The sequence below is a fragment of the Ostrinia furnacalis genome, unplaced genomic scaffold (genome assembly GCF_004193835.3).
Source record: "Ostrinia furnacalis isolate ACB-3 unplaced genomic scaffold, ASM419383v2 OfSCF0995, whole genome shotgun sequence".
Classification (NCBI taxonomy): domain Eukaryota; kingdom Metazoa; phylum Arthropoda; class Insecta; order Lepidoptera; family Crambidae; genus Ostrinia; species Ostrinia furnacalis.
This window is the reverse complement of record NW_021131234.1, coordinates 277,285-395,647: the sequence shown is the minus strand read 5'-3', so window position 1 is coordinate 395,647 and position 118,363 is coordinate 277,285. Positions and strand designations below refer to the sequence as shown.

The 118,363-nt window shown below is 39.2% G+C and overlaps 4 protein-coding genes across 8 annotated transcripts; 3 read left to right on the top strand and 1 right to left on the bottom strand.

Annotated features, from left to right (window-relative positions):
- The first annotated feature begins 8,701 nt into the window (after positions 1–8,701).
- On the top strand, positions 8,702–37,154 carry LOC114350867 (sn1-specific diacylglycerol lipase beta-like). Of its 2 annotated transcripts, none has more exons than XM_028301813.1 (13): positions 8,702–8,796; positions 12,383–12,607; positions 13,827–13,939; positions 18,172–18,393; positions 22,785–23,100; positions 25,955–26,078; positions 27,025–27,148; positions 27,360–27,485; positions 27,911–28,003; positions 28,383–28,537; positions 31,214–31,369; positions 32,724–32,836; positions 34,122–37,154. In XM_028301813.1, exons 1-13 carry the CDS (start codon positions 8,702–8,704, stop codon positions 34,294–34,296), a joined length of 2,037 nt encoding a protein of 678 aa, XP_028157614.1. In that variant the 3' UTR covers positions 34,297–37,154. The 2 variants fall into 2 exon arrangements, with proteins under 2 accessions (XP_028157614.1, XP_028157615.1); XM_028301814.1 differs by having other exon boundaries at positions 31,214–31,360; positions 34,122–34,296.
- Positions 37,155–38,422: 1,268 nt separating this feature from the next.
- LOC114350868 (ubiquitin carboxyl-terminal hydrolase 32-like) lies at positions 38,423–73,378 on the bottom strand. 4 transcript variants are annotated; one of them, XM_028301818.1, is made up of 8 exons: positions 73,232–73,378; positions 72,915–73,149; positions 72,525–72,843; positions 69,114–69,342; positions 48,992–49,102; positions 45,821–45,990; positions 41,556–41,733; positions 38,423–38,712 (listed from the first exon to the last, which is right to left on the bottom strand). In XM_028301818.1, exons 1-8 carry the CDS (start codon positions 73,287–73,289, stop codon positions 38,513–38,515), a joined length of 1,500 nt encoding a protein of 499 aa, XP_028157619.1. In that variant the 5' UTR covers positions 73,290–73,378; the 3' UTR covers positions 38,423–38,512. The 4 variants fall into 4 exon arrangements, with proteins under 4 accessions (XP_028157619.1, XP_028157616.1, XP_028157618.1 ...); XM_028301815.1 differs by lacking the exon at positions 45,821–45,990 and adding an exon at positions 48,138–48,307 and having other exon boundaries at positions 38,424–38,712; positions 41,556–41,736; XM_028301817.1 differs by lacking the exon at positions 45,821–45,990 and adding an exon at positions 48,138–48,307 and having other exon boundaries at positions 38,424–38,712.
- A 426-nt stretch (positions 73,379–73,804) lies between these two features.
- Positions 73,805–80,074, top strand: LOC114350858 (BRCA1-associated protein). Its single transcript, XM_028301804.1, has 11 exons — positions 73,805–74,072; positions 74,251–74,491; positions 74,872–75,036; positions 75,251–75,426; positions 76,008–76,175; positions 76,504–76,621; positions 76,794–76,885; positions 77,362–77,545; positions 78,218–78,367; positions 78,878–78,995; positions 79,859–80,074. Exons 1-11 carry the CDS (start codon positions 73,994–73,996, stop codon positions 80,039–80,041), a joined length of 1,674 nt encoding a protein of 557 aa, XP_028157605.1. The 5' UTR covers positions 73,805–73,993; the 3' UTR covers positions 80,042–80,074.
- Positions 80,075–82,891: 2,817 nt separating this feature from the next.
- On the top strand, positions 82,892–109,919 carry pasha (microprocessor complex subunit partner of drosha). Its single transcript, XM_028301808.1, has 19 exons — positions 82,892–83,093; positions 84,564–84,800; positions 85,063–85,191; positions 85,763–85,905; positions 86,468–86,654; positions 87,129–87,365; positions 87,645–87,773; positions 88,330–88,472; positions 90,453–91,366; positions 93,106–93,224; positions 94,448–94,570; positions 96,433–96,614; positions 98,455–98,592; positions 98,976–99,129; positions 101,463–101,644; positions 103,036–103,173; positions 105,658–105,777; positions 107,316–107,429; positions 108,754–109,919. The coding sequence occupies exons 2-19, from the start codon at positions 84,575–84,577 to the stop codon at positions 108,919–108,921; spliced, it is 3,546 nt and encodes a 1,181-aa protein (XP_028157609.1). The 5' UTR covers positions 82,892–83,093; positions 84,564–84,574; the 3' UTR covers positions 108,922–109,919.
- Positions 109,920–118,363: the final 8,444 nt, after the last annotated feature.

Sequence of the window (118,363 nt, the reverse complement as noted above, 5' to 3'; positions counted from 1 at the left end):
TAAAGTGAGCTCGTGTTTAAAGTAAAATTATTTAGCACACTTAGGCTGAGTTGCACCACCGAACTTGGACCGTAACTATAACGATAACCGGAGTTTTTTGTTTGGAGTTTGACAGATTTTTAACGTTTGCCAAAGTTAAAGTGAGATGGTGCAACCCAGCCTTACTCTTACATTTAATTTTATATAACTATCCAACTCACTAGTTTTAGCATCATGAAGTTAAATAAGACATTGTACTAATAGTTTATTCTAGCTGAACCGGCGAACTTGTTACGCCTATGTTCATCAGAATAATGTAGGATTCTGATGATGAAATAATTTTTCAAATGATAAATAATGTTATACTGACTCATTGTTGAAATAGTTTCCCTTTTAGATGTCCTTTCATTTTTAACAACTTCGATGACAAAATGTAAACTGTTGTCGTTTTTGAAGTAACTAAATAAAAAATTCTATGGCTGAAGGGCTTTATTAGCGAAATCCATTCCCAAACTTGTCAATTGAAGCAAACTAAGTTATTATGCGTATTTCCTCCATTTTTATCGGGACCGCAAAATAAAAGGGAACGCGGGTCGCACTCGGCTTCAAAGTTATGAAAGACGTTACATTTCCTTCGACGTCTTACAATAAATCGTCATTATCCCCCAATTGGCTAAATGTTGATACCTTCATAGATGCTCTAAACGAATCTATCTCTTCGTTAGGTAAATATGATAAAGTACTATTACTGGGAGATTTTAACATTAATATTTTAAATAAGCAAGATGTACAAACAAGAAAACTTTTGGACTTTTTAAACTACATGAATCTAAATCAGTACGTAGAGCAACCAACTCATTTTACAGAACATAGCGAAACGCTTATAGATGTTGTATGCTCCGATTCCCTCATTTCTCAATTACTAGTAAATCATATACCAGATCTTAGTAGTCATGCATTCATCACTTGCAAATTAAACATTAAAAAAGACAAACCACCTCCAAAATGGATCGTATACAGGCCTCTGAAGGACATACATTCTGAACTTTTTAATTGTGATGTAAACTCTATTCCATGGAATGATTACCAATCGGGCGATGTAAATGATATGTTAAGGCTCTTTAATGATAACATTATACAATTATTTGATAGGCATGCTCCGATTAAACGCGTTTATATTAAAAATCACTCACATCCGTGGATAACTTACACCATCAAGGAAATGATGAGGCTGAGAGATAAGGCACACGCTAGAAGTAAATCTACAAACCTAGACACACATAAAAATTACTACCTGGAGTTGAAGGCTATCGTAAATTCAGCAATTCATAATGAAAAAACTGCATACTTTAACAAATACATCCATTCTGGCTCAAAAGATCCCCGGACATTATGGAAACATATAAAAAGAGATGTTGTTGATTTTAAAAAGAAAGAGTTCATATTACCCTCGCACTTAAATAATCCTGACATTATTAATCAAACCTTTTGAATATACCCGGAAATAATGATACCGACACAACTGTTCTGAATAACCTTAAGTCTAGCAAATTTAGTTCAGCCGTATTTTCGCTTAGACCTGTGACGGAAACGAAAGTAAGTAACATTATTAAGACGATAAAAGCAAATGCGCAAGGAGTCGACGGTATTACAATGAATATGATTATGCTCACTTTGCCATGCACTTTATCAATAATTACCGCCATAGTTAATAAATCAATAGAAACCGGCGTGTTTCCGGAGCAGTGGAAAACAGCTATTGTGAGGCCTATTCCTAAAACTAAACTTCCAGACGAACACAAAGACCTACGCCCCATCAGTATTCTCCCGTTTATGTCCAAGATTGTGGAAAGGGCCGTTTGTATGCAAATGACTGAATTTCTTGAAGGCAATAATATACTACCAGAAAAACAGTCTGGGTTTAGAAAACGTCGCAGCACTTCAACAGCGCTGCTGGATGTTGTTGATGACATATTAGCGGCGCAGGACTCTGGAGAAAGCACTATTCTGGTACTGCTTGACTATACGCGCGCCTTCGATACTATTAACCCAACAGTCCTACTCGCTAAACTAGCATATTATGGTTTGGACTCCCTAACTTTGAAATGGTTCGCTAGCTACTTGTCAAACCGAACTCAATACGTGGAAACTCGTAATGATGATGGCTCAACATCAACTTCTGCCACTGCCAGTATGACCCGTGGCGTCCCACAGGGGTCTATTTTGGGGCCGCTGCTTTTTATTCTATATACTGCTGATATCACTAGAAATATACATAATTGTAAATACCACTTATATGCCGATGACCTCCAAATATACATTTCATTTATGCCTGAATCGACTTCTTCTGCTGTAGATAAATTAAACGAAGACCTAAATCGTATTAGCATGTGGAGTGATCGACATAACTTAATATTAAACCCAAAGAAATCTAAATATATGATATTAGGTTCTAAAACCGCTATCGCTACAGTTTCTGCCAAGTGTCCAGATGTGTCTATGATGGGTTTAAGTTTGGAAAATGTTCTGCAAGCTCGCAATCTGGGCCTACTGATGGATGGAAGGTTACGATTTGAAGGACACATTCATGAAATAATAAGTAATTGTTTCTATAGGCTTAGAGTTCTTTATAAAATCCGTCAATACATTGATGTAGAGACGAGAGTTAATTTATGCGAATCACTTATCCTTTCAAAGTTAAATTATTGTGACAATGTTTTTGGAGGGTGTTTATTAGTGCGTACGAAGAAGTTGATACAACGTGTCCAAAATGCTTGTGCACGGTTCTGCTTTCCAATACCACCACGATCACATGTCACTCCATTTTTAAACCGTAACAATCTCTTAAATATGGCAGCCAGACAGAAATTACACTTTGCTTCTTTACTTTTTGGAGTAATTAACAATCAGGAGCCTTCATATTTATTTGCTAAACTGAGGGTGTCTCAGCGTAAAATGAGAATCGCTTCACGTCTAATAAGTCCAGAACACAGAACAGCTGCTTTTCGTGGCAGCTTTCGGTATTCTGCCACGAAGTGTTGGAACAACTTACCGCCACCAGTCCGAAATTCTAAANGTTAAGTACTGATGTGGCATCTAATATAATGGGTGCTTATGCGTTAAGACCCGTGTTTCTTTATTTTTATAGAAGAATTAGGCTCTTTTTAACAGACTACGCCAGAAGGAGGGTTATGTTTTTTTACTTCAAACCATTGAGTCGTTCAACTATATATTTTTTGAGACCTCGTAGGCTTTTCTACTTGTTACTCATACTTTAAGAAAAACAAGCACCAGTTCTAAATTCTGCTCCCACAAAAATGCGTATTAGCCCGACTCGACAAAAAACTGTTCAAATTCTCAAGAGTTTTGCTGTTTCAAAGTTTGATCACGGCCATTCCCAAAATACTATCAAAATGTAGCGCAAAGGGAATTCCTTATTTTTGTAGTCGCACAAAAATGCACGTCGAACAAAGGGAAAATGGACACACAATTCGGCGTCAACCCTAAAAACCGGATATGTGCGGGTGATAACCAGTCAGAACCGGTTTAATCCGACGTGTCGGATAAGCCGGGTGTGGGAGGCCATAAATTGCTCCTTTTGTACACTTGTCGAGATAGTTGTTATTTGGAGGTAAAGTGAGCTCGTGTTTAAAGTTTTAAAATTATTTAGCACACTTAGGGTGAGTTGCACCACCTAACTTTGACCGTAACTAAAACGACAACCGGTGTTATTTGTTTGGAGTTTGACAGATTTTTGACGTTTGCCAAAGTTAAAGTAAGATGGTGCAACCCAGCCTTACTGCGACATTTATTTAACTATCCAACTCACTAGTTTTAGCATCATGAAGTTAAATAAGACATTGTACCTATAGTTTATTCTAGTTGAACCGGCGAACTTGTTACGCCTATGTTCATCAGAATAATGTAGGATTGTGATGATGAAATAATTTTTCAAATAATAAATAATGTTATTTTGACTCATTGTTGAAATAGTTACCCTTTTAGATGTCCTTTCATTTTTAACAACTTCGATGTTGAACTAACTAAATAAAAAAATATATGGCTGAAGGGCTTTATTAGCGAAATCCATTCCCAAACTTGTCAATTGAAGCAAACTAAGTTATTATGCGTATTTCCTCCACTTTTATCGGGACCGCAAAATAAAAGGGAACGGGTCGCACTCAGCTTCAAAGTTATGAAAGACGTTACATTTCCTTCGACGTCTCACAATAAATCGTCATTATCCCCCAATTATGGGGGATTGGCCCGTGATTATTATGTATGGTCATGGCGATTAGTTGCCATTGAATGGCGCCTAAGTTTCATAGCATTTAGAACACAAGCGGAAAAAATTGGATCACAAAATCTGACCAATATCACGTTACATAATTTAAAGCTATGCATTCTGCATATCGAAACATTTATGGATTATTAGCGGCCGCCTGCGAATTCGTACGCGTGGACTCCGTTTTACCCCATTAGGAGTTGAATTTTACAAAATCCCGTCTTAGTGAGCAAATACGTTCTAAAAGGATCCCCCATGCAAAATTTGAGACTCCTAGCACTTGTAGTTTCTAAGATTTCGCGATGAGTGAGTGATTCAGTGACCTTTCGCTTTGTGGTCCAAAAATAGTTGTTACATCATAGAGAATACATACGAGTAAAAGGCATTTTACATACGTTACAGTTGCTATGAGTCATTTCATTCTAACCCACTTAAGGCCAAAATCAGTGGACATTCCAACTCACGATGCCTTGATTATTGCTGGATCGATTTCCATCACTTTCCATTACGCCCGGGGCTCAGTTTAACAGCGTTACAAGTCTACACAATCCAATTTTGACCCTCGGACCCGACCCGGCCAGCCCGGTCCAATCCGGTGCGAAATGAACCGCGGGATTGAAGTACTGACCCGGGTCGATTCTAGCCCCTTCGAAAGTTAAGCAAGATTTAGTTTTAAAGTTAGTTTAAAATTAAGAAGGTCAAGTTTAAGATCACTTATAAGTGCTTATTTAAATGAAGCGGGGCTTATTGACATTAAAACAAAAGTCCATGGGATTATTTCATGAAATATCGTTTAGACTTTTCACTTTAGTAATAAGAGTATTAATGCAGTATTAAGCAGGTATTTGACTGAAAAACACCTGATGTTAAGTGAGATGCAGTTTAGGATGGTACCTACCCTGTAAGCCTATTCATTCTCACCTTGAAGAGAACGATATTATATTAAAATAGGTATGTGGTAACTATAATTTTAAAACACTTTTGTAAAGGACACAAAATTTTATGTTATTTTAAGGTAAAATAACGAAATTAATGGCCATACGTCACACTTACGGATATCCTTAAACGTAAACGGAACGGAGAATCGCCGTAGTAAATAACTTAAACGACTACAGACGTACTACGACGCTACGAACATGCTACGATGCTACGAGCATGCTCCGATCGTTTCTCCATACAGACAGATTCACGGTGTAGTAAGTTAGCTACGAAATGCTACGGCGTAGCGCTTACTACGAATTCGTAGTTTGCAGTTCTGTGAGACAATCAAATAGATATTTTATTGGTTTAACGTGAAATTATTTCATTAGTCTAGTACCCATAGTACAAGCTTTGCTTAATTTGGGACTAGAAGCGCAGTGTAAAATGTCTAAGGATATTTATTATTATTATCATTTATTCATTTTCCTTCTTATTTTTAATATTTTTTTTACAATGTAAATTATTATCATTATTATTAAAAACAGGAAATAAAGTAAGTAATGAATAAAATAATACGTCACAATTTTTTCATTCACGACAACTTTTGCCTTCGACCGTCTTTCCAACAAGTCTGTGTTGCTACTGTATTGTTTTATAGAGCGGTATAATTCTGTACCCCCAGTGAAAACGGAGTTAAGTCAAAAATGGTGATTTTTGGGAAATCGCATTTGAAGTTAAAAAAAATCCTGCTTCGTCGCTATTAGANCAAAGGCCAAGTCACACAACATTAACTATAATAATAAAGAAATCGCAGTAAGGAACCATAGACTTGGCACGACTTTGTCTAGATTTCATTACTTTTTAGAGATAAACAAGCAGCTCCATCGAGACTTGGCTAGTTTTTTACAGAATGTTTTTGGTGGGATTATTTGATTCATACCCACTCAAACCATTTGGATGTTAATGTCGAAGCAAGTCTTACTTATTAAGCAACGATGGTAGTCTAGTAGCTTTTTTATTTTTTTTCGCAATTTCACTACTGGAGATGGATGGATGGATTGTAGCTACACTACAGAAATTTAAGTTTTAAACGTTCTTTTAACATTATAAAAATTCAAAAAGCGTTTTTTTTTATTATAGACTCAACAAGTGTGTATGATACAGCGTCTGCTCTTGTATCGCCTTAAGATTATGTCGATAATATCCGTGGGCTTCCTTAATGGGATGTGGGCAGTGTGACGTCACGAGCTTCGTGACAATCTGGTGTGCTTCTAATTATTCTGTATAATAGCCTTGCAGATATAATTAGACAGCACTCCGTTCTGGACTCGTGGAAGCCGTAATTCTAGCTAAATAGGTATACTTAATGTGAAAGGTTAGGTACGTAGTCAGGCACAGGCAACAGATTAGGTAACTGTGTTTGAGTTTTTTTACCTCTTTTTAAATTTCTAACCTTATGGAGACTGTAGTCCTAGTAACACAGCGTCAGGTTTCGATCTATTGTAAGCGTCCCTATGTTACAATTCGCCTCCCAATCAGTATTCTATTTGATAATAGAATTCGAGTTACTTTTGGGGGTGATTTTATGACAAACTTTTTCTGAGACTAGTGGTTTTTATAAGTAACTAAATGAAATGCCTAAAACCCTTTTTGTATTTTGGAAAGAGTTGACCTATAATTTAAGGATGGAAGAATAGAAATCTATTCTATTGTGATTTATTGTGAGGAAAGACAACAGAATTTCTAAGAAGTTATCTTTCCCAACCATTTTCCTGAAATCTATTAGCAGAGCAGCTTCTATGAAACACCCATTAAGTTCAAAGAGGTAATAAAAGGCTACAACGTTTACATCATGGAAAACACGAAAACTTGAACCATTAGGTTTTCAAATCTTTGCCTAGTCGTGTGAGCTGAACCCTGCAGTTCAACTGCGAAACGCCGTTTACGTAGTTTGTGATCTAAGTATCTATGTCACTGTCGCTCATGCTGGCATCTCGCTTTGTGTGAGAGGAATAGAAATATTCGTATTTGGGAGTTGGACCGCTGCTGTCTGACTTAATGCCCCCTACAGGATCTGACATGGCTTGTTTAACAAACACTCTCTGAAGCAGCGGGGTTGCTTCTCTTTCCATCCTTCGCACTTTAACACCCGTATTCACAAACGATGCTTGCTTAAGTGAAGCAGAAAATCGAACGCACAGCGTTGAATAGAGCTCTGTGATTGGTTCGTGTGACACCCTGTGCATCCACGCCCACTGTGAGACCTCATAGTAATGTTTGTGAATACTGGCGTTAGTGTAGTGATGGCATGAGGGAAAGCGAAAGATAGACCCAAAAAATAATAGTAGTCTCGCAGTAACTGAAACCGAATGGTTATTATGTAGTGTACTTGAAATAGAGAACTTACTCCAAGATTGAAATGGAAAGCATCATTAATATTTTATGGACTTCTCAGCTGTTTCTCGAAAAGTAGCACAACATTTTCAGAGTACGGTGAAATGAGAAAAATAATATCCCCAGAATTTTATGGATTTGGATATGGAACTGTGTATCTACAACTTCTGCAAGAGAAACCAATGTGCATAAAATTGAAGAATATTTTATTAATCTTCACGTCTTAAAGACAATCTCCAGAATAGGGTCATGTCCTTTGACGTCACGTGCTGCGGTTAAACGCGTGGTTTACGATATACGAGTAAAGGGAAACGCTGCTGTCTCTAAATGAGATTCTATGTTACTGAAGAATTTCCATGTTGTTATGATAACGGTAATTTAACTGCATATCGTTCAACTTACAATTAGACATTTTGCAAGAAAACCGCTATCTGAAAATTTATCACAACATTTCTTCTCACAAATCACGATGCAATCAAAACACCTTAGTCATCTTGTTACCATTTTAAAAATACGTTACCCACTGACCGGACCTAATTAAGGTGTTAGGTAAACACCGGAGAAACGGGAATCTTCCCGAAATACCCGATCCGGGTTCTACGGCCCTGAACTGGGCCGCGGGATTATGGGATACGGGAGACTGCAACTGTGATGTCACGGGAATATATTAATTCTCTGTAAATTGGCTTTTGTAACGCTCTTTTACACGTGTCGATCACACATGACATAACTTTTTGTAACGTTATACCACAGAATAAGTAATAGTGTTATACGTTACATATTTACATTTACAGGTACTGAATATAAACAGAAATAAGTGCATGCATCAATGGAAACACCAATTAATTGACAGAATTTTCCTTGTTTTCCTTTTCAACCAAAAAAAAATCTCTTCCACTGCTGGACTAGGCCCTTTTTACAAAATAATTGAAATCTTAATTAAAAAAAAATACGTATACTTAGTTTTATTTGTCAATGGATTTAGTTGTAAGGGGTGTAACACATCATTAAAAAAATACATTGTCTTAGAAAGTAAAATTGTATAGCTATAATGTAAAGATAGATTGTGACAGTTATTTATACAATGCATTAAGTGTACAATAATGTTTGTGTTGTTCCAGGATGCCGGCACTGCGGCTGCTGGGGCGCAAATGGCTGGCTGCCTCAGACGACCTGGTGTTCCCGAGCATCTTCGAGCTGATCTTCCGATTCGTATGGTAAGATCATCACCTTCATCAGGTCAATTACGCCCGTATTCACAAACGATGCTTGCTTAAGTGAAGCAGGAAATCAAACGCACAGCGTTGAATAGAGCTCTGTGATTGGTTCGTGTGTCACCGTGTGCGTCTACGCGCACTGTGAGACCTCATAGTAATGTTTGAGAATACGGGCGTTAGTCTCCTCTCCACTACAGGAGCACGAGCTGTCGGTCATACAAGAGGCAAGTGGAGGATTTGGTCTACAGTTCTACACTCTCAACTCTCTCACACTGACCAAATGGATTGTGATCAAGGAACATTTTTTTTTATCCACAACGAGGAAGCTCTTGGCCTGTATCTCACCTGATTAAGACTAAAGCAACAGTCTTCAATACAGAACTCATGTTTTTTTTTACTTTAAGTACTTTTCAATTAAAATAACATAGGAGTCAGTTTGCTCAAGTCATTTATCAAAACTTTAGTAAGTACTTACCTTTTGATCTCGGGGGAAATACGACGTTTCCAACAAAAGTTTATCCACTTAAAAAGAGAATAAAGCGTAAGCACACTCTACGTATGTAGGATTTTAAAAATAGAACATACCATGTGACGTAAAATAGTCACAAAATACTGGCTAGCTGATGAATATTGAGGATGCAAAAAAAAACAAATGCAGATTACATGCAAATCTTGTAGCGTGAAAATCGTTATCGAGCACAAAGCGTGTGCCACCGCGCGTAGTATCATCATTCCTGCTCACCGCGCTTATTTTCACACCAAACGACTTATTTTTAGAAGCCGATGTAATTTCGTTTTTTATAAATCACGAAATTATTGGATGACAAAGTTAGGATGAGTTGCACCATCTTACTTTAACTTTGACATACCTACGTCAAAAATCTGTCAAACTGCTTACAAAAAGCACCGGTTATTGCTACTCGTATTGTTACGGTTTAATTAAGTTGGTGCAACTCAGCCTTACTTAGAATTTTTATGTTTAAAACTTAAAGGTGACCTTACCTGCTATCATTCTTGTGTTAAAAAAAAGAGTTGAAATAAAAACTAGCATTTTCATTTCTCAAAGCAACTTTATTTTTTGACGTCAGTAAAAACAATGTCTGTGTTTTTTACATAACATTCACAACTGGAAAATATACCTAAGCTTAATATTATGTCACTAAAACAAATGAACAAAGAAAATCGATATTATGGTAATCAAATGCTACTAAATAAAACTACAGCAATGGCAACACTTTGCACAAGAACAACAAGGGGCGCTTGCATACATTTAACATAAAATAAAAAGCGCCATGGAGAGTTTCCAGATTACTATTACTTACAGAATAATTGAAATGATTTGTCATGGAATGATTCAAATAAAATATTTTTCACAATAAATAATGTAATTTGTAATGAGAAAAGGCGTGTAATTTAGTTTGGTGTACCTAGTAGATGGCATTGTTATACCATGATGAATGTTTAGATGTAGGTAAGTAAGAGTGAATGAGTGAGTGAGGAATACTAACTATACAATACTTACAAAAAACATTGTTGACCGTATGAATGTGGTTCATACGGTCAACAATGTTTGCTTGCTTGGCTGACAACATTTTAACACCATTTTCATGTTACCAAAATTTTATAACCACAATGTTTGCATCAGAAGTTGTAATGGCAGTTAAAATATTAAGGAAAATTTCTAAAACGTTTGCTGTGAAATACAAAACATGTTTTTATTATAATCCCCGACAAACATTGCACAAACAAACATAATGCTTATAGAAGTCTTTTTATGTAGAAAATGTACATACTTTTGGGATTACGTTGAAAATCTTTAACAATACTCAACGTTGACTCCGACTTTGACCTTCCATGGAACAGCGTCTTATTGTTCGTAAACAAATACCTAGTACTAAGGCAATTAACCAGTTTTATTGCTTATGCGAAATATATAATTAGCTGCTTCTAGAACTCGCTTTAACAATTAAAAAAACTTTATTATTCTCATTCTAAGGGACTGATGACGTCCGAAATTGGTTTAGCCAGAAGTTTTCGTTTGCGATGAAAGTCATAAATATTTTACGTGCAATTATGTCGAGTCTAAGGCTACGGGCCTTTGAATGAATGAATGAATGAATGAATGATTACGTTTGAANCGTTTAAATCGAGTTTTGACATCGTTTGGGCTTAAAACTTTCCTGAAAATATGATAACGTGCTAAAATAAAAATAAAATGTTAATGAAATAGGTACACCTAGGGCTTATGAAATGATTGACATAACGCTAGTTACTTCATCATTGCGACTTCAATATCTTTCTTTATCAATCACCATTAATAAAAATAAAAACTTCAAGAAGGGCTTCTAAAAATAATATTATTTCTTTAATTTTAGATGACGTTGAAGTGTATTTTTCACTACTGAAAAGAACCCCATTAGTACGACGCATACACTTTCTTGCCTCTAAGTAAAATTAAATATTGCTTTGGTTTGTAATTTTGTTTCCAATTCAACGGCCTTGGAAAACAGAACAATAAACGGAAATCCCTGTTAATATCTAATCCCCTGAACCCTTCTCAAGGGATGTTTATTCGTTTAAAATTCTTGTCAACTCGTTTCTCTTATTCGCGCGTATTTTATTTATTCTTGTTTAGTACTTAAACAAATTTCAAGTGCTCAGTTTTATTAAGGCCGTAAGTGTATTGATTATTGATTTCATCGTCAAGGTCATAGCTGGTGGTATAACGTTAACTTAATTAATAGGTAATCCTACACGAGTACATGCATTACACTCTCATCAGCAAAAAGGTTATAAGTAGAGTAGCGCTTTAAAAGCTTTCGTATCACTTGTTGCTGCATTAATATGAATGAACTTTCGCTCCGATATCGATGGCCATTTGGAGAGTGACCTTCGCCTGCTGCAAATCGGCTGATTGCTCCATAATGGCTTTTAAATTGTCCCCTTCATCATCGCTTTGATTGCCTACATTGCTACAGTTGCCGACTGAGAATTTACCTACCGTTTGCTGCCAATGTTGACTTAGGCTAAACGGCTATTTCCATCTAATAAGTTTTAAGGATCCAAATAAATAGTCCACTTTGGACAAGCAAATTGAATTTAGTACTAAACTAACGTAGGACATCCCTTTGAAGTAGGTAGGTATGTTTATTTTTGTGTGTGTAAATGTAATAGAAATAGTTTAAATTATTCAAAGTCTTATTTAAATTTTGAGGTCAAAGAATTTATCACCTAACCACAAGCTAACTCTCTTTTACTACTTTTATTGTGACTAGGGTTTCCAGTACCTCTATGACGAAAAACTTTCGAGTTCGTTTCGTTTGCGTATTCAAAGTGCCATCGAAAAATTTTGTATGAAAAATTAAACAGCGCCCCCTAGGGCGGCTATAATATAGGGGGCGCAGATGTCCGGTATTTAAGCGTACAGTCCGGTATTTTCGAGGCCTGTCCATTAAAAGTAAAGTAGGAAGTAGGATTTTTAGCACCAGGGATTCTAAGTAGTCACAATTAGGGTCAAACATCATAGAAACAACAACAACCACCCACCCCCTCGATAATTTTATATAACTGCTTATTTCATCAACAGGCTGGTGCTAATAGCGCTAGTGGTGGAAGTGCTCTACCCAGTGACATGGCAGTGCCGGTCCGAGGGCTGGCACGGCGGCTCCTTCGTGCGGCTGTATCTGTGCGGCACACTGGCTCTACAGGCGGCTCTTATGCTGCTTTTGGCTGCATTAGCGCAGCAGTCCGCCAGAGGCACCATCACAGACGTCGACTCGAGAAGACTCGTGTCACCGCTGCTTCTTTTCAAGTGAGTATAGGATAAAACTTGTCAGTACAGTGACAAACGAAAAATGGGATCAACATTAGTATGTAATGGCGCATCCACACATGCCGGGCGGCACGGCCGGCGGCCAACCCGACAGCCAACCCGGCGGCCAAGACGGCACACTGGCAACCCGGCGGCATGTGTGGACACATAATACAGCACGCAGTGCCTTTATGGTACCAGACGTAACTTGCAATGTAACTTATTAATTATTTTTAAAGACGTTGGTTCGTATAAAAACCCTAAATATAAAAATAAGCGGAGCCTTCATAATCAGAAATTTAATTTTAGCTTTTATGGTACTATTAATACTCGTAGCTTTCTTTTATGAGTTTGCGAGATTGCTAAATCAAAATATCTCAATTCCAGGCGAGCTACTTATTTAACTTGCAATAACTTAACATGCAAATGAGTATATTTATGCTCATTAATTGTAATTCTTTCTAACGATTGCCTATAATAATATGACTTATATTATCCAATAGCATTATACATATAGTAGCTCCATAACCGACAATATTAAACCAATGACAAATCTGTGTCGGCATTTTATGTAAGTTGAGTGTAGGTAAACATCATTACAGTTTTTTTTTGTAGCTCTTATTTTTATCATGATATTATTTGACAATGCTTACAACAAGCCCCAAATAGGTATTGTTTGGGTTTGACATGCGATACACATAAAATAATTCCACCGCATTCACTAATTGGAATGTACGTACGGCGACTAATTACCTACCTGGTTTAATTGGGACAAACTTTTTTGGTAGCTCGTATAAATTATTTACTGCAAAGAGTTTTAGTATTGATAATCGGATAATTGGGTGTTTATGAATCAAATAACAGTTAGGCACGATAATTAATGTTTCTTGTTTTATTTGGTCACTATTGCTTACTTTTATAACATCAAGAAAAAGCACGCTTACTTAGCGTTACTCAAAATAATACAAAATCGAGTTAAATGCAAATATCGCGTCAAAAATTTTGAGAATCTAGGTATTTCAAATTAGTTTTAACTGATGACGGCTTCAAAGCAACTTAAAAGCTTATTCTAGATACCTTAAGGTAAGCAAGAATGAAATTTGAAGGAATAAGGGACAACAAAGTGAAGTGTATTTCTCCGTTGTGAGAGAGTTGTCCAGCAGTGGATGTCATTTAGCTGAAACAAACGAACAAAGTTAACTCTTCATTTGTTCTCCAGGGTGCTGCTGGTGATGCCTGAGATGGGGCTGAATGTCATGGGCACCATGTGGATGTTCTGCGAGGTTATCGACTGCTCTGTTGAGGACCGTTTCTCCAGCATAGTTATACAAAGTAAGTTTTATCAATTCCTTAACACCCGTATTCACAATCGATTGCTTAAGTGAAGCAGCAAATCGAACGCATAGCGTAAAATAGAGCTCTATGATTGGTTCGTGTGTCACCCTGTGTGTCCACGCGTACTGTGAGACTTCATAATAATGTTTGTGAATAAGGGCGTAATTTCTTGAAATTAGTTATTTGATATCCCATTAGCCCTACCAAGTGGCAAAATATATGCTTTTGTTTAAAATGGGTTCTACCACAGTTTCAGCGCTATACGAGGGTCGAATTAGCGATCCTCGGATTGGACAATAAGATGCCGAAACCGTTGGGCTATTGTATTGTGGCGTATCTTCATTATCATTGGTTACATTTACGTAACTCTTTAATGTGCTGATAAAATGAACTGAGTTTAATTAATTACTTAGAAGGTTTCTCCTGTACTACGTTTAATTTAAATTAAAAAAAATAAAAAACAAGCATGCCTAAAATACATTAACAAAACACATGCCCATGAAGCAAAAAAAAATGTATTAGAGCTTATTAAATGGTGATATGAAGTCAAGAATGTACACATTGAATCTTTAATACTATTAAAGACCAGCTGTGCCCGCGACTTCGTATGCATGAAAATTGTTTTCCTGAAGAAGGACTTAGTAATCGAGATTGCTTGGAATCCTGGATTACCTTCTAATTAACCAAATCCTCTCATTTAAATAGGATTTAGAAGGGTCAGCTACATGTAAAGGATCTTTATTTTTAGTCGAAGTAAAATGTTGCCTTTATTTTGAGTTACGCAATATGTAATCAGTTATTGTAAGTAAAATAAGCTTGATACTTTATGAAAGCTATTTTTAGATACTGTATTTGTATGCCCAACAGTGCCTTATACCTACTACACTCTACAATATTAGCTTCTTTATTGACATAATTTAAAGATGTTGTCTTGGCTAGGTATGGAGAAAGAAATATTGAAGTCTGAAATGTACCTACTGATTTTGGAATAAATTACCATCAGTATCACCGATAAAGTTCCAAGTCGCTTAAGTTCTTTAAGCAAAACTGCTATATCATTTTGGAGCAGTAAAGAATAAATCTTAGTTACCTACTTAGTTTAACTTAGATTACTTATCCATTCTAGAAATGGATGGCTCACTTAAGCACATTACGTCTCATAAGGAGCTTCAAAAACTCATCTTAATAAATTGTTTAACGTATACAAAGCCTTATTTAGGCTTTAATTATATAAGAACCGTGATTTTACTAGATAAATAAAATATGTAATATGTCAACGTGAAATTGTGAACTCTGTCAGTTTATAACATAACGCGTTAGATTGTAAACTAACAGTGGGTTAGGTTAGATTGTAATTTAACTACGTCAGATTATAATCTGACGGAATTCACAATTTTACGGTGACATAATTATATAAATAAAATTTACAACTAGGGTGGGTGTACCTGTAACAAACCGAATAAGCGACATTTCAAAAGTAATTTTGATATTGTGACTCAATTATTACAACAATAATTGCAAAAAACTACTCCTTGTCTATCATAGAATCAAGTAGCTTATTCCAATTTTCTTAATAGCTGTAAGGTTTATTTTTATTTAACAATCAATTTGGAAAGTTGCAATGTGCCTAAGGTTGACCAGATCGTACAAGTCGTGTTTGTCGCTTTTATTTATGACTAATTATTGGTAGAAGTACGGCAGTGCTACCAAACGTAACAAAAGTGGCGGGAAATTCGACAGATTGTTAATATTTTGATGTGAAATTAGAAATGGTGTACTACAGGTTCCTGGTGTGGGACTGGTGCACCCACCCTACATAGAAACACATTTTTCTATGGTGCAGGGATCGCTTTACTACTAAAATGACTAACCACCAGGCCAAGCAGTCTTATTTCTCATATAAATGGTTGAAGTGTGTGGAAGCTATAAAGAACTGCAATCACTTACATAAGTATAAGTACACACACACTTAAGTTACATAAGCTGTCATCAAGCCAGTCATTCATGCTCCATGGTTTTGCTAGCAGTTCAATCGGTTTTTCCCCATTAATGTCTCCACGATCGATTTAACATGTCGCACAAGGCTTAATACTCACTCGTGGACGTAATTATATCGACTGACATTTCATTAAAATGATAATTAAAGAAATATTAATTGAAAATGTTATTAAATTTTCAATTATATATCTTAATGAATAATAAACGTAATGTTTCATGGAAACATTTTCCCTTGGGAATATATTCCTTTCAAATGTTAGTGTCAATAAACGTATTTAGTTGGTTCTATAAACTCTACTTCAAATAATAGAGATTAGAGGCATAAACTAAACCATGATAGAAGCTCGGCAAGTAACAATAAACAGGAAATATGTACTAATTAGCGCTGCAAAGTTTTGTAGAGTAAGTTGAGCATTGTTCGCCGCTCGGCTTAGTTCGCGAACAATGCACGGCCCATGTCTGATAAACAACTATTCAATATTTGCTCACTAACTACACGAGTTTCGAGTTCATAATAGGTATTGATCTTCTACGAATACCGTTTTTAACCGATTCGACTGTATTTTGACCCCCGGTTTCTGATTTGAGATTTTCAGCTTGAACCTATAAGTACAAGGCAAAGTTCATACTTAAGTACCTACTTATGTTAAGTGCACGTTTTGAATTGGTTTTATGTTTTTGTGATTTAGGTAATACCTAACATTTTCCGAGACGCTGAAAAGTGTATAGTTTGTGACTGGTTATTTTGCATAAAGGGTCAAATTGTAACGCTTGTTTGTGACATTGACGTAAATTGAGTAGCGGTTTTGTGCCAAGTCAAAGGGTTCGGGCTCTACCTACTTTAGCTATATAGCAACAAACGTTTCTGTAAGATAGCGTTAAATATTTATTAAGACAGTAACTATGGTGTTTATAGATTAATTGTATTAATTATTTTTAACTCGAATAATGTTGCTGTATTGTACGACTAGTATCTAATATCTATCTAGACAAGACTATCAATATTACTTTGTTCTAGGTATTGAATTTAGCATTATTAAAACACATGTTATTTTTTTATTAATAAGTATTTGTAACATGATTTTCACCTTCAAAATATTGAGAAAACGTTAGAGTTTGAATCAGTTATTTTATTTCCACAGATCTTAATCCTCCTTGGCTGCGCGACACTGGCCACTAAGAAAAACTTAATTCTTTCTTGACGACCAACATCGATGCTCTTTTGTTTTCTCGCGATGTTTCTTCCACGACTTGATTTTGTATTCTTTGTCGGAGTAATTTTATTCTTGATTTTGAATTCTTTTGTAATCTGAGTATTAGGTAATTCACAATACGAAATCCTGAAGCACGTGACACATATTTAATCCCAAGTCACTACAGATTCCATTAATTAATACAATTCAAGTATTTGTAACATTCGAGTATTCGCCTGGCAACAGAAAGTCTACAAGACCTATTAGAGGGATAAAAATATTTAACTGGAAAAAATTATATCTATGTGAAACCCGTTCAATCATTTTCGAACTTTTATACACGTGCCTACACCATTCCTTATTCGTGGACTCGTCACCATTCCTTATGGAGTATTTTATAATATTTTTTTCGTAGTCAATGATATCAAATCACCAGCATGCATCCATTTATAAACGCCCGAAGGCATAAGGTTTAGTTTCAAACGAGCTTCCTTTGCAACAAACAAACTATCACATTTCTAGTGTTTATTTGTAACAATATCCTTCTCAGAAAGCATAATTGATTTGTGATTCCAAAAATAGATCGTAGCTTAGCGGTAGTTAAACGACTTTTGTCCATTAATTAACCTTACATTAATGGATCTTTAAACAGTAATTAAACCGTAACTGGAGTAGGTCTACTGAAATAGAATTTAACATTAATAAATGCTGAAAAACTAAAGAATTTCATTTCTTGCTATCGGAGTTCCTGTGTTCGATACCTAAGTAGATAGGATAAAATAGATTTCTAGATAGATAAGGTAAGCGTAACACGCAATATAACAAGGCTTACTATAAAATAACAACAAATAAATACGTCTCGGTAATCGTAGCGTAGGACGCTCATTTACTCAATGGACGACAGAGATTGGGCTTTGTGGTGTTCCTTCTAGGAGGAAACTTAGGTACAGCAGTAAAATGATGATACGATGACGTAATATAAAACATAATTACTCTTACTTACTTTTTATGAGAACTTACCAACCTATTTGTCCCCAGGTATAGTCCTGTTCAACTGGGTCCAGCTAGCCCTAACCGTGTTTGGCCTCTTCATGGTCTTCGACCCCCTGGGCTCCGTCCGGTACGGGGACATGCAGGACACCCCCAACCAGGTGCGACACCACAAGAAGGTCACCGGCCTCTGGTCGAGGCGGTTCCGATGGGCCTTCTGCTGGCTGAAGAGGGATGAGCACGGGAAAGAAGCTTTTCAGCAGGTCGCAGGTAATTATTTGTATAACAGAACTATGTTTAGGGTATTCCCATTTTTCCCCGAAAGGCTTCACCAGAATGTAACAAAAGTGTGATTTTTACGCTCAAAGACCGAAAATGGTCATTGATCCAAAAAAAAATTGTTTGATTCGTATGTAAACGTTCACTCGTTGTATCAAAGCAAAACCATGATGCGTTCAGCACTAGTTGGTATAAGGTATAAGTAACTGTATCATTACGGACTAATTGTAACAGTCGGCAGGTCGATTGTATTTTTTTAACCTACAACAGCTTAGACTGCATTTCTCGCCTGATGGAGAGTGATGATGAGGCCAAGGGTATAAAGCGAACTCCAGATTATTTCAGGAATGTTTTCTTTTATATATTTTTAATTAAAAATAGAATCAGTGGCCTCCAAAGTAATACGGACTAAAGCATCCAATGTTTGTGCTTTTAAGAATCCTGCTAAGAGGATGAAATATTTGCTCTAAACATGCAATTCCTTTTATTTAACCACAACCGCCTTTTAATGGCAAAGAAATGTCGATATCAACCCTGATGTCATAGACATAAAGTACAAAATGCAGAAAATAAAATGTGCTCACAGATACGATTTTATTTATCCGCTTTGTAAATAAATCTACGGAACTGAGCGGTTTCCTTTCACAAATCCCATCGCGTAACTATTGTCGTGGTCGATGAGGAAAATGCTATGATTTTTAAGCATAAAAATGCACAATAGATGGTAAAGTCAAAGTTAGTCTCTGCCAAATAATAATATGTATATTTAGGTTTACTTTAACCAGACAAACTTTATGATAAAAAACAGGCCATTCAGAGAACACTACTTTTGCAGTTGGTACAGTAACTTAAATAGTAAAGCACTTAATATATCGGATCGACATTCGAAATTGGTATTGAAAATTGACACTAAAATTCAATATGCATGCATAATGCATAGTTTTAACTCTACGTTGTGACTTTGTTATAATAATGCAGTCTACACACCAAACCCGCCGACATGAGTCATCGATATGAAGTTTCTTTTGAGATAAAGCCGCCGGGTTGTTGGCAGGCTTGGTATGTAGAGGATTCCATAAGTAAACAGAAAAATACATAACTAAAGTAATAAATATTATTGACGGGATTGCTACCTTGTACCTTAATTTCGAGTTTCCGATATTTCGGCACTGTTGCAAGCGCCGTGGTCAATAATATTATTATGTTAGTGACCATGAAAGTTTAAAACAATATACATACATACATACCTACCTACCTAATGTGATTTCTCTCCGCAATAATTTTAAACACCGAAGCCTTTAATCTGTTTAACCCAACCATGCACCTAATCTAATGTTATGTGCATAACCAAGTAAATTGGAACTTTGTTAAAAGCACTTCAGATGCATTAGATCCCGTTCGCCCACGCTCCAGACTGATACTCGACTGATTATTAGATTCCTATGAGTGACATGACTATGTAGAGATTTTTTAATATACGGTGTCATTTTTTAATTCTAATACATACTTATATATCTATCTATCTATATATTTGTTAGGTGACGTCTTCTGCCTATAAAATATCTGTGTGCCAGGCCAGGGCGAATCGAGATACAATAGAAACCTTTACCGCGGTATCATAGCCTGTTGAAATTAATATACATTTTTATAAAATGTAAGTATAAAAATCAGCTGCTAAGTCTGAGCCTTTGTGCAATTTAATTACACATTGTATAATGTTCTACAACCTTCAGTAGAGGTTACAGTGTTTCAAAGTTGAGAACTAAGTAAATTAGGGGCTGTTAAATGCGCTAGTTGCATTAATCCCGCCCACGCTCGCCGGAGTGTTTATTAGATTGCCTCCAAGTGATACGACATATGGAAGCTGCCTACGCTGCATGAATATGCTCGTGGATGTAATAATGTAATAATATGTTATACAAGATACAAGTATTCTACTATGAACATCTAAATTTATATTACATTAAACAATGGGAAATAAGATGTTTTGAAAAATTTGCTGAAGGCTCTAAAAACTATTTTTTCAGCAGGCAGGAAATTTATTAATAATCTATAATTATTTCGTTGAAAAATATGCAGATAGAATTTGAAAGGCTTTGCTGAAGGCAACAAAAAAGGATTTTCAAACAGGTAATTAATACGTTACACGTGCATGTGACGGCCATTACATTCAATTATAGGATTACCTTAAGCAATCTAGATAGGAGTTAAATGAAAATGAAAAATGAAAATATTTATTGCCAGATTAACTAGTACAAAACAAAAGATATCGAATGTAACGGTCAAAGATCAATACCAACTGTAACGTAATATTTTTCTAGAAAATGCAAACAATCTTTTTGTGCCGTCTCGGCGAGGCTTCGTTCCATGTGTGATGTACAGTTGACAGCACGTTAGACTACATATTTCTGCGGCAAAATGGCATCTATTAACAAGTACATAAAACCACAAAAAATGGTGCACTATATGCACACGTTTGGAGGGTTTACACACGTGTTGTAGAGACTATGCCAGAGATGAACACTCATTTTTCCTCTGCTATTTCATAATAACAATAATTTTCTTGTATAGCCGCTAGAGACCATTACTTTTTATGCAAGTTGTGTTTATAATTGAGATGTAATGCCTCGAAAGCGCAATTTGTTTTATATTTTTGAATTACTTATGAATTCCTAAGATTCCAACTTTAAGATAAAGTTGCTGAAAGTATTTAGAAAAACTTGAGACCCTTTTTGCTAATGAAAGTAAAAAAATCTCATGTTTTTGTTATTTAGGAACCTCAGAACTGAAGTTGGGTGATAAAACCTTGAAGAAAGAACTTAAGTATTCTACGAGTACCTACTTACGACAATGCACAAGACTATCAAAAGTTTGAACAAAAGTTTCGATGGATTTTCAAACGGCAGTTTCAATATTTCCTCGACATCGTCTGCAATCATGAATTATAATCCTTGTTCTGTTAACACTTTAAAACCGATAAGGATATTATTCAAATCCATAACTATGACAATTATAACTTCATAACTTACGACGAGCTCGTTTTCATGCTCTACAGAGTATACAGTGTGTGGTTAGTGATGTGAAAAATATTCGTATTCGCTAAAATTTCATATCTTGATATTCGTCTTGTTCTCTTGCACGCCAATTCCAAGATTTTAATTTGAAAGTAGGATGTAAAATCAAAAGAGACGTTCGCCTTTTCGAAACACCTACATAACATTGTCTTGAAAAATACTTTTTGATAAAACGTGCGTCATATTTTTCAGCATTTTCGACAAGATAGGATAATAATAAAGCATGTTCGTATAATTAATTTATTATTATCTATCTTTTTATGTATTTTTATTTTAAGAAATCCTATTGCTGCTGTAACCTGCCACCTTATAGCCTATGTCACTCTTGCGTATAATGTTTGATAAAGTTCAGAAAGAATCTGATATTAGTTTGTTACATTCGTTGAACAGAATCAGCTTTTCGTTAAGGTCAAAGTGGTATTGTGATAAAAACCTTTTCGTGTTCGTTAAAGTACTCGTAGTATCCGACATCACTACCGTAGTGGTGGCAGCCTTCCTCTCGTCTATCAAGTTACACCCAGCGGGGTGCGAAATTGTTGAGATCCGTATCCGACGAGTTGAAAACACAGTAGATATATGAGCTAAAGCAGTACGGAAACTTAGCCCTTTCGGCGAGTTAAATACCTACACTTCAACTGAGTGTTAGGGTTGGCACTCTTAATCTTTATAAAATTAATAAGGTTCTGACTTACTTATTTATTAAAACGTTTATTTAGGTTTTTTAATTATCAAATACCTAATGGAATACATTAATTGACTAAGTAGTTAACAAAAAAATAAAACGTTAATTAGGTTCTATAATGATCGAATACATAATCGAATAAATTGATTAAGTACTATTAGAGGCCGGTAGAAGATATTCTATTCTCATAAATAAAATACCGGATACTTACTTTCACATAGCTATTGCCTCATTTTAAATACAGTTCATCACTTAGTACAAAAGCGCGCGGAGCAAATTACATTATCAAATAGAACACANAGTATTAATGATTCTATTTATAAGTTTTGGTTCATACTTTATATAAGTTAATTAGTTTTATTACGTAAATGTAACGAACAAAGTTTATAAAGTATCTAGCACAGAATCAAGCCTATGAATGAATGATATTAAAATTTAATAGATCACAATACTTCAATGATTTTTGGATTCGTTGTGATTTGTAGCACTGCGACTTTTTGCAGTCATTTTTACCTATGCGCTTTTAACAGCCCTAAATAAAAGGCTTTAATAATAATCAAGTTTTATAATGGTCCATCGATTGTTTATTTTTATTTTTTATTTACAATATTTTTCTATTGTTACAGCTCTCCTCAGCGCACTGTTCCGATCAACCGACCTAGTCCCTTCAGACGTGGTCGCCGGCTGCGTTCTCTTACGAGTGCGGCAGAAGCGGGAAACCCGAGAGATGCGGCGCATCCAAATGCTCAATGACGAGGAACCGATCTATACCACAGATGTGAACAAAGTCTTCTCGGAGACTCCCCCTTGGATGAACCTGGAGGACGCTCTACACTACTTGAGGCTGTCCATAGCAGCGTACGGCTGGCCGTATGTGTTGTACCGACACTGCTTCACTGGATTCTGCAAATTGGCGCGCCATTTGACGTGTTGTTGCTGTCGGTAAGTTTCGCACTTACTTATATACTTTTACTTTACGCTAGAAGTATTTTGTGTTGAAAATATGAGAACTTGATGGGCTGCTTGAAACTCTGGGAGAACAGACAAATGGGTGAACAAAATAAAACATACACTCAAATTGAAAAGCTCCACCTTTTATTGAAGTCGGTTATAAAAGTGAAATAATTTTTCATTTCGAAATACGAAACCGTGTGAAATTCAAGCGATTCTGTAACTTTCTTTTTTCATTTGGAAATACACCATGTAAAACAAGGTTGTAACTTACATACCAAAGCTTAATGAATGATATTATGGCTACATCCACCAAGACATTTTCGAAGAAATAACAGCACAAACCTTCAATTTTGGCCCATTTTCAACTGGTTTATATTAACTTAAGCCCACACAAGGTAAAACACACCCGTCTGTGTGTGGTAAACCTTGATGAGAATTGTCCCTGCGACGACCAAACCTCTCAAACGTGGAAGCACCTATTAACACAATGTCCCCGTTTTGTAATACAANAAACCTTGCAAATGTCTTCATTAGACAGTCTGTAGCGGTAAGGTATAATTTTAATGTCCCGTTCGTATGACCTACATTTATGCTTGGTTGGATTCGGAAATAAATTGACAAGACTAAAGCTGAGTGTACACTGGTACACACTACATTTATTAGGCACAATTCCGGCTTACTTTAGGAATATTTGGTGCGGTTAGTAATTTTGACACCTTTCTATTTGTGACTTGGGCCAAATTCATTTTGTGTAGACAGTAGGTACATAAAATTTATTGCTACTCGAAGAAAGGTAGCTTTTAAGTTATGACTTAAAGTGGACGTGTAATATCTTGAATTTAAAAGAGCATGGTAACTACTTAAGTAGGTATTCCAAAATATACTTACTTATCGTAGGTGGTACTTAGGTACTTAAATAAATTTTACGCTCTACCTAGTTCTAGTTAGATGAATTTATTTATAGCTTCGTTCTTTGAGGGAACTGAGTGGGTTTTCTTATATCCAAATAAGTTCATATGCGTATTTCAGTTCAGAATAATTTTAAAAATAAGTCGCAAGCATCTTTAGTATTCTAGTCATGTCGCAATCAAAAATATGTAGCAATGCGTAAATTCTGAACAAGATTCATTACAATCTTATTACGATAAAATAAATTACTTATCTAAGACTTAATGTATGTATGTTTAATAATCTTTATGCCTTGTTATGCATAAAAAAAAACAAAAAATGTTACGGACCTCCTTCGATTACTCCAATAACGTAAGTTCCAATAAAGTTAATTGCAATAAACGATTTCTTGCCGTAGAAACGGTTTAAGCACATCAGACTAACTTTTTGTTGCAAAATCGCTCCTAATACTATGGCCTTAAGATCCTACAATGTTCAGGATTATGTGCCGTTGCCTGTACGCTAACATCCTAACAGGAGTTACGACGTTGAAGTCTGTGTTCTGTGCAACATTTTGTATTAGGCGGCTGGAATTTAATATAAGGCTCACACGTACAGTGGAAATGTACATTGTCAAGTCATCTTAGTACAATGTATCTAATATAAGTATTAGTACTTGGCTTGATATTGCGCTAAGCTCTTGTATTACATTTGCACGAAATAAACTTGTTTTGCTAGCAGATATGTAAAAGAACAAAACACCGCGATCGCAAATAATGAATTANAGTCGGTTGATAACATAAAACCGAAATCTTTATAAGTAATAAATACATTCACGTAAACTGAAATTGTAGGTAGGTATGTTACGTTGTCAAAATAGACTCTGAACAATAAAGAGCTACTGGATTGTTATTAAACATTGCTAGTCATACATTAATTACGATGATTGGTTTGTTGCGACATTGACAAGCCGAACTACAATAATATTTATGTTTGAAATAATAAGTAGGAAGACTTGTTACTTGTAAAGAAATGTTTAACAAATATTACACTGTTGCTCGTAACAAATCAAGTTAATTAATTTTAAATACAGCGATAGAAATAAATAAATTATAGGTAGTACCTAGTATAAAATTACTTGTCCTAGAATCGTTCTCTAAAACTGCGTCACTTTATGTTAATCTTCACTCAGTTTCACCTCAATGAAATTGTTAAAGTTTTATTGATCTGTTGAGCTAGACTTTTGAAAAGTTGAAAACTAGCCTAGATCTTTCTTCAATTGGTCATCATTTAGGAACCTAATGTATTAAGTTCTTTAGCTGGAAATAAAGATTTGCCTTTTTCAGACTTGTACTTAGTTCCCTGAACAGTTACAGTGCGCTTACCATGAGTTTACGTTAGGTGTGCTCGCTAGCGACTGCGTAAAAAAATGACATTAATTGTATGACATATTGTGCAGCGCCCCTAGCGGCTACTTTCAACAAACAAAATCTTCATAGAGATTTTTGACGTACTCGCTAGCGAGCACACCTAACGTAAACTCATGGTAGGTACACAGACCTATCCTCTAACGTTCACCAGTCAATTGACCTTCCTAGTTTTTACAGTCTATCAAAACACAATCCACTTGTTCACCAACTCATTGGACTTGTACCTAATTGACGAGAAGTCGGAATTATTGGTTCATGGTGTCAACTACTCAATTGGTAGAGAGATACGCATTAATATGTAAATACGAAAATTCGTTTATTTTTCTGTTTGGGATGCGGACATGTTGTAGGATATCCCTACACTGATTTTCAACAGGAAGCCCTATCGCTTGCGCATCCCAGACAGAAAAATAAACGTATTTGCGTATACAATTTTTCTGTCTTACGTAGGCTAAAACTGAGCGAGCGCCCTATCGTCATGCATTCAATTTTTTCATTAAATTTATTATTATTATTTTGGACAGGCCAAAGAACTCCATCGTGACGGACGACAACTGCTGCCTCTGCAACTTCGCTGGTGTCAAGTACATGTCCAAACTCCCCGCCGATGACATCATCTTTGCCTCCTTCAACAACCGGGTTTTTGAGGTGCGTTTCATAATTTTAATCTATCTTTAAACTTAGGTATTCCTTCAACAGATATAACAGAAGCTCTATGGACATAACATCCTAATACTTGCGAACCTGTGCATAGCAAATGTACTTCATGTTTTACTTAGTTGTGTCTAGGACCTCTGTAGGTATAGGTACCGACTAGAGAGGCTTTTGACAATAAAATATAGCTTCTATTTGTAAAATTTAATTAGTATTTAAGTCCACAGGTGGCATGGACCACTTGTTTTGAGCATGCCGCTATTAGAATCTGTCCCATGAACCTATTTCTTTGTCATTAATGCCACCATTCTTCGTCAACATTAGTAACCCTTTAAGATGAGGTATAATGGAGGCCTTTCATTAGATTTTTGAATTGCTTTTCCCATGCCATGTGACTACTTTTTAAGTAGTTTCAAGACTTTAAATTCATAGACGAAGTCCGGTCGAAGCTGTCGGTTACTTCACAAGTTACAGGCAACTTGTGTAATACATTATGTCGGCACTTGAGCCACTTAAGCGTCCGTGAACTCGCCCTCGGCTAATATTTAAACATAAATCCGAAGTTATACAACAAACTAAGTACCCGAGAAACTCGTTAAATTATGTTTACATACTGACGCGTTATTTGAGTTTCGATCGTTTTTGCAATGCGGAAGCGAGCTCAGTGGAAAATAATATAATTTTAAATTTTGCAGGTTGCAGTTTGCTAGCTATAGCCGTGGTTGTAGGCATTGTTAGCTTAGAATCAAGCATAGAGTTCATTAATACTTAATTACATTACAATAAATAGTACTAAAAGTGTCTCTTCGATAAAACAGTTATCGGCATAATTCGCCACACAGTATAGACAAAATTTGAAAAAAAAATTGAGATGGTCGTCGTACAAAGAAGACTAAATGACCTAACGAGGAAGATGATGAATAAATTGATTTGTTTCCAGTTACCATTCTGCGTGATAGCGGACCATGATCGCGAGAGCATCGTAGTTGCTGTTCGTGGCTCCATATCTCTACGGGACATATTCACTGACTTTACGGCGGGATCCGAAAAATTTGAAGCCGATGGTAAGTAGGACGTAAGACCTTGGGGCTATTATGTAGGTATCTTTTTTGTAATGCACATAATAGTTATAAAAATCCCGTTCACTCCTCCAGCTCAGTTATATACCAATGCTTGTGTTAGGGGTGGGTTAGTCACAATAGTTCAAGCAGCGGTCAATCAAACTACCATCGCAACTTAAATAAAATACCTACCTATTTTATTACAATTTTTCAGGCCTACCAGAAGACACGGCAGCACACAAAGGCATGTCAATGGGTGCTGCGAAGATGCTGAAGAGGCTCCTACCGGTGCTAGACCGCGCCTTCCAGCAGTACCCACACTATGACCTGGTGCTCACAGGTCTGTATACCATTTCTTTAAGGAAACAGTTTTGTAAAATTAATCCAAATTAAGAATTTAATCAACCACTCTGGTTAGTGTGGAAAGTTCAAATCCTCCATTTGGCTCTGGTAAAGACAGGGGCCAATCTCCTGCAGTGCAGTGGAATCTAAATCAATAACCCAATGATGATGATGGAAAGTTTAGTATACGAGTAGCTCTATTCTGCTAATACTTCAATGTAAAAGAAACACGAAATTATTACTAGGAATAAATGTACTACATTGTAAAAGATAAGCCGCAGCAGCAGGCTTGTGTTAGTAAAATATTCGGGATATTTATAAGTCGAAACGGACACATACAAAAGCAATGTAATTCACTACGATAAGCCAAGTCTCATTAAAGATGTACAAGTCTAAACGAAGAAACGCTATAATTATTTCCAGGTCACAGTCTGGGCGCAGGTGTGGCAGTCTTAGTGGCGCTCAAGCTCAGGCCGAGGTACCCGCACCTCAAAGTGTTCGCGTTTTCTACCCCAGGTAATCACCCGCATTATGATTATACTTTCTTTTCAGGTTTAGACAAGTAAATTGCTTCTTTTGACGTGGGTAAGCTCTTAAGCTTGCTACGTATGTTTTTATGCTCACTGTACAAGAATATAATATTAATCCAAATATACGAGTAGGTATAATATGACTGTAGGAAAGAATTTCAAGTGGTTTTCGAGATTGTTTGGCATGTTTAATCTCACTTCAATATTGTTTCATTGATGGTGGCATATATTCGATAAATTAATGGAATTTCGCTTCAATAAGCAATTCAATAATCCAATGTTAGTATGGTCATAGACCACTCATAGAGTTGAGGTGAGCATTGCACATTGGTACTTTGATAAACAAGGACTATTTTTCTTTCCAGCGGGTCTAATAAGTCGCGAAGCAGCGAGGTATACCGAGAGCTTCGTGCTGACTGTAGGCGTAGGTGACGACCTCGTGATGCGACTCAGCGTGCACAGCATAGAGAACCTTAGGACGAAGGTCATACAGACCATACACGCAACTAAGTTACCCAAGGTGAGTTGTACAATCCATTTCTAACTTTAAAGTAAGCAAAAACCGTAATCCGTTAACCTCTTTTTATTTTACTAAACCTACAGATATTCATAACTTTGCAGCAAGTTTTATTGGGGACTTCCCACGGGCTTTTTTAATCCATTTTCTTGAGTNTTTTCACTGGGGGTACAGAATTCGCCACCTAGCATGGGGAGTATAGTATAGACAAAAATGAAATGAGAACTAATTCTCTAAAGATGGTCGTGATTTAATGACCTGATGAAGAAGATGATGAATAAATTTATTTAATTCCAGTTACCCTTCTGCGTGATAGCGGACCATGACCGCGAGAGCATCGTAGTTGCTGTTCGCGGCTCCATATCTCTACGGGACATATTCACTGACTTTACGGCGGGATCCGAAAAATTTGAAGCTGATGGTAAGTAGGACGTAAGACCTTGGGGCTATTATGTATCTTTTTTGTAATGTACATAATAGTTATAATAATCCCGTTTACTCCTCGAGCTCAGTTTAATACCTATGCTTGTGTTAGGGGTGGGTTAGTCACAATAGTTCAGCAGCGGTCAATCAAACTACCATTGCAACATAAAATACCTACCTATTTTATTTCAATTTTTCAGGCCTACCAGAAGAAACGGCGGCACACAAAGGCATGTCAATGGGTGCTGCGAAGATGCTGAAGAGGCTCCTGCCGGTGCTAGACCGCGCCTTCCAGCAGTACCCACACTATGACCTAGTGCTCACAGGTCTGTATACTACAATTCAATGAGGAAACAATTTGGTAAAATTTGTCTAAACTACGAATTTCATCAAGCCTCTCCAACCACTCCGGTCAGTGTGGAAAGTTCAAATCCTCCATTTGTCTTTGATAAACACAGGGGCCAATCTCCTGCAGTGCAGTGGAAACTAAATCAATATCCCAATGATGATGATGAAAAGTTTAGTATACGAGTAGCTCTATTCTGCTAATACTGCAATGTAAAAGAAACACGAAATTATTACTAGGAATAAATCTACTACATTGTAAAAGATAAGCCGCAGCAGCAGGCTTGTGTTAGTCAAAAATTCGGGATATTTATAAGTCGAAACTTGAAAAAGCAATGTAATTCACTACGACTAATAAGCCAAGTCTCATTAAAGATGCACAAGTCTAAACGAAGAAACGCTATAATTATTTCCAGGTCACAGTCTGGGCGCAGGTGTGGCAGTCTTAGTGGCGCTCAAGCTCAGGCCGAGGTACCCGCACCTCAAAGTGTTCGCGTTTTCTACCCCAGGTAATCTACCCGCATTATGATTATACTTTCTTTTCAGGTTTAGACAAGTAAATTGCTTCTTTTGACGTGGGTAAGTAAGATCTTAAGCTTGCTACGTGTGTTTTTATCTGTACAAGAATATAACATTAATCTAAATAGGTAGGTATACGAGTAGGAATAATAAGACTGAAAGAATTTTAAGTGGTTTTCGTGACTGTTTAATGTCACTAATGTTGTTTCATTGATGATGGCATAGGTTTCGATAAATTAATGGAATTTCGCTTCAATAAGCAATTCAATAATCCAATGTTAAGGTTCGGCCAAACCAACGCGATCACACGCGATCAGCCGGCGTGCAGCGATGGCAATCAATGCATTTAATTCTGGTCGCCTTCGCTGCACACCGGCTGATCGCATGTAATCGCGTTTGTTTGGCCGAACCTTTAGTATGGTCCTAGACCACTCATAGAGTTGAGGTGAACATTGCACATTGGTACATTGGTACACATATGGACTTTTTTCTTCCAGCGGGTCTAATAAGTCGCGAAGCAGCGAGGTATACCGAGAGCTTCGTACTCACAGTGGGTGTGGGAGACGACCTCGTGATGCGACTCAGTGTGCACAGCATAGAGAACCTTAGGACGAAGGTCATACAGACCATACACGCAACTAAGTTACCCAAGGTGAGTTGTACAATCCGTTTCTAACTTTAAAGTAAGCAAAAACCGTAATTCGTTAACCTCTTTTTATTTTACTAAACCTACAGATATTCATAACTTTGCAGCAAGTTTTATTGGGGATTTCCCACGGGCTTTTTTTAATCCATTTTCTTGAGCNTCTTGAGTGTATTGCCAAGGGTCTACATGTAATCCCTCTTTTCATTAGCCATGCTACAAACGCAATTGGTGTTCTTCAAGGTTCATTACTTAGTCCATTTCTATTTTAGGCATCTCCCAGGAGACAGTAACGTTAAGTCTGTAGCTAACTAAAGTAGTTTAAAGTGTAATTAGACCCTTTTCTAAGAAACGAGGTTTATGCTTATACATACATACACTTACATTTTCTGAAATTAATTAGTTCATCTACTTAGTTCTGAGGTTGATAACACTAACACTACTTGGGTGTCTCCCAAGGGACAATCCTTTGACTATCTCAGGCGTGTCTATTTATATGACCCTTCTTGTTCTAGTACAGTGGGTGTTCTGTAAGAGTCGTTCTTTGGACCATTGTTTCTTTTTTAAGCACCCGTCTTAAGAATCAACCTTTTGCCCTAATGCGTCAGTCTCTTCAAAGTTCCAGTTACTATTGGGTGTCCCGCAAGGGTCGTTCTTTTGACCAGTGTTTCACTTTGTTTAAATATTCTTCTTAGGTGTCTCGCAAGGGTCGTTATTTAGACCAATGACTTAGTATCCTTCTATTTCAGTACCGCATCATGCTGAACGGCTTCGGCTACGCGCTATTCGGGGTTCCAGCTCGCGACTTGGAGTCCACCTGGAGGCGGCCTGAGGACCTGGAGGCCCACCAGTCGGACGACTCAGCAGACGCGCTGCTAGTCCAAAGCGTGTCCACCGTGAGTGCTGTCAGTCGTCTTTCTACTATTAGTGTGCGTGTGCCGCTTGTCACGTCATTCATGTCATGGCCATCATTTTGTGGGTGATTTGGTGCAGTATACAAGATCTTTTGAGCTGAATTAGCTATATTTTTAACTGTCAAATAAAACCAAGAGCGTGCGCGTGTCGTGATGTTTCAAAAACACGTTACGCTTCGCTCACGCTGCACGCACGTTTGACATTTAGATGTGTGCCTCATTTGAAACTTAGAAATGTCATTAACTTCATGTCATGGTGGGCAGCCTGTGTTGTTTTTGTGTTAGCTAGCAAGCTAGATTTAGTTATGCTTTGAGTGTTTATTGATTGATTTGCTTTTATAAAAAAAAATCGAGTATCAATTTGATTCAAAAAAGTAACTACTTTAGTTGAAATCTTAGTTGTAATCTCAAACATTGAGACTAAAACTAAGTCTTTTTTTTTCTTTTAGTGCTTAATTAGCCAAAATACTTAGTACTGTAGCTATAGCAATTATAATGTTTGATACCACTATTATATGTAAGCATTTATTTCACAAAGGTAAGGTTATTAATATGTTTACCTATACCTACTATCATAATAAATTTCATGTGTTTGTGCTTTAATAATAGTATTATGGTCTCAGGATTAACCTTTTAAAGTGACTGCTCTTTTACTAAGCCTCAATCTCAAGTGCGCGACCTACCCAAAAAGATAAACCTAAACATAAGGCGAACGATGTTTCTATCGGTAGGAGGCGGCGGTACTGTCGCGCAACGTATTTGTGTACGCGGCGGTTTGGTCAGCGTGGTAATATTTATTCTTTTCTCTCTGAGAAGTCCAAAGACAGGAGATAACATAGACAAAAGTCAAATGATGTAATTCTATCGTGAGCAGGCGGCGCCACAGTCACAATAGACAGTTTGACACCATACCCGAATAATTCGAAACCACAACAAAAGAGCAAAATGACGATTTGTAAGAACTATTTATTAGTCCAAACAAATAAAGAAATTTTGACTTTTGACTTTGACTTTGACAACTGTTTTAAAGACTCTTCATTCTGGTCTTAAAAACCTAATTTATTTTAAATTACCTGTAAATTTCGATTTTTGTTCGAATTGTAACTGAAAAAAGTAGTTTAATTGGGTTGACAAAATAGTGACGTCATTTGCTTGTGGTGCCATACAAAATCTATGGGAGAGTTTCGTTTTGACAGTTTTAAAAAGTACGTCAATTGACTGTGGTGTCAACATGTCTATTTGCGCGGCGGTTTTCGTGAGCGCGGTGATTGTTCTTCTTCTCTCTATTTTGTCCAAACTCCTAACATAGCAAAGACAAAAAGCGAACGATGTGTTCTATCAACAGGAGGCGGCGCTAGTATCGCGCAACGTGTTCGTGCGGCGATTCTCGTCGGCGCGGCTGTTCACAGCAGGACGAATCCTGCACATCGCGCGGCGCAAGCGCATGGGCATAGAGAAGTAAGTAAAATACAACGCTACAGCTATACTTTCTTATCATACTCGTAGATCTAGCGCTTAACTCAATTCGGCATGGAAGGGGTGCCATTGAAATATTATTATTATGACGTGATTAAACATATAAATCTGAAGTACAGTCACGGAATGAAAAGGTTCGTCACTTTTCAAATTGATTCCTTCAACGAATCGCGAGCACATATTACCTTTAGAAACTATGTTACAGAATAATCTCGAGTTACAGAAAATAATCTTTAACTGATCGTCAGTAAAGTTCAAAATTATTCAGATCAAAGTTGTTTGACGATTTATCTTGTCAAGAAGATTATTGTGATTGATAAACTAAAACCTTCTTGTTGGTTCAACCTGCCATTATTATTTCTATAAAAAAAACTACATTTTGTAACATTGCACTGATGGGATAGAAAAATAAACAAGCAAAACCTTATTCGTTAGCAAACGTCATATTTATTTAAATGTTAGCAGCACTGTTTCTTGCACTGTTATGTTGGCAGGTTTGACTCTTACAGTAGGTACCTAGTGCAAGCGAAAACCGACACTAAGGTGACGAACCTTTTCATTCCGCGACTGTACATTTGAAATCTCGCAGATGTTTGACGTCCCAAAAACCACCTCAAGGGAGGTTCGAGGACGCTCCCATACTTCAGACACTGACTGACTTAAGCGCTAGACCTATAATTACACATTCAGTACAGCCCTGTAGCTATATTTTACTTAGCAATTCAATACTCAATAAGTTTATTGCTTCCTTATTAGTAATATAGGTGTTACAATGTGTTAATACAGATAATTAGGTAATTCTTTTTAACTCTACGTGAATCTTATGCCCGTTTTCACCATCAATCCCCTATTTTAAAGTGACCCCTATGGTAACACATAACAGGAATTTTGTTTTCATAGGGCTCACTTAAAAATTAGGAATTGATGGTGACAACGGGCATTAGTTCTCTTAATTGTTGTTACTCTCTCATTTCCATGTCTAATCAGTAATGAAGCGGATGAAGAAAGGTAAAGTTGTAAATATATAATTTTCGTTGAAATTTTTTATCATGTAGAGCGTGTAAATCCTTAGTATTAGTCTTTATGATGCCGTTAGTGTACAGGTTACAATTAAACCGACTACATACCGTGCATTCTTTTTGAAGTACGGAAACATATCTTTCTAGGCAATCCATTTGATTTAATACAAAAGCGCTAATTAAGAAACAAAAATATTTATTACTCTACCCAAATAAAAATGGAGATTAATTTATATGTTTGTTTACAGGAAAGTGCGCACCCACGAACCAACGTATGAAATGCGGTGGGCGTGTCCTGAAGACTTCATGGAACTGCAGGTCATGCCTCGCATGCTCCTCGACCATCTACCAGAGAACGTGCACCGCACCATACAGACTGTCATAGAGGAACGGCACACGTATCGGATCACGCACGTTGTGTAAATACACGTACACGTACTTTGTGTTTAGTGCAGTGCGAAACAATTGAAACGCAATTGAAACACTAGTGAAACGAATGTGAATGCGTACACGGTTGATTGAGAAGAGACAAATGACATGCGTTGTGAAGACCGCGCTGTGTGTGGATTTAAATAGAAACAAATGACAAGCGTTGTGATGCACATCACTTAAACGTGTCAATTGACACAAAACAATTGAAGATAGTTGATAATATAAAAGAAATACTAGCCAGAAAATATGCACCGCTTTACTTCGAAGACTACACATGGGTTGTAGGATGAAGCATGTTGTAAGTTCACAGTCGCTTCATGACGAATGCATTATGGCAAATTAAAAATGAGTAAAATGACACATCGAAGCTTACTTACACAATATGAAATTGACTGTAATGTAAACCCTAAAACGGTGCGGCAATAATACCTTGGCTAAGTAAATCGATGAAACCAAATAAACGAACTCTTAGAAAATAGGAAATACAGTCCATGACTACAAGAAATTTTCAAAGGCGACATGACGTAACCATCAATCTTTAAATTAAGTTATATTACTTTTAAAGAATATTGTAGTTTACTGTTGTAGTTAATATTAAACCGTTCTAGCAAATGAACGAACAAATCCGAGAGTAATGCCCGTTTACATCATCAATTCCTAATTTTTAAGTAAGCCCTATGACAACAAAATTCATATTATGTGTTAGCATAGGGGTCACTTAAAAATTAGGAATTGATGGTGAAAACGGGCATAAGTTATACATTTTAAGTAACGACTACGACCTAAACACCATCTAATTGTAGAATGGATTTGAATTTTGAATTTATGATCAAGATTCAGTACAAGTTATTGTTTAATTTAATTAAAGTGACCGCACTAGAATTAACACAATTTTAAAAAATGGGTGCTGCCCAAAGTTAACAAATGATCATTTAAGAACACTGACAATGTTTGACGAATCTCCTTATAAATTGAGTTCCTAGTATTATTCTATCGAAGAGAAGTAATAAAAAGACAGTTCAAAATACATACCAGTGGACACAGCAAGTAAAACCAGTATAATTTAGGATGATGTCAATGGTTTACAACACATGTAAGTAATTATGTATTTACGCTATACTTTAAAAGCGTTTTTCGTGTCATTATTACTGATGTGTTCTGCGAAGTATATGACTAAAGATATTTCCCAAAATAAGCTACGTAAAAATAATTGTAAGAGCGACAATGGTGGAGGCGAGTTTTGTCTTAGAATATTTAATTATTTGTATAAAAATAATGTACAGACAGTCATTCAGCTGCTGGCAGTTGATATGACAATAAATATTAATATTTTTGGGTATTTTGACATACAAAAATTTCTGTAATAAACGCCTGATTGTCTATGACGTGACACATACTCAGCTGTAAAATTGTGTTGAAAAAGTAGAGACCTATTCCAGGCGTTTGTGATTTTAATAAAATACACAAAATATAGTAAATACAACTTTCCAAATAACTATTTCTCATAAGATTGCTTACAAATAAATGTGAATCGAGTTGTATTGACCTAACATAGGTAATCTGAGAGCTACTAAGCAGACTCTATGAGGATAAATTCATATTACTTAATTAACATAAAATAATTATAAGAATTGAATCTATTGAAGCATTTATTTTTATAGTTCAAGAACAGTTTCTAATTTGTTTATAAGAGTGAATGCAGCTATGGTGGTGGATTCAACGTTTGAAAGTAAGGAATTGATTTATTTTTAAAATTTTAAATTAGACGTACCTACATTTTACAGATTTGGAATTTTGGATACATATTACTACTTAAATAATGTCATCGGCAAATTTCATTAATTTATCACCTGAGCAACGATCGGAATTCTAGCAAATTACTAAAATGCCTAGACGTGTTACAATTGTCTTTCCCAAACGAAACCAACATGTTAAATGATGACAAAGTAAAAGAATCGTACAATTTGCCAACGACAATAGTACACCCGACAAGAATACACCCCCTCTCTAAAAACCTTTTATGTAATGAACACTCTTTTTACAGACAAAAATAAAAGTTCGGAAATAAAATTTCCCACTACAATTTGTTTATTAAAACACTAGCAATCAATGACAAAATACGTGTCAAATTATTATGTAAAATTAAGTAAGAAATGTGAGAAGACTGTGATGATGTTATAGTATGATTATTGTTAAAGTAAGTGAAATGTTTATGGGCAGTTGAATGTGTTATATGTAAAGTTAAGTATTTTAGCAATTTGTATATAATACATATTAGTTTTAAGTCCTATATTGCTTTAGTTTCTGGGAAACAAAGCAATCACCTCGTCCCAGTGTAAGAGCCCCTACCGACTACAGAGTTTTAACCGTTATTTTAATCGGGCTGTTAATCAGTATGAAACTACGTACGCAGATTACACCGATTTGGTATCGGCCCGTTCCTTATACAAATTAGAAGCCGACCAAAATAACGGCTGATAAAAAAGTTTGTAGTCTACAGGGACTCTACATGTCCACATATCAGCGTACAAACGTTTTAATTCTTCCTCGATAACACCATGACCCCTGTCGTGTTTTCAAAATTACTTTGCTCAATCTTATGCAATTTTCGTTTGACTGGTGTAATTAATACTCATCACGCAATAAAACAATTGAAGTCCTATTTATGCAATATCTAGAAAAAAAAATTTAAAACCTTTTTTGTTAAAATGAATCTCAGTTAAAATTTTACACACAATATTTTGAAAGTACAATTTTACATTACTAAATTTTTAAATTTGACAGATAAATAAACATAATACGCAGTTAGGTTAAAAATGTCTCCTGGCACGCAAACAAAAATATTTTAACTACATTATAATTAGAAATGATATTAAAGTATGGTTCTGTTATAGGTAAAAGTCCACTGGGCCTAAATATATTAGAGTTTAATAAATGTTTTAATAATAAAACAGCGTTTCTTGTTGGGAAGAACTGAAACAGTGAAATCTCAATTTTGATATTCGCAAAAGTAAAAGGTACCTATTTAGTAGGGAATTTAGTGCAATGATTTGTATGGAGACCCCTCCACTTTGGTATAGAAGGCTCATTTTTGCAACAGTGGTTCTTTGGGTGCTCCTGAGTGGATTTCCGTCGGTAGACATCGGGAGCCCCCCCTGTGATAGCAGGGGGAGGGGGGGCAAGTTTCCTTCCGCCGCGCTTCACTTTAAGGCCCATATCTTCAAAACTATGGGTATTAGGGCAAGTGTGGTATCATTTTCGGATAATTAAAGGATGGGCGCGGGCTGTGTGCGCCAGCCTGGTGACGTCACTCACCCGTGGAGTTGCTGGTGAAGCTCTCGTCGCACACGATGGCGTCGTCGAGCTGGCGCGGGCTGTGTGCGCCAGCCTGGTGACGTCACTCACCCGTGGAGTTGCTGGTGAAGCTCTCGTCGCACACGATGGCGTCGTCGAGCTGGCGCGGGCTGTGTGCGCCAGCCTGGTGACGTCACTCACCCGTGGAGTTGCTGGTGAAGCTCTCGTCGCACACGATGGCGTCGTCGAGCTGGCGCGGGCTGTGTGCGCCAGCCTGGTGACGTCACTCACCCGTGGAGTTGCTGGTGAAGCTCTCGTCGCACACGATGGCGTCGTCGAGCTGGCGCGGGCTGTGTGCGCCAGCCTGGTGACGTCACTCACCCGTGGAGTTGCTGGTGAAGCTCTCGTCGCACACGATGGCGTCGTCGAGCTGGCGCGGGCTGTGTGCGCCAGCCTGGTGACGTCACTCACCCGTGGAGTTGCTGGTGAAGCTCTCGTCGCACACGATGGCGTCGTCGAGCTGGCGCGGGCTGTGTGCGCCAGCCTGGTGACGTCACTCACCCGTGGAGTTGCTGGTGAAGCTCTCGTCGCACACGATGGCGTCGTCGAGCTGGCGCGGGCTGTGTGCGCCAGCCTGGTGACGTCACTCACCCGTGGAGTTGCTGGTGAAGCTCTCGTCGCACACGATGGCGTCGTCGAGCTGGCGCGGGCTGTGTGCGCCAGCCTGGTGACGTCACTCACCCGTGGAGTTGCTGGTGAAGCTCTCGTCGCACACGATGGCGTCGTCGAGCTGGCGCGGGCTGTGTGCGCCAGCCTGGTGACGTCACTCACCCGTGGAGTTGCTGGTGAAGCTCTCGTCGCACACGATGGCGTCGTCGAGCTGGCGCGGGCTGTGTGCGCCAGCCTGGTGACGTCACTCACCCGTGGAGTTGCTGGTGAAGCTCTCGTCGCACACGATGGCGTCGTCGAGCTGGCGCGGCGCGGCGCGGCAGCAGCCCTCGGCGCCGCCGGCTGTGTGCGCCAGCCACGCGCTCCACCACTCGGCGCCCACCAGGTACCAGAATTGCCCCACCGAGTAACCCCGCTGGACTTCCCGTCGGAGCCATCCCAGCACTAGAATGGGTGGAGAAAAGACGATGAATTACAGGTTCATATGAAACAGTTAGAGTAGGCGCACACCGTTGATTTTTCGTCGGCCGATAGTTTAGTCGGGCAGTTGATCAGTATGGGCATGTATGGGAATGCGCACATTACGCCGATTCAATTTGGCCGATTCTTCATACAATTTAAAACCGAGCACAACTATCAGCCAACTAAAAATCAAAGGTGTGCGCCTACTCTTAAGATAACAAGGAAGCATTGCAGTATGTCCCTGAAAATTCTGCACCACGACTGAGTCACCAAGGTTCTCGACGCCGAGTCATTGGAGGGTTCAACCAGATTCCGTGCTTTTAAGAGCATTATTTTTTACAACCCAACAGATTTGAAGACGTTTTTGAACCATTCGAAATGTCAATTAATTTGATATTATTTGATCGAAAAGACAAAATAATTTATGAGTCCATCAAATCAAAAGACGTTGACGCAAATTATCGATCTCACGTTACATAAGACTACTCAGAAATAATGGTGAGTGAGCATTTATACACAACTTATTTTACATAATACAAACTCTTCGAATTTTGGAACTAGGCTAGAGATAATTGTAAAAACTAGATGTAGGATAATGGGACAACTCTATTTCAAACGGACTACATTGTCTCAGTCATTACTGATTTTATGAATGCACATTATGAGTGCAGTTAGGGGTGTCAAAATTGATAAAGGTTTATAGAATCGTCATTTTTTTTGTAAAGTGCTTAATAATATGGCGTCACTATTGTATGAGAAGCTGGTACTCCAAGAGACGTTATATGGTCGCCTTTTTATCTAAATAACTTTAAAAAACTAACCTTATATTTCATTTTAGGTCAGTCTAGGTAATCAGTTATGCAAATTACTATTTACGCTGCGTCATCGATACAGATATCGTTTCGATAAACGACGCACCGACGACGATATTCGTTCCAATTACGAGACTAAAGACAAACTTGATTGCCTATAATTACTCAAAAAACTCGAGTATTTTACTAACTGTGCAGATAAGTGCTCAATGAATTTGAACTTTAAGTACATAAAAATAAGGGGTATAAGCTGTATATGTCTCAATAATTCAGTACGAAGGCAAGTGCGATAAGTGATAAGAATTGGCTGCGAACGTATTTGTTGAACTATGTCTTAAAGGACGTTGCACTGTCTTTGCTACGTTGGATTACGAACTGAGAGAAAAATAACATTCCTCCTTGTGATGTGTTATGTAAATATGTACATAGGTATTTATGTCAGTTTTAAGTACTTATATTATTGCGTTTGAAACAAAGTATTTTCAAATAGTAGGTCTCATTTGCCTGTCTATTTTTTAAGTAATCTAACAGTACGTTTTCCTCTTCAACAACATTAATATTTTGGGCGCCATTTTCAATAATTATAGTAATATTGGCATTGCAATACAGACTTAAATAGATCTACTTGATTTCAAGTTGTTTCAGCTAATTATATCAAATATCAGTAGGAAAGTTTCACGTTGATAATGAGGATTTCACTTGTAGACATATCTTCAGGGTTGCCTGTTTTAAAATATCAAAATGACAAGAATTTGACACAGCTGATGTACAATTCTGTTATAAAACCGCTTAATAGATAATACAAACAAGAAAAAACTGCAAAAACAAGTGAAAAGCGATAACACACAAAAAGAAAGTTGAGATATCGTCCATCGTTTTATATTCGCTGATAACGGAGCACAATGCCAAGATAATGCGCTAGATAACTTCGGGCAGCCCTACCACATCCATGTCAAGCTTGTGACACTGGTACACATAGATAATTATGTTTATTCTCGCATTAAAATCAACAGGGCGCTAATTTTAGAACGCCGTAATGGCAGTTTTGCGAAGGTGTTTTTTTAGTTTTAATTGTACAACAAAACGTTTAATTGGGTAGTCTATGCTAGTGTTAGTACTCGTTATTCCGCTAACCTGGCATGCACAGTCACGTTTTTCATTTAAGAAAATGTTTACACTTGAGGTCAGAGGTTGGGATTGAATTCATACGGATACAAAACAATACATTTTAATAGGTGTTTCTCTTACAATGGATTAACTTCAACAGTCTTGACTAGAATCATTTTATCAATCTAACCAACAGTAAGTGCTTGGCCAGGCTGCATACGCGAGCGCGGCACGTTGTATTCAAACATGTGAAATCTTATTCGAGTGTCCATAGCGGCGCACGTGCACGTTTCATTTGTTTGACGCAACGCACCGCGGTCGCCTCGTGTTTATGTATGCAGCCTGGCCAAGCACTTATGGTTCGGCCAAACCAACGCGATCAGCCGGCGTGCAGCGATGGCGACCAGACTTAAATGCATTGATCGCCATCGCTGCACGCCGGCTGATTGCGTTGGTTTGGCCGAACCTTTAGGCGGGTTTTAGAACCGCGCTGAGAACTCGCTGATTGTCAGCGCTAACAGATCATATGACCAAAATGTATGTCATTAAAGGAAACATTCCCGAGCTGATCGCTAGGAGCCGACGTAGGATACATTTCGGCTGTCAGCGCCGACGATCAGCGTGTGTCAGCGTGATTCTAAGGCGGGTTTTAGAATCGCGCTGACTGCTCGCTGATCGTCGGCGCTGACAGATCAATATGTATGTAATTGAAGGGAACGTTCCTGAGTGACGCTGATCGCTCGGCGCCGACGCTTCATACATTTCGGCTGTCAGTGCCGACGATCAGCGTGCGTCAGCGCGATTCTAATACCAGCCTTAGACCTTGAACCACGCTATAAGGGAGGGTCTAACAAGACCTAACTCACTCTTATGAGGAGTCCTCCTGCAGAGCCTCCTCACACTCACCGATGTCCCTCTCCTGGTGCTTGCACTGCGGCCGGAGTCCCAGCACAATGTGGCACACCTCGAACAGAAGCTCTAGGAAGGGAGTGACGAGCGTATCAGCACTCTCCACGCTCCAGATCAGGAAGTCTTCTTGCGTGAGCGCCACGTCGTTGCTGATCAGACCCTCGCTCTCTGACTCCTGCTGAAGAAACATTGTGGTTAGTCATTAATAGAACTTCCAGAACCGTCCAGAGTATCCAGCTCCATCTATTTGGATCGGATGTATTCGTCTGAACATTGATGCACTGTATTTAAACCAAGAACTACGTTCATATTAGCTTCTGTGTAACATATCCCTTGTGACATGCAAAACAGAATCTGAATTTTGACAACTATAACCGGGACTCCGTTGCGCCTGCATTTAACCCAATTGTATTCAGAATATAATTTCCTCGTAAGACGTCAACACTAGCCATACATAATGCAAATTTGTCTTAAAGTAATTTAAATATAAACGGGAATACAAAATTCGTTTATCGAGCATTTGTGACGTCAATAACTGGTTTGATTTAGGTCATGGTACCAGTACAAAAAACGATATAATTTTGAAACTAAGGTGACAATAACTGCCTGATCGACACTTACCATCAGGTGAGATACAGGCCAAGAGCTTCCTCGTTGTGGATAAAAAAAAACGCAGGGATACTAGGATCGAGTCTCGATCAGGCTAGGATGCGCACCGCGATAAACTTTTTTGAGGCATTTTATCGATTTTGCATGATAAGCACATACATTTGTCGTCTTAAATCGTCACGTATCCTAGCTCGACAGGTTACTTCCACAAATGAATTGGCGTACAAAAAATTAGCGTCATCAAGATTGTCTTTTGTAAAACAGAGGGTAAAATTGTTGCATACTCATTGTGCATAGACTGTCGCATATTTAGGGTACCTAGTCGTGAAGACTTCAAATTTAATTATGTCATATTAGTTTTTACAACGTAGTTGACTGCATGCAAAGGCATGGCATAGCAAATAATACTTCTTATAATTATAGCATTTAGTTAGATCACATTTGTTTAGCATCAAATGTAACCCTATATTATGTACACAGTAAACACCTAATTGGAAAATCACCGTCGTCACATTATTTATTTTTTCTGATCACGATTACTCACCTGTTTACACATCTCAATGTAAAAGGAAATGTGTTCGTTTGAATGCTTGACGAGTACATGACTCACTAAATTATTATCCAATTGTTACTTTAACAAATCAAAGTACGGTGCAACTATCGATTCTCCTTTTTAATGAAATTAAAAAACCGAGGAGGTTCCCAATCGATTGTATATTTTTTATGTTCATTACCTTAGCCATTTATGTACTAATTTGAAGAATATTCTCTGAAAATATGATAATATCACGTCTGAATGTATATGACGTAGCAAGCTGGTCTTGAAGATGCGTTTTACTCCTATCTTAGAGGGTTCGGCGCGCTCGCGCGATTGTTTTTTGTCACAGTGACAGTATGTCTCTTTTCTTTTCTTTAAAATTGGAGTAAAAGAAACAGATATACTTATACTATCACGAATCATACTGTCAAGGCGCAAGGTTGCATAAGTTGTGGAAGTCAGACACCGGCAGATAATTACACTAATTTATCGCTGATGAATGTTTATTTCGTATTTTTTACCTTAGCTTAAAATGACCGTCATTTTAATTATTTCAACCATTAAAAACTGACGTTATCAATGAATAATATAAATTCATTGATAAGTTTAATGTTCTGAAGCCACCTATATGATTCATTAATCGGTTCAGATTCAAATTCACAGCATGAAACACAAACAAAGATACAAATCTTTCTTAATTGTACGCGTAACTTGAATGCAAATGCAGGAAAAAATAATGTAATGAAGAGGATAATAAATTATTACGAGAAAGGTACACATTCCAGCTAAACAATGCGACTCAGTCAAGGCTGCAGTCATCATAACCATCACCTGTATATCAAGTTTACCTATCTATAGTATTTATTTACCTAACACACATTTCACTAGCATTACAGGAAAACCCCAATGCATCAGTGAATTAAAAATACATAGTTTATTTAATCAATTTAGATTGTTTAATTTACACAAAAAACTCTAACGAAGTAAAACTATTTGATAGTGACAAATCGTGTGAAGAGGTACCTATCTATTTTCAGAAATTATCATAGGCTATCTGTTAATCCGACTAATACACATTTATTTTAGTCCATTTCCAATGTCCCTTCTTCCAGAGAGCTGTAACAATTTATAAACTAGACTACTAGATAAACTAAATTTAGTTTACACGCGAAACGCCCTTGAACTTAAACCTGCAATTGGTTGGATATCGATCGACTTACATCGATACTTGATAGTAGAATTACATTTGAGTGTCGTTTTAGAAAAGGGCCATAGAGAAAGCAGGTCTCAGAATATAAACATGGCCTTGAACTACATAGTTTCTTAACAATATAGCAATATTATGCAACTGACACGTCTGTGAGAGCCACTAGTGTTCTACAAGTCGAGTACTTTACTATAAATTGTATTATTCGATACATAAAACCATGAACAGCATCATTCGTATGTTTTTTTAAATAAAGTTAACCCATCGTGGTGAGCTAAATATGCTTGTGTTACGAGTAGGTTCACCACAACACAATAGTAAAACGGCGATCGAACCAGCGTTCTCGGATCACGAGTCGGCCAGTGAGACACCTTCACGGTTCACGGTAAACATAAACCTGACTATTTAAGGTTTACGAGATATTCAGCACTAGTAAAAAGGCATTATTGCAACTAAGACTAAGAGCTAGTGAACGCCAGACCTACGTCATTTTATAAAAGCTAAAAGTTTGTCAGCGTATGCTCCCAATATAGGATAGAATGTTGGTGAATCATGAACTTTGGGTCATCGTGGCTTTGGCAGCTATCCTAAAACAGACAGTTTTGACAGTTGCAACTCCTTGCCAGACAGTAGGAAAATGACGTAGGTCTGGCGTTCACTAGCTCTTAGTCTATTATGGGAAGTACACGGTGATATTCTTGACAGGCAAGCTGAAATTAAACCGTATTAAACAGCATCATCATGACGCAACAAGAAAAACCTATTACCATTTTGAAACGCATGTAAATCTGTGGAGCGATTTAGCATCTATCATTGTCTGTAGTTAAGTCGTTTACGATGTTTTTATATAATTAGACCAATTTGTTTTACCTACTTAATCCTTCTAAATACGTTTCGACTTTGTATTTCTTTTATGTCTACTTTGTGTGGCGTGCTATAAAAATCATGCATAGAATCTATCATCTACATCGCCGTGTGAACAGGCCCTAATCATTTATTTCTCGTCAGCGCATTTGACCACTTGCGTCTCTTTAATTTGCATTAACTCGTGCACATATGGAACAATAGTCATAATTGTTACATACACTTGCGTTTTCATACACGTCATGCTTGTTCTCAACTCTAATACAGAAGACAGCACGTCAAGCTAACACGGCTTTTTATACAGTCGTAATAAGAGCGGTTTTGCGACAAAAATGCATAGTCCGTTGTGTTGTTGTCTGTACTTTATGCAAACATGACAATGACATTTTTCTCGATCTTTCTTCATACAGACAGATTACGATTCAAAGTGCCTAAACATTAGTGTAATATGCACATATCATTCCATCGTTTATTATGTAGAATTTCATTAGGCCACTGCTGTCATGTTTCTATCAGAAAGATTGGACTGTACACATGATTATGGAAGTACTTCAAAAATAACATTGTTGATTTGAACGCAAAATATCCCAGATTTTTCTAAACTGTCTGTCTCTATAAAATTAATTACATAGTATGATATTTAGGAATAGGCTTGAATGAGTACACACAACTTTTGGGCAAAAGGGACCGCTATGATAGCCTCCTAACCACCCATGACCTAAATTGCGTTTCCAATGGTTTTGATGAAACCGGCATCGATTTCCGTCCATTCATTGCTTTAAGTAATTGCTTCATTATCACTAGTCATTTCACTGATTTTATCGATGTTAGTTGTAAACTGTTCGGGGTCATAAAATAGGATTTATGTTAACACAGCAAAACAGCGACATTATAACTTGATAAACTCTCAGTCAGTCTGTCTCAGAGGTTCACCAGCGTTTTAGCATACAGCTTAAAGGTCTTATCGAACATATCCGTCACCATAGGAATGATATTTTTTCAGCAGCAGACCTGTCAAGAGCGACTGATGATGATCTCACTCACCTCGTTCAGAGTGACGATATTTTCTTCATCTGCCTTGGGCCCGAGATGAAACATGGCCTTCTTGGGCGCGGGAACCAGCTTGCCCTTAAGGTTCACCAGCACCACTTCTGGGTCGAAACCTTTGTCCGCTTGCTCGGAGTCATTGGTGTCGGGGGTAGACGCTCTTGAACCTATAATAATAAGGATGTATTAGTATTTCCTGCTATGGGTATTATTGTACAGGTTATTTAAACTTTAATGTGACATAAATCATAAATGAATACATAAGACGTCATAATGTTTTTTTTTATTAAGTGGCAACCAAACCTCTCTGGGAGGTTTCAACAAAATGTTATAATGCACTCTCTACAAGTTCATTGCCAATGCCATTATGAAGTGAATAGCAATTGTGTGCAAATGATGGCACCAGAGGACGCACTTTAGTGAAGTGGATATGTCATAGATTATTTCACAAGAAAACAAAATTAGTGTAAAAATAATCGATTTCCAGTGAAGGTCAACTGGCATTAGACCCGCATCGAAATTAATCAGAAGAACCTAGGAGGAGTTCGAAGTTAAAGTTCGCCTTCCCTCCATTGCAAAGCGGATGCTAGGTGACAGCTCATGTTAATCAAATCAAATGTCGTTTAATTTACCNAAATACTGCACAGTATTTAGTACACCATTTTCTTTATTTTTGTCCATCATACACAAGAATACGCGTGCGTGAGTCAATGTTCGCTCGTATGTGACGCCCTGTCGAATAGTACTCTTGTAGGGGGCAATCGTGCGTGTTTTGTTTTCGATGTAAACTCGCGGAGATGAACAGGCCTGATATAAGCAACAATAGAGTTTAATGTTACATCATACACTTGCGTTTTCATATACGTCATGCTTGTTCTCAACTCTAATACAGAAGACAGCACGTCAAGCTAAAACGGCTTTTTACACAGTCGTAATAAGAGCGGTTTTGCGACAAAAATGCATAGTTTGTTGCGCTGTTGTCTGTACTCTATGCAAACGTGACAGTGACATATATTATTTCTCGATCATTCTTTATACAGACTGGTGGGAGAGATTACGATTCAAACTTTTTATTCTTTTTTTTTATGTGACAGGAGGCAAACGAGCAAACGGATCACCTGATGGTAAGTGATTACCGTCGCCCATAGATACCCGCTGTCTCAGGGGCATTACATGTGCGTTGCCGGCCTTTAAGGTGAAGATACGCTCTCTTCTTGAAAGCTTGCAGGTCGTATCCGTCAGGAAACACCGCAGACGACAGTCCATTGCCTAAACATTCGTTTAAATGCACATATCATTCCATCGTTTATTATGTAGAATTTCATTAGGCCACTGCTGTCATGTTTCTATCAGAAAGATTGGACTCTACACATGATTATGGAAGTACTTCAAAAATAACATTGTTGATTTGAACGCAAAATATCCCAGATTTTTCTAAACTGTCTGTCTCTATAAAATTAATTACATAGTATGATATTTAGGAATAGGCTTGAATGAGTACACACAACTTTTGGGCAAAAGGGACCGCTATGATAGCCTCTTAACCACCCATGACCTAAATTGCGTTTCCTATGCTTTTAATGAAACCGGCATCGATTTCCGTCCATTCATTGCTTTAAGTAATTGCTTCATTATCACTAGTCATTTCACTGATTTTATCGATGTTAGTTGTAAACTGATCGGAGTTATAATGTACTATTCATCAACGCAATAAAATGTTAACACAGCAAAACAGCGATATTATAACTTATTAGTTTATGGTAAAAATATATCACTAAGTACATAATGGTAGTAACGTTGCCGTTCTACATTATTAATTGAAAATCTATCGACATACTCGCGTGGGCGCACATGTGTCTGTATCGACGATGATGATCCGACTTTGATTTCGCATTCGCGATGAGGAGGGGCAGACTCGATCAGTTGAGGAGAGCCGTAATGTAACACAGAGCACACGCATCGGGAGATGAAGATTCTAATGCGTCGGAAGTTCGAACCGGGCAGCCGTGCATGTTTTAGCGTACAGCTTTAAGGTCATATCAGACTTATAAACTCTGAAAGGGATCAACAACGTATCGCCTTTCGCGCGCTGTCAATTGCGAGGTTAGGCGTTTACGTTACGGTGCAGATAAGTGTGCGTTGCAGTATGGAGTTTCATACAAAGAATAGTGACCGACTCGAGTTGATACGGTTACGATCCCTTTCCGGGTTGATAAATGTGTCCTTAAAAAAGGTCTTAAAAGGACCCAATTCATCATAAGATATTTTTTCAGCAGCAGACCTGTCTAGAGCGCCTTATGATGGTCTCACTCACCTCGTTTAGAGTGACGATATTTTCTTCATCTGCCTTGGGCCCGAGATGGAACATGGCCTTCTTAGGCGCGGGAACCAGCTTGCCCTTGAGGTTCACCAACACCACTTCTGGGTCGAAACCCTTGTCTGCTTGCTCGGAGTCATTGGTGTCGGGGGTAGACGCTCTTGAACCTATAATAATAAGGAGTATTAGTATTTCCTGCTATGGGTATTATTGTACAGGTTATTTAAACTTGAATGTGACATAAATGAATACATAAAACGTCATTATGTTATAAGGCACTCTCTAACAAGTTCATTGTCAATGCCATTATGAAGTGAATAGCAATTGTGTGCAAATGATGGCACCAGAGAACGTACTTTAGTGAAGTGTATGTGTATATCATGTCATAGATTTATTTCACAAGAAAACAAAATTATTGTAAAAATAATCGATTTCCAGTGAAGGTCAATTGGCATTAGACCCGCAACGAAATTAATCAGAAGAACATAGGAGGAGTTCGAAGTTAAGGTTCAACTTTCCTCCAGTGCAAAGCGGATGCTAGGTGACAGCTCATGTTAATCAAATCAAATGTCGTTTAATTTACCTTTTTTATGTGACAGGAGGCAAACGAGCAGACGGATCACCTGATGGTAAGTGATTACTGTTGCCCATAGACACCCGCAGTCCCTAAATGCGTTTCCGGCCTTTAAGATGTAGATATGCTCTCTTCTTGAAAGTTTGTGGGTCGCATCGGTCTGGAAACACCGCAGACGACAGTCCTTTCCACGGTTTGGTTGTACAGGGCAGGAAGTTTCTAGAGAAACGTACTGTTGTGTACTGCCAACCATCTAAAACTCTAAGTGATGGGCTACCTTGCTGCTTGAGGGCTTCGTTGGCGACGGTACAAAGGATGCCCACCATGTCCACCAGCTCCTTCTTGTTCAGGACCCCGTCCCGGTCCATGTCGAAGATCTTGAAGCAGACTGCAAAGAAAACTTGAGGTTAGATGTCTTTGAATAAGAAACCTGGATCGTGAATGCCTTATGTCAAATATCTAGTGTTTAAGGATGGGTTGCACCATCTTACTTTAACTTTGACAAACGTCAAAAATCCGTCAAACTCCATACAAAATTCACCGGTTACCGTTATATTTACCGTCAAAGTTAGGTGGTGCAACTCAGGACTCAGCCTAAGAGAGTTAACTGTACGTCTACGCAACAATATAAATAAATAAAAAAATAAAAATACGAAAACGTGGTATTATACACGATATTTATTTCCATTCAATACACATAGTTACTTATCGTTCCTGTATCGAATAATGCACACATAAGACAAAAAAACGTGTGTAACTACTAACAAAACTAGATTTTCAACTGTATACCTAATAAATAAATAAATAAAAGTACCCCGTACAAAAAAGAGCCCTATTGGGACTGCACCACAGGCCTAGAGGCCACACCTCACCACCTCACCACCACCACACCACAGGCATAAAGTTTCGTTATCGCTTCTTAAATTATGGAAAAATTATCAATAAAACTCCAATACTTTTTTGTTGTACCTACATCGTACATACATACTATCTCCTCATTGTGTCGTTCAAAGATCAAGGTGATGAAAATTAAAGTTCTGTGTGAACTCATACCTAAAGATGCTAGATACAAAANAAGGTGATGAAAATTAAAGTTCTGTGTGAACTCATACCTAATGATGTTAGATACAAAATACGTTAATAATAAAAATAGAGGTAAACAGTTCTATTTTCCGCATTGAGATCTTAGTAAATTCGTTATCCTTTAAAGTTGTAAGAATGGAAGCTACAACTTCCTCACTAAACAAGGAATTAGGTGAGCATTTCGTAACAAAATACATAATGCATATTTCCTTAACATATTAAGGCCACGTTTGTACTTGTTTGTAAATTGCTTTTAACACCAAAAGATATAGCGCATTTTTTCACTTGGACACGAAGAAGCAAAGAAAAAAGAAGATTCGCATGATAAGTAAAAATGGCAGCAGTATCAGATTAATTGGGATCCCTAATGAAACAGATTTTTGATAGTAGAAGTCAAAATTAGCTGATTTGCAATTGATTGGACTCCTTTCTTATCACCTCTTAAAATTAGACTACGTAGTGAGTAGGTATTGAATATACCACATCTGGTATATTATGTTATAGTGTTATGAATAATTAATTCGCACGCAGCGACATTGTTAGATAACGGTTATCAGTATTGTATAATAATACGGCCAATAAATTAAGCGGCGTATTGTGCCGGTACACAATAGGTACACGTTACGGCCCGAGGACGTAGTGAGACGGAAAGCCTTGGGAGCAAGGTCGATTCCCGATGAGGGTCAAGTAATATTAGACTCGGATTTTAGTGGGTAGCCCCGCCCTCCTGGCTGGGAAAGTCCTACATAACCCACTGACTGTCCCCATCGGCCAGTGGGTATGCGCAAAGCATTTCCCGACGAAAAAAAAGGCATATAGCATACTAGCTTTCCGCCCGCGGCTTTGCCCGCGTGGAATTTTGTCTGTCACAGAAAAACCTTATCGCGCGCGTCCCTGTTTCAAAAACCGGGATAAAAACTATCCTATGTCCTTTACCGGGACTTAGGCGTGAAAGCGTGACAGACGGACAGACAGAGTTACTTTCGCATTTATAATATTAGTATAGATAGTAGTGACATAGGACGTGACAGAGCATACACGTCTGAAGCATATCTAGTCTCGCTGACGCTTGACGTCACAAAATATACTTTATAAATAAATACTTTCTTTCTTTCTTTCAAAAAACCTCTTTCGTGTCACTCCTATAGTCAAGCACTGATTCAATTAATGTATGTGAACCTGTAAAATTATAGGTACTGGTACATATAAAAACAACCTAGACAAATCATCAAGGATTTATAACCAAGAAGAAAGAATGATGCCATGATATTAACCTTATTTGGTAGACATACTTGTACTACGTATTTGCATATTTTTAAATGTCCATGATTTCTAGATAAATATTATTTTAACCCAGTAGTGTTAATCAAATTAATATTCTCGTCAAACAAAAATATTACCGAAAAAAATTACCAGCCAGATCAACATGAGGATTTTCCAATAATTAATGTTAATTAACGTGACGACAAAACGTTTCATCGTGGAAATAATATTAATAGACATTTCAAACAATAGGTTTTTGTGTTTTAAGAACAGAAGTTTCTAGTAATGCATGAGTAATATTGATAAGTATCTATTTTTGTTGTTTTGATGGTGGAGGCAGATACTATGTCCGAATGTACAATACATACATGCATGACACCTGACGATTGACACGTTACTAGAAGAAATGTATCATGTACCAGATATGAAATACTAAAAGCAACAACAATCAATTGGCCTAACACTAGGCGCAGACCACCGATTTTTAGTTGGCCGATAGTTAGACCCGATTTTATTTTGTACGAAGATTCGGTGTAATGTACGTACTTCCATACATGCCCATACTGATCAACTGCCCGACTAAACTATCGACCGACGAAAAATCGATGGTCTGCGCCTAGGCTAAATATCCTTGACATCGTTCATGCCGGTGACATTCCCATAGCAGTGAGTTTAGCTATCATGAAATTTTATTCTATTTAACCTTCTACCCTGGCCTTGAACAAAACCAAGAATCAACCCTGGCGAAATAAACCATGGCCTTAAAGAAACAAGAGTCAATTGATAAAACATCCTAGATATGTCATTGTCAGTCTTAAGTCAGAGGTAAGGAGGAAGCGCGTTGGAGGAAGTCCGAATTTGTCAGATTAGCGCAGATCTTGACACAGCCAGGTCATTGGACAGGGTCAAAGATGGCGGCGTAGAGGACAATGGAAGGGTGGCATAGACTATGGCGGAGTGAACAACCCTAGCAGGCTATGATATTAAGGCACGATCCTTAATATAAATATAGTCAATAAATGTGGATACATTTATTGTGGTTATTTCTATTTATTTAAACCGGCAGACAGCGGTGACTGAGTTTTTTGTAGCGCTTCTTTTCAGTAGTTGCCAAATGTTGGTCTCGAAGCGCTGGTAGGGCAAAAAGAGTATAAGACATTTGAATTTGAATTTGACTTGTAAAAGCTCCATTAGAGCAACTTTGCATGAAAAATAAGTTATTTTAGCAAAACTGCTAGAAAGACTAAAAAGTCCCGAAAATTAGATGAAAAGGTTCGAATCTAAGTAACTAATGTAATTGCTATAATTAGAAATGTTTTCAGCTGCACCACAATAGACTTTTTTTCTGTACTACACAGCAATACAGACTTTTAAGAATTAATATGTATTTATAATTAATTAGGTATAATGAATACATTTTTTACTCATTTTTATTTGCGTTGTATTACAATATCTCAAGCACCTAGCAAATAGATGTTAATTTTGACTCGTAAAATTCGTTTTCATTTATTATTTATGTATAATTGAAACAGATTATAAAACTAATAGGTTATTAGTAATAACACAGACGCGAAAACGAGGCACATTACAAGTAAAAAGTCGTTTAATAATGGTAGTAACATCAATTAAACACTTCAAACAAGGCAGACGACGCGATTACGCGCTCGAGTGCGTATCGTACTTTATGAACGTTTCGTTCGTCTAGTCGGATCCAAGCGTTCCTGTCGTTCATACTGAAATTTTGACATGAGCGATAGCGACAGACATCCAAGTATATCCTCCAGTCTGTTGTCAATTGTCCATAGTAGTTTGTATAACTATCAAAAAGAGAGTTAAGTAAGGTAATTTTAGCATGTTGGTTGCAAATCACAGTCACAACTAAATTTTATATCTTCTTTAGAGNGAACTCTATCCTTATTGTCGGGAATCACGATATGACACAAAACAAAGCTCGGAAATTTCTATACAGTGGTTATGCCATTGTCAGCCAATGAGCAGGTTTCCTTACAACTTTTTTCCTTTATTACTATTTCTTAACAATATCAGTTTAAGTTAAAATTACTGTTTTATTGGTTCTGAAGTTAAGTCTCATAATTATAACCTCAATAAAATTCTTAATCATCTATTTATTCAACTACAAATTATGAATACAAACCGGGTGTCTTTTTTACAATAAACTATTACAAAAGATTTGATAAAACACTTGATAAAGAACAGTTTCTCATGTGTAAAAGATGTAAATTAAGTAGGTATACCTACACAATTCAGTAAAAATTTTAATTAGTGTCGGATCGTTACGCAATTTATTTTTACATATAAAAAAGTTTCTTCACGTTCCCAGACATGAGTTAGATAGATATACGTAGGACGTAGGTATATACTCGTATTTAAATACATACAAAATACCTACCTGAAGTCAGAAATATTATGATTTTATGTAAATCCATCGAGTCGAAGATAAAAGAAACAAAACACAGTCTTAAACCTTACAGTATTCCCTAACTAAATAAACAGGTAGTTATGTATTGTCTTAACTAACAGCTCAAACACTATTCCTAGCCTTAGCCGTTGTAGTTTAGTTTAGCTTCCATAGCTTACACAGTTTTCTACAGTTATATGCGAACTGTAAACTATACAAACACTATGGGACTGCGTCAGCAGTAAACAACCGACTTATGACTAGAAATAGTAAAACTTAGATTAGCTTCTGGTCTGCCATCAATGGACCCATAGACATTATTTAAGTGCTGCTGAGACCATAAAGAGTTCCGTAGGCAGTTGCCGATACGCAGCGCATAATCAAGTTCCGTACGGGTCACACGCACAGCGGACTTCCGTACTGAGTACTGTGACAGCTGACAACCGTCACTCAGCAGGAATTGCTGCACAATAGCGCGCTTGGATTTATGATTCGGGTCGCTAAATTCAAACTGTGCTACAGATTTTTAATTGAATCAGTAATTGGGGTCTTCCGTGATTCAGTGGCTCTATACTTTTGATTTCTACGTGGGATACATAGTGTAAAATATGAGTAATATATGTAATTAATTTGTTTCAAACTTGATTGTTCGAAAAAAAAAAAAATAAACCCTATCACGGAATAGGCAACTATGTATTAAGCTGAGATGCACCATCTTACTTTAACTTTAAAAACGTCAAAAAATTTTCAAAATCCATATAAAAGCAACGCGGTTATTGTTATAGTTACAGTTAAAGTAAGTTGGTGCAACTCAGCCTTATACTAGAGGTAATATACCAAATATTCACTACAGCGAGTGTGGCTAACATACCAAGGACTTTTCAGAGCATATTTTATGCAAGTCCTAAAAATATAATTTCAGCCTCAAAGGTATTTGCACAGCTGCACTTCGCAACTTTGCATCAGGCGGATTGTACGACACAGTACATAGTATCATGTAGAGTTGATTGATGTTATCGCATATTCGGCGCTAATCCACCGGGAATTTATCGCACACGAGACAATACTCGAATCGCCCCGATAACAGGCACTATATCAGAATATAATTACTCTTTAAGGGGCCTTTACACCCGACGATCTTTATCTTATAGAGATAGGTTGTGCTGAGCGCTCGGATTGGACTTTCTTGAAGCAAAAACCGTTCGGTTATCTAATGGACTTCATACACAATGATAAGACATTGTTGCAAAGTAACAATAAAACGGTAATTAATAGAATACAAAAGATGCAAATTATAAATCAACTAACAGCGACTACAGATGATAAAGGAAACTATGACACAGATTTTTACGGTGCTTTTTTCAGCATTGGCACACAATTATTTGTTATTGTGTTAAAGTTAAGTTGAGAAGTGTAAAGAAGCTTTTAATAGGGATTAATATTTCATGTTAGCCTTTTGTTATGATGGTCCCGTCGCATGAAGCAAATATTCCTTTGAAATTTCACAGTTGAAGGCAGTGGTATGTAGGGATAGATTTAGCACGAGCAATTTATTTACTGAATGCAGCTGGTTATACTGTACTCATGCACTTTTATATTCCAGTATTTCCAGTCGTGTCGTGTAAACGCGGCCGGATCCTACCTGCAGCCGTTGACGTCACCGATAGCGAGAGTCAACAGCAGTGACATTGCATCTGCTGAAACTGAGTTTATGCATGACTTATACAAACGCGTCCGTCAGCCAGACGATAGGTACTAATAGGTAGGTACGTACGGAACCTCCCAACTGTGGCAGATTTTTTTCTATACACCGATTTTTCCCAGTTTTATCTTAGCCGGTATTCCCACAGTTGAGAGGTCAGACGATATTGGTTTTGATGCCTTTTACTAACTGACTTTAGTTGGACTTTGGAAAAAATGTTGATCCTATTTTCTTTTCTAGGAATGCTCGTTCGTTCGTTTCAGCCAACTGACGTCTACTGCTGGACAAAGATCTCCCCCAAGGATTTCCACAACGCCCAGTCCTATGCTGCCTGCATCCAGGTGCTTCCCGCGACCTTCACGAGATCTGCGGTTCACCTAGCCACTAGGTCTAGTAGTAGGGGGGCACACTACTTCTTCTAATGAATGTACAAAATTACAATTATGCATTTAAAATTCCTTTAAATGTTGAGAAATGGGAATAGTTACCATTTTACTGCATGTAGACAAAAAGGTTTGCCCATTCTTTAGTTACTAAGAATGAACGATTTACATAATTTAAACTGATATCTACATATTCTACATACACACAGCGACCTTCGAGTTATCATGAAATCTTTATCAAATCCATATTAGCATTTTATCTTAGTTACTATGCATCCATAATAATGCAGCTGGTACATAATTCCAAAAAAAGCTTCATATTATTTTAGTGCCAGAGAAAAATATCTTTGTTATTGACTTTGGACCCGCAGGAAAAGTGATATAGGTATAGGCACAGAATAATAATAAGTACTACGTACAGAAGTTTTACTTCGCGAAGGTATTTAAAAAAATGTATGCTCAATGTCATTACCAATATGGTGTAATTCACTGGACTTAGCTGTCCCAACGGTCACATTTTACAAAGAAGAACATTAAACAAAGAACAAGAATGAAAAGATGGTGAGTCAACACAATGTATTTCCTTCCTTTTCTATGTGTCTGCGTTATCACAACCTTGTTATATTATTTACAATCAAATAAACGTCGGACAATGTTATTTTAGCAAAAACAAAAGGCCTTTTTATCTGTCCTCGTTCATAATTTTGCCATTCTCAGGCGTTTTTCGTACAGTAAAACTTAGACGATTATCTTTTTGTCATCGTAATTTTTTTGGTTGGCCAGTTTTCTTGAAACGACTGCGCGTTGATTGACCCAGCATGCATCACCAAGTCGCAGAATTTTGCTCATTTATTATCCCAAGACAGAGGGAAATATCTTTTTTCATGTATGTAAGTAAACTTTGTGTAAAGTATCTAAAACAGCATTACTATCTATTTAACTATTATTTTATAGAAAGTATTGTTCCTCAAGAAACACATAAAATACTCTTTCAATACTTAAAATGAACTAATTCGATGCAACTAACGTCATCCTATCTAACGCAGCGCCCCGTCGGGTCCGCTCATTACCATTCTGTATTGTCATCACTCGCATTCTAATGCGCGTGCGTTCAACAACTATAGTGAATTACTTTATAGTACCACTACAGTTGCGATTGCAGTGCGACGAAAACAGGGACATAACCCAATGAATTACGGCCGATAATGGTTTGATTGGTTCGATCTACATACAAGTGAATATTGAACATGACACACATTATGTATTAAATAGTAAGCAATAATAAACAACTTCAGTGTAAACATTATCATAAATGAGCAATAAATAGATAAAAGCTAATATGAAAGAAACAATCTTCAATTTCAATATGATATACATACTTACATTCCTTTTCAATTCTTTAGTGGACGAAAGAGACGATAACAATGTATTCAGTTATTTGTCTCATATACAATACATAATTCAACTGTATAAATGCTTCCTGAAATTGTTAATTGTAGAAGCTGTTTTTCTGTCCTCTGAAGTACAAACGTACTCGTATATTCCGTTCTTTTAAACTTAACACACAATAACAATTATAATACACAGTAAGTAACTCCACAAGGTGGACCGACTACTTTATAAAGGTAGCAGAAAGGCGCTGGATGCAGGCCACTACCAATCAGCCACTATGGGAATCATTGGGGGATGCCTGTGTACAGCAGTGGACGTCTTATGGCTGAAACGATGATGATGAGGTAACTAATAATTCATCTTCGAGCTTAGATGACGATCATTTTTGAGTTTGAGTAGAGTTTAATAGTAGAGCTAAGTGCAATGACTTGTATAAACTATTTACAACCTTGACAAAAAGCTAGATTGCGTAAACACCATAACAAACTACGTGTTATCACCGCTGGTGCGTTAAGAGCGGCAAAAAGTCGTAATGGCCGCGTGCATTCGAGCGATATGCAAGTTTATCAGTAGTCAGTACAAAACACACTTAAATAAAACCTGAGCGAACCAAAGTCATCGAGGTAGAGCAAATGAACTGATCACATTCATCTTATAAAACCTACTTTACTGAAGAAAACGATTCACATTGCAAATATAGGCGCTCTATAATGGCTATTTCGTCCCAGTACTAAAACCCTTGTGAATCCAGGATGTAGATCCTGCCTGACACTTTCCATTGAACTTGCGACGACTTAAAGCTTCAAGGCTAAATTAGTGGAAAGTTAAGTTCCGAGTATTATGAAGGTCGTGTGCCAATATTAATCAGAATAATTCAGGATCTAGTGTGTGTTTTTCCTTTAGCGCAGCGATATTTTAGAAAATATCTTAACTGCAGATGAATTGCTCTTTTTTGGTGTGTACCTCATGAATGAATGTAAGTAGAGTATGAAAGATAACATCTTTACAATTATGTAAAAGAAATTGTGTAAGTACCCTCTTTTCTCAAAGTATATTCCATTCACGATAGCGCAACAGTCAGCATATTTTATCGATTTCGCAGATATCGATAAAACGCTGTCAATTTTGAATTTATTCCAGCGAATATTGAGGAAAATTCGCTTTAGCGATAACAATATAATTATCCGCTCAATCGTAAGCATTAACAACCATCAACATTATTTTCCGGTTTGCTTTTTATTGAGTAAAAAGTATCGGTTTGTGATAAAATAATATTAAATTTTATTGTATTATGTGATAATAGACTAGGTATGCTTCATTTGTTTTAACGTGTCCAGTGGATCTAGACAAAGTGCAAAATAAAATCGCAAACCAGTCGATAAGTGGTCGAAAAGCCCCTTTTTTGTATGGAGTTTTGACGGATTCGATTTTCGATTCGATCAAAAAGTGCGTTTTGTCTAGGGGGGCAGTTGTATTTTTGCTACAACAGAACAGAACAGAACGCAATCCGCGACCTAAAGTTTGTGCTTGCGTCCTAGTCATGACAAAGGACCTGGCAACCAATCGAAGGATTGGGTTACGAAATCGATCGAAGGTAGAATAAGCTTCGGCGAGACAGGGAGACAGAGGAATGACCTCTCGACACGACCTTTGGCTGAACCATAGAGCACAGTAGTAGGTACTATCAGTCCCCCTTGTTTGTCACCTGTCATCCGCTTTGCAATGGAGGGAAGTCGAACCTTCGAACTCCTCCTATGTTCTTCTGATTTATTTCGTTGCGGGTCCAATGACAGTTTAACTTTCCCCCAGGACAAACTGACCTTCACTGGTTGGATTTTTATTGGCGGTCAAGCTGTAGATCCTGGTTACACAGGAGTTGCAGCGGTGGAAACGAGAGGTTTTTTTTTATGTGAAAGGAGGCAAACGAGCAGACGGATCACCTGATGGTAAGTGATTACCGTCGCCCATAGACACCCGCAGACCCAGGGGCGTTACAGGTGGGAATAGTCTCGTGTATCAGTCCCCAGGTAGATCGGTTCATAAATTACTGATTTAGTATAATAAGGCCGCCATCATGTAACTCCCGCTCTGCCTTTGTACCCGCGCACAGTGTGTTATGGGACGGTATAAACGGACATTCTCATTGATTTGATGAAACGTATACNGACCACCCTAGTATGTATACATACAAAATACCTACCTGAGGTCAGAAATATTATGATTTTATGTAAATCCATCGAGTCGAAGATAAAAGAAACAAAACACCGTCTTAAACCTTACAGTATTCCCTAACTAAATAAACAGGTAGTTATGTATGGTCTTAACTAACAGCTCAAACACTATTCCTAGCTATTAGCCGTTGTAGTTTAGTTCAGCTTCTAGACTTACACAGTTTTCTACAGTTATATGCGAACTGTAAACTTTACAAACACTTTGGGACTTTGTCCAGCAGTGGAAATCATTAGTTTGAAACGAACGAGCTATGGGACTGCATCGCTAAGCAACCCAAGCTAAAGTAACTTAGCTTCCACTTAGACCAGAAGGTCTGCCATCAATGGACCCATAGACATTATTTAAGTGCTGCTGAGACCATAAAGAGTTCCGTAGGCAGTTGCCGACATGCAGGGCATAATCAAGTTCCGTACGGGTCACACGCACAGCGGACTTCCGTACTGAGTACTGTGACAGCTGACAACTGTCACTCAGCAACTGTCAGGCAGCAGCAGTTCACAATAGCGCGCTTGGATTTATGATTCGGGTCGCTAAATTCAAATTGTGCTACAGATTTTTAATTGAATCATTAATTTGACTCCGTGGTTCAGTGGCTAGAGATTGACTCTCTCGACCCCTGACTCTATGTTCGATATCCATAATATGGGATACATGTAAAATAATTTGTCCAACATAATTGCAGACTTGGAATCGACTTGGTTGTTCGTAAAAAATAAACCCTAGCATAGAATATACAACTCTTATAATATACCGGCCGTTTGGTGTAGTACTTCAGAACGGACTACCATGCCGAGAGATCTCGGGTTCGATTCCCGACCGGGCAGAAATTGAAATGATGAATTTTAATTTCTGTGACGGGTCTGGGTGTTTTCTATGTATAATTATGTATGTATTTAAAAAAAAAGAATTTAAGTAAGTATGTTTATATCCGTTGTCTAGTACCCACAGTGCCGTATTATCCATAAGGCACTTTAGGCCAGTGCCTAGGGGCCCACTATGACCAGGGGCCCAGCACACCAGATTAAAAAATGAAAAATAAAAAACATATGTTAAAGATGATGTATCAGAAAAGGTCAATTTTCAAGAAGTTTTAAACGATTTTGTATCTAAAAAAATTAGAAGTATACCTTTGCAATGTTATGACTAAAGTCTGTTGTTGATAATGATGGTACCTTCATTCAATTTCGTAATGTAGGCAGTAAAAATTTCCAAATTGAGTTGTTGTGGTATGAAAAAGGGGGGGCCCGAAACGAGTTGTGCCTAGGGGCCCCGAGATGGTTAATCCGGCCCTGAGTACCCATAGTACAAGCTATGCTTATTTTGGGGCTAGAGGCGCAGTGTAAAATGTCCAAGGATATTTATTTATTATTAATACCAATATAGCGTATGTGGCTAACATACAAAGGAGGACTCTTCAGAGCATATTTTATGCAAGTCCTAAAAATATAATTTCAACCTCAAAGGTATTTGCACAGCTGCACTTCACAACTTTGCATCAGGCGGATTGTACTGTGTCCATCGTGTAGAGTTGATTGATGTTATCGCATATTCGGCGCTAATCCACCGGGAATTTATCGCACACGAGACAATACTCGAATAGCCCCGATAACAGGCACTATATCAGAATATAATTACTCTTTAAGGGGCCTTTACACCCGACGATCTTTATCTTATAGAGATAGGTTGTGCTGAGCGCTCGGATTGGACTTTCTTGAAGCAAAAACCGTTCGGTTATCTAATGGACTTCATACACAATGATAAGACATTGTTGCAAAGTAACAATAAAACGGTAATTAATAGAATACAAAAGATGCAAATTATAAATCAACTAACAGCAACTACAGACGATACCTAAAGAAAACAATGACACAGATTTTTTCGGTGCTTTTTTCAGCATTGGCACACAATTATTGTTATTGTGTTAAAGCTAAGTTGAGAAGTGTAAAGAAGCTTTTAATAGGGATTAATATTTCATGTTGGCCTTTTATTATGATGGTCCCGTCGCATGAAGCAAATATTCCTTTGAAATTCCACAGTTGAAGGCAGTGGTATGTAGGGATTGATTTAGCACGAGCAATTTATTTACTAAATGCAGCTAGTTTTACTGTACTGATGCACTTTTATATTCCAGTATTTCTAGTCGTGTCGTGTAAACGCGGGCAAATCCTACCTGCAGCCGCTGACGTCACCGATAGCGGGAGTCAACAGCAGTGACATTGCTCCTGCTGATACAGGGTTTATTCATGACTTATACAACAAACGCGTCCGTCAGCCAGACGATAGGTAGGTACGTACTGAACCTCCCAACTGTGGCAGATTTTTTTCTATACACCTATTTTCCCAGTTTTATCTTAGCCGGTATTCCCACAGTTGAGAGGTCAGACGATATTGGTTTTGATGCCTTTTAATAACTGACTTTAGTTGGAGTTTTGACAAAATGTTGATCCTATTTTCTTTTCTAGGAATGGTCGTTCGATCATTTCAGCCAAATGACGTCCATAGCTGGTCAAAGACAAGGATTTCGACAAGACCGGCCCTGCGCTGCCCGTATCCAGGTGCTTCTCATGACCTTCACCAGATCGTCGGGTTACCTAAAAAGAGGCGAGCCAAGTCCCTACACTTTTAATGAATGTACAAAATTACAATTATGCATTTAAAATACTTTTAAATGTTGAAAAAATTAAGGAATAGTTATTATTTTAGACAAAAAGGTTTGTTCGCTCTTTAGTTACTAATAATGAACGATTTACATAATTTAAACTGATATCTACATGCACACAGCGACCTTCGAGTTATCACGAAATCTTTATCAAATCCATATTAGCATATTATCTTAGTTACTATGCATCTATAATAATGCAGCTGGTACCTCATTCCAAAACAAGCTTCATATTACTTTAGTGGTAGAGAAATCTCACTTTGATATTGATGGTGACATAAACGAAAAACTACGCGCGTGAAACTTTGGACCTGCAGGAAAAGTTACTGATATCAATATGATATACATACAAGTAAGTACATAAACTAGCTGTTGGCAGAGGTTTTATACATGTGTATATTTATTTATTTATTTATTTATATAAGGCACAGCTACAGAGAACAAACAATAACAATACAATTAACACAACAACATAGCACAATATTAAGTCTGAACTCCATATATTATAGTTTCATATAGGCTGGACGCAGTCGCTACCTACCGGTTACATGGAAATAATTGGGGGTGGTCTATGTTCAGTAGAGAGTTATAGTTTCGGTCAGTGGTAACACATTTTTCATTGAGATATTTTCATGGCCTTTTTCATTCTCTCTCCTATAAGATTTAGCTTCGTACTATGCATCCTAGAATGCATCTCACTTAATATCTGGTGCGAGTGCAGTCAAATTAAAAATTAAATAAATAAATAAATAAAATACTATCTTTGCTTTGCATAAAAACGAAGATTTTCCTGCAACAGCAGACCTAAAGACATATATTGCGATTTTGGTTATTAACTCGGATGAATAGTCTTTATGCACAGAATAAGTAATAGTACAGGTACAGAAGGATTACTCCGCACGACGATTTAAGTAAATGCGAGTCTTGCTGCGACGCGATACAGTGGAATTCAGCTCGCACAGCACTACGTACCTACAATTTTATTCACCTACAAGTTTTGTCTCATTCTATCGCGTGCCTCTGAACTCTTCTTACGCTGTTAGGGTTGCTGTCTAGTGAAAAAATAATTAGTCTACTTATTTGTAATGAGGTACGTATGTAGGTAAGTAAAAATAACATTTCAAATATACCCTAATTAGGATTAAAAAAAACTTGTTCTATTACAATGTCTTCATTCATACCTATTTTAACATAAGACAGATAAATTAAACATACTATTACAGAAAAAAAAAAGAATCCTATACTATCCTAAGAATTTTATTATTGATTACCTACATGGCCAACATACCTTTCAGCATCTTTGGGAAGCGAAAAAAAAAGATAAATCCGGTAATTTCTTTTCGAATTTAAACACCCGAACGCCGCACAATATTTCTTTCTCTTTATGTCCATTTTTAATTAATACTTCGATCATAGAATTATAATCAGAACCTCATAACTTGTGAACGGGCAACTTTGGATGCGCGCTGATAGCGTAGGATTACAGTCAACAAGCCATAGAACAAGGCTTAAGTAGTTTCAAAGCAAAATCTGTCAAGGCTTAGTCGAAATCGACCACTTTATGTTTCATTCCATACAACGAAAATGGAAAATATTTTTTTCCAGTCAAACTATTGGTTTTAGAGAAAAACTTGTGAAGCATTTATTCATCAGAATAACGTAACCTATCGATAGGTATTTTTTTCAAATAGAAATTGTGAAAAAAATCGCTATGTCCATAAATCTCAATTTCGCTCCATAGTGCGGCGGGGCGCTTCGCTGTAGGTAATTATCGGATGTACCGCGCGGAGTGAGCCAGGCCTGCTTTATGTTAGTAGGTAGGTAATGTAGGTATTCTACTTATACGACTGTACGTACTCTACCTTAGAGCTGGAAACAATAGCACAGGGCGTATGATAACAAGAGCTGTGATGAATGATCCAGTCGTGAAGGACGTCATATTGTGTGACGTACAACAACGAACGAGTGTATGTCACGATGGATACCAATTAAAAGATGGCGAAGTATTGTCTGCAGATGGATATAATAATTAAGTCTATGTTCATTTATTATAGGCAAGACTGTTCAAGACAGTCCTTAGTCTTCTATTCGGATGAACTAGGTCGAAATTGAGGATACACCTAGATAGAATTCCATGAGCGACTTTCTCATTGATTGATACCCACCACAAAATGACACACTGGTTTGGTCATGGTCAAGTCTTTGGCTGATTTCGGCTTTAATACTAAATAAATAGTGAGTGAATAGGCAGTTTGTACATATGTACGGCAGATATGTACCATCCTAGACTGCATCTCACTTAACACCAGGTGTGATTGCGGTCAAATACCTGCCTTATCTAACGTAAAAAAAAATTAGGAGAAATCAAGACATTTTGTTTGTGGTAGGCTGATGAAAAGCGTTTAAAAAGTTTGAAAAGTAACATTACCAAAACAGAAACCTGTACAGATAGCAACATCAAAATCGTATGTTTCTATGTTACATCTTCGAGATAATCGTTTAATTGTTTTTAATGTTGCCCAATCAAAAGTTTAATTTGTCACGGACGTCGGCCGCAAACGTAACCGCAGTGGGTGACCCTCGCGACAATCATGGTGTCATTATCAAGGCGACTACTACGCAACAGTGTGGTGTAGTTTACTGGTCGAGTACCTACCCAAAGAGGACAATAAGTAGTACGAAAGTGCTACATATTCTTGGGGATCGTATATTGTTAGTTTCTATTGTTCATTTAAGGCAAGGTTGCACAAAACGCGGCGGCCAGTGACCTAATAAAATTAGCGAACTTAGAAAAAATTGTATCTTTATCCAGTTGTTTTTATTTTCTGCAACGCGCTTAAAAGCTCATAATCTACACGAGTCGTCCCTGGTCCCATCCATGGATTAAGGTCTCGCTACCTTACGCGATTTGTGACATAATTTTATTGTGTTAGTTCATTTCATCCAAAACACGACCACTACTGACAAAGAACTCCCCCTAGAAGTTTCAACATGACCGGTCCTGTGCTTCCCACGACCTTGACCAGAATGTCGGTCCACCGAGTGGGAATGCGGCCACCGAGTGGGCCGTGGTCACTGGACTTAGCTGTCCCAACGGTTACATTTTACAAAGAAGAACATTAAACAAAGAACAAGAAAGAAAAGATGGTGAGTCAACAAGATGTATTTCCTTCCTTTTCTATGTGTCTGCGTTATCACAACCTTGTTATATTATTTACAAGCAAATAAACGTCACCACGGGTGACGGACAATATTTTAGCAAAAACAAAAGGCATTTTTATCTGTCCTCGTTCATAATTTTGCCATTCTCAGGCGTTTTTCGTATATTTCCAACCATTAGTACAGTAAAACTTAGACGATTATCTTTTTGTCATCGTAATTTTTTTGGTTGGCCAGTTTTCTTGAAACGACTGCGCGTTGATTGACCCAGCATGCATCAAGTTCAAGCACCAAGTCGCAGAATTTTGCTCATTTATTATCCCAAGACAGAGGGAAATATCTTTTTTCATGTATGTAAGTAAACTATGTGTATGGAGAACAAAGTATCTAAAACAGCATTACTATCTATTTAACTATTATTTTATAGAAAGTATTGTTCCTCAAGAAACACATAAAATACTCTTTCAATACTTAAAATGAACTAATTCGATGCAACTAACGTCATCCTATCTAACGCAGCGCCCCGTCGGGTCCGCTCATTAGTATTCTGTATTGTCATCACTCGCATTCTAATGCGCGTGCGTTCAACAACCATAGTGAATTACTTTATAGTGCCACTACAGTTGCGATTGCAGATCGACGTAAACAGGGACTTAACCCAATGAATTACGGCCAATAATGGTTTGATTGGTTTGATTTACATAAATAAAGCTAAAGAAACATGACACATTATCTATTACAGTGACATACATAGTAAGCAATAATAATAAACAGTGAAAACATCATAAATGACCATAAATAGATTAAAGCTATAAAATGCTTCCTTAAATTGTTCATTGTACGTGTAGAAGCTGTTTTTCAGTTTCAATAAGGTTTATTCCGTTCTTTCATATGTAACACAGCTGCTCTACAATAACAATAATAGTAAGAAAGTAACAAATTCACTCTAGAGTTTAGATGTCGATTTATCTTGAGTTTGAGTAGTTTTGAGCGTCTAAATACCAAATAATGTCATCAACATAAACATTAATAAAAGAGCTAAGTGCAATGACTTGTTTAACTATTTACAACCTTGACAAAAAGCTAGATTGCGTAAACACCATAACAAACTACGTGTTATCACCGCTGGTGCGTTAAGAGCGGCAAAAAGTCGTAATGGCCGCGTGCATTCAAGCGATATGCAAGTTTATCAGTATTCAGAACAAAACACACTTAAATAAAACCTGAGAGAACCAAAGTCATCGAGGTAGAGCAAATGAACTGATCACATTCATCGTATAAAACCTACTTTAATGAAGAAAACGATTCACATTGCAAATATAGGCGCTCTATAATGGCTATTTCGTCCCAGTACTAAAACCCTTGTGAATCCAGGATGTAGATCCTGCCTGACACTTTCCATTGAACTTGCGACGACTTAAAGCTTCAAGGCTAAATTAGTGGAAAGTTAAGTTCCGAGTATTATGAAGGTCGTGTGCCAATATTAATCAGAATAATTCAGGATCTAGTGTGTGTTTTTCCTTTAGCGCAGCGATATTTTAGAAAATATCTTAACTGCAGATGAATTGCTCTTTTTTGGTGTGTACCTCATGAATGAATGTAAGTAGAGTATGAAAGATAACATCTTTACAATTATGTAAAAGAAATTGTGTAAGTACCCTCTTTTCTCAAAGTATATTCCACTCACGATGGCGCAACAGTCAGCATAATTTATCGATTTCGCAGATATTGATAAAACGCTGTCAATTTTGAATTTATTCCAGCGAATATTGAGGAAAATTCGCTTTAGCGATAACAATATAATTATCCGCTCAATCGTAAGCATTAACAACCATTAACATTATTTTCCGGTTTGCTTTTTATTGAGCAAAAAGTATCGGTTTGTGATAAAATAATATTAAATTTTATTGTATTATGTGAAAATAGAGTAGGTATGCTTCATTTGTATGTAATTCCTTTTATGTGTAAAAAGCAATAAACGTTTTTTTATTTATTTATTTATTTGTTTTAACGAGTGTCCAGTTGTATTTTTGCTACAACAGAAAATCGCGCAATCCGCGACCAAAAGTTTGTGCTTGCGTCCTAGTCATGACAATGGACCTGGCAACCAATCGAAGGATTGGGTTACGAAATCGATCGTGGAGGATACAAGCTTTGGCGAGACAGGGAGACAGAGGAATGACCTCTCGAGCCTTGACACGACCTTTGGCTGAACCATAGACCACAGAGGTACTATCAGTCCCCCTTGTTTGTCACTTGTCATCCGCTTTGCAATGGAGGGAAGTCGAACCTTATCTTCGAACTCCTCCTATGTTCTTCTTATTAATTTCGTTGCGGGTCCAATGACAGTTTAACTTTCCCCCAGGACAAACTTGACCTTCACTGGTTGGGTTTTTATTGGCGGCCAGGATCTACAGCTTGTAGACCTTGGTTACAAAGGAGTTGCAGCGGTGGGAACGAGAGGTGGGAATAGTCTCGTGTATCAGTCCCCAGGTAGATCGGTTCATAAATTACTGATTTAGTATAATAAGGCCGCCACCATATAACTCCCGCTGTCTTTGTACCCGCGTCCTACTCAAAAATCAACATAATGAGACATTGATCTACGACAAAGGAAAGTGTACGAGTCAACTCGCACATTTTTATTACTAAGTAATTTATTGTTATCTTGCATTTTATTCACGCACTTTGGCCAGCTACGCCTGACCTACATTTGGGACTTTGGTAGTTCTAACATTTTTATAATCAGTGCAATAAAGCATTCGGCAGCTAATACACGTCTTTCAATAAACCCCATCAGCGGTTGATACGGCGTAGTTGTCTGACATCTTGACATCAGTCTTACTTTGACACCACATCTTACAGAAAGGACCTTTCAATCTATCGAAAGTTGGATGCAAAATCGTCGGATAGGACAAGGTTCAGCGAGACAGGGCAACAGAGGAATGAACTCTCGACCCTTGGTACGCCTTTGGCTGAATAGCAGCAGTACTACAAATCGCCAGGTAGCTAAATAATTACTGATTTTTAACAAATAAGGCTGCGTCTACCGTATAATTTCCACTGATAGAGATTAATCCTAACTAATTTGTAATTAGCGTTTTTTTCGTTATCGGTATAAATAATGACTAGACGTAGTTCTCCAATTAGTTTAAATAAAGTTAAGTTCACGGACGAGCATTGAGACGCGTCTGCAGGAATAAAAAAAGAAACTAACTATTTCTCGATAGCGATATATTAGCGTTGGATCAAATAAATAGTTTTATTTAATCGTCCTTATTACAGGCAAACACACAAGTCATGCCTGCACTCAACTGAAACTGTAACTTCTTCACTGGTTCATTATTAATGAGATCTTGAAATAATTATTAGTATACAATACATTATAGTTTGCTGAATATTGTATGAATCAATCTAACAGAATCCCCACTTGAGTCACCCGGTGCGGTTAAACTCTTGACTGTAGCGATACCAGACACAATCGAAAATGTATTCTGTCGCGTGCGATCCGCACCACCGCATACAAAAGGTTAAATTAAAGAGATAAATGTGTACCTTGTTCGAGGAGAAAAATACGGGTCACACAGAAGAAGAGCGGGATTTCAAAAAACGCTTTAACACGGACCAGTATAATTTTAACCCTACCTACCACTTTTTTAGAGCTCCGCGGGCAGGGGCGGGTGCCCGCAGCCACCTGAGGCCCTAAGGTTGGCCTTGTTAAGGTCGATTGCCGAATCTGAAGATTCAATTTTGCGATCGCTTCATGTAATGCCCGGTCTGTGAGCACGTAGAATTTTGTCCAATGACCCCAAGCTACCCATCCTTATCGCTCGCGCGTAATTATATTGCTGTCGCGACTGTGCGACGGGCGCCCGCAGTGAGTGTGCGAGCGTGACAGCAAAATAATTACGCGCGAGCGATAAGGATGGGTAGCTTGGGGTCATTGGACAAAATTCTACGTGCTCACAGACCAGACTATAGTAAGTGAAGTGATTTACGTAAAAAATATAGGTCCGCAAAGTAGACGTGCCTAAGTGACTGACTACTTTGTCCAGGGGATCATGTAAGCAGCAGTGGTGTAAATGCTAATAAATAAGTATCACTCACACTTGAGCCGCTCGGTTCTTGGCCCGCGGCAAGCAGCGCTGAGCCCGCAGCACAGCTCCTTGAAGTCCACGTGTCCGTCGCGGTTCTCATCTAGCGCCAGCACGGCGCCGTCGACAGCAGCGCGCGGCAGCGGCGGCGACAGCAAGGCCGTCAAGCTGGCTGCGTCCAGCTGCCCGCTCGGCGCGGCGTTGCGGAGCGACCAGAAGCATTTCTCTAGCTCGATTATGTCCTAAAAGAATTGACGGGTCTGAGTACGGGTCAAATGTAAAAACCATAACTTAAAGGTGCAAGTTGGAAGCGGACGACATGAGGCAGCAGCAGACGACGTATCGCAGCGACACTACTGGTTTCTATGAAATACCATTCGTAGTAAGCGACACGTCGCTTGGAAGTATTTCATAAAAATATATAGAAAGTGACGTGTCGCGGCGATATGACATTATGTCGTCTGCTGCTGCTTCGTGCAGTACTGCAGTCGGCTACGAACTTGCACCTTAAAACGCATTGTTTACTAACAAAGACATTACAGAGGAAACTAAATTGGGGTGACTTAGTAAAAGGTGGTCCATGAGACCAGAAGCATTTCTCTAGCTCTATTATGTCCTAAAAGAATGGACGGGCCTGAGTAAGTATGGGTCAAATGCAAACCTTACAAAAGTTAAAACCCACCGCTCGACTATTGTGGTGAGCTCACTCGTGATACAAGCATATTTAGCTTAGTACGAGGGGCTAACGGGAGTATTAGAATTTGTGTAATAACAAATTACTAATAATCTTTATTAAAAAAAAAACTATATAACCTAGGACTAGGACACTCAATGTTCTTTGCATCTGTATGACGAAACAGAAAATTTATCAAAAACTACACTCATATCTGCAGTAGGAGGTACATAAGCTAATAGAAATTGTGTTTCAAAATGACAGGTAATCTGAGAGGCAAATGCAGAAAGATATACTTTCTGAACTGAAATCACTGCATCAAACGTAAGCATTATTATTTATTATCAGTCATCAACTCTCCCATGTAAGTTTTGCACATGATACATTGTTTATTATACTTATCTTTGCCAGTAACAAGTGGGTAGCATAAGTAGCATTACAATGAGTTTTTGTTTGTTAGGACATCAGAACTGCGCAGTCATGCACCAAAACTGATCAAAAAGGAAATCCTCTTAGATTTGAATAAGTGGAGTTGGATTGGACCTGATAATATGTTTCAGAACAAGAATAAGTCTACGGGGGGGTTTTGCCAATAACCACCCATAGGACGAATATCAATAGCCACGATAGCCGAACGGTGAAGGGGTCGGAGTGGCCGACTCGAGATCCGAGGCACGCGGATTCGAATCCCACCGCCGCTCGACTATTGTGGTGAGCCCACTCGTAACACAAGCTTATTTAGCTTAACACGAGGGGCTAATGGGACTATTAGTAATTTGGGCAATACAAATTGCTAATAATCTTTAAAAACAAAAAACATATAGGTACAACTGGGCTGGAATCGTGGTCTGTGGCTGGAATGAATTACAGCGGCACAACAATATTGCAAAGAGTGGATAATTTTGCCCCACTGAGCTCATCTTCAAGTTTGAGTGCATGAACGCGCACTTAACTAAGATTGAATCAATTAGTTCGTTTCGCATTTGCGCACGCGCCATTTAGCGCACTGACGTATCTCCTTGAAGATAAGGAGTCAAAACCCACGAAATCTCCATATTCAGACTTCTGTAGTAGGTATTACAAAGAAAAGTAAACAGTATGTTGATATGCACAGTCCATTTCATAAGGTCTGCTTGATAAGTGAGTGATAATGAATAAGGTGACACAGATTAGTGTAACAATGAAGCAATACATAATTATTAGATCAGATTAGTAACTGGGGTAAACACCAAGTCATTTTATGCTTTGTTAATTTGAATTTAACTTGTTCTAAGAAAAATGCATAGTTAAGACATTGTTAGATACAAACCTGGAATATATTATTTGACCTCACGCCTCTGTTTGACTAACACATTCACTTAAGCAAATTAATAAAAGAGGCGTATTTTTGAAACCTACATTCAAATTTTAACTAGCATACAAAATCATACACAATCTACTGGAAGTCCTACTCCTACATAACATAATAGTGGATAGCTAAAATTCTACTAAATCAAACAACATAAACTTAAAAATATTTTCCCTATAATGCTTTTGATATGTATTATCAATGAATTAAGGGAACTACCTACATAGATATTCCATTAACACTAAGATGCATTTTGAATTCTTTGTGAGTCAAACTTATGAAAATTTATTGCCCATACAGAATTAATAAAGAATTTTCCTTGAATCCAGCGACTGAATATTTGAGTTTTCCTCAAATACCAGGTTTTAACAGAACCAGTTTTTATTTACATTAAAATAAGCTTCCTTTGCTTTAAATTACCACAAATTACGAAATGTACTAACTAAATATATAGATTTTATTTTTTTGTATTTGTACTATTTTGCACCGCCTACTTAAATTCTCTGTTTTGCTTAATTTTCTGGTTAGCTGGAAGAGAATGCCACATGGCATTAAGCTCGCCTGTTGTACCACTGTATTTTTATGTGTGCAATAAAGATTTTAAATAAATAAATAAATAAATACCTAAATGAAATTATTTCTGATAAAAAACTGAGGCTGTCAATCAATCATATGTGTTTTTTGAAGTACTTTAGTAAAAATATTGATCTTTGGACTAAATTCAAAACTTTTAAATCATCTTAACCTTAATAAGTACATTGATTTGATAAGTATAGATTTACGGAGGTAATATAAACACTTGTTGGATTTCTATAAATGTGTTTGAATGTGTTGCACCGATGAAGAACCACCTCTTTTTTTTGAAGTTAGTTAAAAAGAGGCAAAATGAACTCTCAAAATCTTGAGAGACATTTACAATTATGTAAGCACAATACTTTAATAGAGATTCAATGTATTCACACAGCCTAACATAGACTGAATAGATAAGCTGTGTTTGCAAAAAAATAATACAATTTATGATCTAAGATAAGGAGATAGGAATATATTGTATTACTTTATAAATATAGATTAAATACTATGTCCAGTAATTACTATTGTTTTATGACCAGTTAAACGTTAAATGGTGTTTGATAGAATATAAAAAGTATAAGTAGAGTAGAAAATAACTTTAAATTTCGCTTGGCAGAATCATACTGGAATGCTTACACACAAAAATATCTTAATTGCACATGTTGACTGCCTAACAAGGTAATCTGGATGTCATTGCAAAAGTGATCATATTTGCACTCAAATAACCATGCTCTCAAATATTTGCTGACATATGTTAATAGATAAAATAAAACAAGCTCAACAAAAATTTGTTCTAGCTACCTACATGTTTGAACGAAATAAAAGAAACTTACCCTTTCCTCTAGATGTGTCACTCCAGCCAAACTCTGGTAAAATGTGGGTGTCTCCAAATCTTGGATCACATGCCCTCCACCAGATAGGAGCCATCGGGACAGCACTGTCGCGTCCTTGTGTATGAGCAGCCATGATCTGAACTGCTCAAACGTAACCTTCTCGCCAGGCCCAAACAGACTGAGCAACACTTCCGCTGATCGCTGGGCCCCTGTCACTGGCAGAGATGTGTTCTCCAAGTGCAGTGATCGCGCAAAATCCCTCTTGTAAATGTACACTCCATTGTCGCCTTGGTTATTCACATACAGCGTCCATAGAAACCTACAATAATGACCATTGTATGAGCTACCCAATGTTTACCAACAAGTTTGTGAGTATGTTAAGGTTCTTACTTAATTTTCTCTTCGAGGTTCCCTTTGGTCAACACTACTATCCCGCACAGCAGCTCCCTGAAGGCGATGCCCCGCTTGGTGCCGCCGCAAGCCTGGTACAGCCACTCGGCGACCTCATACGGCACTCCGTCACACAGCACTTCATGGACGAATGCCTCCAAACTCAAGGACGTGCCGTTAACTCCAGCGCACCTCTTGAACGCCTCGCGAATCCGTCTCAATTCACTATCAGACACTGCAAATAATACGATACAAATAAGCTGTTATTTATCAAGATCCCACAGCGCACTTGCACCAACTTTATATTGATCACGCACCTCGCTTCACTGCATCTTCATAGGATATAAAAGTAGGTTTTGAGTCTTTTGCACCCATATTCGCGTATACGTAATGATCATAACATTTTTAGAGGCGTAATAAACACAAAGAAACAAAAATTACTACAGCTGACAGCTCACGTCGTATGATCTGTAGCCATATTGAATTAATTGTTTTTTTTTTCTATTTTTTTCGCATTGGAATTCCAGTGTGTTTCTAAACTAGAACCGAACGAAACGTTAGATATTTAAATGAGATTATTTTTTTATAATCGAATGACAAAGTTAATCAAACTTCAGTAAAGTGTAATTTTAGAGGTAATTAGTAAATAATTACATCAATGAAGGAAGTTATGTAGAATGATTTATCTATTTATTTAATAAATTGGTCAACAAAACGCAGAAATACAACGTCATGTGATAGGAGTCAATTTTAAGAAGTCGTTCTTGATGGTCATATGATATCTTTTGTCTCGCTTGTGTTAGTAGATTTTGCTAACATCTATCTCAACTTTTTATCAGCAATCAATTAGCAAAAGTGAAGTATTATTTGGCAGCATTATACAGTCATCACAAATTTTCTCAGCTGTTGTTTACATTTTTGTGTTACTTTTTTGAACAATAGGAATTTTCTTAAATATTTATCTCATTAGATAAAATATTGTGATTGTTTTATAAGCTGCTGTAATGAACTTGGTTTTATATCCGTAAAATAATAAAACTTATCCTTTTGTTTTGATTTGCAATCAATATTTTTCGTAAATGTCTGTGTCTTTGTGCGTTTTGCGAATTGAAATTGACGAAGATCTACCTGAAATGGGCGATAATCCTGCTGAAATAGGTAAGAAAGTATTACAGTAATGCAAAGGCAAAAGCCTGTTTGTTTGTTCTGACCACCTTCACCTTAAAATTGATTTCACAACTGCCTTGAATAGAATAATTTGCCCAGTTGCACAATAATATTATCACAATTGACTATAAAGCCCTTTTATCGATCGATCTAATCTTCTCATACACAGAAGCCGCCAAGGAGCAGAAAAAGAAGGACCGTGGCGCTCGTGAATCCAAGACAATAACAGTGGAGACATACGCAAGCGTATTGTCTGGTCCCAACAATAAAACTGGGATCCTGCCCACGAGCTCCCGTCGCTCGCCTCCAGAAGGCAGCAGTATATCGGAAGACGATGACACTATAAGCTTCTTTTGTGGGAATCCACTGGTAGAAGTCACGAAGGGAGTACTGCATTTGTATAAAGAAAAGTGAGTAAATTCGTGTAACTTTTACAACCTAAGAGATGTGAAGTTATTATAAGGGTATTAGCCCAATAATATGTGAGTTTTGAAGGCTATTTAACTACATGCTTTTATTATTTACCGTCTTCATTAGAACCTTTAGTAAGAAACCAGCAAAAGATCATCATTGCCTATTTACAATTCATATTGCTAACATATATATTTTTGTTCTTCGTTTCAGCCAAATGACGTCCACTGCTGGACAAAGGCCTCCCCCAAGGTTTTCCACAATGAATGGTCCTGCGCTGCCCGCATCCAGGCTCTTCCCGCGACCTTTACCAGATCGTCGGTCCACCTAGTAGGAGGCCTGCCCACATATTATATTTTACTTTACACTTACTCCACAGTGAGTTCAAAGAAGCAGAGGAAGCCAAGACCCTCTGCCTGCTGTCAGTGCCGGGAGCGCTGGGCGCTCCGGACCTGCTGGCGTTTGCTGCGGCCTGCCAGCAAGATATTGCTCACGTGAGAGTCCTGAGAGACGGGTCTCCGGACCATTATATGGCATTGTTAACGTAAGTTTAGGCTAGGTTTAGGTTTGTATCGTAAAATATGTTTGTTCTGGATTATCTGTTTTGGGCTGAGTTGCACCGCTTAATTTTAATCGTAAATGTAACAATAACTACTGTTTTTTGTATGGAGTTTCAAAGATTTTTGATGTTTGTTGTTGTTAAGTTAAAGTAAGATGGTGGTGCAGCATCCAGCCTTAGAATGGCTATTTTTTTGCAGATTCCGAACATACCAAGCTGCCCGAGAGTTCCACGAGACGTTTGATGGTGTCCCATACAGCAGCTTGGAGCCCAACGCTCTGTGCCACATGGCCTGGGTGTCCCGAGTGGAGTGGGCGCGCGACGGGACCCCGCCGCCTTCCCACACCGAGCTGCCGACGTGTCCTGTGTGTTTAGGTAGGTTTGTCCTACATGATCATCTTTATTCACTTATCCTTGTGTGCTTCGTTTTAGCCAAATGACGTCCACTGCTAGACAAAGGCCTCCCCCAAGGATTTCCATAACTACCGGTCCTGCGCTGCCCGCATCCAGGCTCTTCCCGAGATCTTCACCAGATCGTCTGTCACTGTGTGCTTATAAAGAAACGGACTTGACATTTGTAAAATCACTTGTGCATTAGTTCCCAGTCATCGAAGTATGACTTGGTGCTCAGAGATAAGATGTTAAGACAATGTTTGATTGTGGTGTCAGCCTATAGGAGTCTTGTAGCCTAAGCCCCGATTACGGTAACTTTTAACGTCTACAATCCAGACACGCTTCATCGATTCTGCGATACGATTGGTCAAAACACTACGTACGCTGTTTACGCTGGCGTACGTCAGCTGTTTTGACCAATCGTATTGCAGAATCGGAAACGCGTCTGGATTGGAGACGTTAAAAATTACCGTAATCGGGGCTCTGATTTAGCCATCACCAGAGTTACAACATCGGTTGTTACTGCAAGACAGAAGGGCGTTAACTTTGACATGTGTCCGCAGAGCGTATGGACGAGAGCGTGGCGGGCGTGCTGAGCGTGCAGTGCGCGCACGCGTTCCACGCCGCGTGCCTGGTGCGCTGGCGGGACGCGCGCTGCCCCGTGTGCCGCTGTGCGCAGACGCCCGAGCCACGCGCCAGTGCCAGCTGCTTCCAGTGCGAGCTGCAGCAGGGTGAGTAGCGNGATGATAAGGGCCCCCCTTAATCCTTAAATGCCCAGGGCCCCTAGTAGGTTAAAGACGGCCCTGACTCCACCATCTTCAAGTTGCGTGAAGCAAATACCTAATAAAGACCGATGACATCGCACGCGCACCTAGTTAATTGTCTTTTCACAGTCCAATTCTCTCATTCAATTGTTTTCCCTATACCCTATATTTTGGTCCTTCGAGCCGGATTTTCCTATCCACTATCTATAGTATCAGTAATGTAAATATGAATGTCATTGTCACGCTGCCTGATATCTTTTTCAGAAAACGGTCGTAAAGCTTATATTTCTTGCAGAAGAAGACGGCGAGGAGACTCGCGACAACATCAGCGGCGTCGCGGAGGGACTTTTGGACGGCGTAGAGGCCGGCACACTCTGGATCTGCCTCATCTGCGGACACGTCGGCTGCGGCAGGTGAGATCACGTCTACTTGCGGGGTTACTCCCAAAAACGAAATCCAAAGTTAGAATGTTTCATCCCTCTTACACTAAGCAAGATGCCAGCATGAGCGTCAGCGACAGATATTATATCCAAAACAAAAGAGTAGCCTTGCTGGGATCATTACAACTTTTTAATTTACTTTCAGGTACGAAGGAGGTCACGCAGCGAAGCATTTCTTAGCGTCGAACCACACTTACGCGTTGCAGTTAGGATCTAACAGAGTCTGGGATTATGCAGGTAAGATTATTTAGTTGAAATGATTATGCGAACAATGATTATATTAACCGACTTACCGATATCTAACTGTTTCTGTCACTTCAATATTTTATTTCAGTAATTTTGCATTGTGATCAATTTTGCATATTATTATAGTTAGTGAGAGTTTTTTCCACTGTTTAAACTCCTGTTTTAGTTTGACCGCCAATAAAAACTGAGCCAGCTAAAGCTTGGTCCGTGAGCACGTAGAATTTTGTCCAATGACCCCAAGCTACCCATCCTTATCGCTCGCGCGTAGTTATGTTGCTGTCGCGCTCGCACACCCACTGCGGGCGCCCGTCGCACAGTCGCGACAGCAATATAATTACGCGCAAGCGATAAGGATGGGTAGCTTGGGGTCATTGGACAAAATTCTACGTGCTCACAGACCGGGCTTTAGTCAATATGGCTCACCAATGTTTCGTACATCCTTTTCCAACGAGAACCCTGATCTCCAGGCGACAACTTCGTACACCGTCTGGTGCAGAACAAAGCAGACGGCAAACTGGTGGCGGCGGACGGCGCGGCGCCCGACGCGGCCTGCGGCGGAGAGAAGCTGGACTCCGCGCAGCTGGAGTTCACCTACATCCTCACGCAGCAGCTCGACAGCCAGCGGACCTACTACGAGGGCCGCATCGCCAAGTGAGTGTTGCCCTCTAGAGCAGCGGTTCCCGAATGGTGGTCCGCGGAACCCTGGGGTTCCGTGGAAAGGCCGCAAGGGTTCCGTAAAAAATATTATCCCACGTTTCGTGACCGACGTTGTTCGCTCGCACCGACTTGTTTACGCACAAGGGAGGGGCAGGGCGTGCGGGCGGAGTAGTACGGGGGTTCCGCTAGGAAAAGTATAATCAATTAGGGTTCCTTGGCAAAAAAAAATTGGGAAACCCTGCTCTAGAGGACTGAGATTAGCAAGGCGAGCTGGTGGCTTGCAGCTACACAAGGATATCCTCAACACCTGTAGCAGCTGGATAACTAAAACAGGAGAGGATTGCTCAGTGAAAGGCCATCGTAATGACTTCATCTTCTTTGCCTTCGCACATTCCTGTTACGCGTGTGCGGCTTCCTTATCCTGCAGCGCTATTCATTTCACTGATAGGCTTTTTAGGTGCTGTCACCTCTCTCTAATGCCCCTTTGGATATTTTGACATCGTAATCAACCCACAAGATCTAAAATACACACGCAACCAGAGTCAAGATCAAATACCTTGTTTACTGCTCGGAAAAATCCCAACTCCTCAGCAAGTCAGCTTAATTTCCCGACTCGAAGATTCTAACCACTGTTCAGTTTTTAACACCCTTTTTATAATTTCTCAGGATCGAATCCGAGCACTTGGCGGAATGTTCCGCGCTACGGCGGCGTGCAGACGAGGCGGAGGCGACGTCGTCGGCGCTGCAGGAGTCGCTGAGCGGGCTCGCGAGAGAGAATAAGGCGCTGGAGAAAAAGCTGCTCCAAGTCACCAGCAAGTGAGGCTTCTTTTATAAAGCCTGGTCCGTGAGCACGTAGGATCCCGTCCAATGACCCCAAGCTTGGACGGGATTCTACGTGCTCACGGACCAGGCTTTAGCTCTCTCCAAGATATTGTATTTCTTCTTAGTCGGTACACTCTTGCCAGAGTTGTCGTGGTCATCATTGTGAATCACGATGAGTGATGATCTTTGCAATACGGCGCCATTCCTTGCGGACTGCAGCTTCCCGGGTACATTCGTAAACCGAGCATTTAATTGCGGCCTTGATCTGGTCTGTCCATCGTTGGTGATCTACCACGTGGTCTGGTCCAAGATATTACCATCATAATTTGAACCTTATTTACTTATTTGAAAATTCAAAAATGACTCCAAACGCTAAAAATTTAATAACTTATTTACTTATGATTTAGTCGAAAATCATTGAAAGTTTAAAAGGTAAAATCCTTGTAGAGGAGTGTTCTTTTATATTTTTTTATGATTATTAAATTTGAATAATTATGTTCCCAGACTGTCAGTGCTACAAAACGAGTTATCGGACGAGCGTGGTTTAGCGGCCGCTCTGGCCAGCAGCCAGGCCGAGTGGCAGAGCCGCGCTAAACTCCGCGAGGACAGCTTCGTCAAGGAGGTACATCATCATCATCATCATCTCAGCCATAGGACGTCCACTGTTGAACATAGCGGGCCCCCCCCCCATGCTTTCCATGTTGCCCGGTTGGTAGCGGCCTGCGTTCCAGCGCCTTCCTGCTACCTTTAAGATGTCGTCGGTCCACCTTGTGGGTGGACGTCTCACGCTGCGTTTTCCGGTACGCGGCCTCCACTCCAGAACCTTGCTGCCCCATCGGCCGTCAGTTCTGCGTACTATGTGCCCTGCTCATTGCCGTTTTCTGGTACGCGGCTTTCACTCCAGAATCTTGCTACCCTAACAAGGAGGTACGTCCACCAGGATCCTAACAGTCGCTGGACGCCGTTGGATGCATAGAGGCTTTCAACCGATCAGTCTCGAAATTATTGGACGAGGCTTTTGTTCAGCCATAGGACGTCCTATGGCTGAAATGGCGAACCACCAAAGCAGATAGCTGTTACAGCAGTCGTTTTATCTCCATCAAAAAATTGTTGGACCATCCATAAGTCAATTATGATACTTCTTATGAGCTCTTTCTCTCATTAAAAATACCAATGTTCAACGACACTTCGTAGACAGTTGTCTTCAAAGTCAACTTCTTCTAAAGCCTGATCCGTGAGTGCGAGCGCGACAGCAACATAATTACGCGCGAGCGATAAAGATGGGTAGCTTGGGGTCATTGGACAAAATTTTACATGCTCACTGACCAGACTTTAGTCGTGTCGACAACAAACCTACACAGTGTCACCGCCAAAACTCCGCCACAAGAATGTCCTTCATTAAATCTTCCTGCGTGCAGTTGTTTGGGCACGCAAGACACGTTCAAAGTCAACTGGCAACTCTATTATTTTTCTTTCTTTTTCTAGGTGGCCGAACTAAAAGAGCAGCTGCGCGACGTGATGTTTTTCGTGGAAGCCCGGGGACAGCTGGAGCAGGCGGCCGGCGGCGAGGAGCTGGCCTCCGCAGCAGTCAGCGTGGCGCCGCCGCCGCCCGCGCGCCGCCGCCGCGCCAGGCACCACGCCAAGAACGAGCGCGTCATCGACAACTAGACTCATACCAACACCCAAGAACATCGCGGTGACATCTGTCGACACGCCTACATAGATGGCGCTGACACCTCCCTGATATGGCACACGCCACTCGGGTTATAGTTCCAAAATACTGAACTGTCCTATGCATGACATTGACAGTGGGGCGCCACCGTCAGTACCGGATCGCTGGTTCCGATTTTTGCCATGTTTGGAAACCATATAGTTGAACGATGGTAGCGCCCCCCTGTCATTGAGTTTGGTGGGACAGTTCAGCGTGGGTCATCTATACCAACACTCGTGCGAACATCGCGGTGACATCTGTCACCACGCCCACATAGATGGCGCTGACACCTCCCTAGTATGGCACACGCCACTCCGCCTGCGAACCTGCATCGCGATGTCAAAGTTTAGAGACTATAGTCTGGTCTGCGGTGACATCTGTCGACACGCCTACATAGATGGCGCTGACACCTCTCTAATATGACACACGTCACTCCGCCTACGAACCTGCATCGCGATGTCAAAGTTTCTACTGAGACTAGTCTGGTCTGTGAGCACGTAGAATTTTGTCCAATGACCCCAAGCTACCCATCCTTATCGCTCGCGCGTAATTATGTTGCTGTCGCGCTCGCACACTCACTGCGGCTGCTCGTCGCACAGTCGCGACAGCAATATAATTACGCGCGAGCGATAAGGATGGGTAGCTTGGGGTCATTGGACAAAATTCTACGTGCTCACGGACCATACTATAGACTCTCGTGCGAACATCGCGGTGACATCTGTCGACACGCCACTACAATCTACAGTACATAGATGGCGCTGACACCTCCCTAATATGGCACACGCCACTCCGCCCACGTACGCCAAGCACACCACCAACTGTAAGTTGGCATTGGCACAAACCCAGAACGTTTGTTTTTAAGAAAAATATGTAATAATAATAACAAAATATATGTACAATATATCCGAACCCAGTACACCCCCAGTACACAGTTGACCCAACGTGAGGAAATCATTATAACTCACACTAACTTGCTCTGATCCGCGTTTCACGGTCAATGAATGTAATTCTAGGACATTATCTAGCCTACATATTATTTATAATCTATTTTAGAGGAGAAGTAAATGACATAAAGAGGAATTCTCAGGGTAAAGAAATAAGAGAATAGGATCGTTGTCGATGACTCGGAATGATATTTTCGTGTATTATGAATTACTTTGCAGTCATCAATTATTAGCGTGTAGGTATGACGCAAATTACTGTGATAACATCTTGTAGTTGTAAGAAAATATTTTATCTTTTTTGGTTGTAATTTATCTCTTGGCTGAATAAATGATTAAAATTATGTCTTTGTTTCTTTTCCCGCACACGATACTTACACCAGTGCTGCAGTGACCAGTGAATCTGTAATTCATAATATAGGTAATTAAATCTATTGTGAAATCTTTAAATTATGGGTTTTTTTCCTTTTCCTTTCGTTCAAAAAATCGGAACTATTCTTGGTGTTGGAACCAACAGGAACACGGGAACACCTATTCGTAATATCACCTTTGCGTTTTGTTAGTACATATTTACTTTACTCTTTGGTTTTGTTCATAGTTTTGTTTTTTTAATCTTCGTTTGACAAGACAACGTGTTTGTGTTTCATTTATCCGGAAAATCATCCTATTTATATCATCTCTATCTTGATAACAAAAATACACGTGATTTTGACAAAGAAAGAGAACAACACAAGCATTATACAGTGTGAGTCACGTTAAAGTGTACATATGAAAATAGATGAAACTAGACCTATTTTTATCGACAAAAAAGAGGTAAAAAATTTTTTGAGATTTTTTTTTAATTTTTTATAGAATTTTTTTTCTTCAAATTACTTATTGTAAAGAAAACGTAATAACTTTTAAACTAAGCGGTATATCCTGATAAAATAAAAACAGTAATAATGCTCAATAACAGGCAATACTAAAAAAATACATAAAATACACAAAAAAGGCCAACAAATAATAAAAAAAATATACTTTTTGAAAAAAATCCGCTTAAAAATTCGTGTTTTTTTGGTTATTTGATAAATTTCTCCAATAAATGCCCCTATAACCGGTAGTTTTTATTACTTTGTATTATTCTCTATCGTATTACCTTCGTAAAACGAAAAATCGCATGTCTCTATCCCTATCACAACGTTTGCAATGATCGTTTGAACTAAGCCTCTCCGGGCGCGCCATTCAACGCTTCGTTAACAACAAAACTGAAAATGGCTCTAGATTTGTAATTTTGATAAAGACAAGTTAGATTTCAAATAAAAACAAAAGATTTCGAAGTAAAATAAGCATTTTAGTTAAAATTAAAATTGTCTCTACCTGTAGCGGAGAATAATGTTGTGGCAGGCCTTTGTTCAAACGATCATAGCAAATGTTGTGATAGGGAAAGAGACATGCGATTTTTGGTTTTACAAAGATAATACGATAGAAAATAATACAAAGTAATAAAAACCACCTGTTATGGGGGCATTTTTTTGAGTAATTTATAAAATAACCAAAAAAACACTAATTTAAAAGCAGATTTTTTTCAAAAAGTATCATTTTTTATTATTTGTTGGCCTTTTTTGTGTATTTTATGTATTTTTTTTAGTATTGCCTGTTATTTAGCATTATTACTGTTTTTATTTTATCAGGGTATACCGCTTAGTTTAAAAGTTATTACGTTTTCTTTACAATAAGTAATTGGAAGAAAAAAAATTCTATAAAAAATTAAAAAAAAATCTCAAAAATTTTTTGACCTCTTTTTTGTCGATAAAAATAGGTCTAGTTTCATCTATTTTCATATGTACACTTTAACGTGACTCACACTGTATATGTATTAGTGGAGCACATAGCATAGACAAGAACACACCTGCACTGCCTTCAAGTTCAAGCGTTTCTTGACTCCCCCAAAGTTTTTTTCTGTGATTTTAATGTGACTGCAACAAATTTTGGATGTGGAAAGTCAATAAAATAAGTGTATTTATTTTATGATATATAGTTGTTTAGCGTATATAGGCTTAGTAGCTGTTATTAACTATAAATAGGTCAAGTAAGTACATAACCTCCATCCAGCACCATTTTTTTCAACATGCAAAACGGCCGAGAGCTCGTTTATGTGGAAAAAGTAATGAAATTTACTTAACATACTTTCTTTTTTTTGGATTTCCATAAATAGTATAATGGTTAGATCTATATTTAAGAAATTGTTCGCATCTATTCGAGTGGATGACATGGCCGTTTTGTAGGTGGTTATTACGTATTATTTTCCAGCATTTAGATAATCATCGCTGCACGGAGGCACCCTCGCTGTCGCAGTTTTTCGGAGGACTAGCCTCTGTCTCTGTTAGAGGCGCTAGTCCTCCGGAACTCTGTTCTCTTCGCTGGTTCTCTTAGCACTTCACGGCGATGTCTCGGACGTCGAAAGTCTACAGCGAGCGATGGCTAAAATCCAATTGTTGTTGTACATTGGAATTTTAGTGCCATCGCTATTTGTGGACTATCTTTCTGCAACTTTATTTGGTTTTTAATTGTATCATGTGTGTTCAGAGAGGGGAAAGAAGACTTATTATGATAGCTCATCTGCAAGACAAACAGCTTTAGTTGTTTTAGGGATGAACAGATAGGGTGAATGCTATTGTAACCTGAAATGTTTTTTTGTTTTGTGATGCTTATTACCCAAAAGTTAATAGAAGATGTTAGTTAATGTTGTTTTTGAAAAAAAAAATCATAACATCAAGTATAGATTCAATAACATGCCTATTGTTGTAGAATTAAGTGGAAAATCATAAAACATTTTATTCTCAAACAAAAAGATACTGTATGTTGTCTCATGCTAAATGTTTTCTAAATAATTTTTGTATATTATTTAGTCATAAAAAGTAGGGTAATGTACTTATAATATTTTTATAATAAAATATGTTGTTGATTTAGAATATTAAGAATAACTTAATATTATGTTTAAGTCTCACCCATATTTTTATGGGTCTAACTTCTTGTTAATAACATGTTAGATTCATATTGGTTGCCTGATCAGCCATGAGGCACATGCAATCATGCTTCAAATCGCACCAAGTATTTAAAATAGTTAATAATATAAACTGTATTATTTGCACTATTTTTTATTAAAAAGTTAATAGTGGTAGGTATTAACTCGTATCCAATTTCAGATTTTTGCACAGTAAAGAATAATAGCTTAATGTTTAAAATTATACTGTATTGTCATAAATACTAGAACAATAAAATAATTAAAAATGTTGTTGAAAAAAAAAGTAACTAGTTACATAGGTATATGAAAAATGCAAGTTACTGTTTCTTTGTCCTTACGCTTTTGTGTTAAATTTGGGGTATAGGCAACTTTTATGTTTTTTTACTGTGCAATGTGTGATAAAGACTCCTGCAATCCTGTGGGTAGTAGCTAGTATCTTATTAAATGCATGTTGTTGTTGTACTTTTTATTACATTGTTGTATTATAATATTATTATTTATTATCTCTAGTGTTATGATATTAAATATTTTTAGGTAGGATAGAAATGAGTGAGACACCGCAGGACTGTGACCTGCCTCCAGCAAAGAAATTAAAACGTGATGAGAGTTGTGATCTCCCTAAGTCAGGAACTGACTCAAAGTTTGCAAATGACAAGTACGAAGATTTCGTTTCACCTGAAGAGTTGGAGAAGCTCAAGGAGTTCCAAGTTCTAGACGAAGTCAGGTCCAACGATGAAGATAGCAATGACGATGACTCCGAAATGTCTGATGGTAGTTATTTATTGTTTTTATATTGAGGGGCTTCTACATATTATGGCATATGGTAGTTAGACTTTCTTGGGAGGGATTCTGCTAAAGGTACATCCTTGGAAGAAATGGAAAAAGACATTCTTCTTTATTATTTTGGGGAACAGGGGTAGACTTTGACACAAATGGTTTGATTTTTAAACACAAGCTCATTTATTCTGCTGCAAATTTACAAGTTCTTGCATGTTAATTGTTAATATAAAAAAAACCAAGCAAATGCTTCTAGGCAAATCCGATGGCCTGCCTGAGGATGAGATCGAGAAGATGCTGGAAGAGGATCTCCCGGAGGGATTCAAGGGAGCGCCCAAGCCCAAGGAGAGGCCCTATATCACGAGGCAGAAGATCGTGCTTGAAGGTGTGTACACTTTCTCATCTGTAACAAGGCATACAGGCCGATCGAGCGGCGGTTTTCACAGATATAGACAGATATAGACAGTACATATATCGATGACATTCGCGCATAATAGCCTATGACATAATTCAAATTGGACGACCATCGCCAACCGCATCGCGAATATCGCTGATGGTTGCCGACAGTCTACGATGCACCGCGACTCTCGAAGACGTAGACGGTCAGTCACTAACATATAGTCAGAGAGTGTCAACATGTCATGACAGCGAAAGGCGCGAGTCGGAGATTCGCCTACCACTCTCTGATGAAATCTCTGTCTCATATTCTCTAACACAGCGGTTCCGTAAGGTGGTCCGCGGAACCCTGGGGTTCCGTGGAAAGGCCGCAAGGGTTCCGTAAAAAATATTATCCCACGTTTCGTGACTGCCGTTGTTCGCGCGCACCGACTTGTTTACGCACAAGGGAGGGGCAAGGCGTGCGGGCGGAGTAGTACGGGTAGTATAATCAATTAGGGTTCCTTGGCAAAAAAAAAATTGGGAAACCCTGCTCTAACATGTGGTGGTGTGGTCTGCAGAGAAAGGCGTGAACTACTACGAGGTGCTGCCGCTGGACTGGATGATGGTGCGCCACTACAGCGGCATGCCGGTGTACGTGCACCGCACCACGCGCGTCTGCACGCTCTCCAAGCCCTACTTCCTCGGCAAGGGCAACACCCGGGTAAGTTTTGACTAGACAACCAAAAACCCAGAGCCGTAATACAAAATTTCTCCCCATAACGCGATAGCCTGGCCAGCCAGCCATCCCACCGAAGGGTGCTATCGCTTCTAAACCCTCCTTGGCTGGCTTGATAGGTTGCGAGACTAATAGCCGTTTTGACCGTCAATCCCTAATTTTTAAGTGACCCCTGTGGTGACACATTCATTTTGTTTTTCATAAAAAAACGGGCATAACTGTTCTGTCTTTGAGTACCCCCAATTTATCACTGAGGTCCGAATTACATTTATTTGCACAGTGAGGTTATACAACGTCTGCATGTGTAGGCACGAAAGAGGTTTCAGTCCAAGAATAGTATTGTATTAGTCCAGAAATGTCTATGAACAGGCTCAATCGAAGAAGAAGGATTCTCTCCTTACATGAGCACTAATACCCTTCTCTGTGGTTTAGGATTCACGCTAATCTTGAACTGATTCTAGGAATACTAGTTTTGCCACCTTACCTGTAGACACTACTATAAGAATAACAAATTCAACCTTTTAATTCTACCAATCTTCTCTTGCAGAGACATGATATACCCATTAGTGCAATACCCTGTTTGTCGTATAGAAAAGCTTTGGAAGAAGAAAAAAAGCAAAAAGAAATAGATAAAAGAATTGCAGAACAAATTAGATCTGGCAATTGGGTGGTTAATTCTGCTGATAATAATGGAGATAAGGAATCTGTAGCCAATGCAAGTAATGAAAAAACNGGCACATGCAATCATGCTTCAAATCGCACCAAGTATTTAAAATAGTTAATAATATAAACTGTATTATTTGCACTATTTTTTAAAGTTAATAGTGGTAGGTATTAACTCGTATCCAATTTCAGATTTTTGCACAGTAAAGAATAATAGCTTAATGTTTAAAATTATACTGTATTGCCATAAATACTAGAACAATAAAATAATTAAAAATGTTGTTGAAAAAAAAAGTAACTAGTTACATAGGTATATGAAAAATGCAAGTTACTGTTTCTTTGTCCTTACGCTTTTGTGTTAAATTTGGGGTATAGGCAACTGTTATGTTTTTTTATTGTGCAATGTGTGATAAAGACTCCTGCAATCCTGTGGGTAGTAGCTAGTATCTTATTAAATGCATGTTGTTGTTGTACTTTTTATTACATTGTTGTATTATAATATTATTATTTATTATCTCTAGTGTTAAGATATTAAATATTTTTAGGTAGGATAGAAATGAGTGAGACACCGCAGGACTGTGACCTGCCTCCAGCAAAGAAATTAAAGCGTGATGAGAGTTGTGATCTCCCCAAATCAGGAACTGACTCAAAGTTTGCAAACGACAAGTACGAAGATTTCGTTTCACCTGAAGAGTTGGAGAAGCTCAAGGAGTTCCAAGTTCTAGACGAAGTCAGGTCCAACGATGAAGATAGCAATGATGATGACTCCGAAATGTCTGATGGTAGTTATTTATTGTTTTTATACTGAGGGGCTTCTACATGGCATAATATGGTAGCTACTTTCTTGGGAGTGATTTTCCATTTCTGCTAAAGGTACATCCTTGGAAGAAATGGAAAAAGACATTCTTTATTATTTTGGGGAACAGGGGTAGATGGTTTGATATTACCAATTGGTTTTTCTATCTGTATGTTTAAACACAAGCTCATTCATTCTGCTGCAGATTTATAAAGTTCTTGCATGTTAATTGTTAATATCAAAAACACCAAGCAAATGCTTACAGGCAAATCCGATGGCCTGCCTGAGGATGAGATCGAGAAGATGCTGGAAGAGGATCTTCCGGAGGGATTCAAGGGAGCGCCCAAGCCCAAGGAGAGGCCCTATATCACGAGGCAGAAGATCGTGCTTGAAGGTATGTACACTATCTCATCTGTAGCACGGCATACAGGCCGATCGAGCGGCGGTTTTTAATAATATCATTCATACAGTTTGAGCGCCATGATACCGTCATTATGATGGAAAAAAAATCTGCCTTCGATACCGTAGTCGAATACGCAATTTAGAATTTAGGGTTGAAAAATCTCTTGAACTAATGTTAAAATAGTATGTGTAGTCTTGAAAAGTTTGGTAACATAGAGATGTTGTGCAGAGGAGTTTACAGACGGTCCGTCTAAAGGTGACACAAAACAGGCCCTTAGGGAGCTCACAGTAGGTATATCGACGACAATCGCGCATAATAGCCTATGACATAATTCACATTAGACGACTGTCGCCAATCGCATCGCGATTATCGCTGATGTTTGCCGACAGTCTACGATGCACCGCGACTCTCGAAGACGATCAGTCACTAACGTATAATCAGAGAGTGTCAACATGTCATGACAGCGAAAGGCGCGAGTCGGAGATTCGCCTACCACTATCGCAGTCGCTCGTCTGTGAGCTCTAACATGTGGCGGTGTGGTCTGCAGAGAAAGGCGTGAACTACTACGAGGTGCTGCCGCTGGACTGGATGATGGTGCGCCACTACAGCGGCATGCCGGTGTACGTGCACCGCAGCACGCGCGTCTGCACGCTCTCCAAGCCCTACTTCCTCGGCAAGGGCAACACAAGGGTAAGTTTTGACTAGACAACCAAAAACCCAGAGCCGTTAATCATCCAAAAAACTAGCTGCCACGACTTGTCACTGATAACAGTATAAGAGACTTAAATAACATTCATTTGCTTATTTCATGAAGTAGTTATTCAAACGTTGTTTAAGTACAAATCCTATCCTACTCCTACTTAATATTATAAATTCGAAAGTTTGGATGTCTGGATGTTTGTTACTCTTTCACGCAAAAACTACTGAACGGATTTTGATGAAACTTTACAGTATAATTGTTTACAACCCAGAATAACATATAGGCTCAGAATACAGAACAAACCAGAAGGAGTGTTCGATAACATTTCTACGCGGCAACTTGTGTCCAAAATACTTCCCCTCCCGCGCCCCTCTACCCCCTTTAGTGTTACTAGCGCCGTGTGACACCCCCATTTTTGGGGTAAAATTATGTAATTTTTTAATGAGATGTTAAACAAGTAAAAAATAAGTAAGTGAAATAAGTACACACGGCCACAGTGTTAACTATCCATTTCCGTTTTTGCTCTAGCTCTCATCAAATGGTGATTCTTTGCGATAGAACGAGACGACATGACTGGCCATGGCCATAGGCATAGATAGTACCTACCTACCTATGAATTTAATTTTTACTCCGAAGTAACTAAGTGTAGATGATTATTTATTTCTATTATTACAAAAGTCGAATATAAATTTTAGAATGCCAAGTAAAACAAAAAAGAAACTTAAGGTTCTTTATTATGTAAACATATCGACAACAAAACATTTGTTTACGGCGCAGTAGTGCTTTTAGTTTAACTTTTCTTGGAGTCAAAAACAGAATCCAAATCAAAAACATCACCAATACTTGAATTTGATTGCGAGGCAACTCTGGCTGTGTATCCTGAAAGAAAATCAGAGTAAGTATGTAAGCAATAATTAATTACTTAAAATTATTATTAAATATACAAATATTGCTGCTGCTGATCTGTTGATACCAATGCCTTACTTTTGAATAAATGGGAAAGTATGAAATTCACGATAGTAATTTATTATCTCCTCATTATTTAGGGAGTAATATTATAAATTAATTCAAATATTAAAATCAAATCAAAATCAAAAATATTTATTCAGTTTAGACCACAAGTGGCACTTATAATTTAATTAATCAGGTTGTCATGTCATGGATGAAATTACACTAAAAACTAATTAAAACAAAAAGGATGGGGAAAATATTCCATTATTCTGTGGTAACGCTAACAAAATTAACGCGTGAATTTTTTATAGACAAAATGTAATTCAATATAAAAAAGTAGGGTAAAATATTCCGTTGACCTGTGGCAACACTTACAAAATACAACCGTGATTTTTTTTGAAAATTATTAATTAATTAAAATGAATTGGAAATGTGCTACTTACGGATAAAACATGATCCCATGCACTTTCTTCGTAATTCCAGTAGCATTCTTACATGTTGGAACGGCACAAGACGGCATAATTTAATTATAAAGTGTCAATCTGACGGATATGTAAACAATGCGCGCGCCGGCCATTGACTAATTGCTCTAAAGTCAAATTAGTGCGTTTTGGAGTAATTTATATGAATACACATTTACGCCCGTTGACGGTTTCTGGTTTGTTCCGTATTCTGAGCATATAGGCTATAATTTATGACGATCTGTGACAAACGAAATTTCACGCGGGTGAAGCCGCGGGTAAAAGCTAGTAGCCCCTATTTTTAAACCCTGTATAAAATGTAAATCTATGACGGACGCACAAAAGAGGGTTCAGAGTATTAAATGAGTCCAATACATATGTATGATCCAAGAATAGTATCGGTCCAGAAATGTCTACCACCAACAGGCTCAATCTTAATTGAAGATTGAGCCTGCCCTTCTTTGTGGTTTAGTATTTGAACTGATTTAAGTAATATTCTGCCACCACCAATTAGAATAACATTATCAACCTTTTAATTCTACCAATCTTTTCTTGCAGAGACATGATATACCCATTAGTGCAATACCCTGCTTGTCGTATAGAAAAGCTTTGGAAGAAGAAAAAAAGCAAAAAGAAATAGATAAAAGAATTGCAGAACAAATTAGATCTGGAAATTGGGTGGTTAATTCTGCTGATAATAATGGAGATAAGGAATCTGTAGCCAATGCAAGTAATGAAAAAAATAACGAAATAAATAATGTTGACGATAGAAACGAAAATGTAGTCACAAAATGTCCCTTTAAGTTTAGTAATACAATAAATGCCGATAATGTTGTATTAAATAATGATGGGTACAAAAACGACAACGTAGAACAATCTCTAGCTAGTGAAACTACAAACGAAGATAAATTAACGAAAATTAATTTGCTAAAAAACGAAGCTAGAAAACCTTCTCTTTCGAAGATTGAAAATACTTTTGCATTGCATAATGAAGATACAAAGAAAAATCTACTTGCAAAGATGATTGTTGACTCTGAAGCAATTAAAATGGGTACAGAAGCAACTAAAATGGGTACAGAAGCAACAAAAATGGGCTCGGAAACGACTAAAATGGGTACGGAAGCCGCACAGAAAACATTAGCTGAAGAGAACGAAAAAGAGTGCAATAGTAACAAAACAAAACAAGCAGAGCCCGTTACAAAGAAAGAGGTGTCGAACGAAACAAATGAGGACGAATCTGAGCATTCTCAAGATGAGCAAGTGTTGAATACGGAGGGTGTTAACGAAGGGTGTGAGGTACCGGAGGCGGCGGGGCAAAGGCCTGTGGTGCTCCCTGGGGGGGTGGTCATGCCGCCGCCGCGGGTGGAGACCGTGGCCACGAGCTGGAAGACGCAGCACCTCACGCCCGAACAAGTCAACGAGTACTGCAAAAGGCTGTTTAAGTTCAACACGGTGAATATTATGCACTTCATGTAAGTATGAGTGTTCTGTGTTTTCGCGTAGGATGGCAAGTGGCAACGCTCCGCCGTTCACTAGGTAGTTTTTTGGTTTTTTGGTAATAGGGGACCGGACACACCAGTTAATCGAAATTGTTTTTATGAGCAGACAAGCATATGCGAATGTGATATGATTGTTGTGGTAGGGGCTTTTATAACAACTTTTGTTTCATAGTTTTATAGGAGTTTGTTTGCATTGTCGGAAATTGTTTTTGCATGACATTTTACTACTTCTAGGATTTTTTTACCTGCTGATCATTATAAGATTTTAAACTTTCGCGTTCCATTTCAACTAAAATAGAAAGACACGGGTCTTAACGCGACGTTTATTAATATGTTACACTAGCTGACCCGGCGAACTTCGTACCGCCTTAGCGTAGAGATTTTCTTAATATTTTTTTCCGTAAGAACCATCCTTGGACTTCCACAAACATTAAAAAAAAAGAATTATCGAAATCGGTTCAGCCGTTCACACGTGATGCCGTGACAACGCGAAACGGGTTTCATTTTTATATATATAGATAGATTATAAAGCTCTGCTGATCATTGATAAAAAGAAAACTGGTATAATGGATAAATTACTTGTTATAGTTTTTTTTCTGCAGTTAATGTTTTTTAAGAGTACATGAATATTTAGGTCTGAAAATGAAATGAGCAGGCTTCGTGACGTGCTTTGAAGGAGGTCTGTGTTTAGTAGCGGTGGTCTATGTGATGTTTAATGTTTGAATGGTATATTAGCTCGTTAAAACCGTCTAGTTGTTAGATTATAGCGCATAACTGAGTCAGTGCTTGAGGTATGGGAGCGGCACGGTAAAGGTGACATTGACATAATTATTATGACACGACAGGACAGAGCATATAGATGACCCACGCTGAATTGTCCCACCAAACTCTATGACAGGGGGGCGCTACCATCGTTCAACTATATGGTTTTCAACATGGCCAAAATCGGAACTAGCGATCCGGTATTGACGGTGGCGCCCCACTGTCAATGTCATGCATAGGACAGTTCAGTATTTTGGAACTATACATATTTGAAGCAAATCCGACGTTTCGCTCACGTTTGACGTTACTTTGATGTCAGTCTTTTGTCTAGGGCAGGGGGTCTCCAAACTTTGAAGCCATAATATTTTTTTCGGTATGTTGCAAGGGCCATTACAATTTTAATCTTCTGCCCACCTATGCAAACATAGGCTTATGCCCGTTTTCACCATCAATCCCTAATTTTTAAGTGACCCTTATGGTAACACAACAGGAGGAGGAGAATTTTTTTTTTTTTTTTTTAATGTGATAGTTTCATAGGGGTCACTTAAAAATTAGGGATTAATGGTGAAAACAGGCATTAGTCTTATGCTGTCGCGGGCCAGATTGATGGCAGTGGCGGGCCGGATATGGCCCGCGGGCCGTAGTTTGGAGACCCCTGGTCTAGGGGGCTGCTGAATGTGTCAGTTGATATGACTATAGTCTGGTCTGCGAGCACGTAGAATTTTGTCCAATGACCCCAAGCTACCCATCCTTATCGCTCGCGCGTAATGATATTGCTGTAGCGACTGTGCGACGGGCGCCTGCAGTGAGTGTGCGAGCGTAACAGCAACATAATTACGCGCGAGCGATAAAGATGGGTATCTGGGGGTCATTGAACAAAATTCTACGTGCTCGCAGACCGGGCTTTAGTACATTGTTTCCAAATTGGTAATGCTAGTGTGTATCGCCAGGCGGTGGGCCGACCGTCGCAAGTACACGAAGGCGCGCAAGACGCTGCAGTACCCGACGCTGCCGGAGGGCACCAAGCTCATCACCATCCCCGCCGCGCCCGCCAACGGGCAGGACAACGGTAGGCTTAGCCACGAGCGTAAGATATGACCCTGTGGAATATGATGTTGATCCACAATAAGGAAGCTAGATGTTAGTGCTTCCTTCCGAGCGGGTGTTATGCTCGGGGACCAAGGTCCAATTTGCACCATCTTGGTTTGCCTATATATACTTGGCAGGATATAAAACTCCGTCACCGCGATGCAGGTTTGTATGAGCGGCGGAGTGTGCCATAGTGAAGTAGTAACAGCGCCATCTGTTGGTCACTAGTTTGTAGTGGCGTCGCCACAACCCCATTAGGGAAGTGTTACAAGCAACATAAATATTACTTCTTTTTTATTTTTTGACAGTGACAACACTGTTGATCTCTGTTAATCTTTGCGGAGTCGGTGTAGAAATGGTGTCTTGAATAAATTGTGTTATCTGCAACTTCGGTGTTTTCCTGTACCAAGACCTGCCAGACATCAGTCCATCATACACCTCACACTGTCTCCGACAGGAAGGTAGAGTAGGACAAACAAAGGCAGGGCTAGCGATAGTATAATTTCTCACGAAGTAAGCTAAGATCGACGTCCGCGATGGAACGTCCACCCAAAAGTAAGCTTAGCCACGAGCGTCATGTGATCCTAGAGGTAGAATAGGACAAACAAAGGGCGATAGTATAATTTCTCACGAAGTAAGCTAAGATCCACGTCCGCGATGAAACGTCCACCGAAAAGGTGGACCGACGACCTGATAAAGGAAGGCGCTGGATGCAGCCGTGAACCAACCGTGCGATGTGGAAGGCATTAGGGGAGGCCAATGTTCAGTAGTGGACGTCCTGTGGCTGAAATGATGATGATGATGATGATGATGATGATGATGATGAAGCTAAGATCTTTCTATCCTTCTCTTGAATAGCTTTTAAAAGATCCTATGAAGTATTTATGGCATATAACGATTTCAAGAAGATTACTGAATGAAAAAAAGCGGGAGATTTTCTTGGGAAAGGCTAAGTGGGCTGCAATAAGCCGTTTACAAGATTCTTTTTAAAATAACTGTAGACCCGTGAGTCAGCCGTTAGTACCGAAGAAATTACCTTCGAGGTTTAATAAAACTCGTAAAAATGTAATGTGTGTGTGTGTGTGTGTGTGTGTTTGTGTGCGTGCGGGCGTGCATACGTACGTGCGTGTATGTGTGTGTGTGTGTGTGTGTGTGTGTGTGTGTTTGTCTTCAATTCGTAATAATTTTATTATATTTCCTCAGGAGCCAAGACGAACAAGCGAGACTGGGTGCTGAACATGAACGGACGCAGCTACCTGTCGGTGTTCCACGAGTACGTGCGGCGCGCGCTGCAGAAGCAGCCGGTTTATGAGTTCGTGCAGCTGGGTGAGTCGGTATTCTGACGGGCAGCCGAGTGAGACTGTATTCTAACAAGAGGACTGGGTGCAACATGAACGGACGCAGCTACCTGTCGGTGTTCCACGAGTACGTGCGGCGCGCGCTGCAGAAGCAGCCGGTTTATGAGTTCGTGCAGCTGGGTGAGTCGGTATTCTGACGGGCAGCCGAGTGAGACTGTATTCTAACAAGAGGACTGGGTGCAACATGAACGGACGCAGCTACCTGTCGGTGTTCCACGAGTACGTGCGGCGCGCGCTGCAGAAGCAGCCGGTTTATGAGTTCGTGCAGCTGGGTGAGTCGGTATTCTGACGGGCAGCCGAGTGAGACTGTATTCTAACAAGAGGACTGGGTGCAACATGAACGGACGCAGCTACCTGTCGGTGTTCCACGAGTACGTGCGGCGCGCGCTGCAGAAGCAGCCGGTTTATGAGTTCGTGCAGCTGGGTGAGTCGGTATTCTGACGGGCAGCCGAGTGAGACTGTATTCTAACAAGAGGACTGGGTGCAACATGAACGGACGCAGCTACCTGTCGGTGTTCCACGAGTACGTGCGGCGCGCGCTGCAGAAGCAGCCGGTTTATGAGTTCGTGCAGCTGGGTGAGTCGGTATTCTGACGGGCAGCCGAGTGAGACTGTATTCTAACAAGAGGACTGGGTGCAACATGAACGGACGCAGCTACCTGTCGGTGTTCCACGAGTACGTGCGGCGCGCGCTGCAGAAGCAGCCGGTTTATGAGTTCGTGCAGCTGGGTGAGTCGGTATTCTGACGGGCAGCCGAGTGAGACTGTATTCTAACAAGAGGACTGGGTGCAACATGAACGGACGCAGCTACCTGTCGGTGTTCCACGAGTACGTGCGGCGCGCGCTGCAGAAGCAGCCGGTTTATGAGTTCGTGCAGCTGGGTGAGTCGGTATTCTGACGGGCAGCCGAGTGAGACTGTATTCTAACAAGAGGACTGGGTGCAACATGAACGGACGCAGCTACCTGTCGGTGTTCCACGAGTACGTGCGGCGCGCGCTGCAGAAGCAGCCGGTTTATGAGTTCGTGCAGCTGGGTGAGTCGGTATTCTGACGGGCAGCCGAGTGAGACTGTATTCTAACAAGAGGACTGGGTGCAACATGAACGGACGCAGCTACCTGTCGGTGTTCCACGAGTACGTGCGGCGCGCGCTGCAGAAGCAGCCGGTTTATGAGTTCGTGCAGCTGGGTGAGTCGGTATTCTGACGGGCAGCCGAGTGAGACTGTATTCTAACAAGAGGACTGGGTGCAACATGAACGGACGCAGCTACCTGTCGGTGTTCCACGAGTACGTGCGGCGCGCGCTGCAGAAGCAGCCGGTTTATGAGTTCGTGCAGCTGGGTGAGTCGGTATTCTACACTTATGCGAGTCTGTATTCTAACGGGCAGGTGAGAGAGTTTATATTCTGACGTTGGGCTGCTGGGTGGACTGTATTCTAATGTTAAGTGACTGAGTGATATTGTATTCTAATGTTACACAGCTGGTTGAGACTGTATTCTAATGTTACGCAGCTGAGTGAGACTGTATTCTAACGTTGTGCAGCTAGGTGAGTCTGTATTCTAACGTTTTGAAGATGGGTGAGACTGTATTCTAATGTTGGGCAGGTGGGTAAGTGTGTATCCTACGTTGTGTTGCTGGATGAATGTATTCTATGCAGCGGAGCTTCACATAAAAAGCCTGAATGTAATAAATTTGCAAGCTTTACAATATATACGTAATTAAATAATTGTAAATTTTCCGAGTGAAAATAGATGACTGACTGCTCAAACTATTTTTTTAGTCCTCATTAGTATTTCGACGAGCCCACTACCTAATCATAATTTGATATTTTCCAGAGAACGCCGCGACCCCGTACCAAGCGACGGTGTACATCGGCGGCATGCAGTACGGCGTGGGGCACGGCTCCAGCAAGCGGCAGGCCAAGTCGGCCGCCGCGCGCGCCTCCATCCACATCCTCATCCCGGAGATGAAGGACGAGCTGGACGCCGGCACCAGCGCGCAGGAGCCCGACTTCTCGGTCAGTTTTTTCTGCTTTTATCGCGCCATTTTATCGATTTTACGCGATAAGCCCATACATTTGTCTAAAATCATGGATAAGATTTTATCACGGCGTGCATCATAGCCCGGCAGGTTAAAGTGAACGCAGCCCACATCAAATATGAACAATATTGTCGATCAGCGGTCTATCAACGGTATGTTCTTTGCTGGTGCCCGCAACGGTCAATTCGCATCGATACAAATCAGCTGCGTTTACTTTGAGCTGACCCCCGACCGCATTAGTGTGGCACATCTTTGAATAGGATATACGTACTCGGCTCTATAAGCGGCAGGCCAAGATTCCGTATGCATCCTCATCCCCGAGATGAAGGACGAGCTGGACGCCGGCACCAGCGCGCTGGAGCCCGACTTCTCGGTCAGTGGACATATTGGATGAGGATATTACAGGCACGAAACGAGGCAACGTAAAATAAAACACCCATTGTTAACAACTTTAGCGACAGCGCACATTGGGACCACAAAACGCATGCGTGCGTCATTTCATATTATTAGCAGTCGTTGCGACTCCGCGACATGTCGCGTTGTCGCTTAAGATATACATATGTATAAGAAGACTGGATCTAGATACAAAATGCACGATGCTGTTGTTCATGCATGAACATGATGCAGGCTGCGTTTACTTTGACCTGATCCCGGAGAGCCCAGACCGCATCAGTCTGCCACACTGATGCGGTCTTTGAATAGACATACGTACTCGGCTCCACAAGCGGCAGGCCAAGCCTCCGTCTGCATCCTCATCCCCGAGATGAAGGACGAGCTGGATGCCGGTACCAGCGCGCAGGAGCCCGACTTCTCGGTCAGTGGATAGATTGGACGACCTGATATAGGTAGCAGGAAGACGTTGGATGCAGGCCGCTACCAACCGTGCGATGTGGAAGACATTGGGGGAGGCCTATGTTCAGCAGTGGACGTCCTGTAGCTGAAACGATGATGAGGATATTACAGGCACGAAGGAAGGCAACGTAGGATAAAAACCCATTGTTAACAACTTTAGGACACATTATAGAAGTCTGGATCTAGAAAAAAGACTGTACTTTGGGGCAAAAGAAAAGATCGGTAAGGATACAAAATGCACGATGCTGTTGTTCATACATGAACATGATGCAGGCTGCGTTTACTTTGACCTGATCCCGGAGAGCCCAGACCGCATCAGTCTGCCACACTGATGCGGTCTTTGAATAGACATACGTACTCGGCTCCACAAGCGGCAGGCCAAGCCTCCGTCTGCATCCTCATCCCCGAGATGAAGGACGAGCTGGATGCCGGCACCAGCGCGCAGGAGCCCGACTTCTCGGTCAGTGGTCAACGTCAACGTCCACTTGTAGACAAGACCTTATCCGTTATATGTTAGGACATCCAATTCTGGACAAGAGAAGGCTCCAAAGATTTCTGCAACCATAGGTCTTGAGCTGCGTCTAGCTTTCCACGACCTTCACCATACTGTCGGTTCACCAAGTGGAAGTAATGCGTGGCCTGCATATATTACGTTTTTCGATCCCGTTACTCGATAACTTTTTTGACCCGACGGGTATCAGTTCTACATACTATGCGGCCCGCCCACTGCCTAATTTGGATCTCTACCCGAGTAAAGTTCCAGGCCGAGTTAGGAGTGCAGCCTGAGTTTGGATTTGGTTCTTGATTTGCATTAAGTTAGCAAAAGTCACAACTAATGCTGGGCCAGGGACTATTGAGCACATTTTGTTCTCTGTTCATTTGTACAGACTGCTCTGCCAAATAAACAATTTATTTTATTCTTTCTTTACCTACTCTGCTGTAATGATATTTTCGTTCCCTTCCAGTTTTTCGACTACGTGGGCATCGAGGACCCGCGCATCACGGAGTTCTGCGCCGCCACGTGCGAGCCGTCGCCGCACGCCATCTTGCGGACCTGTCTGCTGCGCAACTTCGGCGCCACCGACCGACACATCTCCACAGAGGTAAGTAGGCACGAATCAGGGGCGTAGCTATTGCTGTATCAATGATACAGGGCTCTAAGGCTACAGAGGAAATTTATAGACTCAACGGGACTAAGCAGTGAACTCTAAAGACAAGGGCTGCCACAATAGATCAAACCAGGTCGAGCTGGCGCAAATGAAGGCCCAAAACCAATAATAATATAAATACAGAGGCCCCAAATATGTTCGTTTTTGTCGTAACTTCTGAAATTACAGCCATTTAGACCTAAGTTTGTCTGAAGGTTTTCTAAGAATAGCAATTTTTCTATTACAATTTAGAATTGTGGTTGTGTGGCATTAGAAACTTTTTAAATACATCTATAGAATCTCTGATTCATTATTGTAATACTTGTGTCTGGTTGCAGATGAAGAAGCTGGAGTTCCAGAAGATCGAGCTGACGATGAAGGTGGGCAAGCACAGCGCCACCGTCGTCTGCAAGAACAAGAAGACCGCCAAGCAGCGCGCCTCACAGGCCATACTACAAGTAAGATTCCTCCTGTTTATAGTCATAAAGCCCGGTTTGCGAGCACGTAGAATTTTGTCCAATGACCCCAAGCTACCCATCCTTATCGCTCGCGCGTAATTATATTGCTGTCGCGACTGTGCGACGGGCGCCCGCAGTGAGTGTGCGAGCGCGACAGCAACAGACTATTCATCAGGGCTGTTCATCTCCCCGAGTAGGCATCGAAAACAAAACACGCACGGAGTACTTTCCTGGGATGTTTAATCCACAAGACATTCATGAGCGTGTATAGTGACGTAAGAGCACGTATTCATCACACATTGTAAAAAAGAATGTTGGCTATGGAAAGAAGAAAAAATATGCGTGTGGTGCACTAGATGGCGACACAGTAGCTTCTTGTCGCATTGGCACTACAATAATCAATGACGTATAAATGAAACGGTGCTTGCCTCTAAGACAAGCTAAGTTTTCATTGAGTAGACATTTTTATAAATACCGTCGCGATGGAGTGCATTACTGCAGCAAAATTTTTATAAATGTTGTGCTTTAGAGAGTCGAGGGTATAGCAGATAATTAGTCCATCGTGAGCAGAAATTTGTCCACTAATAGCAAAATTCGTTCAAATTATAGTTTTAAAGTTATTAGGAAAAAACAGATTTTGCTGGGGTAATGTTTGAAACGTTACCCCAGCAAAAATTTTTTTTGAAAGTCGTTCTATCCCGGAACCAAATACATGGATAGATAGCTTTATTTGGATAGTAATTTGTCCACGAATAGCAAAATTTGTTCGTGTTCCGGTTNGCTGGGTGAGTCGATTCTAGATTTATGCGAGTCTGGATTCCAACGGGCAGGTGAGAGAGTTTGTGTTCTAACGTTGGGAAGGTAGGTGAGACTGTATTCTAACGTTGAGCAGCTGGGATAGTGTGTATTCTAACGTTGGACTGTAGTATGTATGATAACGTTGAGGATCTGAGTTTTATAGTTGCTCAGCTCATCAAAAATCAAAAATCAAAAATATTTATTCAGTTTAGACCACAAGTGGCACTTATGAACGTCAATAGAAAATAATAAAAAAAGAAAAGGTAGCCCTTATGGGGCACTTTACATGTCTCCTTATCTTTTGGGCCCTACCAGCGCTTCGAGACAAACATATGCATATGCAAACATATAAGCCACGATAGCCGAACGGTGAAGGGGTCGGACTGGCCGACTCGTGATCCGGGGAACGCGGGTTCGGTCCCCGCCGCCGCTCGACTATTGTGGTGAGCTCACTCGTGACACAAGCATATTTAGCTTAGTACGAGGGGCTAACGGGAATATTAGTAATTTGTGTAATAACAAATTACTAATAATCTTTAAAAAAAAAAAAAAAATATATGGCAAGTGCTGAGAAGAAACGCCGGAACAAACTCAGTCACCACTTATTGCCAGGAATTATCTAACGGTAAGAATAGTCAAATTTAAGTACATCAAATATGTGCAGACTGAACTGACCACGCATCCTTGTCATCAATATAGTCTCGAACCTTGTAGTACCCTTTGGACATAAGGGTATTTTTTATATGTATCTTAAATTTGTTTATTGGCAATTCGACAAGGTTGTGTGGTATTTTGTTAAATATGGTAATACATTTCCCCAAGAATGAATTACCTATCTTATGCAACCTAAATGATGGAACAGCAAGTTTATTCTTATGTCTCGTGTTAAATGAGTGGACGTCACTTTTCTTAGTAAATAAATGTATATGTTTACGGACATACATAATGTTATCAAATATGTATTGCGAAGCCACAGTCAATATATTGATTTCTTTAAAAACTTCTCTAAGCGAGTCACGTGGTTTAAGACCGTATATTGCCCGAACAGCTCTTTTCTGTAAAATGAAAATTGATTCTATGTCTGGGTAAGTCCGTATTATAACACAGTGTGTGCAGCCGAGTGAATATTTATTTTAAGGTTTTAGGGCTGACAGGTTTAGGCAAACTATGCTAATGTGCTTTCCCCAGCTGGATTACAGAATTTCTGCCACCACGTATGAAGGAAGTCTAGACTTTCGTGTGTTACCCTAAGAGTAGGCGCACACCGTTGATTTTTCGTCGGCCGATCGTTTAGTCGGGCAGTTGATCAGTATAGGCATGTATGGGAGTGCGCACACTACGCCGATTCGATTTGGCCGATTCTTCATACACATTAAAATCGGGCACAACTATCGGCCAACTAAAAATCAACGGTGTGCGCCTACTCTAAAAGTAAGGTACTTCGAGTTATTTTTTGTCAGAATATCTTGTTTAAAGTTGCACGATGATATCGGATTAGGATCGATCTGAGCTTATCCTGTTTAGTATTTCAACGACCTCACAACCTAATCATAATTTGATATTTTCCAGAGAACGCCGCGACCCCGTACCAAGCGACGGTGTACATCGGCGGCATGCAGTACGGCGTGGGGCACGGCTCCAGCAAGCGGCAGGCCAAGTCGGCCGCCGCGCGCGCCTCCATACACATCCTCATCCCGGAGATGAAGGACGAGCTGGACGCCGGCACCAGCGCGCAGGAGCCCGACTTCTCGGTCAGTTTTTTCTGCTTTTATCGCGCCATTTTATCGATTTTACGCGATAAGCCCATACATTTGTCTAAAATCATGGATAGGATTTTATCACGGCGTGCATCATAGCCCGGCAGGTTAAAGTGAACGCAGCCCACATCAAATATGAACAATATTGTCGATCAGCGGTCTATCAACTTGTCATGTCGCGTTGTCGCTTAATATGTATAAGAAGACTGGATCTAGATACAAAATGCACGATGTTGTTCATGCATGAACATGATGCAGGCTGCGTTTACTTTGACCTGATCCCGGAGGGCCCAGACCGCATCAGTCTGCCACACTGCTGCGGTCTTTGAATAGACATACGTACTCGGCTCCACAAGCGGCAGGCCAAGATTCCGTCTGCATCCTCATCCCCGAGATGAAGGACGAGCTCGTCGCCGGCACCAGCGCGCAGGAGCCAGACTTCTCGGTCAGTTTTTTCTGCTTTTATCGCGCCATTTTATCGATTTTACGCGATAAGCCCCTACATTTGTCTAAAATTATGGATAAGATTTTATCACGGCGTGCATCCTAGCCCGGCAGGTTAAAGTGAACGCAGCCCACATCAAATATGAACAATATTGTCGATCAGCGGTCTATCAACGGTATGTTCTTTGCTGGTGCCCGCAACGGTCAATTCGCATCGATACAAATCCCCTGTGTTTACTTTGAGACCCCAGACCGCATCAGTGTGGCACATCTTTGAATAGGACATACGTACTCGGCTCCACAAGCGGCAGGCCAAGATTCCGTCTGCATCTTCATCCCCAAGATGAAGGACGAACTCGACGCCGGCACTAGCGTGCAGGAGCCAGACTTCTCGGTCAGACACCATCATTACCATTTCAGCCCAAAGACGACTACTTTTGGAAAGGGGTCTCCGCCAGTTTCCCTCAATGCCCGGTCCTACGCTACCCGTATCCTTGTGCTTTCCGCGATCACCGATCTTCAGTTGTTCTTCAACCTAATGCAACGGGTGGCCTGTTCACATTGCGTTTTCCGATCTGTGATCATCATTTGAAAACTTCTGCCCCAGGTTGGCAAATCTGTATGTTATATCCGATACTTTAGTATCTGACTCGATCTCGTAGTGAAACTACGGTTAATAGAAACATCGAGTGAGGAAACTAACCTGTTTAAAAGTATGTTTGCGTTCTCTAACGAACCCAAGCAAAAGACCTGGACGGCCTGGTTTTCCTTAAGAACCATCCAAGTCTATCTGAAAAGCGCACTGTGGTATGAAAGACGACCTTACTCCAATGACTGCAATGGTCTGTTCAGAACAGGCTGTTCTCGTTTAAGTCTGCCAAATAATCTTATTTTTCTTTCTTTTCCTGCTCTGCTACAATGATCTTGCCGTCTTCTTCCAGTTCTTCGACTACGTGGGCATCGAGGACCCACGCATCACGGAGTTCTGCGCCGCCACGTGCGAGCCGTCACCGCACGCCATCTTGCGGACCTGTCTGCTGCGCAACTTCGGCGCCACCGACCGACACATCTCCACAGAGGTAACTAGGGAGCGAATCAATCTCTCTCTCTCTCAAAAAAATCAATCAGTCAGCCGTTTGGTGTAGTGGTTCGAAACGGGCTACTATTCCGGAGGTAGCGGGTTCGATTCCCGCACAGTACAAACATTTGTATGCATGAACATATTTGTTTGTATTGGACTGGGTGTTTTCTATGTATAATAAGTATGTATTTACAAAAAAAGTATTTAAGAGCGTTTACGTCTAGCGTGGCATGTCAAGTTTAGGTAATTTCGATGCTATTTTTATTCACACTAAAATAATTATGACTGTGTGCGTGTTCTCACGCTCTATAGTCAAACCAAAATACTTTGATCCACCATCGTAAAAGTGTGCCAGGCTGTCAAGTGACAGCCCAAAGAAACTATAAAATCTTCAAATCTTCCAACACCGACTCTATAATTATAAATAATGGTATACATTAGTCCTAATCAATAATAAATACGTAAATTCTTTATCAAATAGTAAATTATCAAAGGTTTTTTACTATTTTGAGAATATTTTATACAGCCTATGTTCAGCAGAAAAAAAAATGAATTTTAATGGTGAGAGATTTTTTCAAATCGGTTCTATTCAAAACAAACTTTTCCTGTTTACTATTCTTTTTTCTATTCTGTAACCACCTATTTATGGCAAATAAATTATTAGTATTATTCCTCTTTATAATATTAGTAGGTATACATACATAACTTGCTGTTCCAAATTTTCGTCATTCGTTTTCGTTTCATCGCTAAAAATAACTTAATTTTATTTTTCATTACGTCTGAAATAGAATTTGTAGTAAAAATAGACTGTAATGAAAAATAACAATAAAATATTTTAATTACCACGTGATCGCAAAATCTACCACCAAGATTTTGCGGATACACTATAAAAGTCCAGCTACCTGTCAAAGATCAACGTACGCGTGACACATGTCAGCAGAGCACCGAGCGACGTGACCTCACTCTGGAACGCCTCGAGGCGGACTGAATTTGAACGATTCGTGCGTGGCGATTTATAGTAGTTTTCAAATACTCATAGAAAAAAAATTACAATGAATTATTTTAAATTTTAAAGTAAATATTTTAGATAAGATATTCTTCTATTGTATTAAGCTATTTTTGTGTTGAATAAAGGAAGAATATTGGTGAAAAAATCACTTTGATTTTTGGGTATTTCACGTTTTTTTAATTTGTGATTTCTTATTGTAAAATGCTTAAATCTAAAAATTTTCTCAGATAACTATTTGCCTAAGGATCTATGCTATAGGATATAAATGTTTGTTAAATCGTTTTCACAGTATTTTTATACAAATTTCAGCTTGTAAACTGACGCTAAAGTGGAAATTTACAAAACCTGTGTGGACTTATCTTGATATAATTCTTGAATACTCAACTAATCGCAATATTTTCTCAATTAACTATTTAGACGACGAAATTGCCTAAATATTTATGCCTATAACATATTTGTAGTATTACTGGTTAATGATTGTAACGAGTTGAAAAAGTACTGTTTTTGCGCCAAACGGCGTAAACGCTCTTAAGTATGTTTATATCCGTTGTCTAGTACCCATAGTACAAGCTTTGCTTAGTTTGGGACTAGAAGCGCAGTGTAAAATGTCTAAGGATATTTATACACCACTAAATTTTTATCACCAAAAAAAAAAAATTTCTGGGTAATGAGTTATTGATACTGATCCCATTTGTGCAAAAAAAGAAGCTAAATAAAGTGACTCAAAATTTCCTCCTAAAATTGGTAATTTATGGACACACGCGTCGCTAGCACTATTTACGTACGATAATGTAACACTTATTAGAATTCAAAATGGTCTAAGTTAGCTAAGTATGTAATAATAACACTGGAAGCGTTGTCGAAGCGTGAGCGAGACAGATAGATCGATGCAACTTGCGAGCGCGTACGACTACTCTAGCGAGCAGCGGAGTGACAAAGCTGTGACGCGTAAAATACGGACTAAAGAAAATTTAATAAAAAAATTAACTTTATGAAACACATTTCTTCTTCTTTTGCTTTAAATATTTAACACGTTTCTACATAACCTGTTAAAATTTTTTCGGTGATAAAAATTTAGTGGTGTATAAAAAAAAAATCAGGGGCGTAGCTATTGCTGTGTCAACGATACAGGGCTCTAAAGCTACATAGGCCCCAAATATGTTCGTTTTTGTCGTAACTTCTGAAATTACAGCCATTTAGACCTAAGTTTGTCTGAAGGTTTTCTAAGAATAGCAATTTTTCTATTACAATTTAGAATTGTGGTTGTGGTGCTGTCAGTCGATGACGCCATTAGTCAGATGAAGATTGAGAATTTATTTGATGGTGATCTCATTTTGAAGAAGTGTTGCGTTACCATTATTTTTTATAATATCTAATAGAAAGCACCCACTAAAGTTTTCTGGCATTAGAAACTTTTTAAATACATCTATAGAATCTCTGGTTCATTATTGTAATACTTGTGTCTGGTTGCAGATGAAGAAGCTGGAGTTCCAGAAGATCGAGCTGACGATGAAGGTGGGCAAGCACAGCGCCACGGTCGTCTGCAAGAACAAGAAGACCGCCAAGCAGCGCGCCTCACAGGCCATACTACAAGTAAGATTCCTCCTGTTTATAGTCATAAAGCCCGGTCTGTGAGCACGTAGAATTTTGTCCAATGACCCCAAGCTACCCATCCTTATCGCTCGCGCGTAATTATATTGCTGTCGCGACTGTGCGACGGGCGCCCGCAGTGAGTGTGCGAGCGCGACAGCAACAGGCTATTCATCAGGGCTGTTCATCTCCCCGAGTGGGCATCGAAAACAAAACACGCACGGAGTACTCTCCTGGGATGTTTAATCCACAAGACATTCATGAGCGTGTATAGTGACGTACGCGCACGTATTCATCACACATTGTAAAAAAAATATTCGCTATGGAAAGAAGAAAAAATACGCGTGTAGTGCACTAGATGGTGACATAGTAGTTTCTTGTGGCAGTCAGCCCTGTTGCATCCGCACAGTACTGATCACTGACGTATGTAAACGAAACGGTGCTCGATTCTGAGATAACCTAAATTACACCATATTATTGTCGACATTTATTTGACATGTTTTTAAATACCTTCGCAAAGAAAAATTTGTTCATATTTTTATTTTGTGGTTGCACTCTTCACTCTTTTATCAGATGAAATGTGATTATCATCATCGAGGAGCACGACCTTCTTATTAATCAGAGGTGAATGTAGGACTTGGCCTACATTTCCCACGCTGGCCTCACGAGTTGCGGAGTAGAAATTAGTGTGATACATTTGAAGTAATATCAGGCCTGTTCATCGCCGCGAGTTTACATCGAAAACAAAACACGCACGATGGCCCACCTACAGGATACTATTCGACAAGGCCTCACATACGAGCGAACATTGATTCACGCACGCGTATTCTTGTGTATGATGGAAGATAATAAAGAAAATGGTGTACTAAATACTGTGCAGTATTTAACTGCCTAAATAATAATAAAAACACAGAATGTACTTTTTTAAGTTGCCTCAAGACACTGAGAGGTAAATAAGAAGTTAATATTATTCATGATAATTCATGGTAAATCATGTATTTCCTCCGCTATTTTCCGCAGTTTGGCACCTCACGTCACATCATTTTACCGAAGTCAGCCCTATAGCTTCGGCGCAGTGCCGATCACTGACGTTTGTCAACAAAATGGTGCTTGACTCTTGAGACATGCTAAATGACACCATATTGTTAATGACATTGAGCATATTTTTTTTAAATACCTTAGCGAAGTAAAACTTCTGTACGTAGTACTTATTATTATTCTGTACTACAATAATCAATGACGTATAAATGAAACGGTGCTTGCCTCTAAGACAAGCTAAACTATACCATATTGTTGACGACATGGAGTAGACATTTTTTTTAAATACATATTATTGTACTCTTTTCACAACAAATTAGTATTATTAGTTAAAATGCGTTTTTATCTTCATCGAGGAGTACAACCTTCGTAATTAACCAGAGATATAATTTGGCCTCGTATTGGGAAAGAGGATGGAGTGCGCTATATCCAATTCAATTCAATTCAAAACGTTTATTTGCCAAAAACCCAATCCAAAGTGATTTGTTTTATCTTTCCCATAGGCGCTGCATCCGCACGTGAGGTCGTGGGGCTCGCTGCTGCGGCTGTACGGCTCGCGCTCCGTCAAGAGCTGCAAGGAGAAGAAGCTGGAGGAGCAGCAGATCACGCTGCTGCAGGTAACGCCTACCTAGATTCCAGTTAAGAGTTTGAATTCCAGATTAAGTTGGGTTCCAGAACAAGTTTGGATTCCAGCACGAGTGTGTATTCCAGCTCAATTTCAGATTCCAGCCAGAGTTAGGATTCCAGTCCGAGTTAGGATTCCAGTCTGAGTTAGAATTCCAGTCCGAGTTAGGATTCCAGTCTGAGTTAGAATTCCAGTCCGAGTTAGGATTCCAGTCTGAGTTAGAATTCCAGTCCGAGTTAGGATTCCAGTCTGAGTTAGAATTCTAGTCCGAGTTAGGATTCCAGACCGAGTCAGGATGCCAACTCAAGTTTGGATTTCAGCTTGAATTCAGATCCCAACCTGAGTTAATTCCAGCTNATATGAGGAATTGTTCTATAAGCCGACCAAATTATAAAGGAGTGCGCTATATCCAAAGTGATTTGTTTTATCTTTCCCATAGGCGCTGCACCCCCACGTCAGGTCCTGGGGCTCGCTGCTGCGGCTGTACGGCTCGCGCTCCGTCAAGAGCTGCAAGGAGAAGAAGCTGGAGGAGCAGCAGATCACGCTGCTACAGGTAACGACAACCTAGATTCCAGCTCGAGTTTGAATTCCAGATTAAGTTGGGTTCCAGAACGATTTTGGATTCCAGCACGAGTGTGTATTCCAGCTCAATTTCAGATTGCAGCTCGAGTTCGATTTTTTTTTTTAAAGATTATTAGCAATTTGTATTGCCCAAATTACTAATAGTCCCGTTAGCCCCTCGTGGTAAGCTAAATAAGCTTGTGTTACGAGTGGGCTCACCACAATAGTCGAGCGTCGGTGGGATTCGAACCCGCGTTCCTCGTATCTCGAGTCGGCCACTCCGACCCCTTCACCGTTCGGCTATCGTGGCTATCCACACCGTGTTCGGATTCCAATCCGACTTTGGAGTTCACCCTAGTTCGGATTCCACTCTTCCCAAGTTCGGATTCCAGCATGATTCCAGCCAGAGTTAGGATTCCAGTCCGAGTTAGGATTCCAGTCTGAATTAGAATTCTGGTCCGAGTTAGGATTCCAGTCCGAGTTAGGATTCCAGTCTGAATTAGAATTCTGGTCCGAGTTAGGATTCCAGTCCGAGTTAGGATTCCAGTCCGAGTTTGGCTTTCAGTCCGAGTCCGGATTCCAGCTCGAGTTTGGATTCCTGTCCTAGTCAGAATTCCAAACTGAATATAGATTCCAGCTCGAATTTAGGTTCCAACCCGCGTTTGGATTCCAGACCGAGTTAGGATGCCAACTCGAGTTTGGATTCCAACTCGACTTCGGATTTCATTTATAATTTGCATTCGTGCTCTCCCCAGGACAAGGCGCGTCACAACGAGCCCAACTACGCGGTGCTAGAGAAGCTTCGCCACGAGATGTGCAAGCTGCGCGAGCGCGACGCCGCCTGCGCGCCCATCGGCACGCTGCTGCTCGCCGCCGCGCTGCCCACGCACTCCGGCGCCAACCTCAACAACGTCGAGCTGTGACCCCGTGGCCCCCGGCCCTCAGACACTAGCTGTGACCCCCGACGACGCAAGCTGTGACCCCCGACGCCGCCTGCGCGCCCATCGGCACGCTGCTGCTCGCCGCCGCGCTGCCCACGCACTCCGGCGCCAACCTCAACAACGTCGAGCTGTGACCCCGTGGCCCCCGGCCCTCAGACACTAGCTGTGACCCCCGACGACGCAAGCTGTGACCACTGCGCACACCCGGTATAATCGAGAAAAACTGTGACCCCTGCGCGCCCCACCGACCTTAAAACGACACCGCGACGCCAGCTGTGACCTGTATACCGCCGCGTGCTGTGACTCTCGCACTCCTGTGACTCCCACGTCTCCCACTGCCGTCTACTGAGAGAAATCGTGACCCCTATGCGACTTACTGACCTCAACGACGCCAGTTGTTTTTGCGCTCCGATCCAACGTTAAACAATGCGAGCTTTTAACTCACATTAAGGTCGATAACCTTAACGATGTGAGCTGTGACCGCCGCGTACCAACGCGCAACCAAGAAAAACTGTGATCCCCGCGCTCATCCGTATTCAACAACGCCTAACTGTGGGTCACAGCCACGTGTCCCACAGACGTCTACCAAGAGCAACCGTGACCCAATTATGACCCTCCGACTCGTCGGTGCCAGATCTCGCGTGCCACGATGTCCCGCCGATGTCACACACTTTATAACGAAACGTAAACTCGCGAGGAAATTCCTTCAACTCCAGCTACACTCCCACTCACACTCGTGCGTTGGATTAATATGCGCCGAGCTTTAACTTTGTTTCACCATCGGAAACTCAATATTCCACAACAACTACGAATACGCTTAAGTAGGCTCAAATGTACGGAGCGGCTGGTGGTGAAGTGCAATAAAATAAAATCCCAGTTACAATTGTGACAAGGTTGATTTCGCAGGAGTTTTCACTTAAGCCAGACACACAGGCAGTGTCTGACGCGTTTTGACGCATTATCCAATTTGTCAGTTGTCACTTTGCGTAGTAAAGTCATATACGCTCTGGCTGTGTGACTGAGCCTTTAGTGTCATCGCCAGCGATCACCGGGAATCGATGTTAGGTAATAAGAGCCAGTCATCATGGTATTAAATGTAGTCAAATATTGTGAATATTATTCGGGCCAACGATAGNCGCCCATCGGCACGCTGCTGCTCGCCGCCGCGCTGCCCACGCACTCCGGCGCCAACCTCAACAACGTCGAGCTGTGACCCCGTGGCCCCCGGCCCTCAGCCACTAGCTGTGACCCCCGACGACGCAAGCTGTGACCGCTATGACCCCATAAAGATATACTGACCCCTGCGCACACCCGGTACGATCGAGAAAAAATGTGACCCCCGCGGCCCCCGGCCTCTAGACACCAGCTGTGACCCCCGACCCGACGACGCAAGCTGTCGCCCGCTCATCCAAGATAAACTGTCCCTTGCGCACACCCGGTATGATCGAGAAAAACTGTGACCCCCGCGGCCCCACCGACCGAGACCAAGAGGACCTGTGACCCCCGCGCTCCTCCGTATTCACAGCGTCAAGTTAGAAACGCTGCGACCCCCGACCCGACGACACTAGCCGTGACCCCTGCGCACCCGGCTTGACCTCTCGATAGAAACTGACCTCAGCACGCCACCCGACTTCAGTAATGAGCTGTGACTGTCGCACGTCTCACCGACCTCAAAAACGTCAATGATAACACACTATAACGAAACGCCAACTCGCGAGGGAATTCGGGAATGAGGGTTTTCGCTTTACGCGCTTTCAGTTATTTTTGACATGACATTGACATTGACAGATATGTCAAAATCCACCAATCATGCAGCATTTGGACCTCCCGTCTACGTATTGCCATCTGGCGGATTTTTCAATCGCGAAAACCCTCATTCCTTCAGCTCTAGCTACACTCCCACTCGCATACTCGTGCGCTGGACTAAAATGCGCCGAGCAGTAGTTTTATTTCACCATCAGAAACTCAATATTCTACACTATAAACTACGAGTGAGCTTAAGTAGGCTCAAATGTACTGAGCGGCTGGTGGTGAAGTGCAATAAAATAAGATCCCAGTTACAATAATATTATTATTCTCACAAGTCTGATTTCGCAGGAGTTTTCACTTAAGCCTCAGACACACAGACAGTGTCTGACGCGTTTTGACGTAATTATATTTGACAGTTTTGTCACTTTGCGTAGAAAAACGCGCCAAGCTGTTACGTACTCTGTCATATAGGCTGGCCGTGTGACTGAGCCTTTAGTTAGTGTCATCGCCAGTGATCACCAGGAAGAGATGTTAGTAATAAGAGCCAGTCATCATGGTATTAAATGTAGTGAAATATTGTGACTATTATTCGGGCCAACGATAAAGTTAATAGAAATGTATTGGTCCAGTTAATAGGTTAGTATAGTATAGTAAACATCATAAAGACATTTGGCAAGAGTATAAAAATGTATAACTTTCATATAAGTTAGTGCAGTATATAGTAAGTAAGCATTAATAAACAGATATTTGACATTAACGTAAGTTCTAAATGCATATTGTGGCACAATGGTGATTAAATTTTAATTAATAGAAAAAAATCGAAATATAAAAAAAAATCTTAATTTAATAGGAATATGCAGCTGAAAAAACCATATTAAAATTTAAGCGTAACATTATAGTGATAAAAATATTTGGTGGTAAACATAGTATGCTCTCAACATTCTTATTGTGTGAAAAATATATCTACTCTTTACTATTTTAATATACTTTATCAATATTGTGATTTTGAATCATCTTTACACAAATTAAAATATTTAGCTTATGCAACGATAGCAGCGAAGGTATGCGATCTTCGCAGCAATGCAAGCTGAATTATATGCTGTATCTTAATGTGGTTGATAATCCGAATCATTACTCATTACCATAGCAGTAAAGTTCTTTGTCGTGTGGTAGTAAATTTTCGTTTTGCGATGAGGATGCCAATCATCCGTCCAGGATTCGCTCACAAGTACCCAAGTGTCTCACTCGACAGTTATTTCACGTTGCTAAACAACGTTCTAAATCATACGGCTGCAAAGACAAATGCTCAGTGTCTTCATTTGTTGCTGCGATGGACGCATAACTGTGCACAAGTCGCGCAGCGAAAGTTAAGGTGAACAACATGGCACCCACATGGATGTAATATCTCAATACAGAAGACAACATTATTACACTTCAAGTTCAACTATCGAATACACTAAATTCAAATTCTTTACCTCGCTTATGATAAATGTGTGCAAGCGAGACAAAGCACTTTTTAAAGAAGCATATACAGAAGTGCGTACTGAGGGCTGAGTGTGAGTTTATATCAAACGTGTTCACTAGTGAGCGCGTAAAAAAATGTCATTAAATGTATGACGGATTGTACAGCGCCCCTGGCGGAAACTTTAGAGAACTAAAATTTTCACATATTTTTGAAACGAGCTCACTAGTGAGTGCGTTTGATATAAACTCACACTAAGCCCTCAGATCGCTCGTCGCCCCAACTCTCGCTGCGCGACCTATGCGGTACCAAGGTGATATGAGGTTACTCATTAGGTGATAGGTAATTCAATTCCAAATAAGTAACTTAGCGATGTAATTTTACTGTAGATAAAGTACATATTTTGAAAGGCAAGAATTTTTTATATACTTTATCGGTAAGTCGCTGGACCAGAATATTTATTTATATTTTACATAGGTACAACATGTAATTGAAATAACGCAAACAATTTTATTGTAATCAGAATTGGGATCTTCAATAAGCTGTCATGCAATAAAAAATCAAACGTTTGCATTATTTTAATTACATATTGTAGAAATTGGCATGAATGTATATTTTATTAGATAATTAAGAGTTAGTTAATAATTGAATGAGGGCTTGGTGATATTGTGACTGACACAGCTATCGCCATCGTGAGCGCAACCACTGCCCCTCGTGTCATATGAAATGTCAAACAACTGACGCGTATAATATTTTACATTAAATTAAGTCTTGTATTCTATCTGCGATAGAACATTGTGAAGAAAAAATCTGAGAATATTTAGTGTAATAATCACTTAATTGCTTTTTTAAAAATGAACTGCGGTTGGTGTCAATTACCCAAGTTGTTTTGAGCGCAACCACTGCCCCTCGTGTCATATGAAATGTCAAACAACTGACGCGTATAATATCTTCCATTATATCATAATATTTGTATAATCTGAAAGTATATTATAATGTAATTTACTCGAAACTGGCTATTTACATGTGCAAATCGCACTAAGCCATAATGAATAAAATAAATATTAAGACGTCGACAGGTGCACAGTAAAAAAAATTTGGTATTAGTATTTCAACACTCATTGTATGGCTCTGTTAAGTGTTTGCTAGTCACAAATTGACATATCAAAATCGTTTATAATTTTTTAATATTTTTTTAATTCGTGCGCATTTCATTTCTCATTTGGTTGATTGTATAAGAAAACAATTTCAAGTGTATTGAGATAAAACGACCTACCACAGAAATCCCATTTTCTCATTAGGGTAATAAATTGGATCATGCTAAACTTTCATAGTCAATAAATTAGTCCTTAGCGGTAGTTCCATGAGAGAAAGATAGATATAAGAAACTTTAGTCTAATAACCTTGAGCACATTATTATACTATGCCTTGAGCCTGCCTCTGTTGTCATTAGGTGATAAAAGTACCTTATTGTTGGTAAAAATATATGTTTACCCACAACATACATAATGTAAAACTTATTCATCTTAATATTGCCATTAGATGTGTTATTGTGACGCGTGCAATCGTATTTAATTATTTTTGTTTGAGAACGCGACAGCTATACACATCTCGCTTACACCGTATATAGAGTGAGCGAGAAGTGTGATAGACGTGGCGATCGCAATGAGATCCAATTCGTAAGTTGTGATTTTATTTTTTCTAAGGAGGCGTGATAAACTCTTCAGGTTTGTAATAAAATAAGAATAAATGTTATATCTTTCTAATATACTACTCGTATAGTCTTTAAGCAATTATAACCGCAACTTGTCATGCATTTACTGTAGAGGTTCGTGTTGTATTTTATGAATTAACTAGTAGATAGTGATACTTTAATCAAAATGTGTAAGCTCGTGTATTTTACTGTATTAAATGTTTTATTGTAATATCGTAAACGTTGATGTTATTATTATAATTTGTAGCAGTGTAACTGCTGATTGTGAACTTTTCACTAATGGGCATTTGACACCACCAATTATTATAGATCGTTTCATCCACGAAGACGCGCCCCACCATTCTTCCGCTAATGTTTGAGTGTTATCGGTACACGCTAAATCATCCATGAGTGCACACGCACACTACAATAATGACGCTCGGATTGCTCGGATCAAACGCCCCGCACCCCGCGCGACCGAGACCAAAAATTGGTGGGCACGTCTTCGCGGATGAAACGATCTATAATTGTCACCTTTTAGAGTTTTTGATCATTTAATGCCTAGAAAGGGTTGTATTTGGTTAGGTCTGAGTTAAGTCTTGTATTCTATCTGCGATAGAACATTGTGAAGAAAAAATCTGAGAATATTTAGTGTAATTTCTCTTAATTGCTTTTTTAAAAATGAACTGCGGTTGGTGTCAATTACCCAAGTTGTTTTAATATAATTTATGTAGTGCATCTGTATTCAAATAATCATAAGATTGAACCTTATTCGCTTGTAATAGAGTTCAACATTTATTCTGTGGCATCAACGTGATGATACGAGCATAACAGAAGACTCGTGTTACATACATACTACGATGCCGGCATTATAACACTCAATAATTTTACATCTTTATTATAAATCTACTGTAAAATATTAAAAACAATTGATAATTTATCAATAATTTTAGGTGCTCAATATTCACCACCTTAGATAATTGTCTTCAAGTGATAAAAATTAGGTACTTACTTATCCTTTTAAATGTCCACTGAAATGAAATTGTGATCTATGCGCTCGTTCCTATAGTCAAAAACTATTTATTTTGTCTATTTACAATTGAATTTAAAGGCAACATGAAAAGTTTTTTTGTTTAGGAACGGGCTAATGTTTGTAACGTAAATGTGCTTGTACGTGTATGATATGGCGCAAGTACACTATCGGGAAGTTGGCCAAGACGTAATAGTGTGAACACCATCTACTTTCTCCTTCCTCCACCCGTGCGTCGCTCATACTTCGGTGTGCGGGCTAGCGTTTCGTTTTGGTCAATTTTCCGCATAGTGTACTTGCGGCATTACAGTGTACAGTCGAATCTCTTTACCAGTTAAAACTGCTTTTGATTTCACTAGGGTTTCAGTCACTCCTTTTGGTAGACTCATGCCCGTTTTCACCATCAATCCCTAATTTAAAGTGACCCCTATGGTAATACATATTAACAGGAATTTTGTTTTCAAAGGGGTTACTTAAAAATTAGGGATTGATGGTGAAAACGGGCATCAGAAGCTTGTTTGCACCACTAAACTAACTTTACCGAAATGGTCTAGCCTTTGAAGTAAATCGTCATCATTTCTGTCAGCCATAGGACGTCCACTGCTGAACTCTCTGCCTCCCCCAATGAATTGCACAAAGGCCGGTTGGTGGCAACCTGCATCCAGCACCTTCCTGCTACCTTTATGAAATCTCTGAAGTAAATGTCTCAAGTAATTTAACTGGCAAAGAGTTCTCACTGTAACACTTACAATGAATGTGTAATTGTGTAGGTAGGTAGTTATTTATCAAATGCTTCGTAACCATACTTTTAATAAACAATTCTAGTAGCCAAACCGTCGTTTTATTTTAATTATTTAGATACTTCTGTAGTGTGTCTTTTACGTGAGGAACTTATCATAGAAAGTAAACACAATTTTATTCAAAATATTTTTTTTTATATAAAATAACATAGAAAATAGTTTCCGATTTAACTTTTTATTTATATTATGGTCGTATTTATAAAAAAACTTATTTATAACTTACCTATAAGAGTATTATTAAAGGCAGTAACTTAATAAATACTAATTTGTACAGTTCGACGCGGATACGCATTAAACTAAAGATACAGTACAACTACAATGGTAACTAAAGTTATCACGACTGCCCCGCAGGCATTCGGGGCAGAAACTTAAACTAACTTATTAATTAGGAGTGATTTTAGTCGGTAATTTATTAAGTAGATTTACTAAATTGTACGATAGGGCTTTTTTCCCTATAAGTACTTACGTAAACTTCTGTTTTTTTAGCAGCATATTTATTAATAGAACGTTGAACTTGAATGAATTTAACCCAATTTTTTTGAGATTGTACACAAGGTTATAAGTGGTGGTGGCACTTTGAAAGTAAGAGCTTTTCTAAAAGCTTCCGAGACAACTCTTAAAAATTGGCTCGATTTCTTTACGTAAAAAGCAGGAAGATTTTCTTTCGTCATGTTAGAAACAGACCTAAAATGTATCTAATGGTTTCCGACAATAGTCATAGGAATAGAGCTATATTTTTAACTTTTTTAAGAATATTACTAATTTGTATTGCACAAATTACTAATAGTCCCGTTAGCTCCTCGTGCTAAGCTAATGCTTGTGTCACGAGTGGGCTCACCACAATAGTCGAGCGGTGGGATTCGACCCCCACGAGTCGGCAAGTCGAGCCCTTCTCTCGGCTATCGTGGCTTTATACTGGCGGGGCATAGACACCATGTTGATGTCAGGCCCAGGGCCGCCACGAGGGCTGCTGCTGCGAGTCGCTGGCCGTTAGCACGTTTGAGATGCCGCCATGGTTGCCGAGTGGGTACGGCGCCTGCAATCATTGTTTGGCAAAAATTTGATAATTTTTCTTAACTTATTCTTATTCTTAACTTGAGCACTTCTTTTTCTTGCAAAGTGGTTTTTTTCTCAACTTTAATCCTTCAAGCTCCGCGAATCTAGACACAATAGATAATCAATTGTTATGACATTAATTAATGCCGTCTGGGACAATCGGTTAATATCAGTCACATTATGTATTTTTCTCTACTTTGCGTGTCTCACTTTAAGACTTTTAACCCTTCGCATGCCTTAGGCCTAATTAGGACTAGACACAATTACTTTCTCATTTGTCTGGAATCTCGTCATCCGATCAGTAAAATCCAAGGGATAACTTCTAGTCATCAGTGACAACGCAGTTCTCAAAGCTAGACTATNATTCTGTGACATCAACGTGATGATACGAGCATAACAGAAGACTCGTGTTACATACATACTACGATGCCGGCATTATAACACTCAATAATTTTACATCTTTATTATAATCTACTGTAAAATATTAAAAACGATTGATAATTTATCAATAATTTTAGGTGCTCAATATTCACCAACTTAGATAATTATCTTCAAGTGATAAAAATTAGGTACTTATCCTTTTAAATGTCCACTGAAATAAATTTGTGTACCATGGGCTCGTTCCTATAGACAAAAACTATTTATTTTGTTTTACAGTTGAATTTAAAGGCAACATGTAAAGTTTTTTTGTATAGGAACGGGCTAATGTTTGGACGTCAACGCGTGAATGTGTAACGTAAATGTGCTTGTACGTGTATGATATGGCGCAAGTACACTATCGGGAAGTTGGCCAAGACGTAATAGTGTGAACACCATCTCGGTTACTTTCTCCTTTCCCCACCCGTGCGTCGCTCATACCACGGTCTCATACTTTGGTGTGCGGGCTAAGCGCTTCGTCTTGAACAATTTTCCGCATAGTGTACTTGCGGCATTACAGTGTACAGTCGAATCTCTTTGCCAGTTAAAACTGCTTTTGATTTGACTAGGGTTTCAGTTAGTCTTTTTGGTAGACTCATGCCCGTTTTCACCATCAATCCCTAATTTAAAGTGACCCCTATGGTAATACATAACAGGAATTTTGTTTTCAAAGGGGTTACTTAAAAATTAGGGATTGATGGTGAAAACGGGCATCAGAAGCTTTGTTTGCACCACTAAACTAACTTTACCGAAATGTTCTAGCCTTTGAAGTAAATCGTCATCATTTCTGTCAGCCATAGGACGTCCACTGCTGAACATAGGCCTCCCCCAATGATTTCTAAAAAGGCGAGTTGGTAGTAAAAAAAAGAATTTAAATATGTTTATATCCGTTGTCTAGTACCCATAGTTTTGCTTAGTTTGGGACTAGAAGCGTAGTGTAAAAATATCCAAGGATATTTATTATTTATTTGTTTATGAAAGCTGTGAAGTAAATCAGTTAAGTAATTTAACTGGCAAAGAGTTCTCACTGTAACACTTACAATGAATGTGTAGGTAGGTAGTTATTTATCAAATGCTTCGTAACCATACTTTTAATAAACAATTCTAGTAGCCAAACCGTCGTTTTATTTTAATTATTTAGATACTTCTGTAGTATGTCTTTTACGTTAGGAACTTATCATAGAAAGTAAACACAATTTTATTCAAAATAATATTTT

Bases quoted from the DNA above. Each gene is read 5' to 3' on its own strand.
- LOC114350867 (XM_028301813.1), top strand. From the start codon at position 8,702: ATGCCGGCACTGCGGCTGCTGGGGCGCAAATGGCTGGCTGCCTCAGAC. The intron at 13,940-18,171 runs GTAAGTTTTATC...ATTTGTCCCCAG, and splicing joins CTCCAGCATAGTTATACAAA to GTATAGTCCTGTTCAACTGG. The intron at 27,486-27,910 runs GTCTGTATACCA...AATTATTTCCAG, and splicing joins CTATGACCTGGTGCTCACAG to GTCACAGTCTGGGCGCAGGT.
- LOC114350868 (XM_028301815.1), bottom strand. From the start codon at position 73,289: ATGGGTGCAAAAGACTCAAAACCTACTTTTATATCCTATGAAGATGCA. The intron at 69,343-72,524 runs GTAAGTTTCTTT...CAATTCTTTTAG, and splicing joins TGACACATCTAGAGGAAAGG to GACATAATCGAGCTAGAGAA. The intron at 49,103-69,113 runs GTGAGTGATACT...TTTTCTTTGCAG, and splicing joins AAGAACCGAGCGGCTCAAGT to TCTGCTTCAAGATCTTCGAC.
- LOC114350858 (XM_028301804.1), top strand. From the start codon at position 73,994: ATGTCTGTGTCTTTGTGCGTTTTGCGAATTGAAATTGACGAAGATCTA. The intron at 76,622-76,793 runs GTGAGATCACGT...ATTTACTTTCAG, and splicing joins GGACACGTCGGCTGCGGCAG to GTACGAAGGAGGTCACGCAG. The intron at 78,368-78,877 runs GTGAGGCTTCTT...TTATGTTCCCAG, and splicing joins CTGCTCCAAGTCACCAGCAA to ACTGTCAGTGCTACAAAACG.